This window comes from Schistocerca americana, chromosome 11, assembly GCF_021461395.2.
Source record: "Schistocerca americana isolate TAMUIC-IGC-003095 chromosome 11, iqSchAmer2.1, whole genome shotgun sequence".
NCBI classification, from domain to species: domain Eukaryota; kingdom Metazoa; phylum Arthropoda; class Insecta; order Orthoptera; family Acrididae; genus Schistocerca; species Schistocerca americana.
Genome location: NC_060129.1, coordinates 20,460,743 through 20,604,921, shown reverse-complemented (window position 1 = coordinate 20,604,921; position 144,179 = coordinate 20,460,743). Strand labels below are relative to the sequence as shown.

Below are 144,179 nucleotides of genomic sequence, written 5' to 3'. Positions count from 1 at the left end.
GTAAACTCTATTCATTTCACATACAGCAGATCTCTTGCGAAAACATACCTGACTAAAATAATTGTCATAATCATGTTTCTCCAGTGTTGAGTTTACTAGCCTTTGTGAAGGAAGTGCCATGAATATATTTTTGATGTCACTGTTTCTAAAATGCACAGTTACAAGTACTACATGATGACTATGTTTGGAATAATAAGCAGCAAGTCATCACCTATCCTTGGCCTTATACTGAATATTGCATGGTACTTATGATTCCTGACAAACAGGGATTTATCACAATACACAATTTTCTTTTCTCAAGAGCTATAGGAAAAAACAGCAGTGTTATTGACAAAAACACATTTGAGTCATGTTTCTCGAGTATTTAGTAATACAATTTCTTGACATCTCAAGCAGCAGATATGGATTTTTATATTGTCACATTATCTGTTACCACTCTATAGTACACATTGTTTCACAATTATACCATATTTGTATGTTATTTCACGGGCATTACAATTTATTCTCCCCTTGCTTCTTCCATTATTTTACACACCTTGAGGGCATCAACCAGGAAAACCTATTTACAAAAAACTAACACTTACTTGTAGTTTCTTTCTGATGTATCTTGAGAGTGCCCAACTGAGTGAAACTTTTGTCACTGGTATCACATTTGTGAGGTCCCCTTCCAATGTGTCCTAATGCATGTATCTTGAGATAAGCTGATCTAATAATGATTTGCCACAAACATCACTTTTGTGAGGTCTCTTCCTGGCATGTATGATTCAGTGTCTTGAGATTGCCTGCTCTAGCAAAAGATCTCCCACGAATCTCACATTTGTGAGGTTTCTTTTCAGTGTGAATTAATACATGTTTCTTGAGATAACGTGTGAGGGCAAACGATTTGTCACAAATCTCACATTTATGAGGTTTCTTTCCAGTGTGAAGTAATACATGTTTCTTGAGACCGTTTGAGAAAGCAAAAGATTTCCCACAAATCTCACATTTATGAGGTTTCTTTCCAGTGTGAGGAAATACATGTGTCTTGAGTTCCCATGAGAAAGCAAAAGATTTCCCACAAATCTCACATTTATGAGGTTTCTTTCCAGTGTGAAGTAACAAATGTTTCTTGAGACTACTTGAGTAAGCAATAGATTTCCCACAAATCTCACATTTATGAGGTTTCTTCCCAGTGTGAATTAATTTGTGTGCCTTGAGATTGCTTGTCCTGGCAAAAGATTTCCCACAAATCTCGCATTTGTTGGATTTTTTTCCAGTGTGAATTAGTGAATGACTTCTACACACGACTACTACAGCTCACCTGAGAAGTATATCAGTATGCCGGAGCTGCAGAAGAGGCACTTAATCAGAATACCAGGGAACTACAAACTGAAGTAGAACTCTTAGATACGGAAGTAGTGACGATAAAGTGGTTGCAGTTCGTAGATTTCAGTGTTTGGGAAGCATAAGGGAAAGAGACAGAACTATAGGAGGCTATGTAGCAGGCTGTAAAGGGTGAGCTAGGAGTAAATTTGCTATCGGCAGAGCAGTATTTAAAGGGTCTAATTAATGTACAGAAGGAACTACCACCGGAGTTGAGGTTAGTTTTAGAATCCAAGCGCAAAATGTCACCCTTTTATTTCAAGATAGCCACAGCATCAGTGAGAACTGATGAAGGGAAAGTTTATATTTCCGTTTCTATACCAGTTACCACGAAACAAGCACATTATAAGTGCTACATAGTTCATGCAAGTCCAGTAATGTGGGGGACATTGAAGAAATTTGTATGAGTAAAAACGCACCAACTGCTGTTAATTACAGAAGACAAGGAAAGATATGAACAAATGCAGGAAGGAAAATTACAAAAATGCCACTGACAGGAAATCACAATCTGTCCAAATATGGTAATAAGAGAGGGGCAGGATTCCTGCACAGTGAAATTGCTAATGGGACAAAAGGAAGAAAGAGAATGCAATAAAGAACGACTCGAGTCACAATTGCACTTTTAGCAGGTTGAGGCGCATTGGTTGTACCCTACCTTTAACAAGATGGTAGTAACAGCTAGTTGTTTCGATCAGGGGAAGCTTACACCAGCGAAGAGGCTAGAATTCTGGTGGGAGTGATGTGTCATTAAATTGAACAGCGTGCGAGATAATGGGGCCTACTTTCTGTCTGCCTGACACCATTTCAGGGGTAACTCAGCTGAATATTTCGGAGCCTCACATGTATTGGCCAGAGGAGCTCAAGGAACTGCTACCAGCCGGAAATCTTAGCAGTTCAAATCAAACTCTAGGGTCGGAATTAACGCAGACTATAAACACGTGTATAAACCAGCAGGAGGAACGAGTCTCCCTGGAAACCTTATTGCAGCATGTAAATTCATATCGGGAAAATTAGTACAGGAAAGAGACAATATTTACTATTGTTCTACCATCAACTACAGCAGCTCTTGTTCTGCTGTGTAGTCCTTGTTTTGGTACACGTAAGACGAAGCACAACACTGAGGTTGGACCCAGTGGCTTAGATACCCAGAGCATAAAAACAACAGAATGGAGCTGAACACACAGGAGGATAGTATTAAGAATAATTGGTTTAGTTAAACTTTTAAGTTTGGCATAGAGCATTAGAAGTAATTGTGCAAAAAGCATATGGAAATGTCGTGTGGCTAGGGCCTCCCATCGGGTAGACCGTTTGCCTGGTGCAGGTCTTTCGATTTGACGCCACTCAGGCGACCTGCGCGTCGATGGGGATGAAATGATGATGATTAGGACAACACAACACCCAGTCCCTGAGCGGAGAAAATCTCCGACCCAGCCGGGAATCGAACCTGGGCCCTTAGGATTGACAGTCTGTCACGCTGACCACTCAGCTATCGGGGGCGGACAAAAAGCATATAATGAAACAAGTTCCGAGGTATTTGAGTTAATAGGCAGGACAAGGAACCCTGTGGCAATGTGTAAGATTAAGTGATCGGAATAAAGGAAACAACTGTTAGAATAATTTTTAAGAGACAATACAGGGCTGACAGAATAAGGCGCCAGGAACTCTTGTGTAAAGGATAACCTAGCTTGGTTGGCTTGCGGGACGGGATTTGATAAAAAGGAGGGCAGTCTAGTGTATCACCCGAATTTGGTCAAGAAATAATCTAGAGCGGAAGTCATCTGCAACAGAGACAGCCGCAGGTAGGCGAGAGTGTTATGCGTTGTGTTGTGGCCACATGTAGTAAGCATTGCTTCACGCAGTGGAGAATGGCAAAACAGAGGCACGCTGGCGACTGAGGTGTTGCGAAGTAATCACACAAAGATAGCCTTGCTGACAGCAGCAGTCTACCAACAGTCTGGCGCAAGGACGCACACAGACTGAGTGCCGAGTGAAGCCTGGAGAGTGCTGAGTAAGGGAAGTGAGAGCAGCACGCTAAGTTACACTGCAATATACTGTGGGAGTAATAACAAAAAGCTACCACCGAGGGTAAAAAACGTCCTCCTGCCAGATACACTCCTGGAAATTGAAATAAGAACACCGTGAATTCATTGTCCCAGGAAGGGGAAACTTTATTGACACATTCCTGGGGTCAGATACATCACATGATCACCCTGACAGAACCACAGGCACATAGACACAGGCAACAGAGCATGCACAATGTCGGCACAAGTACAGTGTATATCCACCTTTCGCAGCAATGCAGGCTGCTATTCTCCCATGGAGACGATCGTAGAGATGCTGGATGTAGTCCTGTGGAACGGCTTGCCATGCCATTTCCACCTGGCGCCTCAGTTGGACCAACATTCGTGCTGGACGTGCAGACCGCGTGAGACGACGCTTCATCCAGTCTTAAACATGCTCAATGGGGGACAGATCCGGAGATCTTGCTGGCCAGGGTAGTTGACTTACACCTTCTAGAGCACGTTGGGTTGCACGGGATACATGCGGACGTGCATTGTCCTGTTGGAACAGCAAGTTCCCTTGCCGGTCTAGGAATGGTAGAACGATGGGTTCGATGACGGTTTGGATGTACCGTGCACTATTCAGTGTCCCCTCGACGATCACCAGTGCTGTACGGCCAGTGTAGGAGATCGCTCCCCACACCATGATGCCGGGTGTTGGCCCTGTGTGCCTCGGTCGTATGCAGTCCTGATTGTGGCGCTCACCTGCACGGCGCCAAACACGCATACGGACATCATTGGCACCAAGGCAGAAGCGACTCTCATCGCTGAAGACGACACGTCTCCATTCGTCCCTCCATTCACGCCTGTCGCGACACCACTGGAGGCGGGCTGCACGATGTTGGGGCGTGAGCGGAAGACGGCCTAACGGTGTGCGGGACCGTAGCCCAGCTTCATGGAGACGGTTGCGAATGGTCCTCGCCGATACCCCAGGAGCAACAGTGTCCCTAATTTGCTGGGAAGTGGCGGTGCGGTCCCCTACGGCACTGCGTAGGATCCTACGGTCTTGACGTGCATCCGTGCGTCGCTGCGGTCCGGTCCCAGGTCGACGGGCACGTGCACCTTCCGCCGACCACTGGCGACAACATCGATGTACTGTGGAGACCTCACGCCCCACGTGTTGAGCAATTCGGCGGTACGTCCACCCGGCCTCCCGCATGCCCACTATACGCCCTCGATCAAAGTCCGTCAACTGCACGTACGGTTCATGTCCACGCTGTCGCGGCATGCTACCAGTGTTAAAGACTGCGATGGAGCTCCGTATGGCACGGCAAACTGGCTGACACTGACGGCGGCGGTGCACAAATGCTGCGCAGCTAGCGCCATTCGACGGCCAACACCGCGGTTCCTGGTGTGTCCGCTGTGCCGTGCGTGTGATCATTGCTTGTACAGCCCTCTCGCAGTGTCCGGAGCAAGTATGGTGGGTCTGACACACCGGTGTCAATGTGTTCTTTTTTCCATTTCCAGGAGTGTATAAATAGTGGAGCGCAGGCAGAAACAGACAGAAGCCATTAGGAAGCAGATTGGATCTGAGGACGGACGTGGTCCATGTCCGAATGTTCAATCTCTGTAGGTGACGATTCCGGAAGTCTGTTCCAGATTGCAGGAGTCATCTGTTCACCGCCAGATGTCAACTTCAGCTCTGGAGGTCGGTCCGAGTTTGGTCGGCACCATGGCTGACTAACTACAGTGAGAACTTCCAGCAGGACCGACCTCAGCGTGGTCTTGGTCACAGGCGCCGCCGGGGACTGACGCCCAGACTTCACGGCAACCCGGCCCATGGTGCGTGGTCCATCCAGGACGGGACCTTGCAGACATCGCGACTGATGGCTTCCCTGCCGCCGGTGCAACAGGCGTCGGCAGCTGACCTCACGACGATGCGGTTCCGTGGGCGTGCCCATACTGGGACGCCAAGCGGCGACAAGTTCATCTCAACCACAGGGCGTCCAGGCTTCAGCGGAGCACTGGTGGCCTGAGGCTCCCGAGTGCGATCAGTGGCGCACGTTGCGTGCATTGTCGGAGAATCTACACAGCAGCAGCCAGGCGGAGGGATTCGCAAGGCTGAGCAGCGACGACGAGGGAGAAATTGTAAAGAAAGTTCAAGAAATAATTGTATGACTCCACGCCGTCTCAGTCTTTGGCGCAGCCACTGTGTCTGCTGCTAAGAAGTGGTGCAGAAGTCGTAACAAGTGGTGTCAGGCACACCCACGCCACGACTTTGACAGCACTGTGCGGAGCAACTGAGAAACACCGAATAGGGTGAGTCCAGCAACTGCCTTCTCTCTCTGTTTTCTGTGTAGCTAGACACGTCGAGGGTAACGTTACGGGATGTGAGAGTGTCATTTTAAAGGCCTAGCAGCCCTGTAGACTTACCGCAGTTTCGTGGGAATGATAGTCACGTTAACTTAGTACCATCTGAATGTGTAGTATGTGGATTAACAGGTCATGTCACTCCTTGCAATGAATTTGTACCAAGCACTTATGATGTGTGTGGCTTCTATGGTAATGTAACGGGGCAATGTGGTAAGTCTAGATGGCTTGCCATTAGATGTGCTACGAATTAACTTGCTTCTGGGTAATACAATTTTTTTTTGTGAGGTATACCACACGGAAAATGCTAGAGACACGTGCAACTGGGACAAGTGACGCCATAGTCGCATTGACAGAGCAAGTTAAGAAACCGATTGAAGAAAATAAGTTGCAAAAGCAGCACATGCAGGGGATGGAGCAACAATTGTTGCAAAATACTCAGTCAGGCTCGGGAAGCAATAATGTAGAATGCAAGGGGTCTTTTCCGGTGTGCAGATTGTTCAGCGGCTAATTTGATACCTTCCTTCTCGGGTGAAACATCAGAGGATGTGAATGTTTTCATTGGTGACGTATGTGCTACGGCTAGACTGTGTGGCTGTTCGGATGAAATGTGTTTGCAAATGGCGAGGTTACGGTTAGTAGGTGACGCGAAGACTTACGTGGCATACCACGAAGGGTTAAAGGATGCTACTACGTTCACAGAGTTGGCTGAGGGATTATTGCAAAGGTTTAGGAAACAAAACAGTGCCAGATTTTTTAGAGAAAAATTGGGGCGATGATGCAAAACACGGGTAAACGGAAGACGAATTTTCAGACAGAATTAGGAAAACGAATGCGCACACGTATGAGTTAACGCAAGATGGGAGTGCAAATTAAGTTCTATTGAAAGAAGCACAGAATAGAGCTTTAGACGCATTTTTGCGAGGGGTCTCGCGGGATTTTTCATGCCGGATACAGATGGAAAATCCAAGTGAGTTAGCAGCAGCATTGTGTGTAGCTAGACATTGGCAGGAAGTGGATAGCGCCACCAGAAGTCGCAATGACAAGATAATTTTTTCGTCTTCCAAAGAGTGTTACCATTGTGGGAAGCAAAGATTTGAGAGGAAACGATCGTTCGGGTATGGAAGCGTTACTACTAAAGTATAAAGCATTGTTTGAAGCACAGCATAAGTTACTTGCTACACCGATAACACATCATTGTATTCCAACAGGGAATCACGCTCCGGTGTATCGTAAGCCATGCAGACTACCGAAACAATTACAACCAGTAGTAGAGCAATTAATAGAGCAACAACTAGAAGATGGGATAATCCAGCACAGTATTAGTCCTTGGTCTAGTAGCGTGGTCCTAGTTCCGAAGAAGACACTGGACGGGGCGAAAAAATTTCACTTTTGTTGCGATTACAGACATTTGAATGAATGGACAGTGGCGGCCGTATATCCGAATATCACAGAAACGTTAGACAACGTAGGGCAGTGTAAATTTTTCTCCACTATGGATTTGCGAAGTCGTTATCACCTGATTGAAATATGTCCAGAGGACAGGCCAAAAACAGCATTTACGACGCGTTGTTGTCACTTCGAGTATAAAAGAATGTTGTTTGGACTAAAAAACGCTCCAGCAACATTTCAGAGGTTGTTGGATGGAGTCCGCGCGTTGAAACCGAAAAAATGCATCGTGTATCTGGATGACATTATAGTTTTTTCAAGAGATATAGAGCAGCATGTGGAACGGTTAGAGGAGGTGTTTAAAAGATTAGAGGCAGCACGGCTAACATTAAGTTTGGACAAATGCCATTTTGTGCAAGCACAAGTAAATTATCTCGGGCATGTTATCAGTCAGGACAGGGTATGGACAGATCCTAATCTCACTTCTGCAGTACAGGATTTTCCAGTTCCACAAATGGTTAAACAACTGCAATCGTATATTGGTCTTGCGAGCTACTATCGAAAATTCGTACAGGGGTTTGCAGAAATAGCGAGGCCACTTACTAAGTTGCTAAGAAAAGATGTTACCTTCCAGTGGACGTCAGAATGCGAGAAAGCATTTCAAGAGTTGAAACTGATACCGACATCAGATCAAGTTTTGAAGTTTCCAGACTTTTCGAAGGAGGTCATACTACAATGTCACGCGTCTAATCACGCTCTTGGGGTTGTACTTGGGCAAGAAATTGATGGCAAAGAACATCTGATTGCGTTCGTGTCTCATCAACTTAACAAGGCGGAACAAAATTACTCCACGATGGAGAAGGAATTGTTAGCGTTAATATACGGGATTTCGTACTTTCGATGCTATCTGTATGGTAGAAGGTTTAAGGTTGTGACGGATCATTCAGCTGTGAAATGGGTATTAGGTCTGAAAGACCCAGCGAGTAGGCTAGTGAGATGGGCGCTGAAACTCAGTGAGTTCGAATACGAGGTGATACACAAGCCAGGGGCGAAACATGTCAATGCTGACGCATTGAGCAGGAAAATGGCAGTATTATAAGTAACAGGGGTGACTGAAGATGAGTGGAAAAGGGCACAAGCCATGGATAGTGATTGCCAATTGTTCAGAAAGCAACCGCAGTTCCTAGTACAGGACGGGTTACTTTGCAGGTCTACGAAATGCGACCTGCGCGGCGTCGGACCAGCAGCGTTAAGATCTGAAGTTTTGCAACAGGCGCTTGACCATTTTCTTTCAGGACGTGACGGGAGAAGAGCTACGGATAGGCGGATAGCGGAGAAATTTTGGTGGAGGACTCGACGTCAAGACATGGACAAGTACGTCAGGAATTGTGTGCCATGCGCACAGCATGTGGACTTGAGCCATCAAAAGATTCAGCTTCAAAGATTACCAGAGGCAGACAGACCTTTCCATCAATTCGGAATTGAAGTATTAGGCCCATTTCATAGGAGTGCAGCAGGGAATAAGCATGTGTTAACAGTGATTGACCACTTTTATAGGTATTTAGTCATGGTTGCATTACCAGATCAGAAAGCAAGTATGGTGGCACAAGCTTTAGTTAATAATTGGCTACTCAGGTATGGGATACCTCAGTCCTTAATCTAGGATGAAGGTACTAATTTCACATCTGACCTGATGAAGCAACTGTGTAAGTTACTAAAGGTAAAGAAACTACAGACAAATCCATTCCATCCCCAAGCAAACAGATGAACAGAGAGAGTGCATCGCACTATAGCTAAGAAGTTGAGTCACTATGTAAATAGTCAACACACCGACTGCGATGTGTACTTGCAATTCGTAACCAGTGCATATAATAGTAAGGTACATACGTCGACAGGATTGTCGCCGTGCGAAGTGGTGTATGGGCAGAAGATACCATAACCTTTTGACATGATTCGTCTAAGGCTGGGAGCGGAGGGCGAGCATGTAAGGCAGTTTGCGAAAACCATTAAGGAAGTATGGCAGAGAGTTAGTCGAGCCAACACGAAAGTGTTGGAACGACAAGAACGGATGGGAGGTACAACGAGGAAGTTGGCACAGTACAGAGTAGGCCAACGGGTGCTATTAGGTAATCCGTATGTTCCAAAAAGGAGAACCAAGAAGTTCACAAACAAGTTCCAGGGACCATACCAGGTAGTGGAAATGACATCACCTGTCAATGTAAAATTACAATTGCCTACCAAGACAACGGTGGTTCACGTTAGTAGAGTTAAGCCGTTCCAGGGGGCAGTAGATCCGTGTATATGTACTTCTCCTTCTGGTAGAAAGCGAAAAGAAGCGCCAGAAGCCGTCAGTAAACCGGGTATTAAGTATAAGTTGCGTTCGAGGGATGTGTAGTTTGCAGTAATTATTATGTGTGTATTATTTTTGTGCACGGACTAGAGCTATTTTATTGGTATTAAGGGGGTAGTGATGGAAGTTTTTTCCTTCTCTCTCCATTCTGTAGGTGACACAGGATAGGATACAAGTGGAAAGTATGGGGCGTAGTCCTCTGGCAGCTGACACAAGCTGGCCAGGTACAGGATATGCCGCTGCGAAGTGGGGTGCTGTTCGGGAAACAACCGGATGTGGTCCTCACGAGTCACAAGTGGACACTTCGGCTGGAACTCAACAACTTACAGGTAAGGAACAATATGCTGCAGCTACTGTGTATCGACTGTGGAAACGGTTGCATCTAAGAACGGAATATTACGGGACGTGCAAGAAGAGTACGAGGCTTTGAACAGGTCATGTAAGGAAATAAGGGAATAACTGCGCCAAGTCGTGAGCATGATTCCAGGGAGCAGAAAGGGAGTAAAGAAGGCTTGGTTGAATGCAGGTGGGAAGTTGCTGAAAACAATTTTTGGAACAGCAGATAGAGACGATATTGAGGGTTTGAACAATTCTTTAACAGTTATTCGCGACAGGGAGGAAAGCATAGGGAAGTTAGTGGATATACACACAACAGAGATACGGGGATTAGATACAGAGTTGTTTAACGTGACACGCATGATGGAGTCTGAAGCAGCAAGAGGGAGAGTTTCCAGAGGAGGTAGAGCACGTAGTGCCGATAATTGAAGCGAGTATGTCTCTTTTTTATCACATGTCTAGAATTAAGGTAACAACGGATCTAGTTAAGATGTATATAGAGATTAGATTTCCAGTAACTAGTGTGGGGAGACAGTATCACAGTTACACAGTGCATCCTTATGCGGTCAGATGGGAGCGCATGGGGAAGGGTGTACAGTTCAGGACACAGGAGGTTTTATTAATTTCTAAGGAGGGAGACACTCATGCTACTATGTCGAGTTTAGAGTTGAGTAGATGTCTAACAGAGTCAGTTTCCATTTCTTCATCACGGGTTGTTTTCACGGGCAAGGGGTCGTGTGAGATCCAGTTACACGCCTGGAAATTGAAATAAGAACACCGTGAATTCATTGTCCCAGGAAGGGGAAACTTTATTGACACATTCCTGGGGTCAGATACATCACATGATCAAACTGACAGAACCACTGGCACATAGACACAGGCAACAGAGCATGCACAATGTCGGCACTAGTACAGTGTATATCCACCTTTCGCAGCAATGCAGGCTCCTATTCTCCCATGGAGACGATCGTAGAGATGCTGGATGTAGTCCTGTGGAACAGCTTGCCATGCCATTTCCACCTGGCGCCTCAGTTGGACCAGCGTTCGTGCTGGACGTGCAGACCGCGTGAGACGACGCTTCATCCAGTCCCAAACATGCTCAATGGGGGACAGATCCGGAGATCTTGCTGGCCAGGGTAGTTGACTTACACCTTCTAGAGCACGTTGGGTGGCACGGGATACATGCGGACGTGCATTGTCCTGTTGGAACAGCAAGTTCCCTTGCCGGTCTAGGAATGGTAGAACGATGGGTTCGATGACGGTTTGGATGTACCGTGCACTATTCAGTGTCCCCTCGACGATCACCAGTGGTGTACGGCCAGTGTAGGAGATCGCTCCCCACGCCATGATGCCGGGTGTTGGCCCTGTGTGCCTCGGTCGTATGCAGTCCTGATTGTGGCGCTCACCTGCACGGCGCCAAACACGCATACGACCATCATTGGCACCAAGGCAGAAGCGACTCTCATCGCTGAAGACAACACGTCTCCATTCGTCCCTCCATTCACGCCTGTCGCGACACCACTGGAGGCGAGCTGCACGATGTTGGGGCGTGAGCGGAAGACGGCCTAACGGTGTGCGGGACCGTAGCCCAGCTTCATGGAGACGGTTGCGAATGGTCCTCGCCGATACTCCAGGAGCAACAGTGTCCCTAATTTGCTGGGAAGTGGCGGTGCGGTCCCCTACGGCACTGCGTAGGATCCTACGGTCTTGGCGTGCATCCGTGCGTCGCTGCGGTCCGGTCCCAGGTCGACGGGCACGTGCACCTTTCGCCGACCACTGGCGACAACATCGATGTACTGTGGAGACCTCACGCCCCACGTGTTGAGCAATTCGGCGGTACGTCCACCCGGCCTCCCGCATGCCCACTATACGCTCTCGCTCAAAGTCCGTCAACTGCCCATACGGTTCACGTCCACGCTGTCGCGGCATGCTACCAGTGTTAAAGACTGCGATGGAGCTCCGTATGCCACGGCAAACTGGCTGACACTGACGGCGGCGGTGCACAAATGCTGCGCAGCTAGCGCCATTCGACGGCCAACACCGCGGTTCCTGGTGTGTCCGCTGTGCCGTGCGTGTGATCATTGCTTGTACAGCCCTCTCGCAGTGTCCGGAGCAAGTATGGTGGGTCTGACACACCGGTGTCAATGTGTTCTTTTTTCCATTTCCAGGAGTGTATTTAGGGCAGAAGTAGAAGCTTCGGAGAATAATAGTGAAGACTACACGACATTTCCAGTAAGTTGGGAGGCATAGGTTGTATTCAGTATTCGCTACGGAGAGGATATAAGCCAAGTGTTATGACAATGGGAATTGGACAGCAACCACGGAGATGGAATTACGGGACAGTGTTTTGCTAATCAACGGGACAAATTGTGAAATAGTAGGGGGTCGTTTCAGCTTACCAGCGACAGTCACGGGAGTCAACAAGGTTACTGATACTCATGTGACGTTGTACTGGCCAGATGCGTCATTCAGCATCGCTCCAGGAGAAAATTTGACAGATATTAACAACACCTTGGATGCTACACTGTTGCAAACGATAGATAAACTAGTAGATATGGAGAAAGGTCAAATTTCAATGCAGCAATTATTAAGGCATGTGGAGGAGTACGATACCAGGTGGAAACGTAGCATAGTGACCATTGGTATTTCAATCAGTACCGTGTTGATTGTATTTATCGGTGTGGTATATGTCTTATTAAAATGAAGGATTCAGCATGTTAATGCAAGACTGCTCCATGGGATTCCTGTAGAATGGATTACCAGTAGGGCATGAGCCAGGGCAACCTGGATGTATATAGAAAAGAAGTAGAATATAGGATAGAACTACAGTTAAGGTATAGGGTAAATTCGGGGACGAATTTAATTTTTAGCAGGAGGCAGTGTTGCAGCCACAAGTAGTAAGCATTGCTTCACGCAGTGGAGAATGGCAAAACAGAGGCACGCCGGCGACCAAGGCGTTGCAAAGTAAGCATGCACAGATAGCCTTACTGACAGCAGCAGTCTACCAACAGGCTGACGCAAGGACGCACGCAGACTGAGCGCCGAGTGAAGCCTGGAGAGTGCTGAGTAAGGGAAGTGAGACCAGCACGCTAAGTTACACTGCAATATACTGTGGGAGTAATAACAAAAAGCTACCACCGAGGGTAAAAAACGTCCTCCTACTGGATATAAATAGTGGAGTGCAGGCAGAAACAGACAGAAGCCATTAGGAAGCAGTTTGGATCTGAGGACGGACGTGGTCCATGTCCAAATGTTCAATCTTCGAATGTGACGATTCTGGAAGTCTGTTCCAGCACGCAGGAGTCATCCGTTCGCCGCCAGATGTCAATTTCAGCTCTGGAGGTCGGCCCGAGTTTGGTCGGCACCATGGCTGACTAACTACAGCAAGGCAGGGCCGGCCGCAGCCTGGTCTTCGTCACAGGCGCTGGCGGGGACTGACGCCCGGACTTCACAGCAACCTGGCCCCACGGCGCATGGTCCGTCCATGACGGAACCTCGCGGACATCGCGACTGACAGCTTCCCCGCCGCCAGTGCAGCAGGCGTCGGCAGCTGACCTCACAGCGACGTGGCTCCATGGGCGTGCCCGTATTGGGGCGCCGAGTTCATCTCAACCACAGGGCATCCTGGCTTCTGTGGGGCACTGGTGGCCTGTGGCTCCCGAGTGCGATCAACGGCGTGCGTTGCGTGCATTGTCGGAGAATCTACACAGCAGCAGCCAGGCAGAGGGATCCGCAGGGCTGTGCAGCGATGACGAGGGAGAAATTGTAAAGAAAGTTCAATAAATAATTGCAAAACTTCAGGCTGTCTCAGTCTTTGGCGCAGCCTCTGTGTCTGCTGCTAACAAGTGGTGCAGAAGTGGTAACAGTTGCAAAGCAAAACACGGCCAAGTGCCACTGTGCACAGTATAGCAAAATGCGACTCTGCAGTACTCTAGCGGAAGGATGGAAGCCTTTCCTCACTTGCCACCACGAAAATGTTTGGAGTACATGCCTTAAGTCTTTAATTAACATAGTCTACAGTATGTAAGTACTCAGCCATTCTTGTCTTAGAATCACAGCCTAAACCACGAGCCTGTGACATCTGGAGCGACATCCTGGAATGCAGTATGGACTCCACTGTTCAACCACAAGACAGGGCAGCACAACCTGAGTCATGAGAAAACCGCCCAGTGACTGGAGGAAGTTCACCGCCATTATCAGCTGCGCTGTCACGCTGTCTTCATTATCACAGCCAGAGATGTCGCTGACAGTGGCTTTGGAGTGACACCAATCTTGGCCCCGTTCTTCATCACGTCAGAGTTGACAGATGTCAATTCTTTTGCATCAGAGCAGCTAGACGCCTCCACCAAGCTTTTGCTGATGTATTATGGCCCAGGGCCAGAATAAAGGACATAATATAACAAATCTACTGTCATCCTGATATCTCATTTCACTCTCCACACTCTTAAGGCTCATTTAACATTCCAAAGATGGATTATGCCATGAAGTGCAAGATAAGAGTTTTTGAAAATGTGAACGATATTCCTCCACTTATGACACCTGCTATATATATTCTGAAAGAAAAACATCCAAAAAAGGGCAAGAACATAACATGATGATGATGTTAGTAATGAACAGCTACTCATAATGAGATTCGTAATAGTATTATTCTCTAAATACCACTGAGGTTGCAAATGGTGGTGGTCTAGGGTCAGTGAAATGCATAATACAGGGCAGCTGGCTCGAAGCTATCAATGAAGTAACCGATTTGTAAATGTTCATTGTGTCAATGTAGTGCTGAATGGTGCTCATATTTCTACTGCAGATGAAGTACGATGGCCCAGAATCATACGCCAAACATGATAGTCTTTTCTCTCATTAGTGCCACATGGTAATCTGGAGCCCAGTCTTCTTATGACCATACATTCCCATGACCACTGATATCAGCAATCATGTCCAGTGGCAACATTCCTGTCAAGTCTTTCAGCAATATCACAGAAGGAACATCCGGCTACTCATAGCCCTGCCACATGACCTTGTTTAAACTCAGTGAGGTGTTGGTAACGGTGTCTTTGTCGCCTTAAAGGCATTCTTGACTAACATCAGCTCACCACATCCATCCTCAAAAGTACGTAACGCTCAAGACCATTACAGCGTGTATTAAAAACAAATTTGATTTTGATTCTCGTAGTGGCGCTACTAACGCCACTCTTTTGTGAGTGGCGTGAAAGGTGAATACACATCATCTTCCAGATGTAGAAACACGCTTACCAAATTTCGTTTATGTCGTACAACTCCTTCTTGGTATTGCGATCATTTTTCAGGCAGTGTACTATGAAACTCTAAGAAAAACCAAAAGAATTGTAGTAATACATTGAAAAGGATACCTCAATACATACATAATATACAAAGAGGTCATCTAAAACGGGGAAATATAGTGATTCTCTTTTATATGTCATGTAAGCAGAAAATAAATCTCATTCATTTCGTGGTTGCACAGAAAACCGTTAAGCGAACTAGGTCAATATAACGCACAACAGAGCCCCATAAATAAAAGATTGTAATCACGCCCACTGATATCATAACATGAACTAATTATGGTCAAACAACCCATAAAACCAATACAAACTTACATGCTCGTGGGTTAGCCTTGTCAGTAATATGTGCTCACACACAGTGAGGTAACCAGACTTCCACACACTAACATTATAAACAGAGACAGTACAATGTGCCTGCACGTGCAGGTATCAGTTCATACATGATAAAGATGTAAGGATTCTGACTTACCAATACTGCATTCATGTGCATACGGAACACCATACCAGCCGAACATCAAAATTAAAATGTCATATGATGGTCAACATACTGGGCCGAGTTCACAATGGCTGGCATCTCTTAAGAAAGCTGTAATCTTGTATCCCTGCTATCATCATATCTAAAACGTTATGGAAAAGCACTATCACTAACACACTAAAACAGCCCATGAACAAGAAATGCACTATTATTACATATAGCTACACCTGCAGTAAGCCAATTGCACTACTAACAGATGTGATAAAAAGTAAGTAAGTGGACATGTCTCCTACAACGCCAATAATAGGATTTGATACCACCACATAACACCAGTAGTAAGGGCAGATACCACCATGTAACACCACTAATAAGGTCAGATACCACAATGTATCATCACAGACAAAAGATTGTCACTGAGCTGTACCCAGTCTGAGCTTTCAGAAAGCTAATACCTCTAGGACACAAACCTTAAATGAAGTTTTTAAAACCACCAATCTATAAAGATCACTGCTACAATGGCAACATCAATAAAAATGCAGTTGACAACCACATATTAGAATCAATGTATGAATAAGAACATATTAACAAAGGAGAACCTTTAAGAAGGAAGCCTGTAAGCAACAAGTGAATAACTGTGCTAATGTGAACAAGTCCCCAACCCACTGTAATACTTACTACACTTGTTTAATTCATGCTAAGGAAAGCACGTGAACTCTACATCATTTGCACAGCTTAAAAAGCCAGTGGCTTTCTCATGTCAATATAATTTCACATCAGCATACATGAGTGCCTTAGTGCGAGCTCCAGAGAAAAAAGTCGTGGCGGAAGAAAATGAAAAATATATGATAATGTAAATCTAAACGCAAAACGCTAAGATTCTTTACCCGGCGCTGCAGTCTGGAACCGCAAGACCGCTACGGTCGCAGGTTCGAATCCTGCCTCGGGCATGGATGTTTGTGATGTCTTTAGGTTAGTTAGGTTTAACTAGTTCTAAGTTCTAGAGGACTAATGACCTCAGCAGTTGAGTCCCATAGTGCTCAGAGCCATTTGAACCATTCTTTACCTTTTACAGAAAATAGGGTATGTCTACTGGGATACACTACCTCAAAATTAATACATATAGATATGAAGCATTCCGTAACGCCTTAACGCAGTTTGTTAACATCACTCTATGGACGGTTGATTTTACATTTCATGATTTCAGTTTCTTCCAAGATGCCAGTATTCGGCCTATGGGGCACTCGTGGTAGATATCTGAATCTTCGCTAACATCCTGTAAGTTTTGGTTATTGAGCGCTAGGTGGAAGGAAACGACTGACAGGATTATTCACTGCATCATGCTCCTTATATCTGATATGGAAGCTTGACTCATTTTGTCTGAGAATCTGCAGTCACACTGAGGTCTCTTAATCTTATGAACACCTGTATTGTCATAAGGTTAACCTATCGTTCTTCATGATGTATAAAATGTTGACCATTTTACTTGGATATTAAATATGCAGCTATGACATTTAAGACTCTCAGCCACTTACCCACCTAATCTGAGACTGGTCGACGTGAAGATACTCTGCAACATCTCTTCTTCTTATCGTCCACTTCCTGCTTAAGGAGGAACTACCTTCTGATCCCTTTTTCGTACCCCCTGTTATATTTGTCAACCATCTCCCAATGATAATCTTTCACCTGGGTCACATATCTAATGGTATCTAGTTCTCTCTTTATCTCTCTATCCCTCAACGGAATTTCCTGCATTCTATAGAGGATTCCTCTAAAGGCAACATGTTTAAGGGACATGGGATGTCCAGAAGAACTTTGTGTCAAATTATGTTGTGGTGGTCATATGATAAATACTGAACCGAATTTTTCATTCATTCAGAGAGATGCTTAAATCCAAATAGGGTGGCTTATCTTCCTGTGATAATTCGACAGTAAATTTAATATAAGGATATTGGCTATTAACCGCCTTATACATTTCATCTACCTGATCACTATTACCATAAAAATCGTAATTATATCATTAGTATACCCCTTGTAGCCCATTGTCTTGTCCTTAGACGTGGATGTGCAATAAAGAATCTTTGTTCAAAACGTACCATGTGAGGCAGTGGCTGCGGGGGAGCCCTCAGCCAACCCCATATTTCATTCGTAAGCTTCTTCTTCTTCGGTTATCAACCCACAGGTTGGTTGGCAGCAGCACGCCATTCCGTTCTTTTGTCAACTTTCTTCTTCATATCTGCATAGGTCTGGCACCCGATGTCATTTATTACTTGTTGAATGTAGCTTAATCTAGGTCGTCCTCGGCGAGTTCTTCCTTCAATGATTCCTTCTAATATTCTCTTAATGAAATTGTTATGCCGTAAAATGTGACCTATGAAGGTTATTCTTCTTTTCTGTATATTTCGCCAAAGAGATCTGTTTTCTTTCACTCTTCTGAGGACATCTTCGTTTGTAGCCTTGTCTCGCCAGCTGATTTTTTCCATTCTCCGGTAGCACCACATTTCGAATGCCTCTAATCTTCTCTTTTCTTCTTTTCCACTAGTCCAAGTTTCACATCCGTAAAGGGCTGTACTCCACACATAGGTTTTCATGACTCTCTTTCTTACGTCTAAACTAACATTTCTACTCGTCAGTAAGTTTCTTTTTCCATTGAATGCTATTTTGGCAAGTTGTATTCTGTTTTTAATGTCACTTTTGCTCCTTCCATCTGCTGTTATTTTGCTACCTAAGTAGTTAAATTCTGTAACCTGCCCTAGTTTCTCTCCCTTTATTGTTATTCGTATGGGTTCATTGTAGTTCAGGGCGCCACTCACCATCACTTTAGTCTTTTTCTTATTTATTTTCATTCCATACTGTTCTTTTAAGGTGTTTTCCATTTCATTGAGTGCGGCTTCTAAATCTTCTTTCCTTTCTGTAATTATGGCGATATCATCTGCATATCGCAACATATCTATTTTCATTCCGTTAAGTTTTATTCCTACTTCAATATTCTCTCTTATTTTGTCTATTGCTTCTTGGATATATGCGTTGAAAATTACTGGAGATAGTGGGCATCCCTGTCTCACTCCTTTCCTTATTCTTGCTGTTTCTTCTTTGTTTTCCTTCTTAACTAAGGCTGTTTCATTTTGGTATATTTTAAAGATTATCCTTCTATCATTATATTTCAGACCAGCCTTCTTCAGAATTCTAAACATTTCTGGCCATACAACATTGTCAAATGCCTTTTCGAGGTCTACGAAGGCTATAAATACTTGTTTGTTTTTGGAAATTTGTTTCTCAATTATTAGTCTTAAAGATAAGATTGCTTCCCTCGTCCCTACACCGCTTCTAAAACCGAATTGGTCTTCACTTAGAGTGCTATTCAATTGGTTTTCAACTCTTTTCAAAATTATTCTTATTAGAATTTTTGATGCGTGTGAAAGAAGACTGAGTGTTCGATGGTTTTCACAGTCCATAGTAGATGCTTTCTTAGGTATGGGGAATATGATGCATTTCTGATAGTCTTCAGGAACTTCACCTGTTTTGTATATTTTCTGTATGAGTTGCAGTAATGTAGCTTTCATTTTGTCTCCTGATTTCTTAATTAGTTCAGAAGGTATATCATCAACACCTGCCGCTTTCTTATCTGGTAGTTCTTTTAGTGCTTTTTCAAATTCATCTTTCAGAATTGTGTCCCCTAGTTCTTCTTTCTCTACTTCTTCGCTTAATTCTATCATATTATCTGTTAGAGGGTCTCCTTGATATAGCTCTTCAATGTATTCTTGCCATCTCTTCAGCGTGTCATATCCAAATAGTACCTTGCCCTCTTTGTTCTTTATAGTTCCTGAAGATTTTACTTTCCGTTTAGCAAAGTTTTGTTTTATTGTTCTGTAGGCCAAGTCAGTTTTTCCTTTAACCATGTTTTCCTCCACCTCTTTACAAATGCTGTTGAGGTAATTTTCTTTTGCTTTCCTAGATTCTCTGTTTATTTGGTTTCTAAGCTTTCTATATTTGTTTTCGCTTTGCTCGTCAGAGGCATTTTTGTATAGTCTTCTTTCTTCCATTAGACAAATTATTTCAGGTGTTATCCACTCTTTCCTGTTTACAGGTTTGGCTTTCCCAATAAATTCTTCTGCTGCTTTATGTATGCCTTCTTTGATTTGTTTCCACTCCTCGTTAGTACTCCCGGGAATAATGTTTGATGCCATCTCATCAGTTTTCCGTGCATAAGGGATCACTAGTTCTTCAGACTTTAGGTTATCTCTGTTCCATACTTTGTTCGTTTTTCTCTCTAATCGCTTGAGTTTGAGTAAGCATTTCATCATTACAAGGTTGTGATCACTATTAATATCCGCAGACGGGTAGCTTCTGCAATCCTTGATTTGGTTTTTAAAACGCGATTTTACTAATATATAGTCGATTTGGTGTCTTCTAGTATCTCCTGGGGCTTTCCACGTGTACCTTCTTCTTTTATGGTGGTTGAAAAGGGAGTTCGCTATGACCAACTTGTTTTTGGCACAAAATTCAATTAGCCGGCTTCCTCTTTCGTTTCTATCTCCTAGACCATATTTCCCTACAATTCCGTCAACTTTCTCTTCTCCAACACTAGCATTCCAATCTCCCATTATAATTAAGTTCTCTTCACCTTTAACATAATTTATAACTTTGTTGATGTCTTCATACACTGTTTCTATTACATCGTCTTCTTCTGCCGATGTCGGCATATAGACTTGTACTATTACCGTGTTCTTTGGTTTGGTTCCAATTTTGACTAGTATTATCCTAGAGTTAAATTGCACATATCCTGTGACTAGATTCCCGAGTTTTCCTTTTAGAATTATTCCAACTCCACCGATTCCAGTTGTTCCTTGGTTAGTACCTGTATGAATGATACGATAATTTCCTGATCTGAAGTCTCCTGGTTCAGGCCATCGCATCTCAGATATTCCTATTATGTCTGTTCCCATTCTGTCCATCTCTAGTTTGAGGTTCTCTAATTTCCCGCATTGGAGGAGTGTTCTTACATTCCATGTTGCTATTTTTAGTGTATTCTTCAACTTTGCCTGACCTTCCATTGTCCCCACCCGGAGATCCGATTGGGGGACTATTACTCCGGATTTATGTTTAACAGAAGATTCTGGCATGGTGCGCTACTGATTCTTGGGATATCTTGAGTGATCTTTAATGGAGTGGTTTCCCGTTGCCTTCTCCATCCTATGCCGTTGACTGTGAAGTTCTTCCGCCTTTAGGAGCAATTTCTCACTCCAAGGACAAGAGAGTGCCCTGCCTCTATCCGCTCATCCGCTCTCTTTGAGACCGTTGGCACTTGATAGGGGGCGTTTCCTTATCCCGGGAAACACTCGGTCGTCAGAGCCTCGTTAGCAATAACAGGGTGTACCGTGCAGCAATCCTTAGCTGCAACTCGGGTAGGTGAGGTTGACATTTGTACAGGAGAGGCTGTTAGAGTCGCTTCACTGTACCTTACACCCCCTGTACCTTACACCCCTAATTATAAATAGGACTACCAATTATAGTTTCATAAGATCAGTAAAGTTTGCAGACATCTTGAAAAGTAGTGCCTCCAATTTTTTTATTCTGTATCAATATCGGTTGATATTTTATATGTCATGCATAGTACTCAGTCAATCTTCCCGCTTTCCTCACACAAGCTAAAACCCTCTGCTAGTAGAGGGTTCCTAATTGCAGCGTGTAGCATGACACCATGTAACACAACTATGTCAATGCGTGAAGATCCCTAAAAAACAGGAAGCACGAATTCCAAGAGTGTGCCCACATATGGAGCATCCTCACATGGACCATTCTCTTCTTCAGCATGACACTCCCAGACCACACACGAGGGCTGTGGCATCTGGAATAATCCGACGCCTTGGGATCACTATCATCAATCATCCTCCATACAGTCCCGACTTGGCCCCATCTGATTTTCATTTGTTTCAAAAGTAAAAATACAGAGAGTATTACACACCTTCGAGGGCACCAATTTGCTAGTGATGAATTGCTGCAAGCAGAGTGGGTTTGTGGCCCTGTCAACAAAGTATAACATTCTATAGTGATACAATCAATAAACTGGTCTCTCGTGAGAGAAATGTGTTCATCACCAGGGTGTCTATGTTGAGAAACATGAAGGATAAAGATGCATAATGTTAACAAAGTATGTTTTATTTAAAAAGCTTTAAGAATTTTCACATAAATTATTCTGAGACAATACTCTTCAGCACAACCTTTTAGTGATACACGAGATTACTCTAAGTCCAGAGATTGTTGCAGATTATTGCCTACGATCAAGAACTTCCTAAGTTCAGATGTTTCAGTAAATACTTTCTGTATCATAGGACTGTAGTACCGCTCCTTTAAATATGTTCAGTGCCTCCAGATGCTCAATAACTTCCTTCTGATTTTTAACTATATTCGATTCCAAAAGAAAAAAAAATCCTCATTTAAGGATATCATTGAGGTACCTAGCCAGCTGACATCCCAGACTATCGGTGGTCTTAACAATAGGTCTTGAGAGGTGACGTCTCGTGATATACCCATTAATGTGGTTGCACTGATTGCACACTAATTGGATACATTTCATGCTCCATGTCTTTGCCAATAAGACCACATTTAACCAGTTATACATCGTTAGCCACAATAAACGGCTCTGGCTTCTGTTTATACTCAGCTTGAGACAGTACAACAGTGGTTATACCCCCGTCTGACCGAATACCGAGGGCCACGTTCTCACCTAACTTCTCGTTTATAATTTTAGCAAGATGTTGGTTATCGTTAGTACGATGATAAGAAAAGATATTGTAGACTAACGTATTGTAGACCAAATCAGGGTAAAGCAGATAGGTGAATGAGTGCCTTAAAATTCATACCTGCACATTTTATCCACAACAAAAATGGACAACAGTTTATACATAAAGACTGGCCGGTTCAGCCTATGGTAACATACGTGTTTATCAGATTAAGTGCCTACAGCATGATTGCAAATATGTAGACAAATGGGAAGAAGGTTGCATACCAAATATAAAGAGCACACTGTGGTGTATAATATTGCAAGCCCTTTCTCTGTACCTAGGATTTAACAACCATAGCTTACATGACATTAGGGAAGAAAACTCTCATATACAACCTAGAGGTCTGATGCTTAGCTTCTTGAAAGAAACTGAAACCATAAAATGCAAAACTATGTATCCAAAGAGTGCTCTTATGGAGCAATCTAAATTACGGCACTGAGCACTATGGGACTTAACTACTGAGGTCATCAGTCCCCTATAACTTAGAACTACTTAAACCTAACTAACCTAAGGACATCACACACATCCCTGCCCAATGCAAAATTCGAACCTACGAGCGTAGCGGTCGCGCGGTTCCAGACTCTAGCGCCTAGAACCACTCGGCCACCCTAGACGGCCGAAATTAAGGCAGTATGGCGTGTTTAATAACTGTATAAACTGTTTTCAGAGTATTGATTTCAAATAGAGAAACCAATACTCTCTATAAAACATAGGGGGTGTCAGTATGCGGTTTTTAGATTTATATCAACATATTTTTACTCTTGCTTCTGCCATCTGTCAATTCCCTGGAGCTCACACTAGTTCTCTCTTCCACAATGGGGTGTGATAATATTTAAATTTTTTTAAAGTTTCGTTCTTTATACAACCAAACTGTGTTTCGCTGCAGAGCCATGCTTAGGCAGGGATTGCTGGTTTGGTACCAGTTACCACTGGATATCGTCACCAGTCCACACTTTGGTCACATTCATATCATTCTGACAGCGAGAATTCTGAGAGGATGATGCTTAGGTGAAGCGTTGCTGACAATGGAACTCTTCTAGAAAATCCTCCAGCAGCGAATCAGAGAACTGCAAATGGTAATGTGCGGTCTGACCTAACTCGCTCTTGGCGGCTAGCCTTCGACAGGATCATCTGTCCATCTCTTGAGTAATATGCTCCTCAGTTTGTTAGTCGCCTCCCAAGCGCCACTTGCATCCGTTAGATGTTGATTTCAGAAATAAAAATCAGACAGTAGTTTTGAATCACAATCCACTTGTCATTTTTGAAAAATTCCCTCGGTTTACATGCACTCCCCGACGCCCACATCCTAAAATTGCCTTGATCTCACCAATTCCTGTACGCAGATGTCATCTGCAGGATTCGAATACATCGTTGTGGGTGCCAGTCCCGCCCGAGCCACCGCATCCGTCGCTATGCCTTCATTCAGCGAGAGTTCCAGTGAGCACCGCGGGTCGGTGCCACATTTTCGAGGGTCTCAGTCGTCGTCCTGCTGTTGACTTGCCGTTATTGATGTCGATGCCGTCGTTGGCGCACCTTTCCCTGCCGAGAAATCAAAGTAAGTCCCGCTAGCGATGCTTACTTATACTCAGTTGCTGCTTCTCTGCGAGTTGCCGTCGTTGTAAATCGTTGTAGTTACGACCTAATTTTCATTCGAATGTTGTGACATCATTCTTGTCAAAGTTACGTGGTTTTCAAGTAACTGTTTTTCCTTCTGGAGGGATTCGAGTGCAAGAAGCCGCTGCTGGGAATGCCAACACGGACCCTTTCCATACGCCAGCTGAACATATCAATATACTTACCTGGCAGAAGTTAGTGTTACAGAAATAATGTGAAGAACTGGCGCAAAGGGATGAAACTGAGCACAATGCCTGTCGGACAGCTGCAAGTTTTTCAGGAACCCCTACAGCTAGTTCTGCAGCATCTGTAGGAACCATTGCAAGCAGCTTCCCTGCAGTCTCTTTTACGCCTACATTTTCGGAAAAGCAGAATGGAAGTGTTACTGCTTTCTTAAAGAATGTTCACGATCTGTGGCATCTTTGGACTTGGCCGAATGAAATTTTGCTAAACATAGTGAGGTTAAAATTGTCATATGACAGACATAAGTACATGGAATATGTTGATGCATTATAAGATGAAATAAAATTTCAAACAATTCATTTCAATTCAGTTCATTACTACGAATTTTAGATCTGTTTTCTGGAAACTCTACACAGGTCGTACATATTCGTTAATAATGGTGACACACATTGTTTCATATTATGTATGTAGTAGTAAATAATGTAACCAGCAACCATTGGTAATATTAACGTAGAATTGAAACAGAACACTTGAAAAATAAGAATTTTTTTTAAAAAAATGAAATTAATGGGAATTAACACAAGATCCAAGCGAATGACTTCTGTCTTAAGAACGTCAGGTTTGCCAACTAACTACAGCTACACCTACTTCTGAATCTATCGTTGCTACACTATTCTACATCACCCGCATTGGTATGTGCATGACTCAACAATCCTCACGTCAATGCATAGCCGTGTGGGTGGTCCCTTAATTACATTTGTATGTGCCTATTATTATCTATAATTGAGAAAATGCTTTTTGTCAACTGTTGACATTATTTTGATACTCAGAACGTCCACTTGATCTTGTAGACTGAAAGTTAAGCAGTTGCCTTTTCTATATCTGATGCGCTATCATACTGACTTTAGACCTAAAAATCTTGGTCGCATGCAATTGTTTGCAGATTGCAGTCTAATTTTCTGCAATCTCTCTTTACCTGAAATAGGGCACATCTGAGAACGACATGATCACCATAATCTTCCTTTCTACATTCACAGATTCGTGTGTTTCTACATCCCACACAGTGCAGACGTTTGGGATACAGACCGTGCCCTCAACCTCGACCTCGTGCCCCATACCTCCTCGTGCAATTTGAATATGTTCATGATGCTTGACAATATGCGTTAAACACTCCTTGTAGTGCTCCTAGTGTCCGAATCAGACTGCTATTCATCTAACACTCAGGCTCATAAATGTCTTTTATCAGTAATGTGCATTCCTGCGATCTCACACACATTGCTCACACCCTAACCAAAACAGCGCTGCCCTGTAACGTATCACGACACCCATCAGACGTATCCGATTATCGCCAATAAACCCTCTACAGGTGTAGTGCGAAAGACACAGCGAGCTGCAGAAGTATGCTGTACTGAATTCGTCGCAGTATTGTTTTGTTGCTCTCTAGTCTAAGATGATTTGTCAAGATGCTGGCAGTGAAGTCCATAATAGTGCCGAAGTTAGCTTCGTGATATGACCACACCACATGACATGATAATTTATAGTCAGCACTCCAAGCATAGGCAATAATATGCATAATTTTAGCCGCAATCTGAGTAACAGATTTTTAGTGATCTAAACAGTTTCTTTCCTCGACTAGAAGAAAGCGTAAATATCTACTAGCAGTGATGCATTTTGCAGGTATTCCGTCAAGCCTCAGGGAAGGATTCCTGTTAGGAGAAAGCCTTCGTTTCAGAAATATGTATGTGATTTTATGAACAGCTATAGTCAGTTGTTGCTCTTGCACTGACGTTGCATCTGAGCAAGCACATCGCTAGCCTTTGCTTTAAGTCTTGCCCTGGAGTCTGCAGACACACCTACTAGGATGTCACCTGCGTATGCGACAACACCTTCAATAGCATCTGCCCCAGATGTAACGGAGTTCAATACTAAGATCCCAAACCAGTAGACCACTTACGGAACTTTCAGGACAGCCCTTGGTAATCTTTTTAATTACCTTTCTGTGAAGCCCAGGCCTACGACCTGGCAGAGCACTATTCTGACAAATGAGAAGTCAGCTACTACAGAGACCATTTATCCACTTTAAGGCACAAGCTAAATGAAGATTTTGCTGATCAAATACGAGCTGTCTTGGGTGGCACATATGTGTTAGGGTGGGATGCCACATGTAATGACATGTTAATTGAGGTAGCTAGAGCAAGAACAATTGGTGTTTTCATATGTGGAATAAATCTGCAGATATGTAGTGAAGTGAAGGTGGCCTCACCTACTTCACGACATGAAGCAGTAAGATTGACTCTTTTTTGCAAGGTGGCTGCGAAGCTCGTCTCTTCTCTGTCGCAAAGCAATAAGCTGCGCCACATTTTTGTAAATGACACGAATTCCAACCACTGATATACAAGCACTGCCTGCCAAAAACATCAGAGACAGAATCTACAATAGCGGAATTCTCCACGTGATAACAGACAAAATGTGAGTACACGCAGGGGAAATGGTCAGGAATCAGGCCCCACCACCCATCGTCCACGTAACGTGGGTAATGTATCCAGCCCAAGACTAAAGTGTAAATGAGGTGGGTAGCATAATTTTAGAGGCCAATATCAGAGGAAGAGATGTCGAAGTGTCAGTAGATACAGGGACACAAATTAGAGCATTATTTGTTTCTCTTAATGATAAGAGTGCAGTTAAATCGTTGCACTGTTACATTAGTGGATTAAGAGAAGAAGTAACACTGCCACAGGAATATGTTTTGTAAACCTGCAGATGCATGGTAAGAACTATGGTTTTGTTAGGAAAGTTGGGAGAAGACGCAGAAGGGATTTCAGTGTCATTCAGTGTCATTTCAGTGTTGGTAGATTATGGGACGCATATTGTTCGAATCAGCGAGGCAAGTATTTCGGTGGAACTCGCGACCCTCAATCGCTAGGAATTTGTGGAATGAGGCCTCTTCCACAACCTGCAACAGAACCACATACATGGGCATTTGAAATTTAAACAACTGGTAACAATCAGCGGTGGCACAGGACAGACTACCAAATGCTGCCTAGAGTGGACTTTCTCGTTGATACACTCTGTCTAAACAATGTTCTCTACAGGTCATTGATTCATGTGAGAAGTGTAAATAAAATAGAGATACTGGTAAAAAAGTTTTGTGCTCCAGTACTTACTGATGACTTTCGGTAAGGAGATATAGAGATGACACACGGAACAATATTTACTGGTGCTCAGGAAGTTGTAGAGGAAGAATTTCAGAGTGAAAATAAGAAAGTGTTAGAGCAGGAAGCAACTGACAGAAGAAGAGTTTGCACAGTAACGACCTTACTTAAAAATCAGGCTTATGAAAAGTTAGCACATTTGCCAGTGTCAGTGAAATCTTTTGTACTCGGTATTAAAGGAACATGCTTGGTTATTCGAGAAACCGCAGTATATGCCAGTCACTGACGTTGTTCGAATGGTTCAAATGGCTCTGAGCACAATGGGACTTAACATCTATGGTCATCAGTCCCCTAGAACTGAGAACTACTTAAACCTAACTAACCTAAGGACAACACACAACACCCAGTCATCATGAGGCAGAGAAACACTGACATTGTACAACACGAAATTCAAACCGAAGACATTAGGTCAATTGCTTAGAAACTAGACTGGCTCGGAACTGGACGGATTCCTATTTTATCTACAATCTGTTGTTCAGGATGTTGCACAACAACAGTTGGCTGCAGGGATAGATCAATCCTCTGTGAACCCCTGCTTGGTCCCTACCACTGTGGTACCCAAAAACCCTATCGCATATGCATTAACGTACAAGAAGAAAACAAGGTAACTACCATTGATACTTACCCTCTATCACACATCGAAGAAACATTGGACAGACTGGGAAACTATAGGTGTTTTACTACCTTTTACACATATTCTAATTACCACCAAATTCCGATTGCACCAGAATACCTAAAAAAAACGCATTTGTGGTTCCATGAAGGTTGTATGAGTTTTTACACATGCCTTTCAGCCTTATAAATGCGCCTGTCACTTTCCAAAGGTTCGCTGACTTGTTATTAAGATGATTAAAGCCTACAACGTCTTTTGTGTATTTTGCTGGTATCATATTTTCAAGGAGTACTGAGGAACGTTTGGTGAGATGGAGGTACGTTGTATCAAGGTTACAGTACACACATTTGAATTTAAAGCTTTTGTTCTGCACAGTCAAAGGTTAACTTGGGACATATTATCAGTTCAGATGAGGTTAAGACAGATCCACTGCTAACCAAAGCAGTTAAGACTCTTCCAGGCTCACTGTCATTAAAGAGATGCAACCTTTCTTGGCCTCACTAGTTATTACCATCTTTGGTAAAGGATTATGCTATGACAGCCGACGAAGTTGTTAAAGTAAGGTATAGTGCTTAAGTGGACAGAGGGATTTGAAATGGCTATGAGGAAACTTAAATATGATTTGAGAGGTTCACAGTAGTAATATACTGATTATGAAAAGCCTTTTATCCTTTTAACAGACACCTCAAATATGCTATCAGTGCTGTTCTTTGTCAAGAATAGTTGCTAGCACTTAAATTCGGAGTCAATTATTTCAGATGTTATTTCCATAGAAGAAAATTCTCTGTGGTCTCTGATTATACTGCTATTTTGTAGACGCTCAGTTTAAAGGACCCCAACAGTCATTTGACTCGTTGGGCATTAAAAGTATTGAAATAGGATTATGACGTATGCCACAAACCAGGCTGCTCACACCCGAATGCTGATGCACTGAGCCATAAGGTCAAAATGATTCAGACTGACAATGTTTTAATAGAAGAACTGAGAGACGTACAGTGTCACTGGTACAATTATCTTCCACATTTTGTCACAGTTCATTATATCCTATGCCACATAAATCCCCCTGAGCAACAGAGTCATCATTGCAGAAAGAGTTGCAAGCATGTATAATAGCTCAGTATCATGACAGTTTGCAGGTGTGTCTTAATGGACAAAAAGCCATGAATGCCAGAAAAGACACACGGTATTGATGGGAAGATAGACAGACTGATGTTCAGAAGGACATAATAAACTACTTGCCTTGTGGCCCTACCATGAACTTAAATTGCCTTGCAAACACGTCTAGGCGCTACAGACATTACAACACCATTTCAGAATGTTGTCTTAGACTTTGTCAGACCGTTGTCACAGACCACATAAAATAATAAATATATCCTACCTATCACTGATCTTTTCCTAAATATGTAATTATAGTACAAGTTGCAAATATGACTACAGAAACAGCAACAAGTGCCTTTGTCAATAGTTAAGTTCTATCATTCAGAAGTTCTGATCATATTTTGACTGAACAGAGGATTAATTTTATGTACATCCTGTTTTTACAAGTGTACAAATTACTACGAACCAAACAACTGAGAAACACTCCTTTCCATCCAACAGGTAATACCCACCTCCAATGTGTACATCAAACAACAGTTAGGATTTTGTCTTACTACATAAACCACTCAGTGACTGGGACAGGTAGGTCGCCTATGTAACTTCTGCGTAAAATAGTCATATACACCAAGCGGTTCTATGCGCTACAGTCTGGAACTGTGCGACCGCTACGGTCGCAGGTTCGAATCCTGCCTCACACATGGATGTGTGTGATGTCCTTAGATTAGTTAGATTTAAGTAGTTCTAAGTTCTAGGGGACTGATGACCTCAGAAGTTAAGTCCCATAGTGCTCAGAGCCATTTTCTTCGAATGTTTTCTTTACAGCAATAAATATTTTTCTTTTGCCGAGCTTCGTACGAAAAAAAACATACACCAAATTTTCACTTATTATCATATTTCCACTTTACTATCAAAATTTTATTTAGAATTCATAGTTCTCTTGTCCACAACAGGCAAGTAAACTTCTTGAATGAGATTTTCACTCTGCAGTGGAGTGTGCGCTGATATGAAACTTTCTGGCAGATTAAAACTGTGTGCCCGACAGAGACTCGAACTCGGGACCTTTGCCTTTCACGGGCAAGTGCTCTACCAACAAATGTCCCGAGTTCGAGTCTCAGTCGAGCACACAGTTTTAATCTGCCAGGAAGTTTCATATCAGCGCACACTCCGCTGCAGAGTGAAAACCTCATTCTGGAAACATCCCCCAGGCTGTGGCTAAGCCAAGTCTCCGCTATATCCTTTCTTTCAGGAGTGCTAGATCTGCAAGGTTCGCGGGAGAGCTTCTGTAAAGTTTGGAAGGTAGGAGACGAGATACTGACAGAAGTAAAGCAGTGGGTACCGGGCGTGAGTCGTGCTTCGGTATCTCAGTTGGTAGAGCACTTGCCCGCGAAAGGCAAAGGTCCCGAGTTCGAGTCTCGGTCGGGCACACAGTTTTAATCTGCCAGGAAGTTTCACGTAAACGTCTTAATTAAATACATGAACAGACAACAGATAAGTGCATTCATTTATATAACAGTTAGGAACCAATCTCCCCCCATGAACCATGGACCTTGCCATTGATGAGGAGGCTTGCGTGCCTCAGCGATACGGATGGCCGTACCGTAGGTGCAACCACAACGGAGGGGTATCTGTTGAGAGGCCAGACAAACGTGTGGTTCCTGAAGATGGGCAGCAGCCTTTTCAGTAACTGCAGGGGCAGCAGTCTGGATGATTGACTGATCTGACCCTGTAACAATAACCAAAACGGCCATGCTGTGCTGGTACTGCGAACGGCTGAAAGCAAGGGGAAACTACAGCCGTTATTCTTCCCGAGGGCATGCAGCTTTACTGTATGGTTAAATGATGATGCCGTCCTGTTGGGTAAAATATTCCAGAGGTAAAATAGTCCCCAATTTCGATCTCTGGGCGGGGACTAATCATGAGGACGTCGTTATCAGGAGAAAGAAAACTGGCGTTCTACGGATCAGAGCGTGGAATGTCGGATCCCTTAATCGAGCAGGTAGGTTAGAAAATTTAAAAAGGGAAATGGATAGGTTGAAGTTAGATATAGTGGGAATTAGTGAAGTTCGGTGGCAGGAGGAACAAGACTTTAGGTCAGGTGAATACAGGGTTATAAATACAAAATCAAATAGGGGTAATCCAGGAGTAGGTTTAATAATGAATAAAAAAATAGGAGTGTGGGTAAGCTACAACAAACAGCACAGTGAACGCATTATTGTGGCCAAGATAGACACGAAGCCCACACCTACTACAATAGTACAAGTTTATAAGCCAACTAGCTCTGCAGATGATGAAGAAATTGATGAAATGTATGATGAGATAAAAGAAATTATTCAGGTAGTGAAGGGGGACGAAAATTTAATAGTGATGGGTGACTGGAATAAGAGAGTAGGAAAAGGGAGAGAAGGAAACGTAGTAGGTGAGTGTGGGTTGGGGGTAAGAAATGAAAGAGGAAGCCATCTGGTAGAATTTTGCACAGACCACAACTTCATCATAGCTAACACTTGGTTCAAGAATCATAAAAGAGGGTTGTATACATGGAGAATCCCGGAGATACTAAAAGGTATCAGATTGATTATATAATGGTAAGACAGAGATTTAGGAACCAGGTTTTAAAATGTAAGACATTTCCAGGGGAAGATGTGGATTCTGGCCACAATCTATTGGTTAAGAACTGTAGATTAAAACAGAAGAAACTTCAAAAAGGTGGGAATTTAAGGAGATGGGACCTGGAGAAACTGACTAAACCAGAGGTTGTACAGAGTTTCAGGGAGAGCATAAGGGAACAATTGACAGGAATGGGGGAAAGAAGTACAGTAGTAGAAGAATGGGTAGCTTTAGGGATGAAATAGTGAAGGCAGCAGAGGATCAAGTAGGTAAAAAGACGAGGGCTAGTAAAACTCCCTGGGTAACAGAAGAAATTTTGAATTCAATTGATGAAAGGAGAAAATATAAAAATGCAGTAAATGAAGCAGGCAAAAAGGAATACAAACGTCTCAAAAATGAGTGACAGGAAGTGGAAAATGGCTAAGCAGGGATGGCTAGAGGACAAATGTAAGGATGTAGAGGCTTATCTCACTAGGGGTAAGATAGATACTACGTACAGGAAAATTAAAGAGACCTTTGGAGAAAGGAGAACCACTTGCATGAATATCAAGAACTTTGATGGAAACCAAGGTCTAACCAAAGAAGGGAAAGCAGAAAGGTGGAAGGAGTATATAGAGGGTCTATGCAAGGGCGATGTACTTGAGGACAATATTATGGAAATGGAAGAGAATGTAGATGAAGATGAAATGGGAGATACGATACGGTGTCAAGAGTTTGACAGAGCACTGAAAGACCTAAGCTGAAACAAGGCCTCGGGAGTAGACAACATTCCATTAGAACAACTGACGGTCTTGGGAGAGCCAGTCCTGACAAAACTCTACCATCTGGTGAGCAAGATGTATGAGACAGGCGAAATACCCTCAGACTTCAAGAAGAATATAATAACTCCAATCCCATAGAAAGCAGGTGTCGACAGATGTGAAAATTACAGAACTATCAGTTTAATAAGTCACACCTGCAAAATACTAACACGAATTCTTTACAGACGAATGGAAAAACTGGTAGAAGCCGAGCTCAGGGAAGATCGGTTTGGATTCCATAGAAATATTGGAACACATGAGGCAATACTGACCTTACGACTTATCTTAGAAGAAAGATTAAGGAAAGGAAAACCTACGTTTCTAGCATTTGTAGACTTAGAGAAAGCTTTTGACAATGTTGACTGGAATACTCTTTTAAATTCTAAAGGTGGCAAGGGTAAAATACAGGGAGCGAAAGCCTATTTACAATTTGTACAGAAACATGATGGCAGTTATAAGAGTGGAGGGACATGAAAGGGAAGCAGTGGTTGGGAAGGGAGTGAGACAGGGTTGTAACCTCTCCCCAATGTTATTCAATCTGGATATTGAGCAAGCAGTAAAGGAAATAAAAGAAAAATTCGGAGTAGGTATTAAAATCCATGGAGAAGAAATAAAAACGTTGAGGTTCGCCGCTGACATTGTAATTCTGTCAGAGACAGCAAAGGACTTGGAAGAGCAGTTGAACGGAATAGACAGTGTCTTGAAAGGAGGATATAAGATGAACATCAACAAAAGTAAAACGAGGATAATGAAATGTAGCCGAATTTAGTCGGGCGATGCTGAGGGAATTAGATTAGGAAATGAGACACTTAAAGTAGTAAAGGAGTTTTGCTATTTGGGGAGCAAAATAACTGATGATGGTCGAAGTAGAGAAGATATAAAATGTAGACTGGCAATGGCAAGGAAATCGTTTCTCAAGAAGAGAAATTTGTTAACATCGAGTACAGATTTAAGTGTCAGGAAGCCGTTTTTGAAAGTATTCGAATGGAGTGCAGCCATATGGAAGTGAAACATGGACGATAAATGTGGTGCTACAGAAGAATGCTGAAAATGAGATGGGTAGATCACATAACTAATGAGGAGGTATTGAATAGAATTGGGGAGAAGAGGAGTTTGTGGCACAACTTGACGAGAAGAAGGGACAGGTTGGTAGGACATGTTCTGAGGCATCAAGGGATCACAAATTTAGTATTGGAGGGTAGCGTGGAGGGTAAAAATCGTATAGAGAGACCAAGAGATGAATACACTAAGCAGATTCAGAAGGATGTAGGTTGCAGTAGGTACTGGGAGATGAAGAAACTTGCACATGATAGGGTAGCATGGAGAGCTGCATCAAACCAGTCTCAGGACTGAAGACCACAACAACAATAGTAACCAAATTTGCAACAACCAGAGGACCTCTATATCAAGTGTTTGGAGTTAACACTAAAGACTAATTCATGCAATGAGTAACCTACAGATATCATGTACTTGACAAACTCGCCTAAAATATGCGAACCACAGCTATTTGAAATTACCCAAGACTCTCGTAGTATACAGTACTGGGAAGTTATGTTGTATAAAACATTATTATCTGGAAGTTGTGTTAACCACTTGTAGACAAAGAATAACTTGCTCTGCAACATTTTACTGGTAGTCAGGCCAATGCATGCATATAGTGTGGCATACGTTGCTGTTTGGCAGCATCTTTGCACATCACATAATCTATATTCTTTGTATGTAATGTATAACACTACAAGAATAAGTTCTCGTCTTCGTAATAAGCGGTGAAATGTATCATAACTCACGTGGATTGATCTGGTGAAACAAGCGATTTATGGTTACGAATTTGGCCATATGTCATTATAGGAAATGTATTACTCCTTTAAAAACTACACTTTCCTCGATTTTCCACCTAATTTACAATAGACTTCAAATGTGAAGTCCTTAACGTAATAGGTAAGTCCATTGTCAGAAGATACTGTTACATGTCGAGACCCTAAATCCAGCATGTTAAAAATATAGGGAATCTATGGTTGGTACTAGTATGTGGTAGATTATCTTCCTTTAAGCTTCAACACAGTATTTCATTTGAAATACTCTTGATCAGTCAATGTGCATCATTCTTATGCAATAATGATTTTATTTCTTTCTTCTATGGGTAACTCCAGGGAAAACTTATTTATTACGCGCACTGCAGTGATATATGTTATCTCTCCATCCACTTTTGGTATCGTGAACTACACTGCATGAACTCTGGCCAAGTAATATAGTAGTATTTCTTAATTGTAGTTGCGCTTCTACTGCATCTACCACTATTCAGATGTCTAGTCAAAGTTAAAACAAGTTGTTCCCACAAGACCTGGTGGTATCTGCCTGTATTACAAATGGTTAACGTCCAAGTGGACATAATTTTGATACAACCCCGCAGATATGAATAAATTTATGCATGGATCCATGCTTGTACCATTTTGCCGTTAGTCCAATAGTGCTGGCACATCATACTGAAGATTATGCTAGCCTCTTTTAACCTGGTTATCTGTTAAAAAATCCATGTAGAGCCATTGGTTCTCATTCTCAGTAAACAAGGAGGAATAGGGACAACTTTTCAATGACATGGTTTCTTACACTACTGCTAATGCGTGACGAACAGTCATCCTCTACTTCTGGAGAAATTCTGTGGTCACACATCATTGCAGTTAGCTTCTTAACCTTCCCTGTTATTCCTGTCCCTGCTACCATGTCCCTGAATCTGTTCTGTTATCCTTCTTCCATTAAGAAAGGACATGTCTGAAAAAATCTTGCCCATGTCACTCTCTTAGTACCATAGCATTCATAGTTCCGTTTCACTATTCCAGCCAATAGTACAGAGTTTTCACTGCTACCTTGGTACAGTGTCCGCTTTAGCTATTCCCCAGAGATTTACTGCCTGGTATGTGCCGTCTCAATTGGTTAGTTAAGCAAGGAGCCAGTGTTATTTTCTAGAGGAATGATTTGGCACAGTAAGTGTTTGAGCAGTGACAGGAATACCGCTAAGCACTTCGTCTTGCCCCCCACTAATTCTATATATGATTTATTGACATCATCTTGGCAATTGGAATATGTATGCTCTGTTAATTATGGACTTACCACTCCCAAAGAGAACTATCTGGAACCTTGATCATTCTTTTAAGATATTCATATGGCATGTTTCAATTGCAACACCCACAAAGGTAATTCCATCTAGTTTAGAACTGCATCCTGTGTGCATCATAATCTGAAAGATAATAGCACTGCTCTCTCTTACAACCACTTACATTTAACGTAAGGATGTAAGCCCATTAAACAACGATATAGTGTGAGAAATGTGACATGCCTTGCTCGATGTACAGCCCTCCTGTTTATTCCATATTATTAACTGCTCAACAATTTGTATTTGACAGGAACCAATGGGACTCGCTAGACAGGCAGTTAGTGTCTTAACATCTACCCCACGCAGATGAGACAGGAGGATGTTGTTGGGCCTTCTGGTTCCTCCAGGGGCATAACATGGAGCGATTAGCGATCAAAGAGACCCTTGTCTAGTCATGTCCCTTATTTCTGATTCGTCTTTGTACTATGGTCCATTCTACCATCTGTCATCTTGATGTCACACAAAAACATGCGTAACCTACTTGCACACTGAGAACTACAGTACCTCAACTAGGGTTGTAGTGGCTCCAATCACTCACACCCAACTCAAACATCTATGAAACACAATGTTCGCTCTTAGACAATTAGCAGTGTGTTCCCTGAGTGCATAACTATCTTCAATTGCTACACTACTGTGTTATTTTGACTCAGTGTTTCACCTACCATTACACTGCTTTGAATACTATGTATACACAGGCAATAATGTTTCATATTGTTTGCAGTTTGAACACTGATCTATATTTTTATAATAATGGAACCTCCATTTGATGCTTATGAACACTTGTCCTACATTACTGGACGCCATTGTGCGAGAAGGGATCTCAGACATTATCTACTTCCTCCACCGAATAAAATGAGGCATTCAGCAGAACAGAACCACATTTCCCAAGCAGTTCCTAGCCGATGCACCTAGCATCACACCAATTTCAGCCTTGCTCACTGCTTCAAGAAGAAATATGAATAATGAAGTCTTTTACCAATGTGGTCACCACCAATGTTATAAATTACGCTCATACTCTAATTAAATACACACTAACCCACAATTTTGTGCATTTGTCCCTCCAGTAAAGTGTTTTACCTGCCAGTTAGGCTCTGCTATTTTGATGACGTAAATGCAAACTCATCTGATGATCACAATTCCGTTTATGGAAAGATTTTGAATGCTTCATGCAAACTGTTCAACTGCTCTGTGCTTCGCCATGTGTCACTAACCAAAATATCTGTGTATCTGGATACATTACTGATACAGGTTAATTTTGTGATCCTTTCATTTCCACTGATACGTACCACATTTTGCATTCACACATAGTACACCCTAAATAGCTATACCGTTGGACCCACCCCAGTGCCTTACACACCTAAAAAGTTAATGTACTATTTGCCAGCACTGCATCACTGAGAAAAACTTTAAATGCTTACCCTCTTTAAACTCACTTATCTCGCGTATCTATAGGCGTTTCTGCTCATTTCACCTTCCTTTACCACCTTTAGCTTTGACATACTTTTATAGCAGCAGAATAATCTTCTATGGCTTCATGACACAAATCGTGTATGCCAGGGGCACACTCACTTCGATTCCTACCACTCGTAGGTTCATTACACCTTGATAGGCTGACGAGATGACGAAAAACGTCCGATTCATCTACTAACAAGCTCCTGCCCTTCCTTTTGCTTCTCTTTATGATTAAATGTAAGTTTCAGTAATTGTAGTGCATGATGTCACCTCTTTTCCTGTTAATGTATTTCTGTTTTCCAATTCATATTGTCATGTTCTGCCATCTGTATTTACCACCTAATTTAATTAGGACTGGTATGGACCAGTTAGCTCCCTCAACAGTCACAAGACTACAGTCCTTTTCAAAAATTGACTATTGTGAACACCTGTTTTCAGTTCATTACATAGGCTATCCTGTGTGGCGCACAACATGCCAGTTTGCTTGAAACATCATGAGCCTAGACAGTTGATTGTGATTCCCTTCCTAGTTCACCTCCTATACTTATTGCACCATCCGTTATATTTTAATTCATTATAATTATAAATGTAACGAATAGTCTCAACTTTAATTTCGTTACAGACAATTGAAGCTGGTTTGGCCATTTCCCTAATAGCTAAGCCCTCTATTCTTTCCCATAGCTCACCAAGGAAGTTATCACTACTGGGTAGGTCTACTGCCTCCTATTGTGATATTCTTGTCCTAAATCTAACATCTCCATATTCATGCCAGTTTACATAATGGACACTTCCAGAATATGGTTTCATTCTCTCTAGATTTTCAGGAAAGTGGGGATAGAAACTCACATTTGGTTTCCTAACAAAGTATAGAATTAGCACAACTACAGTAAATCACACACTTTGGCCAAATGTTGACCTAATTCTGAAATATACCAGGCTATAACGTCTTGTGTTCTTTCTAACACCATGCCAAAAACAACTGGCTGTGTATTCAGTCCTCTCAACATTCAGCCCCACTTAACATAAACCATCACTATTATTTCGAAAGAATAATAAACGACCAACTTATGCAAAGTTTCAAGATAACTAGCACCTGTGCCAGGCTATAAATACTGCTGATCAATCATTTTGACTGCAAATCCACTGAACCTTTGTACTCTGTTGCAATTGCCTCTACATGAGTGCTAACTCTTGCAGTATGTAAGCAGAAACAACCAGACAATATGTACTACCATCTCTGTATTTTCACTCCGATTTAATGCTCCTTCACTGAATTACACACACTGTTCATTCTGTGAACAACCAGTCACAGTACCACTCCACAATGCTATGCGAGTTTGGTTTTAATGGAAGTGCAGCTGTGCTGAAAACAAATTTGGTATCCCTGCTCGGACTAATGCTTATCGCTGTGATAAAGCTCCTGCGAGCTTCATTCTTTGTTATGCTGTATCACGAAATCCTAGTATGCTGGCATGTGCAGCTCAATCACACTGAAGCCAACATTTTGGCTACCAACTGACAAATTCATAATACAGCCACTGTGCTAATACTGCAATATAAAGAACTTAAAAACGCGACCCTGCGTGACTTAATACATACGGAACTGTGCAAACTGACTGCTACTTTGGAAGTAACCAAAGCCTTACAGATCTTGTTGTGTAACACCCACAAAACAGTTGCATGTTAATACCCTGCACACTACCATTCAGCCAAGACTGCAACAGAGACTCAGCCCTAACTTAGTGCCCACTGAAACCTTCCAGCAAACCATAACTAGTACTTCATTTCATGCATCAGTACACATGCAAATGATGTACTCCATGTAAGTGTCACCCTTGCCGTATTATTGCACTGCTGCTATTGTACAACTGTCATCGTCTATAGATGTGTTAAATATACAGATATCCTTGTCTGTAACTTACACCAGTTGCCGATTTGAGTGTTATCACCTCTTTCCCTGTCACCTGTGTACCTAATTATGAATGCCATGTTTGGCAAACTGACATTCTGATTGTTTGCAAGGGGTGTCCCATCACACTGTCATGTACTTAGAGATTCATCTGTGCTTTAACAATATTACAAGCATCCTACCTTATTACTCTGCACTAGTGTCATTAAATGTGAAACTGAATTGATTTTAGAGGAAACTAAAGAATTCCCTTGCTCTCACACTGTTGAGGCAATGTACAAATTTTTGTTTAGGCCCATTGGGAACAGATTACCATATTTGATAGCACAGTCAACTATAGTAGCAGTTCTCTGCTGTGACCATGCATTAACACTTCAGACTTATTGAGTTTCTCTGATGGTAGACTTTTATTCAACATTCTTATTACATATGTATCACACCCACCATTAGGTTATCTGATCATTTAACTTACACATGCTACAGCTTTGAACTTTTCTGCTAATTTGCCTGAAACACCTTTCGTGGTGGCACCCAACCAACAGCCTGCCCACACACACACACACACACACACACACACACACACACTTTCTACAAACCACTCATGAATACTAGCTTTGGAAAATTGCAAGTTACCATTGACCACGGCACTGCACACATCACAGAGGAGTAAGCTGGAATACCTATACAGAGTGGTTGACCCAGTGTCATCTCTCTTCCAGTCACTGTACTTGTCCTCAGAATGGTTGTATGGATCATATGTAATCAAAGATATTGTGAACCATTCAGATCACGTGGTGCACGAGCAGCAGCCGTTGGGTAATTTAATATTTAAGTGGATTTTGGATCCTGGCAAAATTCAGTCATGACTCATTTACAACTAAACATTAGGAGATGAGATGCTGATATGTATTAGTTTGTTTCTATTGTGTAATTTTGTCATTTTGCAACATGTGAGAGCATTACATTCCACTTAGCTAAGGACCGAACCAATGACATTACTTAAAAATCAATATCAATTAAGTACATGAAATAACATTTAATAAAACAACGATAATGTTACAGTTTCTTAAGGATATTAGTTTATTATGAGTATATTATCAGTTTTAATGTATCCTTCAATAACTTTGCAATTTTAACTTTTGTACTACAAACTGCAGATTATAGGAAAAATAATGAATCTTCTAAATATTATTGAGCTAAACCTCCTTTTGTATTGAATCCACATCCTAAAATTGACTTATCCTTGACCATTCTAGTACAATAGTTTATTCTGTGATGATAAGCTTAGGTTATGATTTTATTAGGTGCTGTTACACTCTTAATTTATGGGTATCTATTGTGTTTATGTAGACTCAGTTCTTTGCCTAGTTTTCCACACAACCACTGAAGATGTTCATTTTCTGCTTACATCTCGTGTACCAGACAAATGCTACATGAACCATCTTTAGCTCACACAAATAGATATTCAGTCCATATTGTGTACCTTTTGAAACACGTTACTACAAATTTTACTGTTTTTCTTAGACATTAATGATATGTATACTCGCCACACTTAGTAGTGTATTTTCAGATTCATCAGAATATAAGCCTATTGTCCAGAAACATGGCTTTTCTTTCCTTTCATTGGAAAATAATATTTAATACAATGGTATGTGGATGTTGCCTATTATGAGTAATCTATACAGCAGTTGTGGATGTCCCATCATGAGAAAGATGGAATAAAATGTAATCACATCACTACAAATTGTCACAGCTGAAGTGTAGCAAAACGGAACAGTGCCAATCACTTACTTATAACTATCTCCAGTTGTTACACATGTAGTTGACATACTAACCCACTTTCACCAATAACAAACAGGTCGGAAATCAAAAATAAAAACAATCGTTCTGAAACTAAAAATAAAGCATGAATACAGATTTCCAAAGACGTCATGTTTATTTACACAAATTAAGGAAACTATCCACATTAAAAAAACTTTGAATGAAATGCAAGAAATATTTAGTACTCATGTTCTGAGCTCTCCCAAGTGTTGTTCTTGTGTATACGAATAACTGGAATCAAATTGTAAGACCTAATGTTTGTTTACCTATTTCATTTTGTGTATAACTTGCATGGTATTGAATGCTGAAAAAATAATTAAGAGCTTTGGTGCATAACACCTATCTACATTATCTCTATCACGTACAGAGCTTAGTAAAACAAAAAAATTCGCAAAAAAATATAGCTATTGTGCACTGGTGTACATGGCAACCACGAACAATGAATTTATTAGATTACACATTTTAACATCTGACCCATTTATGTAGAGATGCACTGGTGAGCAAAACTGTCATGAATACTGCCTGCAAGGAGTATGAATGCCCCATGTTGTATGCACATGATGCAATAAGCAGATTACAAGTATATAAGCAGACCAGAAATTAACATTGAATTGTTCTACCAATTAGATGGGTCACAGACATATAAATCCAATGACATAAGTGACTTTAGCGAAGGGCTGGTTACAGTGGGATTGTAGTTGGGAACAAGCACCTCAAAAGTGGTGAAGCTGGTAGGCTAGATCTATGCTACTTTTGTGAACATCTGTGGAAAGTGGCTTAAAGGTGATAAACGTGATAAACTTATGAAAACATGTAATACACCTATCCATTACAAATCATGCAGGTCAGAGGCTTGCCTGCTCTGTGAAGCTTGACATGTGGCAATATGTCATATCTAATTACAGAAAACAATGCTTGAGCAGCCATAGACGTTTTTGAACCCACAAATCAATGTATATTGTTGAACATGGGGCTCCACAAAAATGTTCAATTGCAACTGCAGTGGGCAAGGGATCATTGATGCTGGAATGAAGGTCAATGCTAATGTCAACTGCCAACTGTCAGGATATGTGACATTTCCTGCTACACCAGGTCAGTTGCAACATCCAGATATGCTATCATCTAGGCGAATGGCACTACGTGGTGGGCCCATTATGCTATGGGGACAGTCACTCAGGCTCCTTTGGGACATCTGGTAGTAATTGAAGGCATCATGAGAGTTGCCGACTATGTGGGTTATTGCTACTGCATAGATTCCTTCATGCCTGATATGCTCTCCCACGGTGAAGGCATCTTACGGCAGGATAACTGCCGATGACACATATGCAGAACGACTCTACAGTTGTGTTAGTAGTATGGTACCTAACATCTTGATCACACCATGTAGCTGATCTGAACGTGTGGAACGCAACTGGTACAACATACATCCAGAAACACATAAATGACATGCCAAGTCCATATCGTGTAGAACTGTCGAAGTATTGTGTTCCAAAGGTGGACAAACATGCTATTAAGCAGGTTGCTATATTTGTTGTTACTCTTACTAATACAGGATTAGTACTAACAGAACATAAATGTAAACTCTATTCATTTCACATACAGCAGATCTCTTGCGAAAACATACCTGACTAAAATAATTGTCATAATCATGTTTCTCCAGTGTTGAGTTTACTAGCCTTTGTGAAGGAAGTGCCATGAATATATTTTTGATGTCACTGTTTCTAAAATGCACAGTTACAAGTACTACATGATGACTATGTTTGGAATAATAAGCAGCAAGTCATCACCTATCCTTGGCCTTATACTGAATATTGCATGGTACTTATGATTCCTGACAAACAGGGATTTATCACAATACACAATTTTCTTTTCTCAAGAGCTATAGGAAAAAACAGCAGTGTTATTGACAAAAACACATTTGAGTCATGTTTCTCGAGTATTTAGTAATACAATTTCTTGACATCTCAAGCAGCAGATATGGATTTTTATATTGTCACATTATCTGTTACCACTCTATAGTACACATTGTTTCACAATTATACCATATTTGTATGTTATTTCACGGGCATTACAATTTATTCTCCCCTTGCTTCTTCCATTATTTTACACACCTTGAGGGCATCAACCAGGAAAACCTATTTACAAAAAACTAACACTTACTTGTAGTTTCTTTCTGATGTATCTTGAGAGTGCCCAACTGAGTGAAACTTTTGTCACTGGTATCACATTTGTGAGGTCCCCTTCCAATGTGTCCTAATGCATGTATCTTGAGATAAGCTGATCTAAGAATGATTTGCCACAAACATCACTTTTGTGAGGTCTCTTCCTGGCATGTATGATTCAGTGTCTTGAGATTGCCTGCTCTAGCAAAAGATCTCCCACGAATCTCACATTTGTGAGGTTTCTTTTCAGTGTGAATTAATACATGTTTCTTGAGATAACGTGTGAGGGCAAACGATTTGTCACAAATCTCACATTTATGAGGTTTCTTTCCAGTGTGAAGTAATACATGTTTCTTGAGACCGTTTGAGAAAGCAAAAGATTTCCCACAAATCTCACATTTATGAGGTTTCTTTCCAGTGTGAGGAAATACATGTGTCTTGAGTTCCCATGAGAAAGCAAAAGATTTCCCACAAATCTCACATTTATGAGGTTTCTTTCCAGTGTGAAGTAACAAATGTTTCTTGAGACTGCTTGAGTAAGCAATAGATTTCCCACAAATCTCACATTTATGAGGTTTCTTCCCAGTGTGAATTAATTTGTGTGCCTTGAGATTGCTTGTCCTGGCAAAAGATTTCCCACAAATCTCGCATTTGTTGGATTTTTTTCCAGTGTGAATTAGTGAATGACTTCTGAGAGCGTCTGTCCTGGCAAAATATTTCCCACAAATCTGGCATTTGTGGGATTTATTTCCAGTGTGTATTAATTTATGTCTATTGAGAGAGCTTCTCCTGGGAAAAGATTGTCCACAAAGCTCACATTTATGAGGTTTCTTTCCAGTGTGAAGAACCATGTGTTTCTTGAGATGGCTTGGGAAAGCAAAAGATTTCCCACAAATCTTACATTTGTGAGGTTTTTTTCTAGTGTGAATTAATCCATGTTTCTTAAGATTGCCTGCACCAGCAAAAGATTTGCCACAAATATCACGTTTGTGGATTCTGTTTGCAGTAAGTAGATCACCCTGGGATCTGACATTAACAGTTGTAGATAGAGATCCATAATGATTTGTTTCCTCTGTATCATTTGTCATGTGTGTGTTACCTATGTCACTAGCAGCTTTCCACATTTCCTTGTATGAATTCAGCTCATTGTATTCTGCGATAGAAACTTCTGGCTCACTATCTGAGAAGATACTGCTTTGATGCTCTTCACTATAGCCATATTTTTCATGGTTTCCAGCAGTTAAGACATGATGATTCTCACTCATTCTCAAATGTTTTTTCAAACTAACATTACTGTGAAATACTTCACCACACCACTTACAAACATACGAAGGTGGTTGCACGCCATCAATGTGCATAAACACATGCTTTATGAATCTGTATTTTGAAGGAAAGCTCTGTTGGCAGAAATTACAGCTATATACATATAATTCCTTTTCCCTCGTACTACAGTTATATTGTGTGGCAACTGAGCAGTTCTTATCAACAGTCATATCTTTTGTATTGGTACCAAACTCATGTGTTGACTTCATGTCTATCACCAACTCATCCTGGACCACTCTATGGCGACTAGTTTCTTCACATGGTATGTCACAGCACCCACCAGCACACTGAGTCAATCTGAAGAGTAATGAGGATAATGTTAAATATTGATATACGTACAACAAAGAAATAATATTTAGGTGTCCATAAATCCAGTACTATAAGCGAGAATTCATAAAATTGCATAAGAAGTTACATATATAGTAACTGTTAGTGATTTAAAATTAAAATATTCCACCACAAGGAAGGAACTGATGAGGTAAAAATAATGATTAATCTGAGTCACTGCCAATTTGATTTGAAATTTTTAGATGGGAATTAAAATAATTCACTTGCAAGTGTTACAAGATCAAGACGCATCCAACACATGGCTAAGAAAAGGTAATATATACAGTGAGACTGAAGGATTCATGATTGCAATACAGGATCAAACAATAAACACCAGATATTACAGCAAGCATATTATTAAAGATCCCGATACCACAACAGATAAATGCAGACTTTGCGAACGACGAATAGAAACAGTAGATCACATCACAAGGGGATGTACAACACTAGCAAATACAGAATACCCCAGAAGACATGACAATGTAGCAAAAATAATACATCAACAACTTACCATACACATAAACTAATAAAACAACACATTCCCACATACAAGTATGCACCACAAAATGTACTGCAGAATGATGAATACAAATTATACTGGAACAGAACCATTATAACAGATAAAACACCACCACATAACAAACCTAACATCATACTCACCAATAAAAAGAAGAAATTAACACAACTAATCGAACTATCCATACCCAATACAACAAATATACAGAAGAAAACAGGAGAAAAAATTGAAAAATACATCCAACTGGCTGAGGAAGTCAAAGACATGTGGCATCAGGATAAAGTTGACATCATAGCAATTTTACTATTAAGTACAGGAGTCATACCAAACAATATCCACCAGTACAACAACGCAATACAGCTACAACCAAATGTAGAAAACAGCTACATCCAGAAATCTGTAATTATTGATATATGTTCAATTACCCGAAAGTTCCTAAATGAAATATAATGTATACTGTATAGTTAAAAGGAAGGCATGCTTGATCAAGGTCGACGTCACTTTCCATTTTTAACCAGACATAACGTTTGAGACAGGAAAGAGAAATAATAATAATAATAATACAATTATAGCTATGATAGTAGTAGATGTCGTGAAAATATACTTACAGCAATGGATAAATAATTTGCTCACTTGTGACAAACATCAAAGGATAAGGATGCAAGTCATGCATCCAAAGTCCCTGTTGTGAGCCAGTTTAATTATTAATGCTGATGAACAGAGAAAATGAGCAAATAAGCTTCTAACGAACACTATATGCTTTCCTTGCAGCAAAGGTGAAGTCATTGCAGCAGCAGGCATCTGGTGTCAACAAAATGCTGTTCAATCAAACCTACTGTTTGAATACCAGTGGGTGTAAGCATGTCAGAGTGTGTAATATTGAATAGGGAGTTCTAATAAGTGGAATCAGTTGAAAACCATTGATTTAGTGATGACAAAATAATATTCTCGTTGGACGAATGACGTTGACCACGCAATATGTCAAAGTTAATTTCGGCCTTGTTCCACAGAAAAGTTTGCTCTCCCCTGCTGTTACCACGTGATCATACCATCTCTGTAGGGAGTCAGTTGATATAGTTAAAATATTTCACCACAGAAGGAGCACAGATCTACAGGAGCAGACTTTCAAGTTTAATGAAATGCAGTACAGGATGAGCTAATGTGTTGGCAAAGAAGGCAGTCACATATCCTCCAATTCTACAGCACATTGTGCACTTATCTACTGTCCATAGCTTGCCAAACTCTCCATTCATTGGAAACTATAATAGCTCGACTCCCTGATGCATTCTGTGCATTGACTGCAGTGGAAATGTATGATTCAACATTACCAGATGTGGGCACTGAATTACAATTGTTTATGTACCCATCTGTAAGTAAGAGTTTATAAAACCTCTCTATTTCAATGTAAATAAACAGTTACCACCATAACCAAGTGGAAGAAACAGTCTCACCACAAGGGTCTTTAAATGACCGGTCCTGCTATGATGAAGATAGAAACCAGAAGAACAAGGCAAATGGATCATTACTTCCTGATATTAGAAATGCTTTGGTTATTGGGGCTTCATGCTGCGGAAAATAATCTAGTTTTTACACTGTTGACACATCCTGTGGGAGACGACTTAGAGCATGTATATATTTTTCAAAAATTCAGTTTCAGTCAAAATATCAGCTACTGCAGGAAATTTTGCATGGCGTTAAGGGAGTAACATACTGAACAGCCAGCAAAAGCAGCGACATTCTACCACCTGAAAATGTAAAACTAACACCATATTCATATTTGGCAACATCTCAGTGGAAAATCAGGATATCTGCAGGTATTTCTGATTTGCTCGCCACATGCAAGTCAACGTATTTTATTTCAGTGAGAAATACTTAAGCCTCCCAAAGCTATTTGTATGGGATACATCAATCTTATAACTTTCGAACAGGACTATCTAAATTTAAAGCATATTTTCAAAGTACATGTAGGAAATGACATGCCACTCAATAAATTTGTTACATGTGAGGATTGCTGGAGTAACTCTCAGTATAGCTTGCTGGTTACAGATAAAACTAGTAAATTGAATGAGAGTCAATAGAAACGGAACTTGAACAAATACCTTCAAAAAGGCAATGCACCAAAATGCACATGTGTCAGTATATTGTACACTATGTACAAATTTGAACATGTGTTGTACATTCATTCAGAGGATGCAAAGCACATGCATTTGACAAAAAAAAAAAAATGGAGGCAGTCAACACTAAATTAAGGGAACTGAAGGTCTTGTCAAGGGAGGTGCTATGAATGTTGAGGTGTTGAATGCTCTAATACAGGAATGTGAACTGTGTGTCAACAAGAAATTAAAGATGTGTGTGTGTGAATTCCTATGGGACCAAACTGCTAGGGTCATCGGTCCCTAGACTTACAAACTACTTAAACTAACTTACGCTAAAGACAACACACACACCCATGCCCGAGGGAGGACTCGAACCTCCGGCGGGCAAGAAATTAAAGAAGTCGATGCAAAACTAACGTATGTGTGGAACAAGAATGTGATGGCTAAGGCACTTTACTCCCATCACCACCCATAGTCTCAAAGCACATTTAGATTGTAAATTGTCTCAAAAATGCCTTAGTATACAGCAGGATGTTGCCGAAAAAGTGTAATGCTAAAAATAGAGGTGTGGAAGGCAATGTGATAGAAGTTACTTTTGTGAAAGTTGGGTCAACTGCAACAAGACCAGCATCTCTCAGTAACATTTAAGCCAGGAACTGACAGGCTGGAAGAACTGTCATGCACTGTAGATATAAGCAGAAACAGGAGGAGGAGGAGGAGGAGGAGGAGGAGAAGTAGCAATGATGAGTTAAGACAACATATGGGGTCATCAGGACGAAACCATATTTGGTAGGTAAGCACTCAATATGCTTAACCAAGAAGGCCATAAGAATTGGGAACAAGGAATTTGAAAGATTGCCTAGGCTCTTACAGTTAATAATTCTGAAAATGTCAAATGTCAAAAATATACCCTGAAACTATAAAAACATGTAGTCCACTATTACGAATTACCAACACATGTAAAACCCCAAAAGGATGAATGGAAGTTTCATATAGTGACAAATACAGGATTTTAACTGTACCAGCAGTAGCAGCTCCACATAGTGCAGGTAAAATAACCGAAGTTTAGCCTGAAAGACTGAACAATCTACCTCTAGAGTATACAAATTATGGTAACTAAATGAAATCATAGCTCGATTACGACTGTTTACAACTTCAGCTGGTGAAGAGAATGCTGGTCACATGAGCAAAATATTATCAATCTTACCTGAGCTTTGAAAAATATGCATCGTCGAGTAATTGTGGAGGGAGTTGTTCATGAGCTTTAGAGACCTGTATGCAGAATATTTCTGATAATACAAGGAATGGATTATGCGTGGCAGGCTGGTCTCAGATACGCAAGACTACTTAAAATGAAATAATGGTTTCAAGTACATTCTCATGGTCACAGACACACGTTCCAATTTTGCTTGGGCCTCACCTTTGAAAGTAAAGATAGGGAAGGAGGTTTGAGAGGTTTCTAAACAATTGTTGCAGACAGGACTAACTCGACTCCCAACAACCTTGAAGCATGTGATGGAAGTAAATTTTACAATAGGCATATCAAGGTAGAATTGGAATGATGTTGGATAAATCACTACTCAACATTCTCCCATTTGGAAACTAGCACTGCCAAATGGTTAAACTGGACAATCGAAAACCGAATGTGGAAGCAATGTAATCTTCTACGTATGTGCAAATGGCTGAACATACAGCCACAGATCATTGACAAGTATAATCGCATTATTCACCACAGAATTAAGAACAAACCTTATGAACTATGGGAAAGCTTTAAACCCGTTATGTTCCTCATAGAGCAGATCGTAAGATGTCGAGGGAACAGGGCTTTGATGAAATGGTTTAGTTTCTCATCGAAGCTCAACAGCTGGGTGAACAGTCGCAAATTGCTATGCAATACGAAAATCAAAGCTCAAACCATGCAGTAGTGTGGCACGAGTGATAGGAAATGTGTCAACAAATTTGGAGGTGGTATTCTCAAGAGTCTGCCATGCGAACTTTGTATTTCTGGATACAATGTCTGTGGAGCTGGAACAAAATTGAAATAGCACCTAGATTATGGCGATAAGGGCTTTAACACATTGGAAAATGTGTGCAAGAGCACATCATCATCACCTACACTACAAATAAAGATCACCATACTGCACACCAAATACTCATTGATAAGGCTGCGCAGGTATGTCAAGGGACGGATATTCATATAGGACAACCTATTCCCGCATATGATGTTGATAAGGCAATGTTTGCTCGAACTTAAATTGGGTACTGGACTAACCTTCAAGCAATACTGAATACAACTCACTATATGCTAAAGATGAAGAAAAACCGATGCGATATTTACAGAATTGGTGACAGTAGCAAAAGGTGCCTTGAGGCAGAAACATGGAAGGAAATGATGGGTTAAAACGCCCAGGTTCCTACCAATACCAAAGACATCTGGTGAAGTAATTCAGGTTCTGATTCCTACATTTGCTGGGCTGTCAGCCACTGGTTTCATTAGCTAGGAGAGCTGAAATATTTCAAGCAGTACAGAATGCCCAAAAAAGGGAAAAGTAATTACAAGCAACTAAAAGGTGTAATATGGCCACGGAGGCCGTCACTATAGGTAAAGGCCTGTATTTACAATACGGAAAATTGCTTGGGTTGTACATTAAAAAAAACTTCCACAGCAATGGTACTGGAAAGAAGGATTAAAAACATAGATCTGCTTAAACTCATCAGAAAATTTTAAAACACAAGATTTTACAGTGTGTTTATGTAGGATACTTTGCATGAGACAATGTGGAAATCCACAAAAGGTGGAACTGTAAATTTAGATGTTGTTCGGGGTATGAAGCTCTTGGTGATTTAAGGCCACCTGAAGAATTGTGTTGTCACTTCACCAAAAGGAATCAGCTGTTGTACAATGTTTGGTGCTACCATGACTTCAGTTCATACCTCTGAGGATATTTCTGAATGATATTTTTTCTGAAAATTGCTGAAAAACAAGCAGTATGCAAACCTCTGCATCATTTGAAGCTTTGATGTACTGACTTTCACTCTAATCCTAATTGGTCTAAATTTAAAGCAAACTACTTTCCTCCAATACACGAGCAGGGGGCAGTGACGTACAGCGTTGACTGGCTGGAAACACACGAAAGCATACCTAATGTCACTGAATTTAGGAGACAGGTTGATGTAGAACTGAAACTGATTGTAAAATCCTTGATGAAAAGGGAGATGAGATACCTGGTGGGAGAGTCCACATGGTTAATGGGGACAGCAAAGGCAATGATACAACGGGCATTCAGGCATCATGTTTTCCTGCATAAGTGTGTGTGTGTGACAAATCCAAACCATATAAACCTTGAGACAACTTTGTCTTTCAAAATTTCCTCTAGTAAATGTGGCAGATGGCCGCTGAAGCCCCAGATGTATGGACTACAGAGGATACCAGCCCTCCAGCAGATGTATCACAATGATGGTTCAAAATGTGGAGAGCACATCTCCGCAAGCAAACCACACTGCTGCATGCCTCAGTCCACCAGGGAACAGAACATGCTACAGTAAACATGAAGTGCATGGTATGGAACATACTTCGGCGGTAGGGATAACGTTTGGAAGATACTTTAAGTGGTCATCACAGCTGTGTAAATGTAGTGAGGGAGGGGTAAAGCCTGCAGTTGGCCTTGGAAAGCTGCTAATTGGATTTGCACTCAGGTGAGTTAGTAGTCGGCGAATGGATAGCACACAGAAAGTGATCACTTGAGTATGTATCAGAGGGAATGGGTCATTCAACATGATGAGCGAGCTGGACAGTGCAGAATGAGAGGTCCAAATGGTAATAAATGTGCATGGAATCTGAAAGGAACGTGGGTGCTCCAGTGCTAAGAGATTCAGGAAGTCAGCTAAGAGGGAACCTCTTGGACAGGTTCTCCCAGAGCACCAAAGCAGATGGTGTGCATTAAAGTCGCCCAGCAGCAAAAAGGCGTGAGGGAGCTGATCAATGAGCTGGAGTACGTCCAACTTAGTAACAGCAAATGAAAGAGGGGTGTACAAGTTATGAAGAGGAAAGGTGAAATGAGGGAGGAAAATGTAGACGGCAACAGCTAGCAGTCGAGTGTTCAATGAGATGGATGACCAGCATGGCTCCCCATGAGGTGGAATGCTGTCCTTGGGGGAAGATCACAGAGGACCAGAAGGAAACATGAGAGATCAAAGGGGTTGTGAGGACAATTTTTTTTTCTTGGAAGCAGAAAACAAGTGGACACTGCAATTCCAAGAGCAACTGTGACTCCTCCTTGTTAGATCTAATGCCACGAATGTTCCACTGGAGAAGAGTCATAATGGGGAATGGGGATTGGGGAGGAGCAAACACAGGATGGTTAGTCACCTAGGTGGCTGCTGAGTGCCAGCCTTCAAAAATCCACTACTACAGGGGGCAGATGCTGCAGAATACTGCTCCATGAGGTCTACAAACATATTAGCTTCCCCCCTGGGTGAGCCTGTGAATTCCATGGCAGAAAACCAGTAAGCAGTGGGCACCAGCAAAATGGAGGTCAGCCGGGTGAGGGTATATGTGGCAACACCACCGAAGAAGATCTCTAAGTCAGGGAAGGAGAAAACCGTTCGTTTCTGTTTGATTTCTTAGAACTTTCTAGTTGGCAGATGAAGACTATGGTTTTAACTGTAGAAAGTCTTTGCAGGAGTACAGCTTTTATCCTTTCAGCCTGACAGTTGTGTAGCAGGTGATTTCGCTACCAGGGGCAAAGATCTGAAGGCCTGTTGCACAGCTGTAGGAGACGGCGGTGCTACTGTGACCTGGGTGATTTCACTACTGCAATACTGAACTTGAGGTTGCAAGTCTGGGTGGGCATATTCTCCGTTATGCATGGCATAGCAAAATTGGTACTGTAAATGCCAGATGGTAAAATGCATGGATTTTGACTAGCTAACAACTGCAAGTTAAAGTGTGGGGTTTGATGTCCTTCACTCAGATCTCATGGATGGTTCAATCATTAAGACCCATTGGACATTCATGGGATTACGGTTGATACAGCAGAGAGGAGGCAAACAGCTGCCCTCATGAACATCTTTGCTGAGAGTAACGCATTTGGCTATGTTTTGACAGGATACATGTTTTATTATAATGTTGAAACTTGTAAGAGCTCATCTGGTTTGGAGTGCATGGTTGGACCGTGATGACTTCATAGCCTGCCTTAATCTGTGAGGCAATCACTACTTGAGCAGACGGTAGAAAGAGTGCATGTGGGCATTAAGTTCGCATCCATCTTCTTCATTACTCAATGGGTCACAGTGATGCCATGATTAGAGAGGTAAGTGTGGATTTCTCCCTCAGTGAGGCCATCTAGCATCAGAATGTAAAGAACACCATGTGAAGATTTCAGTGAACGATGGTCCTCAACACAAATAGGATAACTCTGGAGGAGTAATGCTGTAAGCAATTGTTGGGCTTGGAAATCACAATACGTCTTCAGAAGCAAAGTTGTATTACATAAATGACAAAAGAATTTCACAGGGTCTGCAACTGCTACAGCAACTTTCAGAATGTATGCATTAACAATAGAAAAGGACTGACCACCTCTGGTACATGATACTGTGAGGACATTTAGTAGACACGAACTAAGATGGTGATTGAGTCATTGCTAAATAATAAGCCATGATTGCCAACATCTCCAATGGTATGCTCCTTCCAATTGGGGGTCCCCTCAAAGGAGGATTCACCCACCATAAATGACTTCACTCCTCAGGTCACACCTCCCAAACTCCTGACAGAGGGATCAATTGGCATTTGGGAAGGTAACAGCTTAGGCAGTCACCCCTGTCTGGGCCTGACCTGTATCAGAGGGTATGTGTGAACCCTACCTGTTGATGCAGAGCTGGGAATTAATCATTACCTTCTCACCTGTAATGTGTTTAATGAATGGGTCAGCCTTCAGGGAACACCGGGACAAAGGAGAAACAAAGAGAATCAGGATTCACCAGTTAAGTCTTCACAACCTTACTGAAACTGGCACCAGCTACTTACGGTTCTTCTTGATGGTGGCCCATAAACTGTCACCACTAAAAGCTTGTGTGTTTCCTGAGCACCACTGTGGTACAGCATTGAAAGAGCTGTTCAACACTATATGCATTAATCTGAAAGATTGGGAATCAGCTCTAATTTTTGGATATATAGCCACTCACCCTTTCTTCTTACTTGTTCTACTGCAGTATGACATTAGCTTGTGTCCATCAAGATGAATCGGTTGAATTTCAGTGATTTTCATGTGGTGATGTGCATTAAGCACACCACAGCTGCTGACATATCATCTGAACTTTTATTTTCCTGTACAGATATTAGATATTTGCTCTATTTATCTAGGAACAGTCACATAATGGTTGTTGCAGAGAACAACATTACTGACCATACTGCATTGTAATGAAGTTGCTTATCGGTAATATTGAATAATTACAGTAGTGCATTTTATTCCTTAAGTACTTTCACAAGTAATAAAAATTTATATTTCTCAAAATGTTCTGCAGTGAATTATGAAAACGTACCTTGTACTATCAGATGCATATCCTGTTGAGGTTTCCACCTGAAATATTTGAAGAAATGGCCTGTGACTTACAACTGATGAGACAGTAAATAAATATAATTCTATTAATGCCCACCAACATGTGAGTGGTCCAAAAAATGCTTTAAGTGAGGCTTGAAAATATCATTAAAGAGGACATGATAAATAGTTGCAGTTAATGAAACAGAATGTTAGTAAGAATTCACTCTCCATTTTCTCACTTTGTCTTCAGTACTGTAAATATCTACACAAGCCAGTAATTCGGTTGTAGCCATACTTCCTACTAGACACTTCACAAAGAAAATTGACCACAAACATCTTTAATCTGACATGCACCTACTACTTGTGTAAAATTTTCGTTCACTTTTCTTTTATTATGAAAAGTGACAGATGAATCTATCATCGCAAGTGACACAATTGGGCCTTTGTTCACTGGGCAGTCCAGACCAACTTGCAGAGATGAGGAGTGACTTCTAAACCCAACCATAAGTTCACTCCCAGAACTACATACACGCTTTGACCATTAAATATACAAACACTAATAAATATTGGCAGACTCAAAATACTTTCAGACATTGTAAATGGACAACAAGTTAAAATTGGCATTATAAAATAGCATGTTCACAGATGAAAAAATACCACATTCAGAGAACTATAGATTTTTCACAAAGAACACAGGGAAGAAAGTCATGAAACTACTCCAGAACTAGGCTCTGCATTCATAAATGGCAAATCTATTTTGCAGTCAGTACCAAATTTTTCATTACCTCCAGAAAGACTCTCTCCCTGCAATAATTCAACATTTAGATGAGAAGTACACAATAATTAATGGTCATGTACCAATAAATCAGGGTAACAAGAACAATGCAGAAAGCAAAACAGTCCTGAGAACAATGTTGAGAAGAATCTGATGAAGTGCTAGAGGAACACATAAAAATTTTATTAAATTTTTATCCTCAGACTGGCACAGGATGGAGATGAGAACATTTTCTGCCTCAACTGCTATTAACTGTATTTATTCACAACTGGAATTTTGACTTATGCCATTCTCCAGTGACATCTTACTACAAGCTACATCGAAGTTATTAAATGTCACACCTAGTGCTTGGGGAGTGGATATTAAGACGTGCAGTATGACATGACTGAAATAAATTAGTACATGAAGTACTACCATTGTCTGGACATACAGATTACGAAGAGTCCTACCTTGTAATGAATATGGAATTTGTGAACAAGGTTAACACTAGGAAAGTAGTACCTCAAAAGGATTCAGACGTCACACTGAACTACCACTTGAGAACTGTACAGCTGCCAAATTAATTTTGAATACATACATTCCATAACCGTCCACGGAGAAAATGTTTCCATTTATGTCTGCCTGACTGTGGATGTAAGAAAAAAGGAAAAATGGTAAGAAAAAGACATTTAGCTAAATTGTTGGCAGATAACACCCCACCCACATACACCAGTATAAAGATATGAGGTCAACAATAATATGATTTGAGAATATCAGATAGCTTATGTTCCAACAACAAAGCACAATTCCAAAAAGGTGATGATTTCCAGAGTTGGACAAAGATACCTGTTGAAATTGACTATTATCACCGAATCATAAAAGTAATTTTCCTGGCCTGTAATAACAGATAGCCATGTTCACAGAAGATTAAAAGAAATTCCACAAAAAGTTCGAGGAGAAAACAACACTAACAATTACAAAATAGGAGATTTATCAGAGATAGCTTAGGACAGGATGGTCCTCTGAAGGGCAAATCGATAAAGGACTGAAGGAGCAAAATACTATTGGAATACATCTGTAAACCTTAGAAGGCTTATGACTATGAAGCAAGACTGCTTTTATTCAAAATCCTTACAGAATCTGTAATACAGAAGACAACACAAATCATCTTAAAGAACTACAGCCTCATTTGAGACAAGAACAGACTTTAGCCAAGGCAAAGGACTAACGCCATTCTTCTTTCAGACCATACTAGAAAAGTGAACATTCAACTGATGGAGCAGTTGTCAGAATCCAATACCAGAAGTTGAATACTGGGTGTCAAAATTGTCTGTTCAACTTTTGTACATAATTAAGCAATACTCATGGAGTAGAGAAAGCACAAAACAAAGAGAGAGAAAAACAGTAGGAAAAGCGTGACTACTTGTCTACTCTGGTAAGAAGCAGTAGTGGGTAACAACAGGACTGCAATATCCCAATCAAATAGTAAGTATGGGAGTATCAGGGGAAGACAAATTTAAGGATCTATGAGAAGTCATGTAGCCAAATGGTGGGGAAAATGGAGCCACAAAAGGTAGACTATGAAAGATGGTCTTTGCATTTCTGTTAACAAAAGATGTTTACAGTAAAAATTCTTTCTCCAAAATTACAGAACCTCAGACTTGCAAGGCAGTCATTTGGCCAGGATACACATCTGCATCACAAACACTAATTTTGGAATCAACAAATGATAGTGAAAATTATGAAAAACGGAAAGATATTAGGAAACAGGACACCAGTACAATCATTTAAATTCAGGAACAACAAAGAAGTATAGATAAATATGTAGGAAAATAACTGGAGACAAAATTTGGCAAAGAAGGCTAATGAATTTTATCATACTAAAAAGAAAAACTGTGCAACAGTACTAAAAACTTAAGAAAAGAACTCAATGGCTTACAGAACTGCACCAAGACCTACCAGAAACCAGTATAAATAAGCAAGAAATTTAAAACGAAATACAGAAACAGAATTGAGTTGATAAATTCACCACAGCAAAATAGTTCCGAAAAGACAAGACAGAAACTGGATGTCAATTGAGTGGAAACAAGAAAGCGTACAGATGAAAGAGTAGCATAAAGAAATGTAAAGCCTTAGCTGGCCTGTAGCTGAGAAGGAAAAAAAAATATTGTTCCACATTTCTAGTGCCATCTCAATAAAGCGCAGCAATTGTATATGTACTGCAAACACATTACAGCAAGGAGGTCAAAGAGTCTCTGCAAATATGCAGGGAACAGTATTTGGAGTGTTTTGTTATGCTACAGCAGTGCTCAGAAATGTTTTGCAGTTGTGTTATGCTGTCAGTACTGTTTGCATGCAGTCAAAAGAGAGCAACATGTATGTGTCACTCCATCAAGAGCTTCATGCTGCTGGGGTTACATATCTAGTGAAAGAGCAAGATCATACAACAATGTAAGTATGTATTTCTTTAGCTCAAAGTATGTAGCTTGCCTTGATGGTATGGTATTCATTAACTACTATGACTCATGTATTCATTCAGTGGTCGTTTACTTGTAGAGAACTAAAAGTATAGCAAAACGAAACACTTGCTTGATGTGAGACAAGCTGTTTTGCATGACTTCAAGATTGGGAGGTAGCAATTTAGCACTGCTAGAGACTATGGCATATCACAACTACTAAGAAGTGTGCAGTCAGCGGCCAGAATAGGAAATAACAGTAACCAGTAAGCCAAGGTCAGGTCATCCTTGAAGAGCAATGAGGAAGGGCAGAATGATTTGTAAGCAATCAGCTGCTGCTCCAAGTGAAAAACATCTCAACAAGTCAGGGATAATAGGAAGCAACATAATGGATTGAGCCAATGCACATCTACTGTAAAAAGTCACTAAGTAACAGATGATTTACATGATAAATGACATAAACCCACTCATAAATTCAAAAAATAAGGACAGGATAGAGTTTGCAAGGAAACCTCGAACTTGGAATGCCAAAGATAAGTCTAAGATATCATGGAAAAACAAAAATTAATTTAACATATTTATTTTCTGATGGTGTCCAGTGTACTGGATGATTCAGTAAGAATTGGCACCAAGAATAACTCTGGAAGTATGGTAGGAGTTGAAAAGTTTGTGGGAAAAAAGTTGCATGATAGAACAGGGGCCATAATATGGTGGTTTTTTTGTTGCTTCAGAGATATAAAGGTCAACTTTTTTTTTTTAATGGGATGCTATAGTTTGCTACACATTTTCTGATAGCGGCTATGGAGACAAATCCAATGATGAGTAACAGTAAGGGCTTTGAAGGTCAATGAAGGTGGCATTAACATCCATTTACAGAAGGTGTTCAAAGTGATGATCATTGGTATCAATGTAGTGCTGCGATTCTCTTATCATGGATTCAGTGGTATTCCGTATCACCTTGGCACATATTGAAGCACATGCGCTGAAAATTATCTCTCGCGAATCTTCAGGTGTAGTTGGAACGTCTTTATAAACAATGTCTTTTATGAATACCCACAAGAAATAATCCAAAGGCATCAAATCCGGCAAACCAGCCAGCCACGAAATCACCTCCATGTCCAATGATTTGGGAATTCTCTCTGCAACTCACTTCTAGCCATCAGCGAAAAATATGCCAGACACCCATTGTATTGATACCACATTCTGTTCCTTGTTCCTAAAAGTATTTCTTCCAATAACAGGCCTAATGTTTCTTGCAGGAAATTGGTGTACTTCCTACTATTAAGACTGCCTTTGATGAAATAGGAACCTTTAATTATGTCTTCCAGAATCCCACACTATACCATCACTGACCACAGTTTTTGGTGTGTAACTTGCAGCAATGAACATGGATTTTCAGTTGCCAAATAATCCATATTATGCAAATTAGTATTTCCATGGCTCACGAATGAAGCCTCGCCACTAAATAAATTAATAAATGTTTCCTCCCTCAATCTGAGCTTGAGCCATCAGCAGAATTTAATGCGATGCATACAATACGTACCAGTTAATTCTTGGTGAAGCCTGATATTGCATGGATGATATTTATGGTCATGCAGAACATGAACAACAGTACTCTGGCTCATCCCAAATTCCCTTGCAATTTGATGCAAACTAGCGCTAGAATCTCTAACCGCAGTACAACAGTACCAGCTCTCACTGAATTTTGTTGGTCTTCTCTGTAAATGAAAAGCATATCGACATTCTTCAAAGGACTACATCATTCACATTCACTTTATTTGATGTTCCTGTTAGTGTTGTATTGCAAAACTTGTCAAATGGCGTTTACACATCAATGACACATTAGATGGATATGGCCTATTTGACGGATATTTACTATTTGCACGAGTTATGAGAGAGAATTGTGTGCTTCGATAAGTGCCAATGTGATAAGGAATACCACTCAATGCATGATAAGATGGTTGCAGCATGGCATTGAATGGTCATCACTTCGAACATCATCTGTAAGTGGACGTTCGTGCCACCTTCTTGACCTCCTTTGACCTTCACAGACCTTACTGTAATGCACGATTTGATTCCTCTTGATGACCGCTATCAGAAAATGAGTACTAAACTATAGCATCCCATTAAAAAAAAGAAAAAGAAAAACTAAGTTGACCTTCATATCTGATGCAAACCCATCTAGCAACAAAACACCAACATCATATTATGGCCCCCGTTGTCCCATGTAACATTTGTCCCACAAACTTTTCAGCTACTCTAATACTTTCGCAGTTATTCTAGGTGGCAATAGTTACTTGCCCTATATACATAACAAAAAAGCTGAAGGGGAAAACAAGGATGAGGTATAGGTCACTAAGCTTGGTAGTAGAAGTGTCATGGTGTGGGGATATTTCCTGTAGTCACATTTTAGAAAAGAATATGATTCCATGTAGGAAAAAGAATATGTCACATAATTGCATATTTCAGCAGGTCAATGATTCAAAACACACCTCTGATTATTTTCTAAAAAATTCCTTTCAGACCAAAAACGAACTTGTTGAGTGCTAAGCCATAGCCTGGATCTAAATCCAACTGATTGACACTGAACGTTTCTCATTTAACATTGAAACAGAAACAAATATACATTTAATATTTTGCTCCTGTGAACTATGTTCCTCCCAAGCCAAGAGAAATGCCAATAACCTGCTATCCATTGGGAATACTTTTCTGTGAGAATAAGCTGATGACTGTAAGGCAGTATTTAAATTCACATTCATACAACTTTTGCACTATTATCTTTTAGGAATTTTAGGACTTTTCCAAGGTCAGTGCCATGATAGCAAGTAGAATTTTGGTCACAGATTTAAATATACTCATAAACTTACTGACGACCAAAAGATGAATGTGGTCAAAATAAGTGAGGAACAGCAATAAACAAAGGATTCAACAAATCAAATATTCTAACTCTGCTGACTGTTCTCTCAAAAAATCACATTCATAGCCAACTGCTAATTTGTCACTTTCCAGCTATAAAATATTATTCACAAATATTACATAGAAAAAACACTAAAATTGAATTCAACGCTACTATATCAAATTATGCATCTCAACTTCAGGAGTTAAATATAGCTCTGACTAGTTTTTCATTAATAAATTTTCATAAACACTGATTACAATAACGCTAAATTGTACTACTGGTAAGCCATAACTGCCACAAGCATAAAAAATACATCAAACTGTACAGTGAATACATATTTTGCCTGGAACTCAACTGGATCCAGGGTATTTGACTAAAACTTCTCAATTTGACCAGAGCTAAATATACTCCACACTTCCATACACAAAAAGACAGTATATTTTACACTCTTTATCCTTAGTGAATGTGTCTTAAGTACTTTTTTGACAAATTAACTATTATGCAGTGTGATCAAGATATGTCCACTTCAACTGGTTGTAATTCAAACTTGGTATGTGCTACATAGTAACCTAAAGCACCATGTAAATGAGCAGGAAATTACGATCTCACCTGATATGACACATTTGTCTGTATAGAAATATTTCCTTGTATTTACTTACTGTAACAGTTGCATATGATGGCAGTTAATCATGTTTTCACTGATATTTAATGTAATATTTATCTCAGAACATTTCGTAAGGTTCTAAAGTGACCAGCATGTGGAGGTGCTTATCTCAAGCCAGGCTTCACAAAATCCACACTAGAGTACCAAGTAATCCAGAAGGTATATTGAGGAAGGAGGAGGAGGAGAATATACAAAGACAGCACATGAGACACTGGAACTGCTCCACAAAACTTACTTTCCTCAATATGCTCTGGCTGATAATGTAGATCAGAACATGATCCCTAAAAGACAGTGGTTCTCAGGCACTCAAAGACAGGATGGGGAACCGGCCAAGGAGTGTGTCAATTTCAGTAAAATCCAATGTGCAGTGGGAACATTTTAAGTGGTCAAGTTACCTGCCCCAGATGGAATCTTTCCAGCTCTCTTGAAACAAGCAGAAGAGAATCTTATGAGTCCTCAGCAGGTTATTCAGGGTTAGCCTAGTAGTGGGAGTCATTCCCAATACCTGGAGGGCAGTGAAGGTTGTCTTTATTCCAAATTCAGGGAGAACTGATCATACCAAGGCCAAGGATATGAGACAAATCGGTCCGGTTAATGTACATGTTGGGGAAAGGAGGCTAAATAGGGCTCCTCTACATACACACCAACACACATTTCAACCAGGTAAACCATGTGAGACCACTCTCCGTCAATTTGCTGGGAGGGTGGAGAAAGCACTTTGCTTTCAAGAAACAGCGCTCTGCATCTTCCAGGACATCGAGGGGGCTTTTAGTAATTCAACCTTCGATCCCATGGTAAGGGCAGCAGAGGTACATGATCTACTGACCACTATATCTGGGTGAACTAGGGCCACACTTAGTGGAAGGAGGGTAGAGGCCACAATGATGAATGAAATGATGGTAATGAACGCCACTAGAGGTTGTCCACCAGGAGGATTTTTGTCCACTATATTGTGGAATCTAGTGGTGAATGAACTCATTTAGGAACTAAATTCCAGTCAATGTTTTTACCAAGGATAATCAGATGACCTTGTCATTGTAATACTTGGCACAAGGAGTGCTTGACATTGTGCAAGATTGGTGCATTAAACAGGACCTAAGGGTTAATCCTAAGAAGACTGTTGTATCAGTCACAAAGAATCATATCCAATACTCAAGTCGGAATGTAAAGCTTTTCAATGAAACCCTACCTGTGAAGAGGACAGTGAAATATCTAAGGGTAAGTAACATGAATCCCTCACATTAAGATCATCTGCTCCAAGGCGAATTGTACACTAGTGAGTACCAACAGGGCTTATCGCAAAAACTGGGTCCTAAGACCCTGAGGTATGCACTGGATATACATCATGATGGTTTGACTTAGGATCTCCTACGGGGCCGTATTGTCATGGAAGAAGGTAGAACATCAGGTTGCAGCTAAGTATCTTGCTAAGGTGCAGAGACTGGCCTGGTTAGCCATAACACACACTAAAATAGTGAGTGAGGCAAATAGGGGAATGGCTGGGGAAATGCCGGCCGACTGTATAACAACTCCTTACTGCTTCAACAAGCCTTACAATATAGTAAATGGAAGTAGGGAGCAGTGGGAAAAACCAGTTCGACACCATATGGATAGAAATCAGACCAAGGTGCTGGGGTTGTGGTGTATGGGATTCAGCTAAGACTGGAGGGCATCATCTCTCTAGGAAAACTGGCCTTGGTATTCCAAGCTGAAGTTGCTGAAATCAGGGTGTGTGTGGAGGAGAATATACATAGGAGCTACAAGGACTGTAGCCACTATATCTATTCAGCCAGGCAGCCTTGAAATCATTGGCAGCTCTTGCAAGTAGATCTACGATTATTGTAGTATGTCACAGAGCTCTGGTGGAGCTAGGGGAAGCAATAGGGTAAACCTAATGTGGGTCACTGGCCACTCAGGGACTGGTGGCAATGAACAAGCCGAAAGACTGGCCAGGATGGGGGCAAAGACTCCACTCATTGGACTCTAACCTGTCCTTACAATCACCATGACTATGATCAAACTAGAACTACAGAACTGGCTTACAAGACAGTACATAGAATACTGGACCAAGGTCTATAAGCAAAACATGGTAAGGTAATGTTGCCAAAGCCATGTTTTAAAAGAAGCTCTATAATCCTAGAGCTTGAATGGGGAAGAGATTAAACTTAAGATTGGGCTGATGACCAGCCATGAGAATTTCAAAAAACACCTACATACCATGGGCACAACGGAAGAAGACCCTAAATGTAGCATCTGTGACGGGAGTGAAGAAACTGCATCACACCTAATCATCGAATGCATGTCACTGCACAGCAAGAGAGAGAAATTTTGGGGCAACTAGAAGTGGAGAAATTGTGTCTAACAAAGAACTGGTAAAGGGACTCCTTGCACTATCTAAGGACACTGGTTGGCTTTACTAGATACACAGGGAGCAATACCACACAAACTATTTTAGTGCAGGCAGAGTCAGGTTACACCAAAGCTGATATAGTTTCCCTGTCAAAATCAAACCAAATCAATCATCCTTCGTGAATTTGTGTTTAGGTATTTTTTTGACAAATTAACTATTATGCAGTGAGATCAAGATGAGTCCAGTTCAATTGGTCGTAATTCAAACTTGGTATGTGCTACATAGTAACCTAAAGCACCAAGTACATGAGCATAAAATTATGATCTCATCTGATATGACATACTTGTCTGTACAGAAATATTTACTTGGATTTGCTTATTTTTAACAGTTGCATATGATGGCAGTGTATCATGTTTTCACTGATATATAACGCAAAATTAATCTTAGAATGTTTGGTAAGCCTCAAAGTGAACAGCATGGGAAGGTTCTTATTTCAAGTTGTTTAGTTTCAACAAAAACAATGTACTTTTAATCACTGTTATTTCAATTTACTTTTGTAAAATGCTTTGAAGCTGACTAGCATTGTATGGTTTCTTGAGGTTTTAAATAAGCAGTGCTGCTGTGCCTCATGGTTTCTTTGGTAATATATTTGTGTTTCTCACAGTTTGGGCTGGTGAACAGTTTCTGTTAAGTCTGCGTAGGTTTTGACAGCAGTTGAACTGAAGCCTCTGGGCAGTCAACCAGTTGTGTCACTTCAGTTCTCTAAAATTGTATGGACAATATGACTTTGAGCAAAACTTGAGGATTTTCACATTTTCTCATTGTTTTATCTTTTTGTGACTGAAGAACTTTCACTTTGTGCAACTGATAGTTCTGTTTTGTGCTGAACTTTGATCAGACAGTGACACAGCATGAAAGATGAACTTATATTGACCCAAAGTTGGAACTTAGATTTTAGTTCTGATTTCAAAGTAGCCTATGTACTGGAGAATCTGTCAAATATTCTTAATTATTCACATAATTAAATTGCATTATATTCAGTCTGAAGAGTTCAACCTTGCTATGTGAACCTATAAAATTCAATTTAATGATTTTAAGTATGGCTATTTCTACTTTTGTGTCTTACATTGACAGTATACAACATTCAGTTTAACTTTGCCACTGTGTTTATATTTCCTTGTTTAGTTTTCATTGCATTTAAATTCCATTTAAACAACTTGCTTAAGTTTTGCAATATATGCCTAACTTCATACTTTTAGCATCATAGGACCAATTTCAAAACATTAACATTACATATCTTGAATAAAATTTTAGCATTAAGGAGTAAGCTCTCAGTCTCAGTAGCTGGACTGAAATCATCATCAATGACCCTACTGGCACACAAACTGAAGGTAACAGATACAAGGCCAAAAAATTCAATTTGATCTTCCAATGTTATTTTACCATGGAATATTGTAATGGAGTTCCTCCTTTCAGTACCAGCATAAACATCAAAATGACAGATTTTGAGATGATCAACAACTGTTGATTTTCTACTAAGTAACCACTTAATAGAAAAAAGGCACCTGGACCATATGAGATGGCTGTACAATACCGCTCATATTAAAATGAACTTGTTCCTTCTCTAACAGCAGCATATCGTAAGTCTCTGAGCCCATGAAAGTGTCCTAGTTACTGGAAGAAGGCACCAATCAATCACATTCTCTATGTGTCACCTGACAGATGCACATAATCATAGCAAAATAAAGCACGTGCACAAATAATGCAGTAGGGCACATTTCGGAGTTTTTAGGAAATCAACAAAAAACATTAATAATAATGTTATAGCAGATATGTGTTGTTTGAAGATGCCGACTGTTGAAAATACCTGCTTGTGCTTTTTAAAATTGCACTAAGGGTCGGTTTTAGAAAATAAATAAATATTGTAACAGAAAAACAGTGTATAGCAACTGATATACAGCATTACTGCAGATCAAACAGATTTTTATTGTAAACTGATTACTTTGGTCTTAAAATAATAGAACATGAGTTTGTTATCAAGTTGAGACCCAAAGCTGGCACATTACCAGATGGTAGACAATGTTTTTATAAAATGCCTGTATTTTGATTCCATGTATTTCGTCACGTCCAATAGATCACTTTTCTGCTCCTTACAAGTTTCAGTACCCATTGTAGAGCAACCAAAAAGCAAAACACAACAGAATTTCTTTTACTTCATGTTCACACCCATGTTTCAAAATGAAATGTCTTCCACATGGATGAAGCATCCTTATGCCTCAAGGCATAACTTCAACCAGAGTACACCAGTAATTTTCAAAGCATGTGGTGTTTTGATAACCAGCTCCACAGATCCTATGCCCTTGAAGTCTTCCATCATCTCCTGAATGGTCAGTTTTGAAGGTTCTACAGAGGCCTAAGCTATGACATGCTTCCATTCTAAAGGAGCCATAACTTTTGATGCTTTCTTTTCTCAATCACTGCAAAGTTCCTGTCACAATGTAGGAAACTAATCCTCTAACATAAAAACCTTTTGTTTTTCTACATAGTACTTGCAGTTGACCAGATAGAAATGAAGTGCTAAAATTCTCCAGTTATTGTTCTGCCCAACATGGTGGTCAGGCCATATAATTAGTTTGCATTCCATACCTTCTTCAAGCATAACAAATTTAATCAGACCAGAAACTATTTTGCTGAACCAAATCTTGCATCAGATCCATCCCCTAAATTTACTGTGTTAGTTAAGTACCAAAGTCACGAACCATGAAATTATATGATGTCAGCTGTCTCTGGCACAATACCATGGAATGTGCCAATGTATGACAAAGTAACACCTGTTGTACGTCAACACATGTAACATACATATTGTTGTTCTTTTGTAGCCATTTCTGGGTTGTTTTTTTAGCAGTCTGTATGCTCAGTCTGCTTTTGCATGACAACTGACCTAAGTTCCATGTTGTGCATTTGTATCTCACCTGAAGCTGCGAGCGTAAACAAGCGACAAATTCTGGACAGATTTAGACTGTGGTACAGACATTCTTTTGAAGATTTATTCCTACTTTGAGAAACTCAAACTGAGTTCCTGAATATGAGACGTGTCTTCATTTGTTATGGCATGTGGCCTACACAAATACTTTCCTCAACCACCTTCAGGAGTTCTAATTCCACTTTCCAGTTTATGTTGAAGAGAGCTTTCATTTCGGGTGATACAGAATATGCCAAACAATGTTTTCTAACACACTTCTTTTGACTGGACTTCATATTTGAAAGTAGCTTGTTTCAATGAAGTACTGTCTTACCTTTCTTTCATCTGCCTGGCACACCTATTTACATGGAGTTTATCAAGTAAATTGACTTCATTGTGCATCAAGGCATGGTATTCTTTGTACAGCTTTAACTTAATTTTCATACTTAAATGTTCTAGAATCCTCCTTTTGTACACACTTCAGTATTGTGTACATGATCCTGAATCATGCTGTCAATATTACTACCCAATATTCAACTGAAGTATCATACCCTACATTGTCTTTTAATAATACAGCAGTGTGTATTCAACTTTTACTATAATATTGTCAGAAGATGCACATAACGTATGTTGTTAGAGCCATGTACTCTACAGGGCACATATGCTGTCATTCAGGACATGTTATTCAATAAACATATGTCTTTTTACAAAACCAAAGAAACCAATCCAGCATTATTCCACTCACTTGCATTGGTGGCTGTTTCACAGGAACTACCTTACATTTTGTGATTTCTGTTCCAATCTGCCGTCATGTAGTCTTTCTCTCTTAATATCCTGCCAATTACTCGAAGTTAATTTTCCTTTTCTGTGCATTATTTGCCCTTTTTGGACCACTTACTGTAAGCATTACCTTCCGAAACTATGCAATACTTGTAACACCTTGCAAGCAGACAAGATTGTGGTCATCTCACACTGTGGTCACATTGTGTCCTCCAGTATCTAGTCTCCACTGATTCCACATCTGCCTCACTGTTGATGCAGCTTGCCTCATGTGAGCCACAATGTGACAGAATGACCAATAATTCTGCCCCATTTAAACACACACACACACACACACACACACACACACACACACACACACACACACACACACACACCTATTTCACCTTGTGAAACTGAAAAGAAATAGTGGCACTTGATTACATGTTGCTATTTCATATGACATCTCTGCATCCAGTGCTGTGTAACACTGACCTGTCCTATCACACAAAAGAGGGCAATACTGGGCCTATATGCACACAACCTCTCTGCCAATTAAATCACATATTATGTTTCAACTATTCTACAGTCCTCTTATCGTGGCATGGTGCAGACCACTGCTTCTGAATGTGTTACTTTGTAGGAACAGTAGTGTATTACATGGAGTACATAAAGTCCGGGAAAATTTTCTATTATTTATTGCATAAGAACCAAACATTGTACAGATGTCATACATATGTCATTCTGAAGAGAAGCCCCAAAATGTTTTTTGATGTATACCAGCACAGTGCAGTTTGATAATTTGCCAATGATAGCACTACTTGCAAACACTGCAAGTTCAGGTGTGGAGCAAGCTTTCTGTGTGTTGAAGTTTGACAAAAACAAGTATGCTACAGCTCTTCAACAGATGTTTAGAACGAAGTACACTAAGAAGCCACCAACAAGGAAGGCTATTTACCACTGACACAACAAATTTGTTATGACAGGTTGCTTATGCCCAGCAAAGAAAAGTGTAATTCCAGTAAGAGTGGAGTGCATATGAGAGACATGCTGGGATGGATATGGCAAGAATTTGATTACCGCATTGATGTCTGCTGGGTCACTGGGTCACTCATGGTTCGCATATTGAGTGTTTGTAAAAAAAAAAACTTTCAGAGTTTCTTTTCAAACTGCAATATGTATATCTGTCAATGCTTAGTTGCTGTGCAATAAATAACTGAAAGTGTTCTTTGACTTCATGTACACCCTGTATTTTAACAATATTAATGTATCCATATTCTGGAGCTACATATACACACCACAAGATGATAATAAGTAACCTAGCAAACTTCAGAATTATCATGAAATTAAATTACCTATTTTTGATTTACATTTTGATCATGCCAATTATGTTAAGAACAGTGAACCTCCTACAAAATGTGCTTCACTTTAATAACGCCAGCTATAAATTTCAAGGAAAAAAAAAACACAGAGTGAGACCTATACTACTACTATAACATGACCTTCATTCATTTGCACTGCATTTGTGCATTGCAACATAAGAATATTTGAAGGAGGAGATCTCTGTCTCCAGTTACAGGTTAGAAACCACACACTTACACAATGAACTAAACATAAAAGCAACACCAAAACAGTATTTCACAAACACTTTACCTACTCAACAGTGTAGTATTTGTTGCTCTGGTATTATGTGGCTCCAGTGGAGTGGAGTAACAGACAACTTAAGAATGCCTACCTTTAAAAGCTGTCCTTTCAGTTGGTCATAACTGCAAAATATTAGAATTATGGCCCAAATTTCAATGTCGCATCACCTACAGCACTGATGTCCTGCAAGTATAGAATCAAGTAATGGAAAACCTTGGATGGAATGTAACAATATTATGAAGAGCAAAGTTGATTGGTTGGTTGGGACCAAACTGCAGAGTCATCAGGACCCTTCTCCTGACAAGAAGGGCTCAAGGTACAAAAACACCCAACACCACACCTAAAAATAAAACAAATGGAACAAAAAAATGGGGAACACATATACCACAAGGAAAAGCAGAAGAAGGTATTAAAACCACAGAGCATATGCTCTGGGTCAGCTGATCACAATAATAAAAGAGGATGAGCCAGCCACTCTGCAACACATTAAAATTTCCACTCCAAAAAGACAAGGCGAGATGAACACATGTAGGGAAAAGACGACCACAAAGACAAATAAATGCATAGAAAGTGCGACAGAAATAAAAATGGAGGGAGGGTGGCGACCTCAGAGAGATGACTAGACACCCACCCTAGATGGTACGATAAAACACCCCTCACGAATAAAAAGAAGAACTAAATCTGCTGTTGAAGCACTGTTGCCCAATACTGAAGGTAGGGTGCTGGGAACATTAAAAGTCCACCGCAGTGCAGCTAGATGTGGGCAGTCCAGCAAGATGTGCACGACAAGTAATATGTGAGCCACAGTGACACCGACGTGGGTCATCGAGACAGAGGAGGTGTTAGCCGCACGCAGTTTGTTGTGCGTACTGAGATTATGCCATTTCGTCTCCCAAAACTGAAAAACCTTGTGGCATAATAATCATCGCAGGTCAGTTACACGGATGCCAATCTCCAGAAGTGGTTTCCATGTAGCCTGTTTGGCCAGCCTGTTGGAAAGTTCATTACCTGGGATTCCAATGCGGCATGAGGTCCACACAAACAACAGGGATCGACTGGATCGTTCCAGGGCACAGATGGACTCCTGGATGGTCGCTACCAAAGGATGGTGAGGGTACGACTGGTCGATAGGTTGTAGGCTGCTCAAGAGAAGAAACAACTCACCAGGGCATGAGTGGATGTGCTCAAGAGCACAAGAAATGGCCGCCAGCTCTGCAGTCCAAACACTGCAGCTGTCTGACAAGGAGTGCTGTTCAATATGTCCTCCATGAACATATGAGAAGCCAACTTGACCATCATCCATTGAGCTGTCAGTGCCAACCACTTCATGGTTCCGGTGTATGTTAAGAATTGAGAGGAAGTGACAGCAGAGAGCTACAGGGTTAACTGAGTCCTTAGGGCCGTGTGAAATGACCAGGCAAAGATTCAGCCTCAGTGTACACCATGGTGGTGTACGTGAATGGACCTACAGCATAGTTGGTAAAAGCAAGAACTCGAGACAGAAGAGATCGGATGTGAACGCCAATCTTAAGCCCTGACATGGGCCCCCAATGCAGGAGAGAAACGCCATGGATGGGAAAAGGAGATGGTAATTCGGATGCTCAGGAGAACTGAATGTGTGCAAAGTAACTGGAGAGCAGTTAGGCACACCTAACCTTCAATGGAGGAACTCTGGCCTGGTCACTGGACTCATCCTGAAACCTCCTGCTGCCAATCGATCATCACAGTAGTACACTGGGTCGAGTAAACGTAATGCTGAGGGTGCTGCGAAACAATAAACAAGACTCCCATAGTCAAGACAGGATTGAAAAAGGGCTGTGTATAGCTGCAGCAGCGTAGGGTGATCTGCACCCCAGTTGGCGTTGCTCAGGCAGCAGAGGGCATTGAGGTGCTGACAGCTCTTCAGCTTCAGCTGACAAAGATGAGGAAGCCACATCAATCGGGCATCGAAATCCAGTTGTAAGAATTGATATGTCTCCATTATAGTGAGTAGACCATGATTAAGGTGAAGTTTCTGGTTCCGGATGAACAGTACGATGCAGACAAAAGTGCGTGACACATGACTTTGCAGCAGCTGAAAACTGGAAGCCGGGGGCTAGAGCCCATGACTATGCCTTGTGAATGGTTCCCTGTAGGCACTGCTCAGCAACACCAGTATTGGAAGATCAGTACGAAATGCAGAAGTCGTCTGCATACACAGGAGCTGAGACCAATGGCCTGACAGCTGCTGCAAGACAGTTAATGGCCACTAAAAATACAGATACACACAATACAGAGCCCTGCAGGACACCATTCTCCTGGATATGAAGTAAACTGTGGGAGGCACCAACTTGAACATGAAAAGTATGGAGCGATAGGAAATTTTGGATAAAAATCGGGAGTGGGGCCCGGAGACCCCACTCATATAATGTGACAAGGTTATGATGTCACCAGGCCATGTCTTAAGCTCTTCATAAATCAAAAACGATGGCAACCAGGTGTTGGCGACTGGAAAAGGCTGTTTGGATGGCAGACGCGGGAACCTAGATTATCAATGGTACAGTGACCCTGACAGAAACCACTCTCGCATAGAGCCAATAGGCCACATGACTCCAGGACCCAACACAACCGCTGACTTACCATATGTTCTAACAGCTTACAAATAATGTTAGTGGGGCTGATGGGGCGATAGCTACCCACATCAAGTGGGTTTTTACTGGGATTGAACACTGGAATGCCATTGCGATGGAAAAACACCATTGCATCAGATCCAGTTCAAGATGATGAGGAGATATCACCTGTAGTTGAACAAAGATGTTAGATCTGACTGTGGATCCGATCTGGCCCAGGAGATGTGTCAGGGCAATGTGCAAAGATGCTGAGGAACTCCCACTCTAAATGGAGCTTTATAGGTTCAATGTGACATTCATTGAACTAAAGAGCTTTCCTTTCCATTTGCCGTTTGAGGGTGTGAAATGATGGGGGATAGTTCTCTGATGCAGAGGCTCAACCATAGTGCTCAGCAAAGTGCTCAGCAATTGCCTTTGGATTGGTACAAACATGCCATTGACATTAATGCCAGTAACATCTGTCGGGGTGTCGTACCCACAAACACGTCTGATATTCGTCCAGACATGGGAAGGTATGTATGGCACCCAATGGTTGAGACGTACCTCTCCCAACATGCCTGCTTCCGTCTTTTTATAAGCTGGTGAACGTGGGCAGGACCCCTTTAAAAGCTATTAGTTGCTCTAGGGAAGGGTGCTGCTTATGTCGTTGTAGAGCTCTCTGATGCTCTTTAACAGCCTCAGCAATTTCCGGCGACCACAAAGGTACTGACTTTCGTTGGGGGCACCCTAAAGAACGAGGGGTCATGTTTTCTGCCACAGAAACAATCATTCTACTGACCTGCTCAACTACCACATCGATGGTACCATGTGGGGGAGTTTCAATGGTGACAGCAGAGGTGAAAGCTTCCCAGTCTGCCTTGTTTAAAGACCATCTTGGTAGATGTCTGTGGGAATGGTGCTGGGGGAGTGACAGGAAGAAGGAAAAGTGGTCACTACCATACAAGTCATCGTGGACTCTCCAGTTGACAAATAGGATAAGTCCTGGGATGCAGAGGGATAAATCAGTGGCCGAGTAAGTGCCATGAGCCACACTGAAATGTGTGGGGGGCCCTTGTATTTAAGAGGCAGAGGTCGAGGTCGAGGTGAGACACGAAAGTTTCGACATCTCTACCTTGGCCAGTAAGCACAGTACCACCCCACAAGGGGGTTATGGACGTTAAAATCTCCGAAGTAGGAAACGTTTAGGCAGTTGATGAATCAGTGCAGCCAATGTGTTCAGGGGTACTGCACCATCTGGAGGAAGATACACGTTGCAGACAGTTATTTCCTGTGTCATCCTTATCCTGACAGCCACAGCTTTCAGAGCAAAATAGACGAACAGGGATAGGAAAACAATTAAAAATTGCTTAAAAGAGCAAAGGCCGCTGGACCTGATGGGATACCAGTTCGATTTTACACAGAGTACGCGAAGGAACTCACCGCCCTTCTTGCAGCAGTGTACTGTAGGTCTCTAGAAGAGCGTAGCGTTCGAAAGGATTGGAAAAGGGCACAGGTCATCCCCGTTTTCAAGAAGGGACGTCGAACAGATGTGCAGAACTATAGACCTATATCTCTACCATCAATCAGTTATAGAATTTTGGAACACGTATTATGTTCGAGTATAATGACTTTTCTGGAGACTAGAAATCTACTCTGTAGGAATCAGCATGGGTTTCAAAAAAGACGGTCGTGTGAAACCCAGCTCGCACTATTCGTCCACGAGACTCAGAGGCCATAGACACGGGTTCACAGGTGGATGCCATGTTTCTTGACTTCCGCAAGGCGTTCGATACAGTTCCCCACAGTCGTTTAATGAACGAAGTAAGAGCATATGGACTATCAGACCAATTGTGTGATTGGATTGAGGAGTTCCTTGACAACAGAACGCAGCATGTCATTCTCAATGGAGAGACGTCTTCCGAAGTAAGAGTGATTTCAGGTGTGCCGCAGGGGAGTGTCATAGGACCGTTGCTATTCACAATATACAAAATGACCTGGTGGATGACATCGGAAGTTCACTGAGGCTTTTTGCAGATGATGCTGTGGTGTATCGAGAGGTTGTAACAATGGAAAATTGTACTGAAACGCAGGAGGATCTGCAGCGAATTGACGCATGGTGCAGGGAATGGCAATTGAATCTCAATGTAGACAAGTGTTATGTGCTGCGAATACATGGAAAGAAAGATCCTTTATCATTTAGATACAATATAGCGGGTCAGCAACTGGAAGCAGTTAATTCCATAAATTATCTGGGAGTACGCATTAGGAGTGATTTAAAATGGAATGATCATATAAAGTTGATCGTCGATAAAGCAGATGCCAGACAGATTCATTGGAAGAATCCTAAGGAAATGCAATCCAAAGGAAGTAGGTTACAGTACACTTGTTCGCCCACTGCTTGAATACTGCTCAGTAGTGTGGGGTCCGTACCAGACAGGGTTGATAGAAGAGATAGAGAAGATCCAACGGAGAGCAGCGCGCTTCGTTACAGGATCATTTAGTAATCGCAAGAGCATTATGGAGATGATAGATAAGCTCCAGTGGAAGACTCTGCAGGAGAGACGCTCAGTAGCTCGGTACGGGCTTTTGTTAAAGTTTCGAGAACGTACCTTCACCGAAGAGTCAAGCAGTATATTGCTCCCTCCTACGTATATCTCGTGAAGAGACCATGAGGATAAAATCAGAGAGATTAGAGCCCACACAGAAGCATACCGACAATCCTCCTTTCCACGAACAATATGAGACTGGAATAGAAGGGCGAACCGATAGAGGTACTCAGGGTACCCTCCGCCACACACCGTCAGGTGGCTTGCGGTGTATGGATGTAGATGTAGGTTTGTAGGGGCACAGGTTCACTACATACTGAGTTTGGGACAGACACGAACTCTACCTGACACTATTATAGTCACAACAGTTCTTGGAATATCCCCTACAGCCACAAAGCACAGGGGTCCGCATTACTGGGAACCAGGTTTCCTGGAGTGTAATGCAGAAAGCAAGTGTAAAGCCAAATAGTTGCTGTAGCTCAGGCAGGTGGTGGAAAAAACCACAGCCGTTCCACTGGAGAGCAACATTATCGTAAGGCTGGGAAGGTATGAAGCATGCAAGAAGGCAGGTTACACCTCAGGGTCACCTGTTGCCAATGATTGAGCATTTGTATCCATTCCTATTGTAGATGAGGCATCAGTGACATCTAGGTCCTCAGGAGATGCTGAGATCTCCACCTCATCCACAGGTGTAGATTTGGTACGTAGTGTTGGTGTTGAGGCCACCGGAGGGTTCTTCTTCTTAGCAGTCTTCTTTGTTTGTTTGACCTCTCATTCTTCTTTCGGTGTTTGCTGGGAGGACTTCTCGGAAGTAGCTTTAGGCACGGAGGAAGAATGTGAACCTCCTCATCCAGCAGCTTTTGGCTCCTTTAGCCACTGCCGAGTGCCCACTGTGGAATAAGTGGATACCTTGGAAGAGAGGGTCGCAAGGGACCTCTTCTGCAGGAGATGAGCGAGAGGAGGCTGTTGCTTCTCCCGCTTGGGGCAGGGGACCGATGTCCCCTGTGTTTGGGTGATCCTTGCTCCCAAAGTAGGTACTTGTGATGGCAATGGTAATGTAGCTGCAGCATATGTTGATATCAACTGAGTGGGGTGTAATCTTTTATTTATTTATTTATTGTTCCGTGGGACCACATTTAGGAGAAGTCTCCATGGTCATGGAACGAGTCAATACATGAAATTATAACACGATTGTAGAAACAGATAAAATGAAATATAAGAAACATATTCAGGCGACAAGTCGTTAGTTTAAATAAAGAAAATCAAGAATGTAACACTGGAATTTGCTTAATTTTTTATCTCTTCCAGGAGCTCCTCGACAGAATAGAAGGAGCGAGCCATGAGGAAACTCTTCAGTTCAGACTTAAAAGTGTTTGGGCTACTGCTAAGATTTTTGAGTTCTTGTGGTAGCTTATTGAAAATGGATGCAGCAGAATACTGCACTCCTTTCTGCACAAGAGTCAAGGAAGTGCATTCCACATGCAGATTTGATTTCTGCCTAGTATTAACTGAGTGAAAGCTGCTAACTCTTGGGAATAAGCTAATATTGCTAACAACAAACGACATTAAAGAAAATACATACTGTGAGGGCAATGTCAAAATTCCCAGACTATTGAATAGGGGTCGACAAGAGGTTTTCGAACTTACACCATACATAGCTCGAACAGCCCGTTTTTGAGCCAAAAATACCCTTTTTGAATCAGAAGAATTACCCCAAAAAATAATACCATATGACATAAGCGTATGAAAATATGCGAAGTATACTACTTTTCGTGTTGAAATGTCACTTATTTCAGATACTGTTCTAATGGTAAATAAAGTGGCATTTAGTTTCTGAACAAGATCCTGAACATGGGCTTTCCACAACAGCTTACTATCTATCCGTACGCCTAGGAACTTGAACTGTTCCGTCTCGCTTATAACATGCCCATTCTGTCTGATTAAAATGTCAGTTCTTGTTGAATTGTGGGTTAGAAACTGTAAAAACTGAGTCTTACTGTGATTTAGCATTAAATTATTTTCCACAAGCCACGAACTTATATCATGAACTACATTATTTGATAATGTTTCAATATTACACACAAGATCCTTCACTACCAAGGTGGTGTCATCAGCAAACAGAAATATTTTTGAATCACCTGTAATACTAGAAGGCATATCATTTACATAAATAAGGAACAGCAGTGGCCCCAGCACTGACCCTTGGGGAACGCCCCATTTAACAGTGCCCCATTGGGACTGAACATCATTACCACTCTCAATATTGCGGAGGATTACCTTCTGCTTTCTGTTCTTAAAGTAGGAGGCGAACCAATTGTAAGCTACTCCCCTTACTCCATAATGTTCCAACTTCTGCAGTAATATTTTGTGGTCAACACAGTCAAAAGCCTTTGTTAAATCAAAGAAAACACCTAACGTTCGCAACCTGTTATTTAATCCATCCAAAACCTCACAGAGAAAAGAGACTATAGCATTTTCAGTTGTTAAGCCATTTCTAAAACCAAACTGTACATTTGACAGCAAATTATGTGAATTTAAATGCTGCAGTAACCTTGTATATACAACCCTCTCGATAACTTTAGCAAACACCGATGCCATAGAAATAGGTCTATAATTGTCAACATTATCACTGTCTCCCTTTTTATAAAGTGGCTTCACTACCGAGTACTTTAATCGGTCAGGAAACTGACCACTCCTACAGGAATAGTTACAGATATGGCTAAGTACTGAGCTAACATACGTGGAACAATACTTCAGTATTCTGCTAGATACCCCGTCATATCCATGAGAGTTCTTGGTCTTTAGTGATTTAATTATTAACTCAATCTCCCTCTTGTCAGTATCATGGAGGAGCATTTCAGGTATGGAGGAGCATTTCAGGTAACAGTCTCGGAACACTTTTTTCTAAGAGCGCTATATGATTCCCTGTTGGGACTAGGTTTCTATTTAGTTCACCTGCTATATTCAGAAAGTGATTATTAAGTACTGTACATATATGCGACTTATCAGTAACACAGACATCCCCACTACGCACTGATTCTATATTCTCGACCTGTCTCTGCAGACCAGCCACTTCCTTTACGACTGACCATATGGTTTTAATTTTATCCTGAGACTTACAATACTGTTTGTAATGGGCTGCTGCATTTAGATTTTGACTGTTTCTAACGTTTTGATATAATTGCCACTTTGTTCTACAAGATATTCTTATCCCTTTAGTCAGCCACCCAGGCTGCCTGTTTGTGCTAGTACCCTGTTTTGAACGTTCTAACGGAAAGCAACTTTCAAAGAGCACGAGAAAAGTCTTGAGGAAAGCATTATATTTATCGTCTACTGTATCAGCACTATAAACATCTTGGCACTCTTGTTCCTTGATAAGGTTTACAAAAGTCTGTACAGCAACTGGATCAGCTTTCCTAAAAAGTTGGTAACTATATTTAACATGTGTTGCAGCACAAAAATCTTTTAGACTTAAAATTTGTGCATCATGATCTGAAAGGCCATTCACCTTTCTGCTAACAGAATGCCCTTCTAATAATGACGAATGAACAAAAATATTGTCTATGGTTGTTCTACTGTTCCCTTGCACTCTCGTTGGAAAGAATACGGTTTGCATAAGATTATATGAATTAAGGAGGTCTACCAGCATCCCTTTCCTTGCACAATCACTTATACAATTAATATTGAAGTCACCACATATAACTAACTTTTTGTATTTCCTATAAAGTGAACCAAGAACCTCCTCTAGATTTAGCAAAAATGTTGTGAAATCGGAGTCTGGGGATCTATAAATAACAACAGTAAGAAGTTTAGCTCCACTAAATTTAACCACACCTGCACAACATTCAAACACCTTTTCAGTGCAGTACTTTGAAACATCAATTGACTCAAATGGGATACCGTTTTTCACATACATGGCTACTCCCCCACACCGCAAAGAGCTCCTAGAAAAGCTGCTAGCCAACCTGTATCCTGGTAAAGGAAGCCTCTGAATTATCTCCTTATTTAAGAAGTGTTCAGATATACCAATAATTTCAGAGTCAACATCTATAAGCAGTTCACTAACTTTATCTCTAATACCTTGTATATTTTGATGAAATATACTAATTCCCTCATTAATCGGATACCCAAGCTTTGTAGAAAGTGGTTTCTTTGTTAGAGAGACTTCCCTTAAGCAGGAATACCTATCAGGTGACTTCAATCTAAAAAAGGTACAGCTCTAACACCCACAACTACCGGAATTTTCCCATGAGTGATCCCACCACCCCCACCTATGCTGTCACCTATAAGTTTTGCCAACCTCCCCTTCCCATACCTGTTGAGGTGCAGGCCATGTCTAGTGAAACCCGTCCTACTGATAGACTCCACCGACACCACTGAAATGTGACTCATGCCTTCTGTCATCAGCGCACCCCCAAGTCTCATGTTATTACGCCTGACGGCTGTATTAAGATGAGGCCGATCGTGACGCTGAAACAGTTCCACGAAATGCACATTCGTGTTGCCAGTCTGAGTGGCTATCTTTTCCAGGTCACCATCTATGTCATACTCCCCACCCACAATCACTACCTGATCCTCTTTAGTAAAATCCCTACATAACCCCCCTACGTTAAAAGTCACCTGAGCCAATCCTGCATTAGGCTTCACAATGCTGGTGACCTGGTACTCACTCCCCAAAACTTCCTGCAACTGCTGGCCTACACCTCTACCATGAGAACTACCTAACAGCAGAACCTTCTTCTTTCTCTTAGACTTTGCAACTGTCCTAGCCACCGTAACTGCTGAGGTCTGCTGCATACTTCCTACATCTACAGCTACTAGAGATTCCTCTCCACTAGACTCTGACAGTTGGTCATATCTATTGCAAACACCAATAGTAAAACTATCTGAAAATCTCCTTCTCCTAGCAGATCTCTTGCCAACAGCCAGCTCCCATTCCCCATCCCCCTTCTCCCTCCTCATCCTATCTAGCTCCTCCTGTGCATTTTTCAGCTGCACCTGAAGGGCACAGATCTTATGCTCCTGCTCCTCTATCAACTTACTCTTGCTACATAACCTGCAGTTCCAGGAGAGGATCTCACCAGAATGCCCACTGGCTTCCCCACTGCATTCCCCCCAGTGAAAATACTTCGAACAAGTCTCACACCGCAATCCACTACTCACGAACCTACGGCAAAGCCCACACTTCTCACTCATGGTAAAATTTTACAATTATTGAAACAAGAAAACAACTTTATCTAAGTTCCGATACTACAATAAGAAGATGTTAAAAACTGACTACAATTATCACAAACTTGCTCTACAAGGGAAGTAACTACTATTATTGACAGTATTAATCAACAACAAATGAGAATATAACAAAATACTAACACAGAAAGAAAATCAAACGTCTAATGACAGTAACGAAACTGAAAGCAGTTCGCAAAAATTTCTTCTGAAGTTATTTCACCGGAAAACACCAAGAACACCGGTTGAAGACTACTAAAGTTCCTAAATAAACTACTATACACAAACAATTAATTAGTACTTAGCTTTCGATGCGCCGCTACAGCTGCAACTGGTCAGCGCGGAATGTAAACACGGGTAAGAGGTTAAGTTGCTCGATACGCTTGTTTAGCCTCTTGATAAGTCAAATGGTCCAGGGTCTTGTACTCCCATGACTTTCCACTCCTTTTAGAGTACTGTGCAGTCTGGTGAGCTGGGGGAGTGCTGCTCACCGAGTTGATACAAGTGGGAGGAGATGCAGAGACAGTATTTGGATGCAGTGGACATACGCAGTCTCAACATGTGGCATTGGAAGTCCAACAGGAAGACATATGCCCAAATTTCCAGCACTTAAAGCACCGCATAGGAGGAGGGACGTATGGTTTAATATCACAGCAGTAAACCATCACCTTGACCTTCTAAGGCAATGAATCATCCTCCAAGGCCAAGATGAAGGCACCAGTAGCGACCCTTTTATCTTTGGGTCCCCTATAAACCCGCCAGATAAAATGAACCACCATTCTAGAGTGGCGTGGAGCTTGTCGGACTGAGGAGGTCGTGATGGAAAATAATCCCCTGGATGATGTTGAGGCTTTTATGGGGAGTAACAGAAACAGGAATATCACCCAGCTGGTCACAAGCAAGTAATGTCTGGGATTGGGCTGAGGATGCTGTCTGAATCAAGACTGCACCACTTCTCATCTTTGCCAGTGCTGTCACTTCCTCAAACTTATCCTCAAGATGTTCAACAAAAAATTGAAGCTTCATAGGTAGAAAGGAGTCCCTGACCATTCTGCTACAGACAAAATACCGAGGTGAATATGGCTCTCTTCTTTCTGTAGCACTACATTCATCCCATTGTGTAGCAAGGGAGGGAAATGATTTAGGATCATATCTGTCAGCATTTTACTGGATCTTGCCCTTCTTACAGACTGCTGGCGCCACGGTCACCAGCAAGAGATGACTTAGTCCGCTTCATTGTGGGTCAGCCACCCTGGTACCACCCACGCCAATCGGGCTCCCCCCATGGGCGGCACCCAGCCACAGCAAAAACCACCTGACATGATGGCCATTGCCGGGAGTCCTGATGCCCCAGGAAGACAGGCATCTACTCCTTGGCATATGTGGGCAGTTTACAGCTCAAGCATCAGCCCTGTGTTGTCAGGGGACTACCACTAAATGGGTACATGATGGCTCCACCCCAGCGAACTGGCTACCATACTGGATATTGGGCTCACAGAAATCTAATATTGTCATGGGGGCAAAAGAGTACAGGAGACAACGTAAGAAGATGACATACCCCCGAAAGTGTCCTCGCCCAAATAGTTGAATTGCAGGTGGAGATGCAAAGCCATGACAAGAGGCTCAGGACAGCAAATCAAGGGGCACTATGGATAACTCACGCACCACGTAAGGCGTCATTCCCCATATGGCCCGTGCTTATGTAGAATTTTGGAAGTGGTAGGTCAAACCATAAAACTTATAGGGCTGAAAAGTGAGAGACTTCTTTTAGTCACCTCTTATGACAGGCAGGGATACCTCAAGCATATTCTAATCCCTGGACTAGCAAGAGAAAGCAAAGTTGACACTTTTCATATTGCAGAGATGCCAAGTGGCAGATAGGCACAACAAAGAGTGTCTCACAAATAAAACTCTTGACCCATAAGTCTTTCGTCCAAAAAAAATCACACACACACACACACACACACACACACACACACACACACACGACTGGAACAACCACACAGTGAGCAGCAGCAGCAGCACTACTGCATGATGGGAGTGGTGATGGGGCAGGGGTAACGAGGAGGCTGGGGTGGGGAGGGATAGTAGTGTAGTGGTGATGTACAGTGCAGTGCTGCTGGGGAGGGTGCAAGAATGAGGTGCAAAGAAGGTAGGGCAGCTATCGGGGTTACATGGTGGGCAGGGGAGAGGTGGGGAGGGGGCTAACGGAAAAGAAGAGAAGTAAATATACTGGGTATGATGGTGGAATGAGGGCTGTATGGTGCTGGAATAAAACAGGAGGCTGAATAGGTGAGGACAATGGCTAATGAAGGATGAGGCCAGGAGGGTTACGTCAATGTAGGAAAATTTCCCACCAGCACAATTCAGAGAAGCTAGTGTTAGTGGGAAGGATCCATATGGCAGAGACTGTGAATCAGTCATTGAAATGTAGGGTCATGTTTGACAGCATTCTCAGCAACCACGTGGTCCACTTTTTTTGTGGCCATTCATGCGGACAGATGGCTTGTTGGGTGTCATGCCCACATAGAATGCAGCACAGTGGCTGCAGCTTAGCTTGTGGATCACATGACTGGTTTCACAGGTAAACTTGTCTTTGATGGGATAGGTGATGCTTGTGATGGTGGTGGAAGAATGTATGGCACAGGTCTTGCATCTACATCTATTACAGGGGTATGAGCCATGAGGTAATTGGTTGGGAGCAGGCGTTGTGTAGGGATGGATGAGTAGATTCTGTAGGTTGGTGGACAGTGGAGTACCACTGTGGGAGGTGTGGAAAGGATAGTGGGCAGAACATTTCTCACTTCAGAGCATGACAAGAGGTAGTCAAAACCCTTGTGGAGAATGTAATTCAGTTGTCCCAGTCCTCGGTGGTACTGAGTTACAAGAGGAATGCTCCTCTGTGGCCAGACAATGGGAGACTCTAAAGATAAGGCATGAGAGATTTGTTTTTGTACAAGATTGGAAGGATAATTATGATCAGTGAAGGCTTCAGTGACACCCTCAGTATATTTTACAGACTAAGATGCTGCAGGCTATAAAGCATACAATCATTTTAACCACTTTTTAAAAAAGTAACATTGTTACAATTTTTAATATTAGATTGCAAAGCCAGGCTAAACAAAAAATTCTTAGTGTATAAAACCGAACTGACCTAAACGCCCCTGAATATCAAAATTTAACTTCTTCTCGTTCATGACCACTGTCTTCTTCATATAAGAGATGGTCTTCACTGCCCGCCAGAGAACTATTTGTACTGTACTTCTTGAAAGATTTGACCATAATGTCTTCTCTTACTCTACACCATAGCTGTCTTTTCCACTGACACACTAGTTTGACTGTAGGTCCTTTCAATGCTCTCTGGTGCGAGTGTTTGTTGGGTTTTGTCTGTAGCATGTCAACTGAATTTGGTCAGAAAAAACGCAGGAGCAGAACTGAGCCGCAACAGAGCCAGCCGCAGGTGGGTGGGAGTATCACATGCTGCAAAGCAAAACATGATTGAGTCAGTTGGGCATGGTATAGCAACAGCCAACACTGCAGTACATTAGTGGAAGTTCGGGAGCCTTTCCTTACCTGCCAACAGTCATATTAAAATATTTGCCTGAAGCCCTCAATGAACATAGTCAAATGTATAAACATTCAGCCATTCGTGTACTAAATGATTTTTCTCTCAACATCAGAGCGAACAACACCCACAAGCCTGTGACACCCGGAGTGACATCCTAGAATGCAGTATGGGGTCTGCCGTTTGAACACTACACAGGGTAGCCTGCTATGAGGCACGAGGGAGCTGTCTGCTCACTGGAGGAAATTCACGGCCATCATCAGCTGCACCACTGTGGGGTCATCACTGTCGCAGCCAGAGACTGCTGACAGCGGCATTGAGTGACCCCATATTCAACCATGCTCCTTGCACTGTCAGCAATGACAGATGTCTACTATTTCACATGAGAGGCAATTGGAAGCCTCTACCAAGCTGTTCCTGATGTACTATGGCTTAGGGCTGGAAAAACGAAAGGAATTAAACATATCTACAGTTGCCCTGACATCTCATTTCACTCTCCACATGCGACAATCCAAGAGTCATGCAACACTGATGTCAGAACTTTGTCATCTCTTTGTAGGCCTATGTTAGAACCTACACCTTATGTTACAGTGAATCAAAAACCAAAAAAAAAGAAAGAAAATTCTTATATTTTGGTCATGGAAAAGGCATCTGACAGTCGTGAATATTATGAAGTAGATTTTATTGCAAATAGAGAACAAGTGGATATTTCTATGCTTAGAGGTAATAGAAGGCATGATTAGTTTGAGACTGTTAGATGTGCACAGTGTAACCTCAAGGGTTACTTAAGTGCAATGTTTGAAGTCACTTCTAGGAAAATGTTACACATGTAATCACTTGGGCCAAACAACTAGGCAGTGCTGGAAGTCAATACGGCTCATAATTACACATAAGAACAAAATTAATGTATTTTGTCTTCTTGTCTTGTGAATGTTAGTTCTCGAAGTGAGTGTTGTCAAGGACGAAGCTTCAATAGAACCAGACACATAAGGTGTGCCATAACTAGAAGCAGAATGCATTTTGTTACAGAAGGTAGCACAATTACCAGCAGATAGTAAAGAACTTAGTCGCCTGACACGATCACAATCATTCAACAGAGTGTAAATTTGTCAGATAAAAGTTCAACTGTTTAATTGCTCCTTACCCCTGATAAAAAAACCAACAATGAGCAGGTCTTCACCTTCGATATCTGGCTCAGATGCAAGGTTGGTCTAATGAAGTATTATTTACTGTTCCAAAGAGACGAACAGGGGAAGTATAAACATATTTATCGTATACAGGAGCTCTGAAGGGAGCCACAACATTCCAAGAATTTAAAGAAGGGTTATTCAAAGATATATGGAGCAAAATATTGCCAAACACTATAGGGAACAACTAGCGGCAATAATTAAGAAAAATACAAAAACTGTGAAAGAATTTGCAGATAGGATGAGGAAAATTAATGCATTAGGGTAGGATGCTGAGGTCAATGATATTTTGCAAGAAGCAGAGCAGAGGGTCTCCAATTCTTTTTTATGTGGGCTGCATGCGGAAATGTCAGAATGTGTGTGGACAGGGTGTCCGAAAGATTTGCGCACAGCAGTGCGGTTAACTACAGAGTGTGAGGAGATCAATTTGTCGACTGGAATGCAGGGCAAATGGACAGTGTTTGCAGCTAACATAAAACATTTCAAGTTTGGGCAAACAGGCCATGTAACGACAAAGTGTCCCCAGCCTCATGGTGATGTGAATAAGTAACAGTTTTAAAAGTAGAGGAGCAGGGAGAAGTGAGGTATTTAACACTAGCTGGGACCCCTGGTCCACCTATGGTCTTCTTAGTAAGACTAGATGCTACAAAACTGTATGCAGAAGTGGATGCGATAAGAAGAATAGTAGGGAAAAAGGATTCCATGATATTATGAGACACAGGAGAACATGTTTCAGTCACCAGTAGTGATTTGGTGGAATGTAAGCAATTGGACCCACCACAGTACAGACTGCGAGGAGTGGGAATAAAGACATCACACCATTAGGACAGTGGACTTAGGCATCCACCTGGATACGGCTTAATTGAAACAATAATTACAGATTGTGGCACACTAAATTGAGGCCTATGACATGATTCTGGGATTAGATTTCTTTTATCAGCATTGTGCCATAATCAACTTCCAGCTACACAGGGTGGAAAGTGGCAGAAAAATGGTTCAGTTAGGTTAAGTCAAGGTAGAGAGGCGGCAAGGAGAGTGCTGCGAAAGGTGAATCAATTAAACCATGAACACCCATAGAAAGACTTTATTCGCATGATTATGTATCTAAGGGTCCTGGAAATTACTTTGTGTCACTGTTGAGTCTAGCTTGCCGGTATGAATTTTGTGTGTGATGGAACCATTAGAAGAGAATGAAGTATTAGATCAGGTGGGTTGTTCATTTAACAGACATATCATGCACATATCTGTTTCTATGTACCATTTCAGCACATAGGGCATATGATTAACAAACCATTTGCTAATTGCTAATATCTTGGAGGAAGAAGGATGGGACATGTGGGGGAGTCAGCCATGGAGAACTGCCAGACATCACTGAAGCTGTATGAGGACCAAAAGTGAAGCCTCTAGAGGGAAGCAATAGGGAACAGATGACAGAACTACTTCTGGAATTCAGTGATTTATTTTCTCCAAAAGGACTATTATCAGGTACGCTTATTACACAACACTACATACCTATAGGAAATAAATCTTCAGTCTACCACAAGCCATACAGAATAGCTAGGTACTTGCACCCACTTTTGGAGTTATTAATCGATCAACAGCTGAAAGATGGAATAATTGAAGAATGTAATGTCAACAGTGGGCAGGAATAGTTCTGCAAAAAATAGAGGTTTTGGTATGATTACAGACACCTAAATGTGAAAACCATAATGGATGCCTACTCTTTCCCAAACATCACAGAAATTATGGATAATTTAGAGCTATGCTAATATTTTTAACAAAGGATTTGACGAGTGAGTATCACCAGATAGAGCCTGCACCGCAGGACTGACAAAACAGAATTTCAGGCACCCTGGGACGACTACCTAATCAGACGGATGCCATCCTCATTAAAAATGCACCTGTAACATTTCAGAGATTGTTGGACGCAATACCCAGAAGTCTGAAACAATGGCAAAGCTCTGTGTATCTTTGTGAAATAATTGTCTATGGAAGTGATATCAAATAGCATATGCAGTGGTTAAGGGAAGTATTCCTAAGGTTAGATAGCATACCGAGGACATACCACAAGATGGAGTTAAGACAGACCCAAGATTAATTAGAGCTGTATGGGAATTTCCTGTACCTTAATCTGTAAAAGAGTTGCAATCATTATCGACTTGTGAACTATTACCAGTGGTTGATAAAAGGATATGCCGATATTGCCAGAAGGTTACACAATTGTTAAAAGAAGGGTACCAAGTTTGTATGGTCAGAACAGTGCCAGCATGCTTTCGAGGAGTTAAAAGAAGCTTTAAAATTGAGTCCAATTGTGCCGTTTCCTGATTTTAATAGCGAATTTGCTTTATTATGTGATGCATGATAACCATGCAACAGGCTGTGTCTCATCAGAAGAGGTGGAATGTGCAGAACATTCAGTAGCTTATGCTCAAGGGAACTGAATTCTGAAGAATGAAATAATTCCACAATGGAGAATGGGATGCTAACCTTATTTGCGGACTCACGTATTTCAAATTTTATCTGTACAGTAAAACATTTAGAGTAATAACAGCTCATGTGGCATTAAAATGGTTGTTGGGGTTAAAGAATCATTCCCAATAGGTTGACATGATGAACAGTAAGGCTAAGCGAATAAGATTTTGAACTTATATATAAAACTGAGAAGATGCATGGAAATGCAGATAGCTGAAGTAGAAAAGCAGCAGTATTCATATTACTCAGAATATCAGGGAACCAGAAACCCAAGTAGAGGTCTTGAATAGGGAAGTAGTTAATAAAACGGCTGCAGTCCATAGAAGATAGTGTTTCAGCTAGGGGTAAATTTGTTGCAAGAAGGGCAGTATTTAAAGGGTCTAAGGAAAGTACAGAAGGAACTGTTACTGAAGATGAGGTTGGTTTCAGAACCTGAGCACAAAGGCTTGCCCTTTAATTTGGAGTAGCTGCAGCATCAGTGAGAACTGATGGAAGAAAAGTTTCCATTTCCATTTCTGTAACAGCAGCAGGGAAACAAGCACATCATGAGTGCTACATAATTTGTGCATAACTCATCACATGGGGAATACTAAAGAAATTTGTAAGAGTAAAAACTCAGCGACTTATTAACTGCAAAAGACAAAGGAAGATATGTAGAAATGGAGGAAGCAAAGTTACAAAAATGCCACTGAGAGAATCATAGTCTGTCCACGTATGGTAATATGAGTGGGGCAGGATTCCTGTGCAGTGAAATTGCTAATGGGACAAAGGAGGAAAGAAAATGCAATTAAAAAGTGGTCCAGCCAGAATCGTACTTGCAGCGGGTCAAGGCACATGGATTGTACCCTAGCTTTGAGAACATGGTAGTAGCAGATAGTTGTTGCAAGAAATGGAGGGGTACATCAAGGAGGGTAGAATGAAAGGTGAATGCTTTCTTATTAAATGGAACAGTATTCAACATAATGGGGCCTACTTTCTGCCTGTCCACCGTGGCTGCAGAGATAACTCACTTTAGTATTTCCCAGCCACATTTGTACTGGCCAAAGGAGCCCATGGAAGCGCCACATGCCACAAATCTGAGAAGCTTATATCAAACTCTAGAGCCAGAACTAATGTTATCTATAAAAACACTTCTGAATCAGCAGGAGGGACCAATCTCCCTGGAAACCTTATGCAGCGTGTAAATTCATATTGTGAAAATCAGCACTGGAAAGAGACAACACTGACTATTGTCATACTAACCACCACAGCAGCACTCGTTCTGCTGAGCCTGGTGGTGTTCCGGTACATAAAAAACAAAGAACACCACCAAGTTCAGACCCAGCCATAGTTCAGATTCCACCTCATTGGATAATTGAATCATAAAAGCAGCAGAATGAAGCAGAATTCACAGTGATATAATATGAAGAATAACTGATTTATTTTCGCTTTTAAGTGAGGAGTAGAGAGTATGAAATGATTGTGCAAGAAGCACAGTAACGAAATTAGTACCATGGTGTTCCAGTTAAGGTTCAGGGCAAGGGGGTCTATGGAAATGTGTAAGATTCAGTGAAAAGGTTCAGGTAACTAATTGTTAGAACGATTCTTAAGAGGGAAAATAACGCTGGAAATAATGGTCGCCAGTAACACTGATGTAATGGGTAGTTTAGTTTGGTCAACCTGAGAGACAGTCTTAATTAAAAGGTCAATGTAGTGTATCGACCATCAATGGTAAAAGAATACGCCAGAGCAGAAGAGAGTTGAAACAGAGCCAGCTGCAGACGGGTGAGGGTGTTATGCATTGTGAAGCAAAACATGGCCAACTTGCTTTGCAAAGCAGAGCCAGCTGTGCATAGTATAGCAACAGCCAATGCTGCAACATGCTAGTGGAAAGACAGAAGCTTTTCATCACTTGCCACCAGAATACTATTTATAACACATGCCTTAAACCCTAAAGAAACAAACTGGAGTGCCGAAGTACTCAGCAGTTTGTATACTACATGATTCTTGTCCCACTATCACAGCCTATGCCACATGACTGTGACACACAGAGTGACATCCTGGAATGCAGCATGGGTCCAGCAAAAAGAATGCAAGACAGGGCAGCCTGCCCTGAGTCATAAGCAAGCTGTCTGTTCACTCTAGATGCTGACTTCTGCGAAGATGTGTCAGAGCTAGACATACAGCAGTCTCCAACAATGAAGGCCACTCTGCCAAAGCCATATGCACACAGTTTACTTTGATACAACATGTCCCGTGGATGATGCAAGCTCATATGCCAGTTGCCATGCAGTTCTAAGGCAGTCTGTTGTGACCTCGCAGCAAAATAATGGTGCTCTCTTCTGAAGTCGCACATGGTCAGCCCTGCCCTGGACTTTGGGATATAGTTTCAGTCTCTATGAGCTGTCACCCCATCCAAGAAACACTGGAACAATTCACACAAATCCATCAGCCCACATTAACTTTTTACTGTCCTGCTTCCTTTCTTCCTACGGCCCTCCACTGCCGAGTCTGGTAGGCATTTTCTCTGTGTCATACTGCACTGTCTGTAGCTGTGTACACAGTTACTGTGGATGTGGGGTTACCCAAAAAACACTACCTCATTTCATACATGCCCTGACATCATTGGCATAGTTCTCAGTTGACCGGAATGCCATCTTCCATGCAGAACACGATCATACAGACATCTGGTTGACAGTATGTAGGACTGTATCATGAATTAAGCACAGGACAGGGGTGTTGTTTGCTGCTTTAATTTTGGATAACAGTGTAGTTTTGGCCATTTTGCATTCAGTCCTCAATCTGCACATTGAGTCTTCCTCATTATTTTCAGTTCTTCCTTACTAGCAAGCCAATCACGAATGGCTCTTTCTGGTGGAGGAGGACCTAAATGTCACTCAGCTGCTCTGTTTCCATATTGTTCTGCATATGCTATTACCTTCAATTTATAGCTCACATCATATGAAACCTCTCTTTTTTTCCATTAGGAAACTACTAAAGAAAATACTCTTCTGTTACCGATAATACAAATGACTTTCAGTTCAAGTTCACTGGCACTGTAGACTGCAGTGACACATCATAGGCTAGACAGTGTTCTGGGTTTGTGATGGTAGGGCAGGAGGGACAGTGTTAGCAAGCTTGTGAAGCTCCACAACTCATGTTCATCGCATCGGTGCACTGCTGCTGCCAGTTGAATCCAGTGTTGCCAGATAGATAGGTTCCCAACAGCATTGAATATATGGCCTGTTTTTTAAGCCTGGCAGGAATTTTACATCAAATAAAGGACATTTTTACATTTTGAGTAAAAGACACACCTGAATGTTGCACGAAATTTTTTGAAGATAAAAGTGTGTCTTACTCAATAAAATATGGAGTGCTTTTGTTCTCTCTAAAATATAAGGCCCAACTGACGATGTTTCCTTGTGAGTGACACTCTTTGGGTCTCAGTGACCTGCCCTTCTTTCCTAACCTTCCTCTTTCCAGATGAAGGAACTAATCATTCCCTGAGCTAGGGAAGTTGCTTGTACTTTTGTGTGCGTGCATTGTCAGTACTAGCTATTCCACCTCCTGAAGTTAAGTCATGGCCAGCCATTTTGTCTGACCAATTTGTAGTTTTGAGTCATTCCAAAATGTAAGCACAAGAGTAAAATATAATTTTCTGAACCTTATCTTTGTTTTTTGCATCATGGTTTAGCTGTAGTATCTATTTTCCTGTCTGGGGAGGAAAAATATAAATAATTTCTCACATCTATTTTTTGAAAGTTACAAGTAGAGATTACAATGATATGAAGACTGTCATAACATACCATACCTAACTTACTGATCATTATGACACTTCCTGTGTGCTGATTTAAACTGCATACACCATGTTACAAAATACATTTAGTTTGGCTACAGTGTTACAGGCATTTTAAGTTTAAATTCATCATGTTTGCGGCCAGATTTGCAACTAAAAATACTGATTAAGTTGTGATATCCAAAGAAGAATTTAACGTCAATGATTCTTACTACACAGAAGGTAGGTCAGGAACAAAGTTTACATTTTTTGTTAGTTAAATTCAACCTAAACAATTTTTTAAACAAATGTACTGTAAAGAAAAGAATTTATGGGGAAATTATTTTGTGGATGAAACAATAAAAGTTTCATTTGCTGAATAAGTTACAGAGTAATACATCGGTATATGAAGGCTGGTGCATTGTTACACATTATTAATACTAGCTTTTTGTTAAAGATAATGGATAGTAAGTTTGAGAGAGAGAGAGAGGGAGGGAGAGGGAGATATATATATATCTATATATATTACAAAACTATATTCAAATCAATTACAACTGATTCAATTCAGAGAAAAATATAAGAAAATGTTACAAGACTTCAGAAGAAAGGGAAGAGAGCAACTTAGCAAATGTCTAGTTTTAAAATAAAGGAAAAGAGGAAGAAAGAGTTGTGAAGAGTATGTACAAAGAAAGTAAATGCAAAACCACTCTTGTCACTGGAGTGTAACAATCAGAACCCTATTTAGGTTCATACTAATCCGCATAAACTTCACGAAAATCAGTAAAAAGATAGTTACATCCACGAGCGCAACATGGAAATATGCGGTAACAAACAAATTAATTGTTAAAGTGCAACAACTTCCATAATGTTTAAGGAAACATAAACAACACAAACTGAATAACAAGGTTTAAGAAGGAGAGAAGCTAACAGCTGAATTTTTTACAACAGAGATGACAATCTGTCAAGCACCTGACGGATGGCATACTTAATTATTTAAAGATCCGAAGACTAAGATGCACAAAGTGCTGCAAAAACACTACATAGTATTTTCACCTCAGGGAGCTTATAAACAATGTTATGCAGACAAAGAAATGGGGCAAATAAAAAATACTTTCATTCATTACACATTTTGTTGGTTTTGAATACACCTCGATGTATGTATGTATGTATGTAGGTGTCATGCCAACTATCTGGTGAATGCACTGGCAAGAGCGTTTTTTCTTGAGGTAAGGAGTTACTGGGACATGTGGTTTACTGTTAATTCATGTATACTATGAACTCGTGTAAAAAGTGTAAAAGCTGTAACTCCTAAACTTCACTTCACATTAAATAATGAAGTTCACTGACAAAGAAGTAAAATGGAAAAATTGATTGATGTTGACAGGCAACAAAAATATAAAGAAGTTAATGGTACCATCACTGATGTTGTATCAGAAATTGATAAATTTTATATTTAACATTTCACTGCTTCATGAAAAACTCACAATCTGCTGAATTAGGGATATGTGCAAAATCGATCTCTCAAATCTGGAAATCTACAGACAGACTTTGTAGATAATGTTTCTTTGATTAATGAAGACAAAAGTTGAAGTGCTCATTCATCACATGCACAAGTACAGTCTTCACAGGTTGCGCCTGAATGCTGCAGGAATATTTAATCATGCCACCATCACCAATGAGATATAACACATGAAACAGTTTCTGTTGCTGTGTTGTCACATAAATAATAGCTGATGTAAAGATGATCTCATGTCTCCAAAAAATTTGATAATTTTTTGAGATGGCTGTACCTACCTATTTGAAAACAAGTACACGATATCCAGTTTGTGATTGAAAGTATTTTAAGTGGAAATGGACTGCTATTCTTTACTGCATGTAATGGTGAAGTTGTGACAGATGCTATTGGTGGTACAATGAGGAGAGGAGTGTGGAACCAGATGAAACAAAGAAAATGGCATGCTGGCTGATTTTTATGAATGTGCACAAACTCAGATTCAAGGAAAAACTACGTTTTATGGTACTGGAAGATGGTTTCTGGACAACTGCGTGAGCATAAATTACATTCAGGTCAAACTTTTTGCTCATATTCAAAACTATTATTATTTTTTACCTTACACTATCACAATACTGTTGACCCAACAACCCTGAAGGTTGAAAAAACCAAACTACTTCTCATATCTAAGGATGCCGGGTATTCCGGTGGAAAGTGGTTCTTGTGGGGATCAAATGCTGCAGATGAAGACAATTGCAACAGATGCTTGCAAAGATCTGCATGTTGATCTGATAAATCCTGGATTGTTTGTCACTGTAGAAATTTTAAATAAAAGAGGTATAAAACAATATCTATGGCATCTCTGGCTATGGAAATGTTTTTGAAACCCATTCCACAGGCTAAAATTTTTTCACACAATACAAAAGTGACAGCACTTTTTGTTAGAACTGAACAAATCTGAACATTAATAAATCAACGAATGATTATTTAAAAAGCAACCGATATTTCTTATGTGTTTAGAATTGGGAAATACGACTGAGTTGCAACATGAATCTTTTAAGAAGAAAATGTAATATAATGAAAAACTGAAAGACTTGTGTGTTTAAATCATATGATTTATGTATAGTTTTAGTTTCTTAGAGTATCCAAAATTGCACTATGAATGACGCTATTTGTGCGAGCCATGTATAGAATCTATGGTGTCCAAAATGCAATTAGTTTTTGACTTTCATCTTCAAGATTACAAGTTTTAGATACAATTACTGCATGCCTAATGTAACCCATTCCGTATGTATTTTTATTTTAAAGGAAGGGTGCAATTCAAACAATTTCTGATTTAAATATAATTTTAAAAAATTCTTTCAGGAGCTACCTTTAATTCCACACAGCCAACTGTGTGAACACATCAATCATTTAGAAAAGGAAATGTTACTATAACAATTAATGAAACTCATTTTTCATGTGTGTGATTGTCCAAGAGGAAACTTGGAATTACTCTTTCCTCAGCTGAATTCTACTTTTGATTCAACTGACCATTAATGAGTAAGTATACTGTTGTACTCCATTAAGAAATAATTGTATCTTTATCCACTGCAATTACCAGGCCTACTGATTATACAACAAATTCAAATTATTTACAACATCCAACATCAATTGGTGGATATTTAGTGCTTCAGTCATTTCTACACTGAAGTAAACAAATTTAATAACTAATTTACAGATTCTGTCAATTCTTCATTGAATTTTTTCATATGTAATTAGTATTAGAAGCTATGCTCATTTTTTGATAATATTTCAATGAACCCTTTGGGTTGTTCATTAAAATTATTTAAACTAATACCGCAGAACAAGAGTAATTAGCTTTGATGTTGGATAACTGTCACAACACAGCTGACCCTGACACCACTACTCAAATGTCCTGAGAAACCACCGTGCATATGTTACATTAACCTCTCAACAGAGCACATCATTTTGTGACAAGAAATTAAAAATCTTCTGTCATTTACTCAGCCATAACCTTACTGGGGGATCAGAATTATTTTGAGAAAATATTAAATTCTTTATAAACTTGACAACTAAAGACAATATGATTCATCATTGAAGACTTAGCACACATCGAGTTAACTGTGTTGCAAAAGATATGTATAATACTAACATCTCTATTGAGACACTGGGCTTAACAGACCAAGTATTATTTTAAACATTATACATACTGGTTAGACAGAGATGAAAGGAAACACAGTTTACCAGTAAAATGAAAAAAGATAAGGCATATGTACCCTTTTGCAGCAATTATTTGGTTGGTATACTGTTCATGGCACTTTCTGTAATTTTAATTTATAACAGATACAAATAAGAGAAACTTAAATAATCAACAAAATATTCTCCTTCACTATTTACAACAGTCTCTGAATGCTGAGATGACTTTCATTCTGTAACTGTAGAAGTCACCTGGTTTTAAGGCGAAGAACTCATTAAGCAAGGCACTGAGCGCATTTTCATCTGGAAAGGAAGTTCCTTTAAGGCTGTTTGATTGAGAGCAGAAAAGGAGAAAATCTGAGGGTGCAATATCAGTTGAATAAGGTGGGTGTGCAATGACCAACCCCCAACTCCTGTGTACAGTTTTTTGTCAGTCTAGCAGATTGTGGGCAGGCATTTTCCTTGAGTACTGTCTTCCTGGTCATTGTTCATGTACAGCATCTGCAACCAGTCTCAGCTGTTGACAGTAAATGTCAGTAGTAATCAGTGGTTACATCTCAAGGATGCAATTCATAGTAAACCACACAGAATGTACATTATCTTTTGTGGATGCTTTTTGTTGATGCTTTGTTTGGGCTCAACCATTCCTTTCTTTTCCTTATTTTAGCACAAAGCTACCATTTCAGATCAGCATAATGATACAGGGCAGGAATGATTAGTGTTGTTCACATACAACTGATTAAAGGCAAGCAAGAATGTGCATATGGCCTCCATTTTTGTGATTTTGGTTAAGTGCATGTGGTATCCACACACCCTATTTTTGAGCCTTATCCACTGCACACAAATATCAGAAGGTCGTGAAATGACCACAGTTCATCGAATTTGCCAGTTCTCAAGTACAGTGACATGGGTCATTGTGAATTAATGCATTTAAACGATCTCCATCAAACCTTGAAGGTAAGTCACTAATGGCAAAAAAATTCTCCCTAGAATGAAAAAACAATTTTCTTGACTAGCTCTGTCCAATGGTATTAAATACAAACAGGATGCAAATGTTTCTGGCTGCCTCCATTGCTTTTACACCTATACAGTATAGAACCCAACAATGCTCCTCTTTCTCCACTTGGCACTCCAATATCTAGTGGCCACAGTTCCACTTACTATATTCAAATGACAAAATGACAATATGTAGACTCAAAGAGCAACAGTGAACTACAAATAAAAAATGACAATTGATTATCAACTTGTGCACCAGCCTAATATTTAGGAAAAACTGAGATAATATCAGGTCATGAAAACAATAATTTCTTAACAGTAGCTGAAAAAACTAGGGGGGGGGGGGGGAGGGGGGAGGTGACCATTGAAATTAGTTACATCAGACTCAGTCAGGAAGTGTATACTTGACCAGACATCAGTTTCATCAGATGAATGGTCAAATCAGTCACAAGAATCATCTGCTGATAGAAGCAGGAACTCTTCTTGTTAAGATTGCAACAATCTAATAACTAAAATATTGTGCTGACTTTACAGCATGACTGAAATATGCAGTAGAAGTGGAGAAACCTTATTGGCATCACATTACAACCTTCATCTCCCTTTAGTCAGGAAATACAGTGTTATGGTGTTAAAAGAATTACACTTACAAGAACGGAATCTTAGCTTAGCAACAAAAACTGGGTCGTAGTAATAAATGATGCCTTGGGAGGAAAACTGAATACAAAATGGGGAAACAATACATACAATGTCCCACAGGGCTCAGCATTTGATTTATCCTGACCTACATATATGTTGTGCTAAAACCATTGGAGATGCCTTCTTCAAAATCTGCAATGCTTGCCAATAAGTACACTGATAATCAGCAAACACACTCATACTAAAAACAGCCAGAAGAATAATGGATCATGCTTGCAACTGGTTTACAGGCAACAGAATAAAAATTCAACCTTTAGACTTACATAAGCACACATGATGCAACTCCAAACAAGTCCAAATGGCTTACAGATACAAGGAGATATCAATTACAGGCACTGGATGAGGATTTATGAGTTAAGTTCTTGGGCATTTGGATGGATATTAAATTAAGGAAGCACCAGCATGAGAATTAGTTAACCAAAAAGCTCATATCTCTCTGCCTTGCAATTAATGAGTGTTCTTCCAGAGTGTCAACTTGCAGAAATGCTTCCTAGCATGCTTTCACTCAGTACTACCCTATAGTATAATCTTATAGGACATGGCAGCTATAAACAAATTAGTATTTATCCTATACAAGCTTATAGTACGAATGATGTGATGTTGACAACTGAACACCTCGCATAAACCTCTTCACTGACCTAGGGGATCTTGCACCTACGTGTCACTATGGAACTACCTATTGGCTTGTACATTAAGTAACAAAAATTTTATTTATTTGCAGTTGGATTTCCCAGAAGATATTTCCAAAAACAAGTCAAAACTCCAAGAGATGCTATCATAATTGCCTCAAGGTGAGCAATGCTGAGGGGATCAACCTGAGAAGTTTACCATTTTCTTGACCCCATTTCAATTGAAACCCAAGCAGACACCAAGGAATTGTACGCAGTATGTATCATTTAGTGTGTGTACAGTAATGTCTACTTCTTCCAGTAGCAGGTTGTTTCTAATTACATTACATGTTATAAAATGAGTCTTCAAGGGATGACCTGAACTGGTAGCTGCAACATTAATAAGGGTAATGTGCTGTGCAACATGGGACAGGAAGTTTGTAGGTAGTGATCATGATTTATTATCAAACTTATGGGATTGGCACTGAACTGAATCTGAAGAGAAGGGAATTCTGTAACAAACTGAAGAGAGTTGACAATATTACAAAAAAACATAGATCGACCAATCTCTCGATCTCTTTTACTGGCAGGAGTTTGTGAAAGGCTCCACATATGTGCCTCCTCTTCCAACATCATTGGATGAACTATGATACTACATGCCAACAGCAGTGAGTTTCCTAAACTGACACGGTTGCAAATGCATGGATCAAGTCTATAACATGGCTGCTTAAATGTGTTGAAAAGAATTTTGATTTTTGTGATCAGTAAATGATGAATCTGATCCTAAACACAGCTGTGAAAACCACCTTAAACCACATGTGCACACACATGAATTGTAAGCAATGGGAAGATCATATGGTTCCTTTGTAAATAAAGGATTTGCAAGCATATATAGAAGTAAAAATCCGACACCAATTCTGTACCTTTATTTATTACAATATTACAGCTTTGTGAAATCTGATGATTTTAAACATCCTGAAGAATTGCTTATACAGGTATAGTTTCTTTCAGTAAAATATGATAATTTGCCTTGATGGGTTGCGTCTTATTGAACGTTTCAGAAATTTTTCCATAAAATTAAATTTGCTTTCAACACTGTAACCTCTGCTTTGGCTAGAGATGGGATGTGAATGTTATTCATTTGTTCATTCCTTGATTTACACATTGCATTCCATAAATGAAGATGTGGATGGAAGTGGGGTGAGCCAGTCTGCAAATCTTAAGGCAGAAGCTCCCACAGGAAATTTACCTCTGAAGTATACTGACAACCAGCTGTTTGTGACTAGTGCTAATCTACTGACACTGCTAATTATGGAAACTGCTAATGGATTATTTTGTATGTAAATGTACATTTACTACTATGTAAAATATCACTGTTGCTCCTACTACATTAGTCAGCTACTTATTTTACCTAATATCTCCACATACATCGATACTCCGCTATCCAGCTAATGGCGCACTGGGAAGGGTACACCATAACCCTGCTGGTCATTTTCATTCCCATTCCACTCGCAAATATGAGGGAAAAAGACTGTCTATGTGCCTCCATATCAGCCCCGATTTCTCAAATTTTATCATCATAGTCCTTATGTGCAATGTATGTTGGAAACAACGAAATTGTTTAGCAATCGGGTTCAAATGGCAATTCTCTAAATTATCTCCATAGTGTTCCTCCAAAGAACATTACCTTCCTTCTGGAAGTTCTCATTTGAGTTTCTGAAGCATCTCCATAACACCTATGTACTGTTTGAACCTACCAATGACAGATGTGGCAGCCTATCACTTAATTGCTTCTCCAGCAAAGTATTACTTTGCTATCTTGCTAGCTTGCTCTAGCTTCTCATGTATTTACCTAAAAAAGTTCACAATTTCACAATTAATACAGAATATTGCTGACCATGTGCCAGTATCAAAATGGTCAGCCCAATTTATCTGCATCATTAAGCCCTAGCATTTTATGCTCCTGAGACCACAAACACTGCATGTCACTAGCTGACAGAGCTAAGATGTTCACTGCACAACTTCATGTACTTCTCAGGATCACTGTTATCGTCACACATCCTATTTGTAGATTTGCTCAGGTGTCTACCACTATTTAATCTAAGTTACATATTTTCAAAGCAACAAGTGGGGTGGGGGGGAGGTACACATCAGTGATTTCAGTGCCAACCACATGACATGGTTTTCCAGACCACACAACCAGAAACACACTGTTCTACACACTTGCTATGGGAGCAGCACTCCATGAAGTGGACACTATCCCTGAACCTCTGGCCCTGGTGCCATGGAGACATCTTGTTTGACCTGTGATCTCTTTGACTGCATACGAAGGCCAGTATGGCCTTTTGTATTTTCACGGTAAGTGGTCACCAACTACAATCCAGCCACTTTGACAACTACAGGTATGCCCTAGGACACTGTACTGTTCATTGTTTTGGCCTAGCTCCTCATTTGCACATCCCTGACTACTATGTGTGGCATTCTCATTTCTGTAAAACCCTTCTTGTGGAACAACAGTACTACTGTTTCACTTACTGTCCTGTCTACTTGTGATGCCAATGCATCCCTTTAATTTGTTTAAAATGGCATAACATGAGTCAAAGTCTTGGCCTGTTACCTGTGAATCAGCTACACTCCTTTACATAATGTGAGCTGTCCCTAGCATGATCATTTGGTTCCTTGACCTGTATGCTTGTATCATCACCACACATTTCTGTGTTGAAGAAGCCAACATTTTGTGCCTGAAGAATGCTTTGCAACTGCAACAAGTTTGATTATGAACAATGAGATCAAGAGCAAGCCAGTACCTAACCTTCTGCAATTGTATGTTAAATGTTCCCCAATCATTGTCTAATTTCATTCCTGTGACATATTTATCAATTTGAGCATCTCTTTACCTTACTAAGGTCATAAATCATATGTAAAAAATTTATCTTTCTTCTTTAGATCTGCCAGGACTCTAATGACAAGGTCATACATGGCTTCATCTATGTACTATCATTCACCAAAAGCCATATACAGAGTTATTCTATTACTGAAAATTTTATAACTAATACAACAGGCACCACAGAAGCTGCCACAATATATACAGGTTGTGGCCAAAGTATCAGGGCTGATCTACAACACACGAATTTTATCTCTCTTTTTCATAACCCAAAATTTTTTTAGGTCAAATGTAAGAATAATATTCACACAAAAGATAACAGCCAATGATCTGTTGAATTGCATTTATCAGAAGTTATTGAAAGGAGGAATATTTCTCAAATGACCTACACTATTAGAACTTACACTTCACCTAAATGTGAATTTTGCGACCATCGCACACAGCCATTATACAATATAGTTGATACGAACAAGGGCTACATAAAACAAGATTATACCAGTCACCAATCCCCTTCCATTTCTATTTCTATTTAAAAGAGTTAGCACATAACAGGTGGAATGAAAGTCAAGTGCAGAAGTACAAGAATACTCTACAATTATGAACAGGAACAAGTTCCAAAAAACTGACAATCTGCCAATTTCACTGCAATGCATCTTTTACTCTACAAACTTAACAAAAGACTTATTACTTGACTACAGGCAATATATCAGACATGTAAATACTTACAATATTCTCAGTTACACTCATTTCCAAATTTAATTCAGGATCCTCCTTGATAAAATCAGTGGACCACGATATTCCCAATGGATCTTCAATGGACTGAAAGAAGGAAACATTCTGTGAATTATAACTGCTTGCTAACTTCTGTGTGTATATGACAGCTCTACCTATTCCTTTCTCATGAGTATCATCCAACTTTACAGAGATTCTTATCGATTGGGAAGAGTGAGTGTCAGAATGCATCCAAATCAGTTCTATTGTCTCTAATTTTGCTATCAGCCATTGTGTAGTATTTATTTGGCATACTTTCTCTTTCTATTCCTGTCACATAATCCACTCTGATTTCAAAGGCACTATGGGATGCTTTATCGGGTGGTCGTACTCCAACATACGAACTTTATATATGAGTGCAGCAACATTTCTAAATTAAGCTCAGGTAATAAATAGATGCAAATAATCTTCCAGCTGTAAACCCATAAACAAGAGGACTTTTGTTCATTAATCAAATGAATATGGCATTCCACACATTATCAGCAAAATTTACCAAATTTAATGCTATTTACACCATGTATTTTCAGTGCCTGCTCTTTAGGAAACAATTAAAATTTATATCATTTGTACTGGATGAAAATCATACAGAATTACATACAGCGAAAGCAGGATGTCAGTAATGATGTAAATACAACAGTGAATAATGACTGGGAACTCTACAAAATACCAATCACATATCATAGTTCCACATCATCTGTTATAGCACTGTGACACAGAGGCATGTAACAAGATTAACAATTTCTTCTCCCTGTCGCCGTTGGATAAGCAGCTGCCAGCAGCAAGTCGTATACTCTTAGCTTACTTATTTGTTACATAGTTTAATTCTTAATTTCTTTGCATGTTTTTGGATACTTGCATTGTTTAATTCATAAATTTCGGGCGTATTATAGTATTTGAGAGTTGTAGTATCGCGGTTTAGTATTTACTTCGTAGATTCTTACTTATATTACATGTAAGTTTCGTGTAGGAGGTGTTATTTCGAGTTTTAGTTACTGTAATCATAAATTCAGGCAAATTGTAGCGCAGTCGTTAGGCATTTGTACAGGTTAGTTCATATATTCTTTGCATGTTTCTTTGTTGTGTCTTTGCGTGTTATCTAGGCACAGACCCGTGTTTCAGTAACTGTTGTTCAACATCAATTAGAATGGACAGGGACTGTGATTGCTGTGTTCGGATGAGGGCTGAGTTGGCATCCCTTCACTCACTGCTGCAAGCGGCGCTGACTACGGTCGCGCAGCTTGAGGCTGTTGCCAATGGGCACCCTTGTGGGGAGCCGGACTTAGGTATCACGGGGATGTCAACCTCGTCCCGTCTGTCCCCAGATCGGTCTGCCGCTGTGGTTGCCCCGGTTGCTGCCTGCAGTGGGACTGAGCCCTCGCCTGTGGTTGATTGGGAGGTTGTTCCAAGGCGTGGCAGGCAGCGAAAGATGTCCCCGGAGGCTGATCAGAAAGCCTCCCCGGTGCGTCTGACAAACAGGTTTCAGGCACTGGCTCTGGCTGAGCCAGATGCAGCTGCCTGCCCTGTTTCAGAGGATGATTCTCGGCCTTCAAGGTCCAGGCAATCGCAGAGGGTGAGTTTATTGGTAGTTGGGAGCTCCAATGTTAGGCGCGTAATGGGGCCCCTTAGGGATATGGCGGCTAAGGAGGGGAAGAAATCCAGTGTGCACTCCGTGTGCGTTCCGGATGGAGTCATTCCTGATGTGGAAAGGGTCCTTCCGGACGCCATGAAGAGCACAGGGTGCAGCCAGCTGCAGGTGGTGGCACATGTTGGCACTAATGACGTGTGTCGCTTTGGATCTGCGGAAATTCTCTCTGGATTCCAGCGGCTATCTATTTGGTGAAGGCTGCCAGTCTTGCTTACGAGATGAAGGCAGAGCTCACCATCTGCAGCACCGTTGACAGAACCGACTGCGGACCTTTGGTGCAGAGCCGGGTGGAGGGTCTGAATCAGAGGCTCAGACGGTTTTGTGACCATGTTGGCTGCAGATTCCTTGACTTGCGCCATAGGGTGGTGGGGTTTCGGGTTCCGCTGAATAGGTCAGGAGTTCACTACACTCAGCTGACAGCTACACCGGTAGTGGAGGCTGTGTGGCTGGGCGGTTTTTTAGGTTAGAAGGCCTCGGGGAAAGTACGGGGTGGGCTGCAATCTCAAAGGGTGCATGGCAAATACAGGACATGCTTGGATCAAGGAACAGTCAGAATCGTAGTTGTAAATTGTTGTTGTTGTGCTGGGAAAGTCCCTGAGCTACAAGCGCTAATAGAAAGCACAGAAGCTGAAATCTTTATAGGTGCAGAAAGCTGGCTAAAGGCTGAAATAAGTTCGGCAGAAATTTTTACGAAGTCTCAGACGGTGTTCAGGAAAGATACGATTAGGCAGAATTGGTGGTGGAGTGTTTGTGTCTGTCAGTAGTGGTTTATCTTGTAGTGAAGTCGAAGTAGACACTCCATGTGAATTGCTATGGGTGGAGGTTATACTTAACAGCTGAACTAAGTTAATAATTGGCTCCTTCTACCAACCTCCAGACTCCAATGATATAGTTGCTGAACAGTTCAGAGAAAATTTGAGTCTCGTGACAAATAACTACCCCACTCATATGGCTATAGTTGGTGGGGACTTCAACCTTCCCTTGATATGTTGGCAAAAATACTTGTTCAAAACCAGTGGTAGGCAGAAAACATCTTCTGAGATTGTCCTAAATGCTTTCTCTGAAAATTATTTTGAGCAGTTAGTCCACGAACCCACGCGAATTGTAAATGGTTGCGAAAACACACTTGGCCTCTTAGCCACAAACAATTCAGAGCTAATAGAGAGCATCATGACTGATACAGGGATTAGTGATCACAAGGTCGTTGTAGCTAGGCTCAATACCGTTTCTTCCAAATCCACCAGAAACAAACGCAAAATAATTTTATTTAAAAAAGCGGATAAAGTGTCACTAGAAGCCTTCCTAAGAGACAATCTCCATTCCTTCCGAACTGACTACGCAAATGTAGACGAGATGTGGCTCAAATTCAAAAGTATAGTAGCAACAGCAACAGAGATTCATACCTCATAAATTGGTAAGAGATGGAACTGATCCCCCATGGTACACAAAACAGGTCTGAATGCTGTTGCAGAGGCAACAGAGAAAGCATGCGAAGTTCAGAAGAATGCGAAATCCCGAAGATTGGCTAAAATTTACAGACGCGCGAAATTTGGCACTGACTTCAATGTGAGATGCCTTTAATAGGTTCCACAACGAAACATTGTCTCGAAATTTGGTAGAAAATCCGAAGAAATTCTGGTCGTATGTAAAGTACACAAGTGGCAAGACGCAGTCAATACCTTCGCTGCGCAGTGCCGATGGTACTGTTACTGACGACTGTGCCGCTAAAGCGGAGTTAATGAACACAGTTTTCCGAAATTCCTTCACCAGGGAAGGCGAATGGAATATTCCAGAATTTGAAACACAAACAGCTGCTAGCATGAGTTTCTTATAAGTAGATACCTTAGGGGTTGCGAATCAACTCAAATCGCTTGATTCGGGCAAGTCTTCAGGTCCAGATTGTATACCGATTGGGTTCCTTTCAGATTACGCTGATACAATAGCTCCCTACTTAGCAATCATATACAACCGCTCGCTCACTGATAGTTCTGTACCTACAGATTGGAAAACTGCACAGGTCACACCAGTGTTTAAGAAGGGTAGTAGGAGTAATCCATCGAACTACAGACCTACATCATTGACGTCGGTTTGCAGTAGGGTTTTGGAGCATATACTGTATTCAAACATTATGAATCACCTCGAAGGGAACAATCTATTGATACGTGATCAGCATGGTTTCAGAAAACATCGTTCTTCTGCAACGTAGCTAGCTCTTTATTCGCACGAAGTAATGGCCGCTATTGACAGGGGATCTCAGGTTGATTCCGTACTTCTGGATTTCCGGAAAGCTTTTGACACCGTTCCTCACAAGCGACTTCTAATCAAGCTGCAGGCCTATGGGGTATCACCTCAGTTGTGCGACTGGAATCGTGATTTCGTGTCAGGAAGGTCGCAGTTCGTAGTAATAGACGGCAAATCGTCGAGTAAAACTGAAGTGATATCAGGTGTTCCCCAGGGATGCGTCCTGGGACCTCTGCTGTTCCTGATCTATATAAATGACCTGGGTGACAATCTGAGCAGTTCTCTTAGCTTGTTCGCAGATGATGCTGTAATTTACCATCTAGTAAGGTCATCCGAAGACCAGTATCAGTTGTAAAGCGATTTAGGAAAGATTGCTGTATGGTGTGGCAGTTGGCAGTTGATGCTAAATAACGAAAAGTGTGAGGTGATCCACATGAGTTACAAAAGAAATCCGTTGGAATTCGATTACTCGATAAACAGTACAATTCTCAAGGCTGTCAATTCAACTAAGTACCTGGGTGTCAACATCACGAACAACTTCTGTTGGAAAGACCACATAGATAAGATTGTGGGGAAGACGAGCCAAAGGTTGCGTTTCATTGGCAGGGCACTTAGAAGATGCTACAAGTCCACTAAAGAGACAGCTTGCACTACACTCATTCGTCCTCTGTTAGACTATTGCTGCACGGTGTGGGATCCTTACCAGGTGGGATTGACGGAGGACATCGAAATGCTGCAAAAAAGGGCAGCTCATTTTGTATTATCACATAATAGGGGAGAGAGTGTGGCAGATATGATACGTGAGTTGGGATGGAAGTCATTCTATTTACGAAATTCCTGTCACCAACTTTCTCTTCCGAATGCGAAAATATTTTGTTGAGCCCAACCTATATAGGGAGGAATGATCATCAAAATAAAAAGAGAAATCAGAGCTCGAACAGAAAGGTTTAGGTGTTTGTTTTTCCTGTGCGCTGTTCGGGAGTGGAATGGTAGAGAGAGAGTATGATTGTGGTTCGATGAACCCTCTGCCAAGCACTTAAATGTTAATTGTAGAGTAGTTATGTAGATGTAGAAGGAAGTCCTCCTTGCTCTGTTGGCACCAAATACGTACTTAAGGCATTCATTACATACAATCATTAAAAAAAAATTAATGCAAAGGTAATGGTTTGTAAAGATATGCTTGTTACAAGTGCTGTTAAAATACTATTGGTAATAACCTACAAATAACACAGCTAACTAGAGTCAACTGGAAGACCACAAACATTTTTGAAAATTGCTGGTATCATAGGTTACAATTGTTCACCATCCATGGAAATTTAGCTTTAATACCCCATATTTGTGTCATGACATTCTTACTACACTTCCTGCACAATACAGTGCTTGTGTGAAAACTTACATTATGCTCAGATCCATCAGATCTAGACTAAAATACTAAGAAGGTAAGAAACAGCAACCTCCTATGGAGGTGGGCAGGATGATATGGAGAAAGGAACAGAAGAAAAACAGACAGAGAGAGAGAGGGGTGGCAGAAACAGATGGACAGAGAGGGGTGGCAGATGGACAGAGGTGGTTGGCTGATTGAACGATTAAAGGCACCAAACTACTGGGTGATACATCCCTTCTTTCTCAAACAGGTAGGCAGGTCTACATGACTGTTGTAAGAGAAAGCCTACCACACACAATCCAGAGGAAGAAAAACCCGATGTCTATGAAACTGATATAAGGGACAAAAAGAAAAACAGGAGACAGAGGACGAAAGGCAGGCCAAGGTGCCCCATTTAGGGAGCAGCCAGAAGCACCAGAGAGCAGAAAGCAATGAGGGGACATATATCCCCCAGTCCCCACCACTTACCAGAGGTACTCCACTCAGAAACTGCCTCGGAAAGACTAGCAACATAGACAGGGCAAGAGAAGTACAGAGACGAAAGATTAATGGGAGAGTGGGGAAGAAGAGTAAAAGAGCAGGTAGGGTGAGAACCGGGCTGGTCAACCAAGTCTAGCCAGCCACAGCCTGGTCTGGGCAGAGGGGGCAACAGAGTGTTCTGCCAACCCCTGAATGTGCCGATAAGGTTAAGTTGCCCTCCCTTGAAGAGAGTGGTAAAAGCCCTCCTCATGAATTTATTATATAAAACTAAGTCAGCCACTGAGGCATCAGGGGTAGTAAGTCAGGGAGATTAAGATTATGCCACAGGGAGGCTAGGTTGGACAGTACAGCAAAATGTAGACCACTGTTGAACCGGAATGACGACAGTGGTGTGGTACTGGAGGAGATGACTGTGAGACCACCAGATACAGCTCATGTGGAGCTGGCAGAGTATGGTAGAATGCTTGTGAGGGGCCTGCATGGAGGACCTCCATAGATTCATAGTCTCCTTATCACAGGTTGTTTGAAGTCACAGTGATTCATTCCACATTTCAGGTTCCTAAAACTTGACGGTGTGATACTGATCAGATGTCTGTTTCCAGAATACTGATTACCAGAGCCAGTTTACCGGTAGCCCGTTTGGGCAAGCTATCAGTAACTTTGTTCCTAGGGATCCCAATGTGACCCAGAGTCCAAACAATCATCACTGAGCATCCACAGTGCTGAAGGGCATACTGGGAATACTGGTTAGCAATGACCAAGGTATGCTGAGGGTAATACTGCTTGAAAGCTTTAAAACTGGTCAAGGGGTTGCTGCAGATGAAGGACCCACCAGTGGAGGAAAGCATATACTCAAGAGCATGAGAGATGGCTACAAACTCTACAGCTTCCAGCAGGGAAGACAATTCAGTAGGACCCATGACAGTGTAAGCAAAGCCTATGTGATCAGCAACCATTAAGCAAACAGTATAGACTACTGCTGAACTCCAGGATGTACCAAGGATGGAGAAAAATTGGTGGCAGAGGGCCTCAGGAGGGTCCATGTCTTTTGGACCTCATGATGGGTCAAAACAAAGCTGTTTTTTTTTTTTGTGGTTTTAGGGCGCAAAACTTCTATGGTCATTAGCGCCCAGCCCGTGACGTAGGAAACAGGAAAAAACGAAATTTAAAACCAGCAGCAATGGGAACAAAGTCATAAAATTTGAGAAACTAAAGGCAGAAGGAATGCTTAAAAATCCACTATAGAAAGGGGTTGGTTGTCCCCAAAAAAAGCTTCAAATGACTGACGTCATTTCACTGTCACTAATAAACTGGAGAACGCGGTCGGCTGAGCGCGTGTCATCTGCTACAATCGACGATAGATCAGGCGATAGCTGTAGACGGGAGCGTAATGGATTAAAATAGGGGCACTCAATTAAAAGGTGTCTGACCGTCCACAGCTGAGAGCAGTGGGGACAGAGTGAGGGAGGATCGCCACTTAAAAGATGTCGATGGATAAAAAGACAGTGCCCTATCCGGAGTCTAGCTAAAATTACCTCCTCCCGACGACGCGTTCGGGAGGAAGAGGTCCAAGCGCAAGGAAGGGCTTTCACTTCCCGCAATTTATTATGAGGAAGTGTTGACCAATGCGCATGCCATAAATGAGCAACTTGGCGACATAAACCGCTCCGTAGATCGGTAATGGGAAGTGACTGAATAGCTGGCCGAGGAAGAGAGACTGCAGCCTTGGCCGCTATATCGGCCGCCTCATTCCCACAGATACCAGCGTGTCCCGGGAACCAGACGAACGCCACCGAGACACCCCCCAGGTGGAGCAGGCGCAGAGTCCTGAATCCGGTGGACCAGAGGGTTCACAGGGTAAAGAGCTTGGAGACTTAGGAGAGAGCTGAGAGAATCTGAGCAGATTACGTACTGTATCCGCTGATGGCGGCGGATGTAGTGGACAGCCTGGAGAACAGCGTAAAGCTCCGCAGTATAAACTGAACACTGGTCAGGAAGCCGGAAGTGATTTGGGGTGTCGCCAACAATATGGGCACTCCCTACACCTAACGATGTTTTCGAGCCGTCGGTGTAAATAAATGTGACGTCCGTCATTTGTGCACATAGAGCAGCAAATGCCCGATGATAAACAAGTGGAGGGGTACCATCCTTGGGAAATTGACATAGGTCTCGGAGCAAGTCGATCCGGGGACGGAGCCAAGGCGGTGCTGTACCCCAGGTTGTCAAGGTGGTTTTAGGAAAGCGGAAGGAAAGAGAATGGAGCAGTTGACGGAAGCGGACTCCCGGGGGTAGTAGGGAGGAGGAGCGGCCTGCATACCCTACATCAAAGGAGGCGTCGAAAAAAAGGTCATGGGCTGGATTAGCAGGCATGGAAGACAGATGGCTAGCATAACGACTCAGAAGGACTGCCCGCCGATTGGACAGCGGAGGTTCAGCAGTCGCAGCATAAAGGCTTTCCACAGGGCTGGTGTAAAAAGCTCCAGACACTAAACGTAATCCACGGTGGTGGATAGAGTCGAGACGCCGAAGAATAGACGGCCGAGCAGAGGAGTAGACTATGCTTCCATAATCCAATTTCGAGCGCACTAAGGCGCGATAGAGGCGGAGAAGGACCACTCGGTCCGCTCCCCAGGAGGTACCATTCAGGACACAAAGGGTGTTAAGGGAACGCAGACAGCGAGCCGAAAGATAGGAAACGTGGGAGGACCAGCACAGTTTTCTGTCAAACATAAGACCCAAGAATTTAGCGACGTCGGAAAACGGAAGGTCGACAGGACCTAGATGTAAGGAGGGCGGAAGAAACTCCTTACGTCGCCAAAAATTAACACAAACGGTCTTACTAGGTGAGAAACGGAAGCCGGTTTCGATGCTCCACGAGTGGAGGCGATCGAGACATCCTTGAAGACGTCTTTCAAGAAGGCTGGTCCGTTGAGAGCTGTAGTAGATCGCAAAATCGTCCACAAAGAGGGAGCCCGAGACATCAGGAAGGAGACAATCCATAATTGGATTAATGGCGACGGCGAACAGTACAACACTCAGCACGGAGCCCTGGGGTACCCCGTTTTCTTGGGAGAAAGTACGGGAGAGAGTAGTGTTCACCCGCACCCTAAATGTGCGCTCTGCCATAAATTCGCAAAGAAAAAGGGGCAGCCGGCCTCGAAAGCCCCAAGAGAACAGTGTGCGGAGGATGCCTGTCCTCCAACAGGTATCGTATGCTCTCTCCAGATCAAAAAATATTGCTACCGTTTGGCGTTTCCGGAGAAAATTGTTCATGATATACGTGGAGAGAGCAACAAGATGGTCAACTGCAGAACGATGCTTTCGGAATCCGCATTGGGCTGGTGTTAAAAGACTGCGGGATTCCAGCCACCAAGCTAAACGGTAATTCACCATACGCTCCAAAACCTTACAGACACTACTCGTGAGAGAAATGGGGCGATAGCTAGAGGGGAGATGTTTGTCCTTTCCAGGTTTCGGAACGGGAACGACAATAGCTTCCCGCCATTGCCTGGGAAAGGTACTGTCGGTCCAAATTCTATTATAAAGGCAAAGGAGGTAACGCAGACTATGGGTTGATAAATGCAGCAACATTTGGACATGGATACCATCCGGTCCTGGGGCGGAGGAGCGAGAAGAAGAGAGGGCATGTTGGAGTTCCCGCATGGAGAAAACAGTATTGTAGCTTTCGTGATTTTGAGAGGAGAAAGCAAGATGTCGCACTTCCGCTGCACGTTTCTTCAGGAGAAACGCTGGCGGGTAATTTGAAGAGCTCGAAATCTCAGCAAAGTGCTGACCCAATGAGTTGGAAATTGCGACGGGGTCCACTAAGGTATCATGCGCGACAGTGAGCCCAGAGACCGGCAAGAAACTAGGCGCGCCTGAGAACCGTCGAAGCCGACTCCAAACTTCCGAGGAGGGAGTGAAGGTGTTAAATGAGCTAATAAAGAATTTCCAGCTCGCCTTCTTGCTATCGCGGATGACGTGACGGCATCGCGCACGGAGCTGCTTATATCGGATACAGTTGGCCAAAGTTGGATGGTGACGGAAAATGCGAAGAGCACGTCGCCGCTCACGTATTGCGTCACGGCATGCCTCGTTCCACCAAGGAACTGGGGGGCGCCGGGGCAATTCGGAAGTGCGTGGTATTGAACGTTCCGCAGCTGTGAGAATAACGTCGGTAAAATGTGTGACCTCATCGTCGACGCTGGGAAAGCGACGGTCATCGAATGTCGCTAGAGACGAAAAAAGTGTCCAATCGGCTTGGGCAAACTTCCAGCGTCGCGAGAGCATATATGGCAGTTGAGGCTGCAGTCTAAGAACACATGGAAAGTGGTCACTCGAGTGGGTATCATCAAGGGCGAACCATCCGAAGCGCCGAGCTAGCGGAACAGTACCGACCGCAAGGTCCAAATGAGATAAATTTGTCGTGGAGGCAGACAAAAATGTGGGGACCCCAGTGTTGAGGCAGACTAGATCCGCTTGGTGGAAGAAGTCTAGCAATAGTGAGCCACGTGGACAAGGATGCGGAGATCCCCAAGGCGGGTGATGGGCATTGAAATCCCCAACCAGCAAATAGGGGGGTGGAAGCTGATCAAGAAGATGAAGGAGATCAGCTCGTGCCATTGGTGTGGATGATGGAATGTATACCGTACAAAGAGAGAACGTGTATCCGGAAAGGGAAAGACGGACGGCAACAGCTTGGAAGGAACTGTTTAAGGGGATTGGGTGATAATGGAGAGTATCATGGAGCAGAATCATGAGTCCTCCATGGGCTGGAGTGCCTTCAACAGAGGGGAGGTCATATCGGACTGACTGAAAGTGAGGGAGAACAAAGCGGTCATGGGGACGCAGCTTTGTTTCCTGAAGACAAAAGATGACCGGCGAGTAGGATCGTAAGAGGATCGACAATTCATCCCGATTGGCTCGAATGCCGCGGATATTCCAGTGGATAATGGACATAGGGTGAACAGAAAATGGAGGAACGTGACCAAGGGTGCTGTCAACACAACGACTGCTCAGAGCTTGCGACCGACAGCATGGAATGGCATTCAGTCGAAGGCAGAAGATCCTGATCCATAGGTTGGTCAGGAGCAGCTCCTGCCACCAGCGATCGGCCGGTTGACCGGCCACCAGCAGTGCGCCTCGGCGACACAGAAGACGGCCGAGGGCGATTTCTGCCAGGTGGTGCTGTAGATGGGACACGCCTTGGCGGAGAAGGAGAGGAACTGTGTTTCTTCGTAGCCTTCTTGGAAGTATGATGTTTAGATGAAGGAGGAACCGATGGTTGTGAAGTTGCGGTACGTAAAAACTCTTCACGAGAATGCTCTTTTTTTGAAGACTTGGCGTCTGACTTTTGGGCTCGAGATTTAGCAGAACCCGACGAAGGGTGAGCCATAGAGTGGGCAGGCAAAAGTGGTGAGGTTGAACGGGCGATCTTTGCGCTGGCCGATCTGACTACCGTAGTACTAAAGGTGAGGTCGCAAGTCTGCGTGGCAGCCTCCTTTATTGGCCGAGGAGAAGCAAGGACAGTGCTGTATTTTCCTGTCTGAGGCATGGTGGGCTGTCGACTGGCGAATAATTTTTGAGCAGCAAAGGTCAACACCTTTTCCTTCACTCTTATTTCCTGGATGAGGTTTTCATCCTTAAAAACGGGGCAATCTCGAGAGGAAGCAGCGTGGTCACCCATACAGTTGATGCAGCGAGGGGATGGAGGTGGACAAGCACCCTCATGGGCATCCTTGCCATACGTAACACATTTGGCCGGATTGGAACAGGACTGGCTGGTGTGATTGAACCGCTGACACCGATAGCAACGCGTAGAGTTTGGGGCGTAAGGGCGAACAGAAATTATCTCATAGCCTGCTTTGATTTTCGATGGGAGTTGAACTTTGTCAAATGGCAAGAAGACAGTGTGGGTTGGAATGATGTTCGTGTCAACCCTTTTCATAACTCTATGAACAGCTGTTACGCCCTGGTCAGACAGGTAGTGCTGAATTTCTTCGTCAGACAATCCATCGAGGGAGCGTGTATAAACGACTCCACGCGAGGAATTTAAGGTACGGTGCGGTTCCACCCGGACAGGGAAGGTGTGAAGCAGAGAAGTACGCAGCAATTTTTGAGCCTGGAGGGCACTGTGTGTTTCTAACAACAGGGTGCCATTCCGTAATCTGGAACAAGACTTTACAGGACCCGCAATTGCGTCAACACCTTTCTGAATAATGAAAGGGTTTACTGTGGAAAAGTCGTGACCTTCGTCAGACCGAGAAACAACAAGGAACTGTGGCAACGATGGAAGAACTGTCTGTGGCTGAGACTCAGTGAACTTACGTTTGTGAGCAGACATAGTGGAAGGTGAGGAAACCATTGCGGAAGAATCCCCCATGATTACCGGCATCTCCGATGGCGCGCTCCTCCCTTGTGGGGGCCCTCACCGAGGGCACACCCGCCTTAGGTGATTGTTCACACCTCAGGTCACACCTCCCGACAAACGGACGGAGGGACCAATCGGCACTTTCGGAAGGTATCAGCTCGGGTAATCACCCCTCCCTGGGCCTGGCCGTTACCAGGAGGTACGTACGTGTCCTACCTGTCTACCCGGGGCGGGGAATTACGCGTTACCCCATCACCGGCTATGCATGGAAGTGCGTGGGTCGGCCTTCAGACACGCACAGGGAGGAAAAAAGAGAAAGGGAAAGGAAAGAAGAGGGGGTCTCAAACGCCGCAGCGGAGAAAAGGGCAAGGAGAAGAGGGAAGGAAAAGAGAAGGACAGAGGATGGACGAGGACTTGCAAGTTTATAAAACAAGGAATTTGGAACAGTTTCGAGCGTCCGTCTCCGGACGTAGGCACAAACCATACTCCCAGAGGGGGAGAAAGGGAAGGAAAGAGCCAGAGGTGAGGGGGGGGGGGGCGAAGATGGGGGACGGGGAGGGATGCGGAAAGGAAAGGGAAGGTATGCAGCCCGGAAAGGAAGGAGGGCCACATTAGCTCGGGGTTCCGTGCTCGCTACGCACGTGTCCACAAAAGAGTTGTGGACCCCCTGGGGGGAAAACAAAGCTGTGACCAATGGGTTCCCCACATAGGTGTACATGAGTGGGCCCAGAGGAGAGGTGGAGGAAGAAGTAACTGGAGTTCAGAGGTGAGGGACAGTGTGGAATGTGATCAAAATCCCTTATCCAGGCCGCCATTATGGAAGATGGGTTTCCATGTTTGGAAAGAGGGGATGATAGTTTGGATGCTTAGGAGAGTCGCAAACATAGGTAGCATAACTGAGAAGCTGCTGTTGGCTCTTGATACACAATGAATGGACCCCAGCCTCCATACATAAGCTGTCCACAGGACTAGTTCAAAAGGCTCCTGTTGCAAATCAAACACCACAGTGGTGCATCAGATCCTGTATCCACAATGCTGAGGATGATGCCGAACCATATACCAGACTCCCATAACCAATACAGGGTTGTATCATGGCTTTGTAAAGCTGCAGAAGGGTAGTGCACTATGCACCCCTGCTGATGTTACTCGCGTGATAAAGTGTACTGAGGTGCAGCAAGCACTTTCACTTACACTGAAAAATACTGGGAACTCATGTCAACTAAGAAACAAAGACCAGTCCTAAAAAGCAGTAAGTTCCTGCCACATTGAGTAGTTTGTCAGGAAGATAAAGTTCTGGTTGTGGATGAACCATACCATGTTGACAGAAAACCATGACATAGGTCTTGGCACCTGAAAACCAAAATCCATGGGTCAGTGCCCATGACAGCATCTTTCATATGGTGCCTTGCAGTCTACATTCAATGACACCCACACTAGAGGAGCAATAGTAAGAGGCCCAAATAGTCAGCATGTAAGGTTGGTGATACTGATGACCTCACAGCTGGAGGTGACCACTGATGGCTTGTAGAAAGACAAGGACACTCAGTACAGAGCCCTGCAGGACTTCATTCTCTTGGATATGTGGAGTTCTGCGGGAAGCACCAACTAGAAGCCAGAACATACACTGTGACAGGAAATTCTACATAAAAATTGGGTGTGGATCCCACAGACCCCACTTGTGTAAGGCAGCAAGGATATAGCATCACCTCCAGCTGTCATACAGCTTTTGCTAGTCAAAGAAGATGGCTATAATGCATTGACATTGGGAAAAAGCTGATTGGCTGGCAGACTGCAGGCAAACCAGATTGTCTGTAGTGGAACAGCCTTGGTGAAAACCACACTGGGATGCAGCCAGAAGACCCCGAGACTCAAGGAGCCACACAGCTGCCAGCTCACTTCGCATTCAAGCAATTTACGGAGAACATTGGTGACACTTACTGGGTGATAACTGCTCATCTCTAAAGGAGCTTACCCAATTTCAGCACTGTGACAACGATACTTTCTAATTGTTACGATGGGAACTGGCCCTCGCTCCAGATCCAGTTACAGATGGCAAGGATATGATGCTGACAATCCACTGATAGGTGCTTGATCATTTGGTTGTGGATGTGACCTGGCCCTGGTGCTGTATCAGCACAGAGGACTAGGACACTGATGAATCCCCACTCAATGAATGGAGCTTTATACAGCTCCAGGTGGCATGTAGTAAAAGATAATTGCTTTTGCTCTACCCACTGCTTGATAACATGAAGAGAGGAGGTACGTGGTCTGATGGTTGAAACATGCTGCTCCCAGCATTCTTCTTTTTATTATTTCATCAGGTGGCAGAACTGGGCATGAAGCCACTTAAAGTAAATAAGATGCTCCACCAATTGGTGCCACTTATGGTACTGGAGAGCCTGCCTACTATCACTAATGGCCTCTGCACTCTGATGACCGCCAAGGTAATCTCTCGTCAGAGCAGGCCCAAAGAACAGAGGATTGCTAAATCACTTGCCAAATGAATGGCTGTAATTATATTCTGGGCTGCCTTGTTGATGCCTCCATGCGGCGGGGAGTCAAGGCCGACAGCAAAGGCAAAAGCACTTAAGTCAGCAATGTTGAGACCCCATCTGGTCATGCATCCAGGGCAGTTATGCTGGGGGAGGGACAGGAAGATTGTGGAATGGTCCCTACCTACACAGGTCGTCATGAACTCCCCAGTGGATGGATGGGAGAAGCCAAGCGCTGTATATGAAAAGGTTAATGACCAAGAACACTCGGTGTGCCATGCCAAAAACGTGAGGGGGTATTAGTATTTAAGAGGCAAATCAAGTTGTGCCAGTCAGACTCCGAGGTCCTTATGATGGCCAGTGATCATGGTTAAAGCTCACAAAGGGTTATATGTATTGAAATTGCCCAAGATTAGAGAATATGGGGGCCGGGGGGGGGGGGGGGCTGAGAAATCAATGCAAACAATATCTCATGAGATACTTTATCATCAGGAGGGAGGTAAACACTGCAGATCGTACTATGCCGAATGCACTTACCTGAACAACCACAGCCTCCAAAGTTGTATCAAGAGGCAAAAGTTTGATATACAGAGTATCCAGAACATATGTGTGAACTCCTTTCTGGGTACCATTGTGTGGTTCAAACTAGGGCCTCAGGGGTTGCTGGAATCTCTGCCTTGGCCACAGGAGTTGAACAGGTGGATCTGCTAGTATGGGGGACCACTGGAAGGTCATCCTCCTCCTTAAAACACTTTTCTTGTCTTCTCTCCTTACAGGATTTTGATTATGCCAAGGACTTCTCTGAATCAGTTTCAGGTAAAGATGATGATCATGAAGCTGTGTGACCAACAGTTTGTAGTTCCTTTAGCACTTGCTGGTGTCCAGTTGTAGACCAGTACAACCCAGCGAAGGAAATGACCCCAAGGACCTCTTACTTGCAAGAGAAGCCAGAAGAAGCTTATTCATCTCAGGCTGGGAGGTGGGGACAAATGTCCCTGGTGTATGGGAAGCTATCGATCCCAAAGCAGGTGTGGAAAAAGCAGCAAAAGGGGATCCCCCAAACCAACAGGGGTGCAAGGATGGTTCAGTGGCCCTGAGGGGCCCACTACAGAAAGAGTAACAGGCCAGAGTACCATCAGCAAAGGGGAAATGTCTTTGTAGCTGTAGCATATGACATTGTGTACATGCTGGGGGCAAATGCTTGTACTTCCTTTCGGCCTCTTTGTCAGTAGGTTTGTCCTGAGTCTTGTACTCTTGTACCTTCTTCACTCTCTAGAGAACAGTGTAATCTGGTGAGCAGGGAGTGTGGTGCTCTCCACAGTCAACACAGATGTGGAGAGAGGCACACTGAGCATTTGCAGGCGACACTCATCCACAGTCTCTACAGATGAGGTTAGTGCTGCAATGCAAACATGTGCCCAAATTCCAGACACTAAGCACCACAGGGAGAGGGGTGGGATGGGGGTGGGGGGGGGGGTCGGGGGTGGGGGGAAGAGATCTACGATTTCACATCACATCAGTGTACCACCACCTTGACCTTTTCAGCCAATGAATCACCCTAAAAGGCCCCCGGGGCGGAGGGGTGGGACATGGACAGAGAATGGAGTGAAATGTAATGGCGGTCGAGGAGGTTAGAACTGGAGTAAATGCATACCCAGCTGAAGCCAAGAAGTCCACTAATTTTATTTAAATAAAACTTCTTTCCTTCTGAAAATCAATGCCATATTATTATACAAAATATAAAACATATAAGATATCATGACAACTTTCTGCTTCTCTCCAGTGTCACAGTCACGGTAGTGATGTGAATTATGGATGCTATGTCAGTTACAAATTTAATTATCTTACAATTGAATGTAATTGTGAATTTGTCCTAAATTTTTACAAATAAAAATGAATATAATCGTTTGGCTTGCACCACTAACAATCCTTCAGAAGTCACAGAGAACAATTCACATATATGCCCTTTGGACACCTATGGTATTTGTGCTAGTACCTCAAAACTAAAGATAAATTTTCCACTATAATGAACAGGCACAAGGAATAGCCTTTGATGTAAAAAGCAGTGACCACTTGTTTTATGTGCAGTAGAGTACAAATTCACAGCTGGTTTACTCTCCACCACTTTTCTCAGTCAAGTGGTGTAATTATGCAGTCACACTCTTGGTACTATTACAGCTGTCAGTGAATATCCATGCAAGCCACCAAAGTGAAGTTTACAGCAATTTCCCTCTTGTTACATCCGTATTTGTTCTTCCATGATTTTTGTGAAATCTCCTATCTGATGGGTGGACTTTCTCTGCATCCACAATATCCAGTATCTCAAATGTATCCCTATAAAAGCAGTGGCATAAGAAATTTTGTTTTTGGGCCACTCAACTGAAAGGTTCTCATGGCACGTGTGTGAAAAAAGCTAACTGAGTGGTACAATGTGTGCAGAACAAATACAGCACTTCTGCAGTAGCAATATTAGCAGGTGCATAAATATATTTGTGTTAATTTCCTTTTACTCTGTCTTTCTGTGTGGAAACCAATATTGTAAGCTTTTCTCTATCTGCATTTAGCTTTTCCTTGTTTGTGGTAATGTGAGAGCCTTGCCCTCATTTACTAATTATTTCATTAATCTTAACCCTGCTGTAGCTGCCACTACCATGTGACAGACAAGCATCTGTTGAAAACCTAGCTCAGAGGGCAACATCACCAATGTGACTTAGAAGTGGCCAAAAGTACATTTGACATTCTGGCAGTGAATGTTCTCAAAACAACCGAGCCACATATGAGAAGCAGGTAGTCAGTTTGAAAGCTACCATCTTCGCCATAACTTCGAAGTGATTAAAAGTGAGCAACTGCAATATTGGCTATTACCATGGACTTCAGTCAGTATTGTGCTTAGTGATATTAGAAATATGGGGAGCGTGACTGAGTGTGTTTCAGTGCTAAGTGTACCAGTGTTGCAATTTTCAGTGCGAATAAAGTGTTTATTCGTGAATAATTTGCATGTAATTTACCTACATCATAACAATATAATAAAATGGATTGGTATGTAATAAAGAAAAAAAAAGTAGACACATCTGATGATTCTGGTCACCATTCAGCCGCAAAAAACACCACCAGATGTAAAGGCACAAACCAGCATTTCGTCGAAACTTCCACAACGAAGTTCATCAACCGATTCCTTTAAACACACAGATATTGGCATTTAATAGGATGTATTACAATCCGTATATTACTGATGATATAAAACACAAGCTTCTCACAGCTCCAATGAAACCTGGAAAAAGTTGTCTTTCCTACTTCTGAGCACAACAATGAAGGGCGAGTTGAACGTAAGCAAGTGCAAGATAATTATTTTAAACAGTATCCATCGACAGCTTGTGTTCTCACAAGTTAAAAAGGGACTTCTCTGCACTAACTGTTCACTTTTTGTGAATAATAAAATGGCTGGAGGAAAGAAATCCATTATCACCAAGAAAATTGTGACTGAACCACAAACAAAGTTTGCCAAACTTACTGATAAATATGGTGACCTCGAGACTCACTCTCAGCTCAAGTACCACATTAAAGCACCAACAGATGCAAAATTAAATCACTACACTAGGAATGCAAACCTGATGTCATAAATCAATTAGAGAAAACAGAGACCATCTTGTACCTATAATAAAAACAATCATATTTCATGGAAATCAAAATATTCCCCTGCGTGGTCATACAGATGATGGAAGTCTATTAGAAAACGATAATGATCGTGAAAGTATAGTGAGTAACATGGGAAACTTTAGAGCTCTTGTAAGATTTAGAATTGACACTGGAGACTTGCAACTAAACCATCACCTTGAGACCACTTAAGCGAATGCCACTTACATATGTAAAACAATGTGTAAGGAACTTAATTCATGCTGTGAAACAGTGATGTTATCGAGATTACTGGAGGAAATCAAAGATTATCATTATAACAGGATACTCTTCGGTGAGGCTATGGACATAGCACACACTGCCCAACTGAATTTAGCTGCAAGATATGTTGATGGTGATGGCAAATTACACGAAAGATTCTTTGAGTTTCATTGATATCAATAAAGACAAGGATTGTAGTGGAAGATGAACCTCAAGTGTTTTAAGATGATGAGCGTAGCATTACTGGTGAAGTATAGGTACTACAATTCTAAGGAGAATGGAAAGCCTTTCTCTGACCCTGGAGAACTGTGTGGGTATAGGCTGTGACAGTTGCTCAGTTAAGATGTCAGAATTGAAAGGAGCTATGACTACAATAAAAAAGAAAGCTATCAACGTGCAAGTAGCACCATGTCGAAGTCGTCATCTCAACCTAACTGCCTCTCGCAGCTGCGAAGTTACAAGTGTGAGAAACTCACCTGCTGCTATTGAAGTAGTAGTATTGTCCTTTACAGTGTCTAACAACACCCCCCATTTATGTAAATTGATGCCGACAGATAACCCATGTCTCTACTTTGTCCCCTGAGTCATTGTGGTTGCAGGATCAAAATACTGTCTGTCCCCTTGGACATGTCCAAAACAATGGACAACACAAGCATATTTGACATGTAGAGATTAGATATGAATAAAAATTTATTTTGCAGTGATAGTTACTCCTTCCATTTATCTTTAACCAAAAATATGTAGCTTTACTTCGGGCTAACTTTCATGACCTTGTTTAGTCAAAAATCTCTGCTCCTCGAATGTAGCATTATTGAGCAGCCAAATTCTGGCTGAAACAACACCCATAGCAATCAAAACCAATTAGCATGTACGCATTACATTTCCGTTACTTGAAACAAAGATTAAGCCTGTATTTTATTCAACTGCTAAGAATACCGTAATTTAATTGGGCTTTTTCAGAATCAAGTTACATATGTAGCACTCCTCTCGCTCTCCTCCTCCCCCTCCCCCTCTCTATTTCTTGATTACATTCCTTCCATGTTGTTCTAGTCAAAAGGTGCAATCCCATATTTTAGTAACTTTAAAGTGTATATGTGGTCTGTTACACAGCTTAATTCTTTTGAATGAACAGCTACACAGCACAGTAATGCATTAGCCTCCACTGGTGAAACATCATAACAATAGCAAGTTAGATATATTGCTTTCTCTGTGTGTTTTATAGTTAATTCTTGAATAGTAGTGCTGGAATGGACATAACATGTGCACGCTGTGTGGAGAGTCACTGCGGAGAAACAGAAATCAGACTGAATAAAATGTAAAGACCATACTACCATCAAACTGTTGAGTAGTAAATTCTTGATGTATTTGTAGTTCCTGAATGTAATGCCCTCCAAGAAAGTTGTCATGTTCAAAATACTCTTGGACCAAAGCTGGCTGAAACCTTGAGCAGAAACCCTCGAAATATTTAGCAAGCCATGGAATGTAGACTGAAGAGAGAAATGATACACCTCTGGGACGGTAGCATCAGAAGAGTGGAGGGGAGACGAAGGGCAAGAATGAATATGGATGAAATTTGTGCAATAAATGAAAGCGCATGCTATTGGTGGTAACCCCCAAACAGTAGTGAAAGTAGGATTCTTCGACTCAATAATATTTTTATATTGCCAACATATAACTATACTTAAAATACTTGTTGCGACAAATAGGTAGGCAGTTATGGGAAGATTCATTTTCATTCCACAGGTTGTGTGTGTTAGCTATGACTGACACCATCACGAGGAAAGGTACTTGTATAGTTTACAATGTGGTAATGGCAGGTACATCACACCTATCCATTTGTACCATTCAGTTCTAATGTATCTTACTGCTTGCATGTAATTTAAGGCATAAGGTAACGACTAACTGCACGGCAGAAGTGCTGAGTCATTGAAAGGCTCATCAACTTAGCTAGCTTTCCCCCCAAATACTACTTCAGAACTATGGTCCCATTTTACAGGCTGACTACATTACAGTAGCACTGTGAATAAGCACACTAAAATGTTTCACATGGCCAGTAATTTTGGGATCCATTTCCATTCTTGCAGATGAATTTATTTTTTTCAAGAGCCATCATACAGAATCACAAAATCATTCAAGAAGATTTTTACACCAACTAGATATGTCTGTAGTCTTGCACATATTTCCTGTGACTTTTCAGAAAACTGCTCAATAGTACTTCACAAGACTGCCTGTCCATAACACCTGCAGTGTCTCTACTCAGTAGGTTAGGATCACCTGTTTTTTTCTGCACAACTTTGTGTAGGTTTTCCTTGAATGTAATTGTCACAGCAGTATCACATGGCAAATAAAAACATACAATGCTGGCGTTCACATACATGGAACCATTAAGGGAACTACTCATTACAACAGCAAATCATAGCTTGAGTCTTGGGACTTGGTACGAATTTTAATATAACTTCATCAATGCAATCTTACGTAATTCTTATTTGTGCTTATAATGTAAAGAAGCAATTCTATGAACTCATAAGCTAAATTACTACACCTGCTCAAAGGCAATGTTTAAATCCATATGGGTATACTATAACAAAATGTTCTATTTTACCTGTTTCCTCGTTTCCAACCTGTGTCATGCTATAATACTGTAATTTAAAGTAAACACAGGACTGCTAAAGTGAATACACACACAATTGATAACCATCTCATTTTTTCACAACAACTCAGCGATGATTAATTCCATGTGGTCATATAAATTCTATAATTACCTCTTTATTCACACCCTCCTCCAACTCTTCTTTTATATTCATGTTGTGTGGGTAAACTTGGGCCTGTGGTAAAAATAACAAACTGTAATAAATACACTTAAGCAGTCACAGTCCTCCCATATTATATAAAATGTATCACATATATAAAGCCCAATTGTCATACTTTTTAATAACTAAATAGTATTTCTGGTTAAGTGTTCTCTTTTGAGTTCAAAATTCTGAGTGACAAGTTCACCATGGTATATTTCAATGGGAGGCAGAAAAAATTTTAAGACTAATTAATGACGACACCTTTGAAAATCCATTATGACCTTCAACTTAAGCCTTCTCCCTATGCTATTGTTTTCAGTCATATTTTCTAACTTCATTATCTTCATATGCATATAATGGTAGTGTAATCAAATAAAATGACACAGCTACTACCTAAAACAATGAAATCAATGTTGTTCATATCAAATGACACAATACAGCGTACATCAACTGTGTTGGGAAGGAGGAACTGGACTGTCAAGTGGCACATCACTCATACTACTATTACGATCAGAATCATAAAATGTCTAGAACAGTTAAATCAAAACCTTTCACTTCAGTAAATGCTTATTTGTGATAAAATTATTTAAAAAACACACACCCTACCTTGGCACACTACTTACTACTTTTCTAACATCATTAGCGCCTTTTGGTGGGGCAAGCATGTTTCTAACAGTACAAAAAGAGTATGAGCTACAGGCTGAAACAGTCCTATTCTTTGGATTTTATATATGGGTTTTACTTGCTGATCTCAAAAGAAGACAAAATTCTAGAAAGATTATTAATGGAGCAGCACCAGCATATCAAGACTGAAAAACTTGTAATGTTGAAGTAAGTGCTGGAATGAGAACAAATGAAACAGTGATAGAATAGAATGAAATTCATTAAACTGATATCGACATCTGTTGAGAATGTTAGATAATTAGCAGCCAAAGAATTTGATTGGAAATCACCTTACTGACAGAAACATAGTAGACCATTTAACTTTAAGAAAAAGCATATCGATACAATAATGAAACAACATGGTGTACAGAAAGAGGATGGCTTGAAGAGAGATGCTGGGCAGGAGATAGAAAGAATACAGCAACATTATGTTATTAATTGATCTTTGTATTAATTAACTGCCTACAGTAATACTAATATACTAGTACAAATAATGATAACAATGATTTTATTATTATTACTATCTGAGCCATGGCAGGCTTCCTCTTTGAATTCATGCCCCACACCTGGTGTATGTCATTTCCTTTCCTTGGAGCTTGTGGCACCATGGGGCACGGTACAGCCGCACAGGGTACGTAAACAGTATTTGCAATTCAGCCGAAATGAACAGATTGAAGAGACTGGTAGCCCTTTAAAAGTTATGTCAATTTAATAGTTGCAGGCAGAACTGTTAACAAAAGACGGAACATTGGTGTGGTCTTGGCTGTCTGTATCTGCTGTCGGTTCTTCTCTGTGGAAGTCACATTATGCAAGGAGCTTTCCCATCCAAACAACTGCCTGATTTGGATTGTGCTGCATGACTTAATACTTCGTGGCGTTGCTTTGGAAGGGGTTGGGGTAATGTCTAGCAACCAGACAAGCTTCTTATTGCTATTCAATTCCCATGTTCAACAGTGGATTCAATGATTTGGTAAACCTGAACACTGTTTTAAGAGTGACCATGTTTAGCATTAGACAAAGTTTTTGAAGAGAATCATCTGACAAATCCGTTGATCTGTACAACTACTGTGGTCATGTGGCTGTATTAAGTGAGAATGACAGTGGAATTTAGATGCTCCCTGTCTGCTACAGTTTTCTACTATTGTGGCCCACTGTTTTGGACCTCGTCTCTTTTTTTTTTTTTTCTTTTTTGGTCATCAGTCTACTGACTGGTTTGAAGTGGCCCGCCACGAATTCCTTTCCTGTGCTAACCTCTTCATCTCAGAGTAGCACTTGCAACCTACGTTCTCAATTATTTGCTTGACGTATTCCAATCTCTGTCTTCCTCTACAGTTTTTGCCCTCTACAGCTCCCTCTAGTACCATGGAAGTCATTCCCTCATGTCTTAGCAGATGTCCTATCATCCTGTCCCTTCTCCTTATCAGTGTTTTCCACATATTCCTTTCCTCTCCGATTCTGCGTAGAACCTCCTCATTCCTTACCTGATCAGTCCACCTAATTTTCAACATTCGTCTATAGCACCACATCTCAAATGCTTCGATTCTCTTCTGTTCCGGTTTTCCCACAGTCCGTGTTTCACTACCATACAATGCTGTACTCCAGACGTACATCCTCAGAAATTTCTTCCTCAAATTAAGGCCGGTATTGGATATTAGTAGACTTCTCTTAGCCAGAAATGCCTTTCTTGCCATAGCGAGTCTGCTTTTGATGTCCTCCTTGCTCTGTCCGTCATTGGTTATTTTACTGCCTAGGTAGCAGAATTCCTTAACTTCATTGACTTCGTGACCATCAATCCTGATGTTAAGTTTCTCGCTGTTCTCATTTCTACTACTTCTCATTACCTTTGTCTTTCTCCGATTTACTCTCAAACCATACTGTGTACTCATTAGACTGTTCATTCCGTTCAGCAGATCATTTAATTCTTCTTCACTTTCACTCAGGATAGCAATGTCATCAGCGAATCGTATCACTGATATCCTTTCACCTTGTATTTTAATTCCACTCCAGAACCTTTCTTTTATTTCCATCATTGCTTCCTCGATGTACAGATTGAAGAGTAGGGGCGAAAGGCTACAGCCTTGTCTTACACCCTTCTTAATACGAGCACTTTGTTCTTGATCGTCCACTCTCATTATTCCCTCATGGTTGTTGTACATATTGTATATGACCCGTCTCTCCCTATAGCTTACCCCTACTTTTTCAGAATCTCGAACAGCTTGCACCATTTTATATTGTCGAACGCTTTTTCCATGTCGACAAATCCTATGAAAGTGTCTTGATTTTTCTTTAGCCTTGCTTCCATTATTAGCCATAATGTCAGAATTGCCTCTCTCGTCCCTTTACTTTTCCAAAAGCCTAACTGATCATCACCTAGTGCATTCTCAATTTTCTTTTCCATTCTTCTGTATATTATTCTTGTAAGCAGCTTCGATAATTTTCGCACTTGTCAGCTCTTGTCATCTTCGGAATTGTGTGGATGGTGCTTTTCCGATAGTCAGATGCTATATCGCCAGACTCATATATTCTACACACCAACGTGAATAGTCGTTTTGTTGCCACTTCCCCCAATGATTTTAGAAATTCTTATGGAATGTTATCTATCCCTTCTGCCTTATTTGACCGTAAGTCCTCCAAAGTTCTTTTAAATTCCGATTCTAATACTGGATCCCCTATCTCTTCTAAATCGACTCCTGTTTCTTCTTCTATCACATCAGACAAAACTTCACCCGCATAGAGGCTTTCAATGTATTCTTTCCACCTATCTGCTCTCTCCTCTGCATTTAAACAGTGGAATTCCTGTTGCGCTCTTAATGTTACCACCGTTGCTTTTAATGTCACCAAAGGTTGTTTTGTCTTTCCTGTATGCTGAGTCTGTCCTTCCGACAATCATATCTTTTTCGATGTCTTCACATTTTTCCTGCAGCCATTTCGTCTTAGCTTTCCTGCACTTCCTATTTATTTCATTCCTCAGCGACTTGTATTTCTGTATTCCTGATTTTCCCGGAACATGTTTGTACTTCCTCCTTTCATCAATCAACTGAAGTATTTCTTCTGTTACCCATGGTTTCTTTGCAGCTACCTTCTTTGTACCTATGTTTTCCTTCCCAACTTCTGTGATGGCCCTTTTTAGAGATGTCCATTCCTCTTCAGCTGTACTGCCTACTGCGCTATTCCTTATTGCTGTATCTATAGCGTTAGAGAACTTCAAACGTATCTCGTCATTCCTTAGTACTTCCGTATCCCACTTCTTTGCGTATTGATTCTTCCTGACTAATGTTTTGAACTTCAGCCTACTCTTCATCACTACTATATTGTGATCTGAGTCTATACCTGCTCCTGGGTACGCCTTACAATCCAGTATCTGATTTCGGAATCTCTGTTTGACCATGATGTAATCTAATTGAAATCTTCCCGTATCTCCCGGCCTTTTCCAAGTATACCACCTCCTCTTGTGATTCTTGAACAGGGTATTCGCTATTACTTGCTGAAACTTGTTACAGAACTCAATTAGTCTTTCTCCTCTTTCATTCCTTGTCCCAAGCCCATATTCTCCTGTAACCTTTTCTTCTACTCCTTCCCCTACAACTGCGTTCCAGATGCCCATGACTATTAGATTTTCGTCCCCCTTTACATACTGCATTACCCTTTCAATATTCTCATACACTTTCTCTATCTGTTCATCTTCAGCTTGCGACGTCGGCATGTATACCTGAACTATCGTTGTCGGTGTTGGTCTGCTGTCGATTCTGATTAGAACAACCCGGTCACTGAACTGTTCACAGTAACACACCCTCTGCCCTGCCGTCCTATTCATAATGAATCTTACATCTGTTATACCATTTTCTGCTGCTGTTGCTATTACCCGATACTCATCTGACCAGAAATCCTTGTCTTCCTTCCACTTCACTTCACTGACACCTACTGTATCTTGATGGAGCCTTTGCATTTCCCTTTTCAGATTTTCTAGTTTCCCTACCACGTTCAAGCTTCTGACATTCCATGCCCAGACACTTAGAACATTATCCTTTCGTTGATTATTCAATCTTTTTCTCATGGTAACCTCCCCCTTGGCAGTCCCCTCTCAGATCTCCGAATGGGGGACTATTCCGGAATCTTTTGCCAATGGAGAGATCACCATGACACTTCTTCAATTACAGGACACTTGTCCTGTGGATACACGTTACATGTCTTTAATGCAGTGGTTTCCATTGCCTTCTGCATCCTCATGTCGTTGATCATTGCTGATCCTTCCGCCTTTAGGGGCAATTTCCCACCCCTAGGACAAGAGAGTGCCCTGAACCTCTATCCGCTCCTCCGTCCTCTTTGACAAGGCCGTTGGCAGAATAAGGCTGACTTATTATGCCGGAAGTCTTCGGCCGCCAATGCTGATTATTTATCAAAATTTAGGCAGTGGCGGGGATCGAACACGGGACCCAAGACATTTGATTATGAATCAAAGACGCTACCCCTAGACCACCCTCCTCGACTCTTAGGGCGTGCTCATCATACTGTGGCTGTTAACATTGCCTCTGTACATCAGCTTCATGGAATGCACCACTGCCAGTTACGAATGGGCAGCCTTCACTCAAATTATGTAAATTACTATTTGAAATGTGTACAAAAATTTTGTACCTTTTGATGTTTGGGGGTTTGATGGGATGAGTGCTTTTCTTGTACATACCACTGCGCACTGTTAGAATGGCCACATGCTGATCAGCTCTATGTGAATCATTCACGTCATATTTAGATGTCATCCAGACTTGTGAAAATATAGCCTGTTGGTAAGTAACTGGCACATTAGAGGCTCACGGGCTGGAAGAAGCAAAAGTGTGTAGAACTGTAAGTCTTATTGAGCTCTGAACGTTTTTGTGTGTTTGTTCACTGGCCATTTGTGAATTGAAGAGTGAAAGAAATTTAATTGTCCAACTGTTTGTTATTTTAAAGTTGTCATGGGGTGACCTTTCCTCACCTTTTATTTATGTACTGCTAAAAGTCTGTTCTGAGTACTAATTACTGGTTTTCCTTTTTAAATAGCATTCTTGAGCTCCTATGCATGCACATTCACTTACTGAAGCACTTGCGCATCTGCTACAGTATAACTTCATAGAATTTTTACCGTGTCTGAAGCCAGTTATATCAATCTGTGCACACTAACTCTCAATTACTTAACTGCTCATTGGGGCAAGATTTAAAGCAACTTGCCCTGTCTGCTGAACGCTGCTCTAGAAATCAGTGCACCTGTTTACTTTATTAAACTATCTAGATGCACTTTGAGGTGTATTTTAATAATTTCCTTTTTCTAGTGGTCTCGAGGCAGATATAAATTTCTCTGTCTTCCAGTATAGCTATTCAGTTTTAACCTTTGAGATGAATTATGCTTCTGTGTCATCTTAAAGAGCCATCTCTTTCCAAACAATTATTTGTTCATTTGTTGAAGCATTTTCTGAGCTGCAGTTTGTGAAGCTGAATATTTTGAATGTAAAATCTAAGGACTGATGTCAGACACAGCTTTTCTCTTTCACTATTGCCTCAATTGCATTGTCACTAAACTAGGGTGGGTAACGTCATAAATTTCAAAAGTTCAGAGTGTCAATCTTAAAAAATATATCGGCTCAACCACTTGTTTATAGTGTAAAACACTAAGATTGATGCGTTTCGGAAGTCAAGCTTCCATCATCAGAATAATAAAAAGTAAAGGAACCTGTTAAAACTTGCTAAAATGGAACATGCACCAGGCACAATAAACTGATAATAAAATTAAAACATCGTGGCTACTTCCCTAGTTGCAGCCGTGTCTTCCGAGGTGCATCTCCACATAGTTGTCAAAATATAAAAAATACTCTAAAATGGTGTCGCCTATGGTGTTCAACATCTAACCACATGGCTGTCTCCTCTATCGTCTTAAATCGCCCATGCATCTTCATTGATACCACACACCACGTAGCCAAACACGACACAAATGCGAGTGAGCTCACGCACAAGTAAACAAGGAAGTCACAGATGTCTATACAAACATAATGTATACATGTTCCAAGGACCTCATGAATGATGGTATCCTGCCAATTGCTAAAAATGTAGTTACCAAAAGAAACCAGTGAAATGTTTCAAAAAGTTATTTGTATCATCAGTTAGCTGTTCATTCAGTGTGTTCTGATTATCCATGCTATGTATCAATTTCCAGCTGTCAATCTTAGTGTTTTACACTATAAAGAAGTAGTTGAGCTGATATATTTTTTTTAACTTTGACAATCACAACCATGACCTCTCATCCAGTATGGATAAAATCAAAGTTCAGAGTGTCGTTTGTAATCCTGCTAATGTATCTGATTTTAGTTATTTTTCCTAAATAAATACATTTCAATAAACAATGGTGACGCATGTGAACCCCAATCCATCCAGTGCTTCCACTTCATTTCCCTTTCTCCCGCTGGATGTTTGGCTGGTAACAGAGGATGGTTACTTCCCTGCAAGTAAAGGAGAGGTATCCTCATACTGTTCAATTCACCATGAGGTTGTGTGTGTGTGTGTGTGTGTGTGTGTGTGTGTGTGTGTGTGTGTGTGTGTGTAGGTATCCACTGCTGAACATGGGGTCCCATGTCTCACCCAGTTTGTCCTTATTGCAGAAGCAACAGTTAATCTACGAATTGAAAGTGTGTCAGCTTCCATGTAGTAAGGGTAGTGTTGCCGAACTTGTGGCTTGTCTGCATGCCGGTGTGGACAACCCCTTGGTGATTAGAACCAACTGCACCGAGGAGGTATATGTTGTACTAGCTGACTGAGCTCCGATCATGAGACCGTTGTGTCAGAACAGAGTGTTTAGAAAGTTGTCAGCCCCACCATAAGCAAATACATACAATCCAGGCACAATTGATCCAATGGGATAATCACTTGTGGGATATTCCACAATGTAATCTCTATTCTGAGCAGGATACATTAGCTCTGCAGTTACAGGGGCAGGCGCATTACTTGCTAAGAGCGGTCACCCACATTAATTTAGACAAATTAGGAGCAATAGGTGGTGAACAAGATCCTCCCACTAACAGATAACTGCTGCAATTAGTAGTAATGCTATAGGACACCTTCAAAGATGAGAAGGGAATTCATTTGGGAAATTACCTTACCAAATATGTTACTGCTTCAAGCTATAATTGAACTTTCAATTAAGAATTTAAAAACAGGTGAAATCCATCCTGTGGATCACCAAATTTATGATTCATGCTGACACTTTATCTCCAATAATGCTGTTGTTCAGGCATTGTGCCCCGTGTTACGTCAGGTTTTCAGTTGAGTTTTACAGGCCAAGGCCGAGAAGGTAAAGGGCAAGGCAGCAGGTGGGGGGGGGGAAGAGGCAAGGCAGAGGGGGGGAAGAGGCATGGCAGGGGGGGGAGGGAAGAGGCAAGGCAGAGGGGGGGGGGGAAGAGGCAAGGAAAAGGGGGGGAAGAGGCAAGGCAGAGGGGGGGGGAAGAGGCAAGGCAGAGGGGGGGGGAAGAGGCAAGGCAGAGGGGGGGAAGAGGCAAGGCAGAGGGGGGGAAGAGGCAAGGCAGAGGGGGGGGAAGAGGCAAGGCAGAGGGGGGGGAAGAGGCAAGGCAGAGGGGGGGGAAGAGGCAAGGCAGAGGGGGGGGAAGAGGCAAGGCAGAGGGGGGGGAAGAGGCAAGGCAGAGGGGGGGGGGGAAGAGGCAAGGCAGAGGGGGGGGGAAGAGGCAAGGCAGAGGGGGGGGGAAGAGGCAAGGCAGAGGGGGGGGGAAGAGGCAAGGCAGAGGGGGGGGGGAAGAGGCAAGGCAGAGGGGGGGGAAGAGGCAAGGCAGAGGGGGGGGGAAGAGGCAAGGCAGAGGGGGGGGGAGAGGCAAAACAGAGGGGGGGGAGAGGCAAAACAGAGGGGGGGGAAGAGGCAAAACAGAGGGGGGGGAAGAGGCAAGGCAGAGGGGGGGAAGGGGCAAGGCAGAGGGGGGGAAGGGGCAAGGCAGAGGGGGGGGAAGGGGCAAGGCAGAGGGGGGGAAGGGGCAAGGCACAGGGGGGGAAGGGGCAAGGCACAGGGGGGGAAGGGGCAAGGCAGAGGGGGGGAAGGGGCAAGGCAGAGGGGGGGAAGGGGCAAGGCAGAGGGGGGGAAGGGGCAAGGCAGAGGGGGGGAAGGGGCAAGGCAGAGGGGGGGAAGAGGCAAGGCAGAGAGGGGGAAGAGGCAAGGCAGGGGGGGGGGAAGAGGCAAGGCAGAGGGGGAAAATTAGTGGGCGGATATGGAATGTGGACAAGGAATGTAAGAGGATGCCATCTGTTAGAATTTTGGACAGGGCATATTTTCATCATACACTATGTGCTCAAAGGTATCCGGTTACCGCCAGAAACACACTTTTTCATATTAGGTGCAATATGCTGCTACATACTGCCTGACACTCCATATCTGCAACCTGAGTAGCCATTAGACAACATAAGAGAGCACAATTGGGTGCTCTGCGGAATTCGTTGACATCAAACGCTGTCAGTGATTGGGTGTCACTTGTGTCGCATCTGTATGTGATTTCCTCAGTCCTGAGCATCCCTAGGTCCACTGATTTCGATGTGATAGTGAAGTGGAAATGTGAAGGGACACAAGCAGTACAAAAACATGCAGGCCAATCTAGTCTCTTGACTGACAGATACGACTGACAGTTGAAGATGGTTTTAATGTGTAATAGGCAGACATCTATGCAGACCTGAATGAACTGCAAAAATTTAGGAATTTTAAGAATGTGATCGGGATAAACTGAAAGAATCAGAGGCTATAGAGAATTTCAGAGAGCACTATGGAACCATTGACAAAAACATGGGAAAGAGACACAGTAGAAAATGAAAGGGTAGCTTTGAGACATGAAATAGTGATGGCAGCAGAGGATCAAGTAGGTAAAAAAATGAAGGTAGTAGAAATCCTTGGATAATGGAGAGATATTGAATTTTATAGATGAAAGGAGAAAATATAAAAATGCAGTAAGTGAATCGGGCAAGAAGGAACACAAACCTCTCAAAAATGAAATCGACAGGAAGTGCATAATGGCTAAGCAGGGATGGCTATAGGACAAATTTAAGGATGTAGAGACATATATGACGAGGTGTAAGATAGATACTGCCTATTGGCATTCTGAAGAGACCTTTGGAGAAAAGAGGACCACCTGTAATAATATCAAGAGCTCAGATGGGAAACCAGTTACAAGCAAAGGGAAGGCATAGGTGAAAGGAGTATACAGAGTGTCTATGCAAGGGCAATGTACTTGTGGGCAATATTACAGAAATGGAAGAGGATGTAGATGAGGATGAAATAGGAGATATGATACTGCGTTTGACAGAGCACTGAAAGACCTAAGTTGAAACAGGGCCCTGGGAGTAGAAAGATCCAATAAGACTACTGACAGCCTTGGTAGACCCAGCCTTGACAAAACTCTGCCATCTGGTGAGCAAGATGTATGAGACAGGTGAAATACCCTCAGACTTCAAGAAGAATATAATTGCAATAAAAAAAAAAGTGTGAAAATTACCGAACTATCAGTTTAATACGTCACAGCTGCAGAATACTAACATTCATTCTTTACAGATGAATGGAAAAGCTGGTGGATGCCAACATCAGGGAAGATTAGTTTGGATTCCATAGAAATGCTGGTATACATGAGGCAATACCGACCCTACGACTTATCTTCGAAGATAGATTAAGGAAAGGCAAACCTACAGTTCCAGCATTTGTAGACTTAGAGAAAGCTTTCGACAATGTTGACTGGAATACTCTTTCAAATTCTGAAGATGGCAGTCATCAAATACAAGGAGCAAAAGGCTATTTACAATTTGTACAGAAACCAGATGGCAGTTATGAAAGTCGAGGAGCATGGAAGGGAAGCAGTGGTTGGGAACGGAGTGAGACAAGGTTTTAGCCCAACCCCAGTGTTGTTCACTCTGTATATTGAGCAAGCAATAAATGAAACAAAAGAAGAATTTTCAGAAGGCATTGTAATCCACAGAGAACAAATAAAAACTTTGAGGTTTGCCGACAACATTGTAATTCTGACAGAGACAGCAGAGGACCTGGAAGAGCAGTTCAACAGAATGGACAGTGCCTTCAAAGGGGGATATAAGATGAGCATCAAGAAAAGCAAAACGAGGATATTGGAATGTAGTCTAATTAAATCGTGTGATGATGATGGAATTAGATTAAGAAATAAGACACTTAAGGTAGTAGATGAGTTTTGCTATTTGGGTAGAAAAACAACTGATGATGGTCAAAGTAGAGAGGATATAAAATGTAGACTGGCAATGGCAAGGAAAGCATTCCTGAATAAGAGATATTTGTTAAAGTATACATTTAAGTGTCAGGAAGTCTTTTCTGAAAGTATTGGTACGGAGTGTACCCATGTATGGAAGTGAAACGTGGATGATAAATAACTTAGATGAGAAGAGAACAGAAGCTTTTGAAATGTGGTGCTATAGAAGAATGCTGAAGATTAGATGGGTGTATCACATAACTACTAAGGAGATACTGAATAGAATTGGGGAGAAGAGGTATTTGTGGCAGAACTTGACTAGAAGAAGGAATCGGTTGGCAGGACACATTCTGAGTCATCAGGGGATCATTGATTTAGTACTGGAGGAAAGGGCGGAGCATAAAAATCAGAGGGATACCAAGGCATGAATACACTAAACAGATTCGGGAGGATGTGGGTTGCAGTAGTTACTCAGAGATGAAGCAGCTTGCACAGGATAGAGTAGCATGGAGAGCTGCATCAATCCATTCTCAGGACTGAAGATCGCAACAAGAAACACATCCTCCCAAAGGCATGATGAAGGTATCAGGATTCATCAGACCATGCAGTGCTCTCCCATTGCACCAACATCCAACGCCAATAGTTACATGCCTATTTCAGTTGTAGTTGTCGATGTCATGACGTTAACACTGGCACATTCATGGGTCATCAGCTGCACAGACTCATCATTAGGAGTGCTTGGAGCATTGCGCATGCAGACATACTTTTACTCTGCCCAGCATTAATGCTGCATGTTAGTTATGCCACAATTTTCTGCCTGTCTATTTTTACCAGTCTGCCTAGCCTATGATGTGTACCACCTCTCATGAGCGGTACTTGCCCAACCCCCATAATGTCTGGACATGGTTTCACCTGTGTTTTGCCATGTGTTGAAGAAAACTTCCACAGCACTCCTCAAACGCTCATCAAGCTGTGCAGCTTCCAAAATGCTCATTTGCAGCCTTCAGACTATCAAAATCTTCTCTCAGTCAAACTCAGATTGTGTGCATTCCCTATTTTACACCCAGACAGCATGCTCACTGATACTCCATGCACCGTGTGAGTGTGACTAGAAGACAAGGTGAGGTGCTATTCCCTGGATAAGTTTATACTGACAGCAGATCAGTGGTTATAATGTTTTGGCTGATGTTATGGATATAGTATTATGGCTTCCAAATGGATGCTGGGCAATGCCAAGGGAACCATTCTGCAACATTTGAGGCAATTGTCAATTGCATCAAATTACTACAAGGGTGTACCAGAAAATAATGCCTCCTAAGCTTTGATTCTGTTCTTCATGTCAGTTGTCATACATATTACTCTGTTGATGTTACAACTTTGCTGACACAATATGTAGCGTCCTCCTGCTGGAGAGTTCTGAACTGCAGTGTGTAAGGTGTGTGTGTTATTTAACAGTGTCAGCACGTCAGAAAACCCTCAGAAAACAGAACACAAATTCAAATAGTTCACCCACATGTGGAGCACCCTCTCCTTCAGCATGACAATGATAGACCACACACAACTTTTTTTGCACCTGCAACAGGCTGACACCTTTGATTCATTGCTATTGATCATCCTCCATACTGTCCCAGTTTGACCCAATTTTCAACTATTCCCAAAACCTAAAGAACACCTTCAACGACTTCAGTTTGATAGTGGTGAATTGGTGTGAGCAGAGGTGAAGCTGTGGGTCTGCCAACAAAGTCAAACATTCTACAGTGATGACACCAACAACCTGGTGTCTCATTGGGAGAAAGGTGTTCAGTGCCATGGTGACTACGTTTGAAATAAATATTTAAACACTAAGAATAAAGATGTAAAATGTTAATCAAGTTTGTTTTAATTAAAATGCTTTGATAATTTTCAAATAAAAATTGTGTACCATTACTTTCCAGCATGTGCTCATGCCAAAATATACACCACTTAGAAACTAAGCTTTATTAGTTTGGTAAAGAAGGTGGCTTTCAACTAATATAATCTCTACATGCATCTCTTAAGGTCATAGGGAAGTTCAGTCCCACTAACACAGCACACAATGTCAGAGGTAGAAGTTACATTCTGGGCACAATTTGGATTTTTTGGTAGACATTAGGCTGTGCTACTGGTCAATTTGTTACCACATCCTTTACTTGGCTTTCACATTTCTTGACTTTGTCAGCTCACAATCACACTGCCACCTTTCAACATAGGCTAGGCCTTGAGCTGGACTATGGAACAGTCTCTCGCCACAACATATATTTCAAGGAGGGAGGGGAGTGGGGGGGGGGGGGGGGGGGGTGTCTAGCACAACATTTTGACCTAATCTTTGAATAGTTCTCAGGTTCAGGTCCAAGGTCAATGACTCTTCAAATTGCTTTTGATTCACATGATGTGTGTTGTGCATACATATCATTCTGTATGTCAAACCATCATTACGTCAAGGGTGAAGGCAAAGGCTTTAAGTATGTTGGGTCTAACCACTCTTTTACTGTATTTAATAAAATGTATATTTACTTTCCTATCATTTCCTCACAGTGATGGTTTATGATTACTGTTGTGATACTGCTCGTCAAATGAATTGCAAGCTGATCACGTAGTTCATACGAACTATAATGAAGTACTCACATATATTCAAATGCAAATGCTGCATTAATGCTATCACAGTACTTCTGCAGTTGCACCCAAGACAGGCGTTGAAGCAGACTTATTCAGCACAGATAGTACACAAGTAGTTGTGATTGTGTCAGGAACCTCAATTCTGGTTGGCAGAATAAAAATACTAGTGGCACCAAGTGAATTTGTTTTCCTGCTAATAGCTGAATACCCTACAAATGGCTGCACTGCATCAGATTTCAAGTGACATGTATATGTAAGATTATTTACACCAGTAACTAACATTCTGGCAGTTTCACAAAAGTATGTGTAACAACGTGCAGCAAAGACAGAAAGTGGTTATGAACAAACCTGTTAATATTTAATGTGTAACACCATTGCTTCATGAAAACTACGCTGCCAACATACAAATTCATTCTGCAGATACGGGCTGTGTAACAATTTATGTTTCATATGGTATTTGTCAGAAATTTAACATTACTATTGGGTCATTCCATGTCAAGTTGGCCGAAATTTAGACAAGTTCCCCACTAGACCATCTCCAATTTTATGAAATTTTTACAGGAGATTATATATATATATATATATATATATATATATATATATATATATATATAAGATGACGTGACTTACCGAACGAAAGCGCTGGCAGGTCGATAGACACACAAACAAAAACAAACACACACACACATACACACAAAATTCAAGCTTTCGCAAAAAACTGTTGCCTCATCAGGAAAGAGGGAAGGAAAGGGAAAGACTAAAGGATGTGGGTTTTAAGTGAGAGGGTAAGGAGTCATTCCAATCCCGGGGGCGGAAAGACTTACCTTAGGGGGAAAAAAGGACAGGTATACACTCGCGCACACACACACACACACACACACACACACACACACACACACACATATACAGACACAAGCAGACATATTTAAGGTCTTTAAATATGTCTACTTGTGTCTGTATATGTGTGGATGGATGTGTGTGTGTGTGTGTGTGTGTGTGTGTGTGTGTGTGTGTGTGTGTGTGCGCGCGCGCGAGTGTATACCTGTCCTTTTTTCCCCCTAAGGTAAGTCTTTCCGCCCCCGGGATTGGAATGACTCCTTACCCTCTCACTTAAAACCCACATCCTTTAGTCTTTCCCTTTCCTTCCCTCTTTCCTGACGAGGCAACAGTTTTTTGCGAAAGCTTGAATTTTGTGTGTATGTTTGTGTGTCTATCGACCTGCCAGCGCTTTTGTTTGGTAAGTCTCATCATCTTTCTTTTAGATATATTTTTCCCACGTGGAATGTTTCCCTCTATTATATATATATACCTTACATGAAGCACTGCCAAATTACAGCTTCATAAATAGTATGGTGGGGCCACCAGCCACCTCTCCATAAAGGCTCGTTTTTGACATTGCGACTAAAATGAATAAATGATAAACTTTGTTTTACCACTGTTCAGGATCTAAGATACCTGTTGTGCTCAAACTTTGTGATCCTGTTCAACTTTTTGGGTACAATAGCTTCATTTTAGTACAAAAGGTCAAACTACGGTAAATTCATCATAGTGTGCTATCAAAGTGGTTCATAAATCTTGTCATATCAAATAAACTTACATTTATATTACATTAAAAAATACATGTACTCTTTATGGTTTCCAAGCCAAATATTTCAGTTCTTATTAATTCATTTGCTAAAATTTGTTATTAATAGAAATTACAGTTGATTCTAACAAGCTTTCTTGCTGATGGAGCTGGAATGACAGAAATAATGTGTTAGTTTGGAATCCAACAAGCATCCTGCCTAGCTGGCCAATAGAATGAATGTGCATGTCCATTGGGGTGCATGAAAATGAAACATTTTCTTCTTCTGAAACTTCAGACACAGTACCAATCAACCATTTCTGATCATATATACAGGCAATTTATGGGCCCAGTTGTAAGGCTTTAATATTTCTGAATGAAACGCTTGATGTTGGTGAACATTTGCCACAAAGAAGTTTGTATCATTGAATACTCTTCTAAGTTGCTCTTCATTTAATGGCACAAAATGGCGATTCTCTTGTTCCTGATACTGTGCAGCCATTTTTTAACCTTGCTTCCTGCTCAGTTTTTAATGTTTCAATTTGTTCCTAAAAAAAATGAATTGGATTCCTCTGTTATTCTCTGTATGGTATTTAAACAAGTCAGTTGGTGTCAAATCTGGTCCTCAGTTGGTCTTTGAAGGCTTGCTCTTGCTGCCAGGCACTTTAAAGTTCCTCCAATCCCATCACATGGAGATTTTCCATGGCTTGTAGCAGAAAAGTTCCATTCAGCTGAGATTCCAGTCATTTTGATGGTGGCAGAGATTCAGAGAATTTTTGAAGTTTTTGCACTGCACTGCTCACCCATCACTGAAGTAGTAAATGTGTGTCATTTTTCCAAGGAGACACTTTAGATCGTCTATTAATTTTACTATAAAAGCATTTACAGCAATTGCATCATGTTTCAGGCTGTCGCTTATTATACAGTAGCTGATGCTGCTGATGTCCAAGTTATTTCTGAAGTACACAACAAATGGGTGTAAAGTTGCTTGGCTGTTGTTCCAGTGAAAGCCGTTAACTGCATCCTGCACAATGAAGGAATAATTTTCAGCAAAGTCCATTAATATGATCATTTCAGGTGGCTTACAGTTTTCTTTTATAATTTTAGGTGCTTGCTCTGGTGCTTTGCAACAGAATGAGTGGAAAGTTTGTAAATTTTTGAAATCAGATCTTCAATAAAATCCTCAGCAGTCATCTGCTTTGTTTCTAATGTATCTATCAGTGTGCACCCACTGTTTGAACTCAATGGTATCATTTGGATCACTGTCTTATAAACTACTTTCTAAAAACTTTCAAGTAGTTCTTTTCCCGGACAGATTTCAGCGATGAAGCATGCAGTCTGGATTCCAAATTACACACTGTTTTAGCAATCAGAATCTTATAATCTTCTTTAATTGGAGTGCTTGCAAGCATCAGTTTCACAGTTTGGTGTAAAGTGCAGACAGAAACTGAGTGGGTTCTGCAGCACCCACAGCGATGCACCATTTTGGCCTCAATTCACAAAATTTGACAAATCCAATTTCAGGCCCATGCCGAAGTTGATATGCAGCAAACATGTCTTTCAAATTATTCAGGAGAAGGTATTTTTGCATCAAAACTATCTTTCTTTCTATTCTAATTGATACAGTCTTTTTACCTGGACAAATTCGACTAATTCTTCATTCTGAAAAAATGTTACCACTCTTTCTTTTACAGCATCTGGAATCTTCTTGCCACACTTGTTCTTTGGAAGAGTTAGTATACCATTTTCTGCCTGTAACTTCCTAGCTGCTTTTACCATCCTCTCTGAAACACCAAATTCTTGCATTGCCTCTTTTATAGTACAGCTTTGTGGTACTAATGTCAGTATCTGCTATTTTTCAGGCTGCCTTGACAATTGCAACTTCTCTTTCAATTCCTTAATCAGCTGCTTATGATCTTCACAATCTGGACATGTCTTGCTTGTACTAGATGTTTGAAGATCTTTTGGGGGGAATCCTCCAGCAGCAGCAATGTTATTCACAATTGCCTGTTGAGCTACGCTTATTTTTTGTTTTGTGTAACCTTTCACATCCCTTTTGGATATTCTCTGAAATTTTGGTGGGGAGACCCCAAAAGCAGTTAGAATTGAATCAATTGATACCTCTGAATATGCTTCATCTTCAGACTGGTTTGAAGTTGACTGTGATTTTTCTGCTTTCTTTGCTAAAAATTGTTTCTGCAAGCTGGACATATCTTCCGACCAGGTTTCACATTGCTCTTAGTCACTGCTTGCAATTGTTTTGCTGTTTCCACATTGACAATCTGTAAACCCTTATTAACAGAATGGTTCTTTCCACCAAAAGGGTTACAACAATATCATGGTAGAAAGTCATATTTTTCCACAAGTATTGCTTTGTGATGAAAGCATATTTATGCATTTTCAGTAAGACATACCTCACTTCTTTGGTTTATTAATTCCTATCACTACTTAAAAATCTTTGATTGGAATGGAGTCTCACTGATTGTGTATATTTTCAGCTGATATGCATAATTATCTGCAGGACCAATGACACACCGTACTGAAACCTCATTGATATCCATTACACTACAATTAAATTTATGCTTCTAATTGCTGTTTGTTTCACTATTAGATAAAGTAAAAGTGGTGTATATTTCCAACTGAAAAATATTAAACAATCATATGTAATGGGAACTTCCTTGAGAATACAACAGAAAAATTAAACAACCTGAAACACTTCTAAAAAGTCACCCCATACCTTGAAATAATTTTTACTTACCGATAAACGATGTTTATTCAGTGATGGCAACACACTTTACATCATTTAAAAAGGCACACACAACATCTGAACACTCTTCGCTACATAACAATGTGGTTCAGACTGATTGTTGAAGCATGTTATTAAACTCAACTGTTGACACTAAACTGGTCTGTCTCTAAAATAAAAACTTTTCTGATCAGACAAGGTGAGCTCAGATAACTCAGTTATTATTTGAGCAATCTGGATGCCACTGGCAGTGCTTTATGACATGCTGACAGGCTGCAGATAACTAAAGTACCAGCTTCAGAAAGTTATTCTTTCAGTAGATACAAGGCAATGAAGTACAGTCAAAATTTGGCTTGAAAAGATTTATGAGCCACATTGATAGCACACTATGATGAATTTACTATAGTTTGACCTTTTCTTTTACAGCTACGAAATTGTACCCAAAAAGTTGAACAGAATCACAAAGTTCCAGAACGACAGGTCTCTCAGATCCTGAACAATGGTAAAACAAAGTTGATAATTTATTCTAGTCAATCGCAATGTCAAAAATTGAGCCTTTATGAAAAGGTGGCTAGTAGCCCCACCATACTATTTATGAAGCTTTAATTTGGTAGTGTTTCACGTAAGGTCTATGTACAACCTCTAAAAATTTCATGGAAATTGGAGATGGTCGAGTGAGGATCCTTAGGCCACTTGACATGGAATGACTCTGCTGACAGTTCTTCTTACACTTTGTTCACATATTCAAGGTCAACACCTAATGTTAATAGCACTACAAAATTTACTTCTCGGATTAGTGACGTGAAAATGTCACTTCAACATCACCCATAAATTACATTTCTTATTCAATACCACGATACACTGCAATAATGCATTAACTGCAGCCATACCATTTATAAATTTAATGGCACTGCTAAGACTCACTATGGTCATAGTCATTCTTAAGTTGCACATTAAGGTTGTCATTTAAAAGAAGCGTATCAGAGCAGCATATACCCACTTTATGGCAACCACGTTATCAGTATAATTGAATTGTGCATTAAAAAGTTTTCGTTGTTTACTGAACATTAAATTGAAACTCTTGCTGAATTCTATGTGAGGTTTAATAACAGGCTTATTTCAATGCACTGTGCAAAATGTCATTTAAGAGTGAAAGTTCATCAGTTGTTTAGTAAACAGAATTACCCATGTTTCCAGCAGTATGACATTAATTTTACGTATTCACACACCATACTGTACACATTAATGAAACACTGTTAAGAAATACAAGTAAGCCACTTACCATGAAGTATAACTCTGTTTTCACTTCGGCCGTTCCCTCTTTTTTTATCCACATAGCTGGCTCCTGGTCCATTGCTTTAGTACTACAGTCTGAAAAAAAAAAGCAATCAGATAAGAACAGTGGTACTCAGTTTCCGTTGTTACCATGAGGTATAGCTCAAAGGCAGTATTTTCACTCATCTAATGGGTGCAGCAAATGGGTGATTACACAGGAAACAGAATCAGAAAGGATGAGGAAAAGTAGGTTCAGTGATACAAACTCATTTACATTTCTCAGGTCATGAAGAGTGAGAACACTCATAAAGTAACATGCACTGGAAACTGAGTATATATAGATGCAACTGCTCGTTTTTAACACTGGCTCATGGATACTTTTCTATTGTGACAATTATGGAAGATGTGTATTTTTTGTGCATGCACTAACTTCAGCATTACAAACAATCAAAGTGGGCAAGAGATTGCAGCGAAATTTCTGAATAACATCAAATATTTCATTCTACACTTTGTTCATTGCGTTAATTTCAGTCTGATAGGGACATGATGAGAATCTAGAAGTACAGATTGTTTGTTTATCAGTTAATATGCATTTTCAACATAGGTATTACCTTGAAACTTCCTTCATCTGTATTCATTCATGGATGTGTATTCAGTTTATAGTAAGCATCATCATTTTGGAATCTCTACCTGCAATTAAAGAAAACCATATACATGTACCATAGATTGCTCACCGCAGTGCGAAAGTTCTCATTCTTCATTACCATCAAGATTAAACAGTGGTTCGTTTTTTCTTAAAAAACTGATTTAATAAAACGACTTCCTACTAACTCTAACTATGATGAATGATCTATTAAGTTCTGATGGCATGTAATGCTTTATGTTAGACGAATTACAGTTAATTTGTATTTTGTATTTCGCCAGCTCCTAAATTACAGTATTCTTATACAGAACTCCATTAAAACCCACACACTACAACAAACTGGTATTTACACATGATTAGATGAATACTAACGACATGAGTAATCAAAGCACAGGGAAAACTAGCAAAATGCAACAGAATTACAGCATTTCCTTTCATGTGAACATACTCAAAGCATGAAATGATGTAACTGTGGGAACTTGTAAACATGCTTACGTTAGCTCTAAAATCTGGAGCCGCTATATGTCTACATCACAGCAAATTAACATCACAATCATTATTATATCTAGGTAAGTCAACATAACCGTACTAACATAGCAAATGTGTTGAATTTCACTGTCCGCCTTTTCTCATCAGTCACGAAGTACATGGCGGAGATCATTGCATGGGCAAACTGCTCCTGACAACACATCACAATCTAAGCCATTTCTTTTACTAAGATACACGTAGCGATTTTACCGGACAGGCCAAAAACAAGCTCTAATAACTCTGGTATTTAGTTGTTATGAACATAACCTGAAAATTTATAACACTCTTACACCTTCACCAAACACACTATAGGTGATGTGATCATAAATACAGAATAAAATCTCATCCTTATGTACCCATTAAAAATTAAAACACAACAGCCTCAAACATAGCTACCACAGCGTCATCACAAGATATTCGCGAACTATTACACTCGTCAAACTCAACTGTTATTGTGATAAAAATGAAGTAGCGCACTAACTTACTTACGAAACAGTTTTCTTCACTTACTCTTGCTTGCAGTTTATAAACGCTTAAAATTTACCTGGAGAATGTCACACAGAAAATTCCGCTAAACTATGACGTTGCACCTGCCTACACACACACACACTGAAAGAATCAAAGAAACCACCTAAACCAAAGATCTTATAGCAAGACAAAGCACTCTGCCGTGGGCTGTGAGATAACCAGTACGGAAAAACCGGAAAGATAAAACGCGAAAATTAAATTAGACAGGATACTTCGACCATAGATACTAGTAGACTGGCCATGCTGTGCAAAAGCTATAAAGTGCGTCTCGCAGGCCCCGAGGAATCGCTTCATGACGTCATCAACAAGGCTGAAAGCTTGACAGCGCTGCCTGGTGACTAGACCTGTAAACAACTCTGTTGACGTAAGTGACGTCACACGTTGGCTACAATGTTTATACAGACTTGCCTTCAGCTGTTGTTTTGGAATGTCAAATCAATCCAGATTGTTTGAATGAAGCTTCCATTAACAGAATAAAATGTAGAAAGAAGGTTTAAATGCGAATAATCTGTATTATGGTGACATGATAAATCCGCAGTGTAGTCAAGGTTACACATTAGAGCCGTACGTGATTGATTGAAACCAACTCATTACAAATTATTGGTCGAAAGGCAGAGTGATTTATAGCATAACACATATTACGCATTGCGAACAATGTGTCTAAATGTTTTTAACGCATTAAGTGCTGCTTACTAATGTAGGCTAACTACCACTGAGACGTTTGCAGCTCGAATTTGTCTTTGAACCCATACCAGCAGTAGCAAATGCGGAAAAACGAATCAAATATGGTAAAGGATGCGTAGTGGAACGCCCATTGCATTTTTCCAGTTTGTGTACGATATCTGTACGTAATATGCATCAAAACACGTCGGATGCTTGTTCATTTTCTAATATATGTTTTTTGGGGATGACCTAGTAGTTTTATTTTTTTGTATTATGAGAAATGCGTTAAATGTGGGAAAGTGCATTTAAATATGCCACAAACAAATATTAGGCAAAGACACACGTCTGTCTGTTACCACAACCTTTATTTCTCATTCGCTGTGTTCCACAACTGTCAACGAAATTATCGCTTTTCAACCTAATGTAGACCTCAGACTATGCTACAAATAAAGTTATTACTCCAGTCAAGGTTTCTAGGGAAAAGTGGGCGAAATCCAGTATAGTGCTCTTGCCCAGATATGTGCTCTTGCCCTGTGTGCGTTACCGATATGCTTAAATTTTGGTCGTTGTTTTTCTGTAAATAAACAGCTATATGCCAATCACATCTTCTTGTATGTAGTTTCTCAAAAATCCAGTTTATGTGATCTTAAAATAAAAAGAGCTCAGTGAGGGAATATTAATAGATCGAAGCAATACTGACATCTCCAAATTGTAAGACTGCTATAGATGGAAGTCACTGATTGTCAGAGTGTGTCAGTGGGACAAAACATTTGAAGCTTTAGGTTAGTTCAACTATTACTTCTTAATGTAGTAGGCAGTCACAATTTTCTTCCATATTTTTATGTATATACATACTACACAAGCAACCAAATGGTACCGTTCCACTCGAAAATAGAGAGAGGGAAGAAAGACTGTCTATCATCCGAGCCCTGATTTCTCATGCCTTCTAAATTTTCTCAATAGTGTTATACAAAATAATACTCGCACATAGTTTGAAACTACTGGTAACCTATCTACCATCCAGCCTCTGAGTTGCTTCAGTGTGTTGCTTAAATCGGACATGGATCTCAAACTTTGGAGCAGTACTCATGAATGTGTCACGTAAGTGTTCGATACGGGTGGTCTAAGTGATCTTCCCCTCATTTCCAGTCACAAAACATATTCATCTTCCCAAAGGAAGGAAGTAATGACCCTGAAAGCTAGAAATGGTTTTTTTATTCAAGTGCTGTTTCTCTCATACTTTGTACCAAGCATTTCAGAATTTTACAATGAGTACTGGCAGCCCTACATATAACGGTAACATTAAAACCCTGTTAATTTGAACCTTAGTGTTAACTATCATATGCATCCTTGAGTAAGAACATTACGTTTAATTATAATTATAGAAGGAGAGGCTAATAAAATAATTTTTTTACTCTGTATTTTATTAATATCTTAAGATTTTCAGTTTGCTGCCTGATGTCTTGCAGCAACCTCTTAAAGACTTTCAATCAGAATGTGAAATTCCATTTCCTTCCAGTATTTTGCAAGTTCATTTCACTGAACAGAGTAAAATTACCCCTATTATGGACAACAAATACTATTAGGGAGTAAATATGTTGACATGTAAGTGAAAGACTCCGAAGGCCCTGAAGAGACTTCTGTAAGAAGCTGCACTATCGATTTTACACAATAATTTTACTGACATGGATCAAAAGTTCTATTAACTTGCCATATTAGATTCGAATAATATCGCAAGCTTTTCATAACAGCCTCCATCACCGTCACCAGTAATGGTACTGGTATGTAATGGTATGGTGTACTGTAGCAGCACATTAAAAGTGTTTCAATTGAATTGATTCTGCATTATCTCTCTTCCCCATGTCCTTGACATTAATGCTACCAAGTTATGTTCTTGTACGGTAATTAGTTTCCATGTTATTTTACTTATTTATCGTGTCAGAAGCAAACTAAAAAAAAAAAAAAAAATATTAGATACATTACTACATACATACATACATACATTATGGTTTATAAATTAAACTAGTCAAGAATGAAATAAATATTAGACACAGATTGTGTTGTCAAACGTAAGGTAATTTTAATCTATACAGTGGATGCCCAAAAATTTGCAACATCCAGTGCACTTTGTGTAGCGTTTACGAGGTCCTCCATGGTGCACACAGT

At 41.3% G+C, this 144,179-nt stretch overlaps 1 protein-coding gene across 7 annotated transcripts; it reads right to left on the bottom strand.

Annotated features, from left to right (window-relative positions):
- Positions 1 to 42,718: 42,718 nt before the first annotated feature.
- LOC124554204 (zinc finger protein 729-like) lies at positions 42,719 to 141,579 on the bottom strand. 7 transcript variants are annotated; one of them, XR_006968291.1, is made up of 8 exons: positions 141,367 to 141,579; positions 140,263 to 140,341; positions 139,659 to 139,747; positions 120,523 to 120,585; positions 99,210 to 99,302; positions 53,784 to 53,821; positions 53,427 to 53,568; positions 44,391 to 44,600 (listed from the first exon to the last, which is right to left on the bottom strand). XR_006968291.1 is itself a non-coding variant. In XM_047128269.1 (7 exons), exons 3-7 carry the CDS (start codon positions 139,728 to 139,730, stop codon positions 43,124 to 43,126), a joined length of 1,743 nt encoding a protein of 580 aa, XP_046984225.1. In that variant the 5' UTR covers positions 139,731 to 139,747; positions 140,263 to 140,341; positions 141,308 to 141,562; the 3' UTR covers positions 42,719 to 43,123. The 7 variants fall into 7 exon arrangements, 6 of the variants coding, with proteins under 6 accessions (XP_046984225.1, XP_046984226.1, XP_046984224.1 ...); XM_047128269.1 differs by lacking the exon at positions 53,427 to 53,568 and having other exon boundaries at positions 42,719 to 44,600; positions 141,308 to 141,562; XM_047128270.1 differs by lacking the exon at positions 53,427 to 53,568 and having other exon boundaries at positions 42,719 to 44,600; positions 141,312 to 141,562.
- Positions 141,580 to 144,179: the final 2,600 nt, after the last annotated feature.

What these genes read in the sequence shown, in the direction of transcription:
- LOC124554204 (XM_047128272.1), bottom strand. Translation starts at nt 139,730, where the DNA reads ATGGACCAGGAGCCAGCTATGTGGATAAAAAAAGAGGGAACGGCCGAA. An exon ending in AAACAGAGTTATACTTCATG is followed by an intron (nt 120,586 to 139,658) that starts GTAAGTGGCTTA and finishes TTTTTACCACAG; the next exon opens with GCCCAAGTTTACCCACACAA. An exon ending in TATGCATCTGATAGTACAAG is followed by an intron (nt 44,601 to 53,783) that starts GTACGTTTTCAT and finishes ATTACTCTTCAG; the next exon opens with ATTGACTCAGTGTGCTGGTG.